Source organism: Molothrus aeneus, chromosome 2, assembly GCF_037042795.1.
Source record: "Molothrus aeneus isolate 106 chromosome 2, BPBGC_Maene_1.0, whole genome shotgun sequence".
Lineage (NCBI taxonomy): Eukaryota > Metazoa > Chordata > Aves > Passeriformes > Icteridae > Molothrus > Molothrus aeneus.
The window spans coordinates 88,145,754-88,289,932 of record NC_089647.1 but is presented as its reverse complement, the minus strand read 5'-3'; the positions used below and the strand labels follow the sequence as shown (position 1 = coordinate 88,289,932).

Here is a 144,179-nt window from a genome sequence, read left to right as displayed (position 1 = left end):
ATACATTTGGCTCCTCAAATAAGTGGGAAGATTGAAAGGATCATATGTCCTCCCTATATCAGCAGCAACTCATTGACCACATATTTCAAATGAAAAGTAAAGAGATTGGGGAGTGAATAAACAGGAGGCAAAATAGTTGGAGAAGGTGGTTGGTAAATAATCAGAAAGAGAATCCATACTACTCTCCCAGCTCTGAATTATAAGTACATCCTTTCTATCCCTCCCCCACACACATGCAGTGGTCTGTAGACAATTTCGAAGAGCTTTCAAATGGTTTGGTCAGACACTGGACCACCAAAGATAAAGAGAACAATTAAGAATATTGCATAAAAATGAAGCAATTTCTTTGCATCTGCATTCACTATGGAGATGCCTTTCTCTAAGCCAATTATTTGCAGATAATAAACACAAGGCGGTATCAGAGATCAAGTTGTCAAAGAAAAGAATCTTAAAGAAAATGACAAAGAAAAAAAATAGCTAAGATCATCCATTGTTGAAGTTCCAAATAAACATTAAAATGTTCAATTTGGAAAAATGTGTTCTTCCATAAAAATGGCGATAATGTCTCACAATATCTTCAAAAAGGCACACAGGCAACCTGAAGAATCACAAATCAATTGACTGACCTCAATGTAAGACAAATAATTTGAAAAAAAAACTAAAAATGAAATATTCTAGCAAAGCATGGCATAAAAAAAGACAAATTGCATAGTTTCTTAAAAGGTAAATTGTGTCACTCCGATCTATTGAAATTTTTTGGCAATCAAAAAGAAGACCACAAGTTTTTCAATAAGCTGTCAGGATTTGCAGAAAAATGTGCCCTAACCAGAGGTCTTATGGAAGTGTAAGTTTCCCACCTCTCCCACCTTTTCACACAGACTAATGAACAAGATGTGATATAGTCATGGAGCACAGGACAGGACAGGATGGCATCTGAGTAGTGGTTATCCAGCTGAAGTCTTTGCTTTTTCATGAGAAAAGTATTAGAGGAAACACAAGCCTTCCACTCTGAATTTCCTTTAGGGCCCATGGAAGATGCTCTCAATAACAGCATTGTTTACAATTTTAAATATTAAATTTTAAAGTTTATGTATCATACACAACCACCCAAAGCAGGAGGGCCTGGCTGTATTTACAGCCTTAACGATTCTATAATTATATGGGTCCACCTGTTTTTTTAAATCTTACTTTTTTTATTTTGAGTTTCTCTATCATAAACTATTTATTTACTGGTCAAGTTATTTACTGGTCAAAGAGTACTGGGGCAGTAGAGGAGATGTAAGGGATGATCTCAGGGTATTCCAGCAGTGCAAGTGACAAGGGGGGTGACACTCTGTGGCCCACCAGTGCTCTCCCAAAATCTCTGAGCTCCCAGCCTATGCTCATATTTATGCCTAACCTACTTTCCAGACACTTTTTGTGCCATCAGAGAGCTTTTGTAGATGTACTGGTGGGGGCAGGGAAAATGCATGAAAAAAGTGTGTTCCAATTCTGTAACTATTCACCTGATTCTTTTGCAAATTTGGCCCCATACTCCCTGTAATTCACCAGTTGATAGACACCTGGGAGACTCCTGCCTGATAACATTCCTGTCAGCCATGTCCCAAGAACAAAGGGAAGCTGAAGTATTTTTTAATTCTACCCTCTCAGCTCATCAACGCTGAGTTTACATAAAAATGTAAGAACATTACACTACACACACTGCTAATAATCAGAAACTAAAGCTTTGAAGTTTCCCTATTTCACAGCTACTGCCATGACAGATTCTTGCCAGAGAAAACTCAGGGGGCATTTGTTTGCAAGCATTTTGGCTAAGCATAGTGCCCATTGTGCCACTTAATATTTCATCTATCTCTAGTGTAACCAGGGAACAGCAGTTACTTATTTCTCTCACGTCTTGCTCCTTGCTAGCTACCTACTATCGCCAGCATGACCTCTGAAGCACACGCATTAATTTTACCTCAGTATTTCTATAGCATCAATTAATAAAAACTGACTATGTTTTCAACAAACGCACATGTACTGATAAATGAGGGTCCTGACTTAATTGCTCTGTAAATTAAGAGCTCACAGTGGTGACAATAGAGAATAGTTTTAATATTTAAAAACTCATTAAATTTGTGTACATTTTGAATAATTAAATCACATGGCCACTTTAAAGAGCTAATTTAAGTTTAATTCTTAAATGTATATCACAGAAGAACTTGATCTGTTGAAAATTATTGGTTAATTTTCAGAACAACTTAATTTGGTTCTATTCCTGCCCTGAAACTCTGCATTTATTTATATACTTATCTGTCCCTTCAACCTTCCAGAAATTCCTAGCAATATCAATTCTAGGATGATGACATCAACCTGTATTTTTGTCAGCATTCACAGAAGACAGAGTAAACCTAACGTTAGTAATGTGTTTTTTCTTTTTTCTATGGTGAATCATAATTCCACATTTTAGTATTTTAGATCTTTATCAGATCCATTGGTCAGATTTAAATAGCAGGCATTTTGGGGAAAGCAATTTGGTTTTTTTATGACTTGCACTGTGTGAAGATGGAGTCCAAATGCCTGAGTGTGCATTGTTTTGACAGAATTTGCAAGGCTTCATGAAAACCCCATGTCTCTCCAATTATGTAAACTCAGAGACAGTAAAAGTTAAACCTTCAACTTGTGGGTAAGTATCATCTTCTTTCCACTCAGAACTCTGATTTTTAATACTGGGTAGTACTGTGAAGCATAACATCTGATTTTCTGGCTGTCAGCAGAGGTACTGCTAACAAAATCATGGCTCACCCTCCCCACTTGATCAGTTCTGTGGAGTTTAAAGGGACAACTCAAAAAAGAAGTCTGGTTTCCTTGATGAAGCTCATGCCGTAAATAGGACAGAAACCATTTTCAGTTAGAGAAATTCACCTTTGTGCAGTTAACTTTTCTTTCTCCCGTGGCTCATGCGTCAATCTTCATATTGTTACTAGTATTTAATCAGTGATTAAGCTGCCATAGAGTAAATACAGACAGACTGTGTCGCAACATTTCTATGTTCTTTCAATATTATGAAGTGTAATATTCAGGTAGGTGCTTAGTTATCAAAGTGATAGACATTTAATACCTGAAATAAATAGAGTGATTCTTGCTGTATCTTTGCAAAGCGACTTAGGTGTCTTGCTCTAGTTGAGAAGATGAAGTATTGTTCACTAACTTTTTAATCAAGAGGGGGAAATAGTGCAAATATTATGCGACTACCTATATGCTTTTGAAAAATTAAATCCCTTCTGCCTTTACATTCCTTTTGCACTGATTATCTTATAAGGTGTTGGGAGACCAAGTTCTGGAGGAGAAGAGGAACAGGCAAGGTCTTCAGAACAACACCTGTGTCAGTGAATTTTCACAGAGTGTGCACTCCAAACTCTTGGTCCTGAGTATTTCCATAGGAAAACTTAATTTCTGATGATACTTTGCAGATAGAAACGTATCACATCACTTGTGACTACTCAAAACAGACCAGATTTTGACTATGGAGCTGTTCACAGCTTTGTCAATGATTACTTGCAGTGATTTTGTTTAATACGTAGTAGAGGTGATTACCTTAGTAGAGGTGATTCCTTGTTTATTTATTAAGATTTCTAACCACAGTGCTGTGTGGGAAAGTTGCTGTCTAGTGATTTCCCATTGTGGACAGAGTATTTTTTGATGTCATTGCTTCTTAGAACAGAATTCCCCATCCCAAAATCACACCCAAACTTCTTTCTTCACAGCGGTATACAGCGGTAAAATGTATTTTGTTTGAACTGGGGTTTGGTTTCCCAAGGGGTTCTAATCTCTCTAAGGAATAATGCTGTACTCTTATCATCATTTACCTCTCCTCCAATCTTCGTGTAATCTGCAAACTTTGTCAATCACCAGTCCATGTTTTCTCCTCAGTAGTTGATAAGATGTTAAATAGTAAATGGTCACAGATTATCTTTGTGAGACTTTGATAGAAGCACACCATTTACAGCAATATTTGTGAGATCAGTTAAGTACTTTGAATCTATCCAAGGTGTGTCACAGGTACTTCCTATTGCTCTACTTCAGTAAATCCATTATGTGTAAGACTGAGTGAAAAGCCTAACATAAATATGTCTACCATGTTTATATGATTCCCTCTAACAACCAAACTTGTCATCCTCCTCTACCATAACATGCAGAGGTTGTGAGGGTTCTGATTAGCAGATCTGCCATTTGACAGAGCCATATGTCAGCTCTTTCTCTATGGTACAAAAGAAACAAAGACTACAAAGGCTACTTGGAGACCTCTGTTGCTGCTGGCTGGCTTTAGGTATTGGGAGTTTTTTTGCCGGTTGTTATAATTCCTGGCTTTTCTATTTATGTGTGTTCAGCTGGCAAACAAATGGAATTCTATGTTTTCTTCTAGGGCAGAACTGTATTTAATCTAGACAACCTTTTTCTGATGGGCTTTCCAAAATTTAGTGGCTTTTCCAAGACACCATATTTTCTTAATTTGATTTTCTTCTCTCATTTTTTACAAATGAAAAAGAAAAGAAGAAAAAAGTGGCAATTGCTAGCTAGCATTTGTTGTGATATTCCATTGTAGCCAGGGAAATGTTGAAAAGTGGGAACAGAAACTGCAAACTGAGAGTAAACCAGAAATGCAACAGCACCATGAGTTCTAAATACGTGTATTGTACTCAGATACTTTTTATCTTTTACTTCTCTTTCCAAACTTGACAATATTCCTCAGCTTAACTTAAGACCAACCCATGCTTTATGTTCTTAACGACAGGATTTAAAGTCCATAGCATCTAAGTGTGTTTATTATTCCTTGAAAAGGACTGAATTTTCCCACTCAAGTCCTTATAAGATTTACAGAATTTTATAGTCCTCCACCTGGTAACTAGGGGGTGAATCATAAAAGTGATATTCTTTGCAGTAATGCACAATATTTGTGTTTAAACCATGTACATGGTGGTGAAGCATTGTGATAAATTGTGAAGCCTCACAGTGTCTGGCAGGTTTCAGCAGCACAGACTGGAGGATAAGAAAGAGAGAAGAGCACATTAGAGAGCTGAAGCTGCAGGGGAAGTTAAGCAGGCATTCTATAATTGCTCAAGGAGGATCTTAACCAGGAGAAAGGAATTAACACCCACAGTCTTGTGAAAATTGCTTATGATCTGTAATGACACAAATTGGTATATTAGCTCGAGCTTCATTGGTGAGACAGCATTAACCAGTGGAGAGTGCCTTTTAAAACAGGTCCAAGATTTGCTTCTGGTATCTGTTTTGGCTTTATTTTATAGCCTCTTGAAAGACTGCAGAACCTGTATGGAGATGTAATGCTTGTACAGAAATCCCTTCCCATGTTCTCAGGTTCAGCTCTGGAGCCTTACATGGAAAAGGACAACCTGTGCATTGTCTGGTAACACTTTGTGCAGCACCTGGATTTTCTGAATGTCTTAAACACTTAACACTTCCCTGCTTATTGTGCTGTGAGTGGTGTCAAAATGAAATGTAAGATAACAAGGCTATATAGTGTTATCTCATCTAATGTGTTTATCATGTGCAATTAGTACCAAAAGAATGTGTTCGTAATAGCAGCTTGAAAAAATGTTTAATGTATGTATTAAATAGTGTGAAATCAGTATACAAAAATCTACCTTACAGAGAAGATACAAACAAAGATAAAATCAAATAGGATTTGCAAGGGTGATAGAAAACTTTATTTTGTGGTGTTTTGAGTGATTCTGTGGGAAAAGAATAATTTTCTATTATGTATTAGTATTCTGATTCAACAATCTTAGGTGCCAGTATAAGAACCTTGACAGATGGATGGTAGATACATTATTGTATTATTCTCAGTTGGAAGTGTCCATAAGGACACTAAAAGAAAAGAGAAGCAAGACATTTTCTAATATATCTTACATATGTTAGGAAACAGAACTTTTGAATTGGTCATCCACACTCCATTTAGAACATATTTTGTGTAAGAATTTCTTTGCCATGTTTTACTTTTTATTTTCATAATGCTCATGTCCTACATTTCCCTCCTTCAGCATTTCCCCTGTTCTCATACATCCAGACCAATCCCTTAAAAGCCCATCAAAATCTTCACAGCTTATAACAGATCATTTACATATTCACAGATGATATCATAACATTCTCGGGGAAAAAAAACAAAACCCATAGAATAAAATTCACTGGCCAAGGTAAACTAACATGCACCTTATAAACAAGGCAGAGAGTATTTTGAGAATCTATATATGTGTGCATGTATACGTGTATAAACATATTATGGACACAAAAGTATTTATGAGTGTTATGTAAATATAAATGTGTACGCGCACACACACGTGCACACATCTATTTGTGTTTGACATTTGTTGTTCCACCTTCATCCTGGCCATTACCATTCCAGTAATGGATCCTGTTGTGCATTGAAATTCCCATTGTGGTCCATTACCACTTCCTCTGTTGACAGCTCTATTGCTTCACAAGCTATTGTGCTATGTATGACATTGATTGGAGACACTGGATACACATTAGCAACATCACAACACGCATAATAAACAAGGTGTCGCTCTGCAGAGAGTATCAAGAACGGGCACAGTGCTTCCTAGCCCACCACACACTCTGTGGGCATCCTTCTTCTTGAAGTTTGTCCTCCAAGGTCAGCTTCAGATCTGAGCTGGCATGACTAAGGTGGGATGGTTCCTGGCTGAGAGGTCCCACCCTGGCAGCCTCCCCTGCAGGGAACCATCCTAGGGACCTGCTGCCTTTCCAGCACTTTGACCAGTTATCAACTTGAGCAGTAGCAAATTGAAAGTTTTTTAATATTTTCTTCTCCTCATTGTAGTTCACGTGCTTTAGGGGAAAAGGAGATGACATCAGGTGTTCTCAAACAGGCAGCTCTCTTGTGGCAACATCCCCTGCCCATATTTTCTCTAAGCCAGCACCAAGTCCTTTGGTGATTATTCTCTCTGAGGCCTGATCAAAGGCCATTAAAATGAATGGGAAACTTTCTGTTGACATTAATGAACTTCAACTTAGACCTTTAAAATCAGGGAGCAAGAGAATGACAGCTGCAATGCTAGAAATAGATGGAAATCTTTGTAGTGTTGTGGTCCAAAACACACAAATCTTTACTTGAGATTGTGCATGTATGAGCAGCATGAGGAGTATTGATCCCCTTCACTTACAGCTCTCCAGTGAGCAGAGAAGGAACAGCCCTTCCCAGACAGGAGAAATATTATGTTAGTAATCTAATTCAGCAATATGTGCTTTTAAGAGGCCACTAACAAAAGAAAACTATGAATTCTCAAAGTATTTTCTTGACTGTGTAGCTTCAACTGGAATTGCTTCTCAGAGAACTCAAAGACCTGTATCAATTAACAAATTAGGAAAAAAATAACCATCAGCAAGGATTCATACTGTGCAAAAACAATAGTTATGTTCCCAATTATTATCTGTTTCTTGATTGAAGTAGAACAGGGATAATCCATACTAACTCTTATCCCCGCTGTTTTAACACTCCCACAGTCTCGGCAACTTCAAAAACAGACAGACTGTTCAGGTGGGTAATATTTTCATCTCATTGTGTTTATTTTCATTCATGAATGCTGGAAATTCTTGTTCAGTGCAGATCCCAAGCCTCTTCCTGCTTTGTGTCTCCTATTGTTTGTTCTTGTTCATTCCAGCTTTTACAGTGCACTGACCCAGGTCAACCGACTCAGCTGAGGACATTGAAAGCCTTGCAGTTCTCACTCCTAGCTAAATTACTTTGCTTTCTCCAAATTACAGATAGATAGCTCACCCTTTGGTATTCACAGTGCTCCAACATTTCTCATTTCAACTTTTCTGGACTCTGAAAAAAGGTATTCTTGTCTTGTCTCACATTTCCTCTGCAACTCAGTGTCCAGAATGTCCAGTAAAACATACTTTTCTCACCAATTTACAGAAAAGTCATGGGATGAAGAATGAGTGATAAGGGAAACTTTAGTTTTTTTTCCTTCTATTCCAGAAATTACTTAAACTTCTTCCTTAAACCAGTATCCTATCCTCATTTTCTAGTAATTTATTAAAATAGTTTCAAAAGATGCGCAAGAAACTGTATGGAATGAATCCTTCTCTCTCCCTTTTTTTCAATTCCTCATATATCTATTGAGCAGTGGATCACTGGTTATTGAAAACTGCTTTTTTATTTCTCTAGTTAACGTTCAGAAGTTCTATATTTGCAATAAAAAAGACCTGGAAGTAGATAGAAGAATGCTGGATTTTTATACTAGTTGAAAGATACATCAGATATGTTTTTGTATGAAATAAGTGTTGTACAACTTTGCAGACCAGAAGTTTTGTTCTGCCTCTAGCATTTTTCCCAGGGACCTTTTCCAGTGTGGGATGTTAAACCTCAGCCATTGTGTTCCTGGGACACACAAGCTCAGTCTCCCTTGCCTTTTAACCTCACACTAAAATGCATGCAAACGGTGCTGTTCTCAACACACAGCACTTTTCCACTGTGCCACGAATTGCAAATGTGCAGCTCCTTTCACAAAAGCAGCCAAGCACAGGGCAGCTGCAAACCCGGGAGGGGCAGAGTGAGCTGGGCTGTATTTAGGCCTGTGGCAGCTTCCAGCGACCTCTCAGCTCCCAGCCCTGGAAGCCAGGCTCCACAGCATGATTCACTGCTGCTTTTTCACTGCTCCCTCTTCCCCATCAGGGTACAAGTAACTTACTTTTTCCAAATGCCATTCTGCTGTGTGCTTCTTCCTTAAATTGCTTGGTAGACTGATCAAATAATTATGTACTAGCCGTCATTAAAGAGCTGCATTGCAAAGTGTGCCCGTATTGCATTACATCTTTAGAGCATTGTATCACACAACTACTTATGCTTGGAGTTTCTAAACATTGATTGTTTTTAAAAAAACAGATCTTTTCTGTTAAGGAAGGTTTTTCAATTGAATACTGAGAAAGAGTTGATGGAATTATTTTCTTAATCTAAAAATTTACATCTGTATTTCATTGTTTAACATTCTCCCTGAGGACTGGAGGTCTTTAAAAAAACCCTCAGCAACAAACAAAAAAATGAAAAAAAGAAATAAAAGTTTTGAAGGCTTTTTGTTTTGAATGTGTAATTGTTGTCAGTCAAAATAAGTAATACTCCAGCTGTTGAAATTTTTTTTCTTAAAATAACTCAAATTATTAACTGTGATGTTTGTGCACTGTTTGAAGCAGTGCACAACTGATATAAAATTTACAGTTGAAGCACAGAATACTTCTAGAGGTTCATTCTATGAAAATAATAAAAATAAATTAATATAAATACAATTTTTCTGACAGTGCCATGACAAGTTATGCAGCATCATCATTCAAACTGAATGATAAAGCAGGTTAGCCCATAGATTTGGAAGGATAAACCTAATTAATCCTAAGATAGATGGTATTCCAATAAATGAAGTATTCAGAATTTAAAAAGTAGTAGTAGAAATATTTAACTAAGAGGACGAGAGCCATTATTGAAATGATGTCATACAATCTGGGAGGCATTGTCATGTTCAGTAAATTAGCATGGCCTAACCACAGCAGAAAATTTCCTTGAGCTGCAATAAAGACTAAATGCTTTCAGACTCCCATGATCCTTTGTAGTCATCATTTTAAAGCGCTGCCTTAGTGAGCTAAACCTGTAAAGTTTTCTTTTGAGCGGCTGTGAGTTGATTAGATCTATTTCAGCCTAGTAGTGGTAATAGGCTCCTCTCTGTGAAACTGCTTAGCCTCTGCTCCCCTGGCAGCTGGAGAAACTGGAATTAATCAGGTCTGCTGGGGACTTCTTCAGCATCTCCGCAGGCCAGCGACTCTGGAATCATTTACTACAGAATCTTACTGTCAACTCTTTGTCATTTAGGCTTTTGATTATGCTTGCTTTCTTCAGAAAAAATGGAAATGGGTGACAGATTATCCTAATGCAGAATTTCACTAGTTACTTTTATAGGCATCTATTATCCTCCTTTGTACTGTCCATAAAAAGAATGTAGGTGTGTGCAAAGATTTTTAGGGGCAGAGATATGAAGAATATGCTATTGAAATTAACATATTTCTTCTAATTAAAGTATGTTTCTTTCTAATAAAGAGACCCTCCCCCCTGAAATGACTGCATATTGTTTTGTCACTAGCACAATATATGGATTTCCTTTCTCTTTTCTTAAAAATTGATAGCTGGGGAAAAAATTCTTGAATATCATTATTTACCATGCTACTGTTCAATAGAACTACTTTCTACTGAATATACTGCAGATGCAGATTGGGGTTTTTTTAACTGTATTAAATATGAGCTTTGGAATAAATGCATATTTACATAGACTGCTAACTACTCTGAGCTTCAGTGAACAGAAAGTAAACAGTCAACACTAAAAAAAAAGACAATTAAATCTGCCTTCTTTGCAGCATTTCATCCCACAGATACAGGGTTCTCTAGACTTAGTGTTCTGTAAATAGAGTCAATGGGCAGTTTGGTGCAGTCCTTAATGAAATTGTCACCCCTTTCGACATTTAAAAATTTTTACATTTATATTACAAACACTTATTACAAATAAAAAATTCTGTGTGACATTCTGAGATACAGGCTTTTCATGCATGGTATAGGAAAATACTGTTAATGAAATGGTTGAAAATTTGATCAAAATTAATGATTTACAAGAATCTTTTCTTTGATAGATTTATATGCATTTAATAATATGAAGACTAATAAGAAGAATAATATGAAGTGTATGAGCATTTGTTTGACTACTGTCCAGTGCAGTTTCAAAGGAGTCTGGCAAAAAATGTTTTTCACAAAAAATGAAGTGAAAAAATTGTCCCCTTTTTATACTTTTTGCCTTTTTTTTTTCACCTTATTTTTGTTCAATTCTAGAGAGCAGATTTTAAACAGATTACCTTAATAGGGTAAATACATTAACATTTTATAACTATGTTTAACCTTAAAAAAAAAACAAAAGAAAAAATTGCCATTAAAGGAAAAAAAAAGTCTATATTGAATATTGAATGATTGCCAAAATCACAAAACTGTTCCATTAGGAGTATTTTGAACAGTTCTGTAAATTACAGAAGCAGGCAACAGCCTCCATTTGTCTGCCTCCAAACAGAAGAAGCCTCTCTTTGTATGTTCCCTAGCAGGTTTGGTAACTGCAGGAAGTTTGTACTCTAGAACTATCCAAAACACACCTACACCCCATACAACACCTGGACTTCTCATTTGTCTTGTTTGCCTATATCTTGTTTACCAGTGAACTGGCATCAAAAGCAGCACTCTAATTTTGTTCTGCTGAAAAACAAACATGGTAGTTCATACACTGACCTCAGTGGATGAGCTGCACAGTTATGTCAGCTAATTTTAATCAGCTAGATTTCTTCATCTAGCTTTCTGCTGCAATGAAGGACTCTGGCTAGAAGTCATTGAAAAACTGAATCTCATTGTTAGGCTTCCAGGTTAGTTTTTGTGAGGACTAGCACCATTGTCACTTTGCCCCGTGCTGCCCCGTCTTGTTTAACACCTCATGGCCATGGCTGTTTGGCAGCCCCTTCCTTCCAGATGAGCAGGTGAGTCCTCCAGAGATCAGCTTCTTGTAAGGTGCCCCTTGTACCTACTCTGAGCCTCTTGCCATCAGGCAGTGATGAAAACCCCAGGCTTTTTCTCCTCAAGGTCATGTGTCCTGACTATCTGTTTGATGCAATAGGCCCTGTAAGGCTGGGGCAGTTTGGCATTGTCCCTTCCACAATAAAGTGTAGGTTTGTCAAAACTGATATGACTGATGTGACTCACTAATTGAGTCATTTAACAGAGAGCAGCATGTCACCCATAAAGCATCAGATCCTAATGCTGCACAGAGTCTTCATCACCATTTCAGAGGCAAAAACACCAACTTAACCCACAAATAACTAAAAAACCTTCATGCAGTTCAATTGCAGCTTTTTGTTGTCTAAATTGTGAGAACTACCCAAAAATCTTGAGTTTCACTTGCTAATAAATAATGCAAGTTTGAAAAATTGCAGAGGGTTAAGCACACTAAATAGGTCAGGTTTATTCTGTTAATGCTCATGTTCATGTTCTCTTTCTTTATTGAATACTTGCCCTTCTTTTATCCTTAGACTGCTACGGTCATTTGTCAATGACAATTTGTTGAGTTTGGATGTGTTCCTCTTCTCAAGAAAAGACCTCAGATTAGATCTGTACAAATACTGAGGCAGCTAACCTTGGGAAGTGTCCACTGACATCACCATTCTTAGCTAATTGCAGATATTCAGGACTCAAGTGGTAAATATTTAACAAGGGGGGTTTCTTTCTCCTCAGTATGACTCCCAGGTACTTGAGACACTGCATTATTTTAAACAAGATGCAATGTATTTTAACCAAGAACTGTCAAACTGTGTGCTGCAGGTGTTCAAACTAGGTTTCAAATCCTATTGAAGCGTATTTGACAAACAAGTGCTATCAAGCTGATACCTTCAATGCAAAGCATTACAACTCCTTCTATCCTGCTAACAAGCTACCTCTCTATCTTCTTTTCCATTCAAGTTATTTTATAGCAAAGCTATATATTGCCATATAAACTGTTTAGGATAAAACTGGTTTTAAAATCTGGTTACTGGAATTAGCTCTGTCTGTTATGGCAGAATCTGATGACTGTTTGGAAAGGGAGAGGTGATTTTAAGTTTCAGAAGAGAGGGTTAGGTATACCTATAGTGGTAAACAGAAGACTTTTCTGGCAGCTTCATTTTCTAATTTGTAGTGTATATTTTTTTCTCTCTTCATCTTTTGCTGCTGCTCCAAATTTCAAGCAACTGTATGTCTTGACCTGTCCCCATTTCCTTTGTGGCTTGGCCTTTCCAACCTGTTTTACCTTGAAATTGTAAAAAAAAATCCTTTCTTTTCTGTTTTAGTGTTCCTGTGGTTTCAGAAAATGTGTTTCTTTTATTTACATTCCCACCCAGAACTTCCTCTCCCATTTACATTTGTCAGGGGCACTTCAGGGCATGGTCAACTCTGAATGACTTGCAAACCTTTGCTTTGTTTATCTTGACTTCTTGCTTATCACATCCTTGTAGAGCCACTGAGTCTCCAGAAAGACAGAGGAAAATAAGGATATTTTATCTTGTGGATAAACCTAGACAACATCTAGTGTTCAGGGTTTCACTATGGAGCTGTACATAGCATCAAACTCCATCTTTTATCTTCTGAAATTTCACTGTTATCATGCTGAGACTGCACAATTGCAATAACTCTCTTATCATAGTTTTTAATAATATAATACAGTCAAAAATGCTTTTCATTCTTTGGCCTCTTGAGCAACAGCAACAATTTTCCATTCTTTTTGTTCCACTAGCATGCACATGGCCAATCATGTAGCTCCTGCAAGGCCCATGGTTTTTTATTTTTTTTTAATTGGTAATTTTTAATAAGTAGATACAGTAGAAAAATAAAGAGAGACATTGGAGTTTCAAATTAAAAGGGAGGGTAAGACTTTTGAACTGAATTGCTTGAAATGAACTGGGAGAGGTGCAAATCAGTCATTACAAAAATTATATAATTTTAGGTCTTAGGTTAAGTTCTGTGAACTGTTTAATGTTATAATTGGCTGCTGCCAAAGCCATCAAGTTGAATGAAGCTCTAAGTTTAAAATGTCATAAACTCTCAGCATAAAGATTTATATAACACAGGTATCTGACCTACCACCACATGACAGGAGGTATTTGTTAAGGCTTATTTGACTCTTGCAAAGTGGGAAAGAAACAGACTAGAGAAAGAAAACATACATCTTCTGGACAATATCAAAACATTATGAATCTAGTCTGATATCTGAGCAGTGAATTCAGAAAGCTCTGATAAACATAGTTGTTTCTTCTTAAAAAATAAGATTTGATACTTCAAGTGGAAAATTTGTGTGTTTATTATGATAAATGAAGGTGGTTAATGTCAAATCTCAGCAGTGTGTATTCAGCAAGACTTTATTGGAACATTTCATAAACTAAGTATACACTTTCTGAGGTTTTGCAGGCATTCAATGGCTCTAACCCATACACATCTTCCCTATTTCTTTACACCAGTGACCAACAACAAAGTTGCACTGGATTAGTCTGCATACCACAACACAGGGTCAGAATATGGTGCCATTTACTAGCCTAAATAAAGCAGTGTTGCATGGGGTGTTGCAGTGAATTTGGGGGACAGGATAAGGGGTGGTAGAAACCACCTTGCAAATGAATCAGGAGGTAACCACTCCTACAAGGAAAGCCTTACAGCTTGGTGATGTATACAAAAAGTTGCAAGCAAACTCATGCAAAAAGATGCAAGCAACATTTTTTGCTTCTTGTTTAATAGTTTTAAAAAAGGTTATAAGTAGAGCACATAGAAGTTATCCTATATATATAAATATCCTTCCATATTAACGTGGGTAAAGAGGAATTTCTCATATCTGCAATTTGTCTGCATGTTTGTAGCTTCTTTGCAATAGTGGAACCTGTATGGGATGACAAAGAAATGGAATGAGGAAATATGGATAAAAGATTTGAAGTTTAATGGCCAGTGAAGCTGCCTACTTATCATTTACAATATCATGATACCTAAGGCAGTTATTTTATTGAATGAAACAACAAAGTAAATAAGGAAGTATTTCTAGCTGTTCTAAAGGTAGATGAACTGGTACTGTCCTGGAGTTCATGCTTAAATAGCAGAAGCTTCATACAGACCACGGTAATGAAGTGTTTTTATTATTTCCAACCATTTCTATGGACACATTCCTTCAAGATAAATGCCAGAAGCCAGTAAGTACCTACTGCCTGTACAGTATTCTTGTTATGAAATCATCCAAGCCTGCATTCATAAAGATGTTTTACTTAAACTCTCTCAGTTATGCCTCTTCCCATTTTCTTCCTCACAAGCACTTCCCTAAATAAATAACAACTCAGTTGACTCTTAGTGGGGAGAAGATGATGGTAGTATAGCTTTGCCAAAAGAAGTGAGAGTCACTAAGCAGTGTTTCATTTGCATGTCCTTCTTTATATAAAGGCACTGAAAATCAAAGCTCTTAGAAAACTACCTGTCCATCCACATTCACCTTCTCTTCCACTTTATTTTATTCCTGTTAATTAAGTCACTACCAGCAAGTTACATTTCTACACTTTTGCTTTAGTCACTGAGACATTTTATCTCCTATCTTGAAGAACAGAACACTTAAAACTATGATAATTATCTGTTCCTTCCATTCCCCCCTCCCATTTCTTCCAACTCAAAGAAAAATATTTCTTCCAGACAGTCTCCCCCCTGACCAAATTTTCTCCACCCCCAACACTTGCGTATTGTTTTTTGTCTCCTCTGGTTGGGTCTTCTTTGGAAACTCATTCTCTTTTACTCTAGACTTTTACCATTCAAAAGTACAGATAGGAATAAGACTGAAGTAAGGAGTCAGATACTCTTCCACAGCAGTAAAAACACCTAATTTTTGTGGCAAATTTCTGCCCTAAATTTAATTTGCAGTAAATTTCATACGTCTTTTTGAGGTACACATTTGATTTCAAAAAGCAAGCAAAATGAATTAAAGTCCACCAAAAATGAAAACAGAAAATCTGAACAAGTAAATAAAGTGACCAGCTGGAGTGATAACATTCATCTTAATTTCAGTTTTCAGACTCCATATTCCTACTCTTTTGCAGTTACATATCTACTGCTCAACTTATTTTTTCTGAATGAACCAGGCTCAGAGAATTAACAGATGCCACAAGAAAGCAAATGTGCATCTCTTCTGTAATTTGTGCAGCACCCAGTTTCACTTCCAATTTTGTAGGGTCAAGAATAGGTCTCACCTATAAAACTTATGATTTGCCTAATGCCTGAGACCAGAGCAGACTTAATGGGAGATGTCTGCTCCCTTCTTGCACTGATTTGAGAGGTGCAGGCTGATTCAGAGAAGTCCTTCTGTTTGTAAGGCAGACAAAAAGCCCCAAACCACCCCAGGACACACCACTGTGCACAAGCCTGCCAAAAGCCTTTCTGTTTGCTTTCAGGCGTAAGAAGCCAGAATTCTTCTGATAGGATGGAGAGTTTTGACGACTGGCATGCAAATGTTCATAACAACTGTCCCACTTTGCTCCAGTTCCTGTTTATTACTTCTTATTCTTTTCAGTATCAGTAAATCCCTTCAAGGCTTCTGTTATTATTGAAGAGGAGCCCACCTGGGAATGTTTAGGTCCTTTAGTAATAGCCTTAGGCCCAGATCTAATGTCTACTGAAAAAGGATTCACTGCTTAAAGGAAATACTGATGACAATTCGTTAAGGCATCATGAAAAAATCTGTTTCAACTTAGAAATAAAGCTGCTAGATATGTGAACAAATACTGTAGGTTAGCACTTACTGTATACAGACTGCAGGATGCACATAGAGATGTCCTGTAGTCCAACCTTCCTTTAAAAGTTTCCTAAGCCCTTGAAAATAAAAAAGAAAAAAAAGAAGAAAAAAAAAGAAAAAAAGAAAAGGAAAGAAAGGAAAAAGGAAAATGAGTTCATAATGTTTTAAACTATAATATAAATCTACTGATCTGCTATTAATACAGTTCCTGCACTGTCTGAGGTTTGAAACACACATGTGTAATTCTTCAATGGCATTTTGTGTGTTATCTGGAAGGTCTCTCATTGCTGCTGCATCAATGCAAACCAGACTACACCCAGGCGAACAAAGGAAATTTAACTTTCATAAGTTGGTTTTAAAAATGCATTTACTTTGACTGCATTGAAAGAATCTAAAAAAAGATGAAAAGCATCTTTAGCATGCCCAAAACATCTGGTTTCATATTTTGAGACCGAAAGGAAATTGCATGAAGACTAAAATCTTGTTTTGATTTATATTATTATTGGAGGGCTGAGAAGCTGCCAGTCATAAAATAAAATTTTATGATGATAAATAAATAAGGAAAACAATCTGACAAAACATGTTGTGGAACAAAGCTCCATTTCAAGTTTAATTAACTGATAACAATGTTTATGATAGAAGAACTGTGCCACCAATTATACAGCTAGTAAATGCATGCTACCAAAGCAAGACTGGCCTATAAAATCCTGGCTAAAAAGGTTTCTCCTGCAGCAAAATACTTCCAAACACAAAAGAGAAGGTATTCTCCTATAGTAAATCATGCAGCAATTAAGACCCTCTTTGAAAATGTTTATTAGTCTTTATAGATTGTATGACAATTGCTCTGCTTCAATTGCACATTGTAAATTGCACAGTAGTAGTAGTTCCTGCTTTCTAATATGCCTACTGATAGTGCCTGGAGAAGCTGACAGTTTAGAAATCGTTATAGGAAAGATATATCCATGGGGAGACAAGTAAAAAATAAATGTTTTCAGCTCTGCAGCACTTTGCCTTTTTCCAAAACCTTGCATGCAATTGTAAAAAATGTTCCAGCAAGATTATTTTAGAAACATGAAGATCAGCTGCATTCTGCAGGGAGAAGTGATACATGTAAGAGTTCAGCCTCTTTTCTGGTAACAGAGAATCATACATGTAAGAGTTCAGCCTCTTTTCTGGTAACAGAGGCTTGCATTTAAAATTGCTACATACTTCCAGTCCTTGTGGTTTAAAGACACTGGGATCACAGCCGCAATACGCAGTACAAATCATTAACTTTCAGCTTATGCTATACTATAATTTGCCAGTTACTATATAAAATGCAACATACAAAATACAAGATTTTGTATTATAGATATTATGAATCACTTGCTAAAGTAATGCTGGCATTTCTGTGGATACGTTAGAAAAACTTGGCTCCTATTCTGAGACTACTCCTTTTTCAACTTCTGTAATAATAAACCACATTTAGGAAGCCCTGAATTCAGCTATCTGAAGGAACAGTACATTAACTATTCTGATCACATGCCTTATCACAGCTTTTCACCCCATTAACTGTAACTGAGCAGTGAACTGTTGGCCAGACTACAACCCCAGTACAAGTCCTGCTTGTCCTTTCCTATCTCCCTTCCCGCCTGCTGTTCAGCTTAAAAACAACTCTGTCAGAAAACAAACAAATAAAACCCCCCTTTCAAATTGCCTGTTAAAAAAATATCGAAACTAAATCTTTCTATGTTTCCCAAAAGAAAACATATAGTGGAATTTGTGTATACTGACAGCAAAGGTTTTCAAACTGAATGGAAAGATCTCCTCTGTCAAAGTCAATGCTTAGCAACATTCAGAGGAAGTAAAAAAAGTTGTAGTAAAAAACTTCTGTGATTGTAGGTTACATACATTTACTGCAAGGCAGAGAAAGAAAAGATCAAGAGCATTCTGAAGAGTATTTCCTGCTTTAGTAATAAGCCCAAAATATTTGGAATTTATATTTCCCTAACTTTGTTGATCCACATACAATAATTCTTCCCTTGACTGCATTTTGCTGTTGTTTCTTTACCTGTCTTGTTTCCTCTCCTACTCTGCTTGAAATATGATAGTCTTCTCTGTCCTCTAGTTTGGGGACTGTTTTTTATTTCTTAGGTGAGTTTAAAGCTCTCACTTTTTTCTCCAGTTAAAATGAAACTGGGGAGTCTATGCTTCTTGTGGTTTCTTCTAAATACACGTGCAAGCAACTTAACATCCTCTCTCCAGTCCTGGAGGGAATTACTTCTGGCATGCTTCGAATCATTATCTTGAATCTTAATCAGCTGATGAAAAAAAATTAGTTTCATCAGCTGATGAAGGCCCAGAGTAATGAGTAAAAACATCCTGATCAAGACTCCCAGCTGCACTGAATGGGACTCTAGAAGTTAGACTAACCCTCACTGCACTCTGACAATTAATTAATAAATTCCCCTCTTCTCTGCACCCATCAGAAATAAAGAGCTACAGGATCTTAGATCATATGAAAGATTATTGTCTCCTTCAGTCATTTGGTGTCTTACAACTGTAAATGTCCAGAACAGGTTTTACAAATCTTAACGTGCTTAACTTCTTGAAAATGAAATGAGAAAGGATGTTGTTGACTTTGAAATGCAATCCAATCATTGTAATGGCATCAGGATCTTTAAAATATATTAATAATATAACTGATTGAAACTTCTCAGTAAAGTTTATGGTTTCAGGCATCACATTTTCAAACAGGAAAAAAAAGAAAGACAACTTTTTCATCCCCAAATGGGTTTCCATGTAAGGCATACATAATAAAAATGAGAACATATACCTGCTAAAATAGAAAAGTAAAAATAAATTGCAGACAAAATTTAAGAAATGTACAAACAATGAAATTAGAAAAAGGACAAATACTTTTTAATATTCTATCATAATAATTGTAGGTGTTCCATATGAATATAGTAAATAAACAAGTTTAATGGAACTATTTGTCTTTAAATCAACTGATTCTTCAAGCTGGTACACAAATATCCCGGGAAAAGAGCCTATAGCTCTCAGATCCCTTTTGATTCCTTGATGCTACCCTGTGTCCAAATAGCCAGGCCTTTCTTTTGGAGTCACAGCTATGTGGCAATTGGCACAGTAATCACACCGTACAGTTATCCCTGCATTAGTGACCTCCAGACTGCATTACTGCAACTCAGACCTAGAAATTAAGCTGTATGACCTGAAAAAGCTCCACATGAGGGAAAACATGACAGAATATCTGCTTAACGAAGCAAATTGCCACATTTATCCACTTCAAGGCTTCCATCTTGATATTTAAACCTCTCAATGTGATATGAAATCTCTGTGCCTCTACCTATAGGATCACCTACATGGTTATGATGTTCTTATCACTCTGAAACCGTGAAACTGTGGGGGAGAAGGAGGAAATATGAAGTGGAATACTAAGAATCTTTACAGAAACCACACCAAAACTTTGGGTTTCATATCCTGGTGACAAAAGCTATTAGAAACTGCAGATCTACCTGAGAAGTCATGGCCCTGTGCAAAACACATCTCTGTCTTGTTGTTCCCTTCACCCAGACAAATCTGAATCAAACTGTTTTCCCTCTAATACAGTAAGAATGAGAAAATGGTATTGCAATTGTCATGACAATGAATAAGGAGAGTGGAAGAAAGGAGGATGTGTTGATCACATGGATCTCATCTGGGGTGACACTAAGAGAAGTTAAACAAAATTAAAATGAATTTCAAAATTTCATTAATGAACTCTGCATGTTGATGCACGACCTTATGTGAAAAACTTTGCTTAGTTGTCTGTAACTTGCCCAGCATGTCCCATTAATGATCTTTTTCTGAGCAACATCATGTTATAGCCAAATCTTCATTATCATCTATCTGACCATTACCATATTCAAAAGAAGAGATGGAAAAAATAAAATGCAAAGCACAGAGGAAACTCCACTTAAAAAGCCTGAGATTTCTCAAGCGCTGTAAAAATGTAGCACTCAGTTGTAAGGATGAAGGTAAAAAATGTCCCCAAGGCAATCAGGAGGTTTGAATTTCTTGGATATAATGCTGACAATAGCCAAATAAGATTCCCATGATCTGAAATGTAATAAATATTATTGCTAGCAATGTCATTGTTATTGCATATGCTATTAAAAGAATAAGGATACAAAATGATGAGGTTTTTACATGTTAAGTGCTACAATAAGCAGCATATAAGAATCAGAAAACTGAAATAAGGATTGGACTTTTACAGATTTTTTTTTACTCTGATTTGCATTCTGTGTCATCACACTGGCTGTTGTGACATTGCATATCTAATCAGGCTAGAACTGGCTGCTTTTAACTAGAATAGGATCTGAGACTGCTAATTTACCCTTGTTATTGACTTCACAGACTCTTTCAGCAGCCTTATGACTTGGTTACAGGGGTCTCCACCTGACTGAGATCCCACCTGCGTGCTTATGATTTGACAGTCTTTATTTGACACCTGGATATTTCACTTGCTGACTGAATCACTCCAAGAAATTCTGGAATGACCACATATGTTTCTACATGTACAGCACTCAGCACTGACAGATAGGGTGTAAGCCTGTCTGTCTGGACTCTTGGTGTTATAGTGGCTCAGAGCTCTTTCAGCTCAGCAACGTGATAGTTCTCAGTCCCAAAATGGTATGCTCCTGAAGATGGTTTGCAGCCATGCTTTTCCACTCCTTACTTTGGTAGGGATGTGCTATTTTTAAATTCAGGGTTAGCAGAAGCAGCTACCTCTGCCACTTATTGGTATATCAGCTGAGTTTATTTACTTTGATGCATCCTACTGCTTTTCCCTTGGCATTTCTGAGTTTCCCTGCAGTTATGCTGGTCCACCTGTGACATATCTACCTGTTATATCAGCCCTTTTAAGTGATTCCTTATGATGCATTTTAAAATTGAGAAGTAAAAAAAAAAAAAAAGGCACTTGCACAATGAGCTCTGATACCAAATTGTGTCTTTGTAGCAAAAAAAAGATTTACAGGAGACAAAGCAAGATATGTTCTCATGTCTAGCCTTAACGCTACACACTTTTAGAGTCAGAATAGCTAAGTTCCTAATATTTTCATGGAAAAAGTATCCTTCTGCAGAGGAATGCTTTGTGCTTACAGCTCAATAATTAGACATATGAATATACCTCACAACTGCAGAAACGAAGAGAGAGCAATTTAATGCTGTTAGTCCCCTTGATACTGTCTGGGTGGCAGCAGGTGTTACAGTTGGGACTACTAGATAGATAATATGTCTTCACACATGGGAATGTGACAGCATACAGAGCAAAAAGCATGCCTCATGGAAGGTGCTTCCTTTCTTTCTTCAGTTGAAAACAAAGTAATGCAAGTCTGAAAAAGGGGAAAGTGCTGTGAAAGAAAGGTAAATAATTGCCCCTCTGGGTTTTCATACACAACTTACCTCACATGTGCAGCAATGCCTGAAGCTAATCTCTCAGTGCTTTTTGTAGCTCCAGTTAGAGTGATATTTGGCAGCTGCTAGATGAATCTGGCTTATCTGTTGCCAAATGCATGCAGTACGTGTGTGTGGCAACTGCTGTCTTCACCAAAAAAAGATTGGTTCAACAGTATTTGTCGTATTTTCCTTCTACTATTTCTACCCCCAGGAATATAACATTTCTCTATTGCTAAAAATTTTATTTTTCAGTTTTTTTCTAGCTACAGTAGCAGATGCTGAAGTGCTGCACCGTCCCTCCAGACCTGTGGCTTGGTCTCAGTCCGGCGGCTTCTCTGCATACATCCCGAACTTAGCATAAAACCACTTTCCTGCTTTTTTATCCACTAGACTACTGCTTTTTGAAGTTGTCTATTATCATTTTGATTATTCTGTTTTTCTACTTGCTGAAGTATAGTGTCTGATAATTTAAAGAACAGTTCACTCACCTACAGGACTTTCCACCATATAGCCCTACTTGTCCCACAGCTCAAACTGATGGGTTACCAGTAAGCAACTGGTGTGATCCCCAGACCACTTCTGACTGTGTGGAAAAGTGCATTAAAGCTAGCAAGCGGTGCCCATTTTTTACAGATGCCCTTTCTGCTGACCAAATTCAGTAAGAATGTAGAGGCTTGAAACAGCTATCTCAGCCCATTTTAGATAACTTAAAGTGGTCAAAAGAATCATGTTTTAAAAGTGACTATCCCTGTCACACAGAATCACAGAATCACAATATCAGAGAATCACAGAATAAGCTGAGTTGCAAGGCGCCCTCACAGGACCATCTCCAAGAGTCACACCATGTGCCTGAGAGCATTGTCCAAAGGCTTCTTGAACTCTGCCAGGCTTGGTGTTGTGGCCACTTCCCCGGGGAGCCTGTTCCTGTGTCCAACCACCCTCTAGTTGAGGAACCTTTTTCTAATACCCAGCCTAAGCCTCCTGTAACAACTTCAGGCCAGCCCCTCAGGTCCTGTCCTTGGGGTAGTATTTCAATGGTAGAGATTTTAAATCTGACTGAAGCCCATTTTTTGTTGGCTCAAACCCCAACACTTGTTGGGATCTCCAGGTACACTAATCCATACTACAACAGACCAGAAAAGCTGCAGGAGCCCTTCTGGGTCTCCATTCAGTGCCTGGAGTAAGAAAGGTCCTGTGTTCCACAGAACCAGGGCGAGGGATTCTCCCAGGCTTTAAGGAGAAAGAGAATCAAACAAATCTGCCAAAATTACAAGTTTCTGAATTTCAAATAACAGCAGACATGATCTTGGTTGTCTTACAAGAGTGCAAGAAGGCCATCTGGGGTCAAAGCAAGATGTTGCTTGTAGTCTACCTTTTAAAATAAAGTATATCTAAGAAAAGGAGTATGAGAAATTGAGCTAATCCAGATTTTCTGGTTATATTCAGTGCTGGAAATAAATATCAAGAGGTCCTCTACTTCCTTTGTAACCTTTTTTCAGCTTTTCTGATTTTCAGAGGTATCCACACTTCCACAGACTTAGATTAATAATAGATATCTTAATGTTTTTTTAAGGCAAAAAATTTGAATTCAAAACTAATGCTAAACAGAAATAAGCCACCAAAATGTCATACTCTGTCCAAACTTCAACATTAAAAGCCTGGTTGAAAAAATAGTATAAGTACTCCACAGAATTTTTGCAATCCTTAATCTCTCTAACTTCCTCTACTAGGGTTAAAATAGTCAAAATGCAGATGACTTTTCAGTGATTGCCAGCCATAACAGCAAACATAGTTTGCAAAAAATAACACATTTTATGGAGACAAACAGCAGGTTTTTGTAGGTCTTACCAAACTAAATTAAACACTTTTATCCCAGCTTTCTGAAAGCAGATGACTAGAGAATGCTCTTCCAGAGCTGTCCTGCATGGTATCTGCTGATATTCATGCACTGACAAAACTATTTTGACATATGGAACTATGTACAGTAAATTGAAGTCCTGGTTAAAAATAATGATACTAATTAGTTTTAAAACGTGGGTGATAAAAGCTATATATGCCAAATAGAATAAAAGACAAGTTGATGAGGGAAAAATGCTTTTAAGAGAGTACCACTAAAACCTGTGTCTGATCTTTCAAGAGACTAAGCCCCTCTTGAAGGGAATACTGAATACTTGATGTGATCACCGTGGTCCCCAAGGCAAGCAGAGCAACATCATGCACTGTGTTCTTAGTTTTGGCCCTGGTCCTTGTGTCACATTTATAAGTGGCTGCCATGAACAATGATCAGGGTATGTCTCTCTTCTATCACAGTGCTCCTACTCTCAGAAAACCTGTGTGGAAACTTGCTGCACTCCAACCTTAATCCACACATGATTTAAATGATCACATGAAAAAGTTCATAGGGTTCATGTCCACATGGACAATTGGCTCTTTATCACCCAAAACAAGACATATGGAGCCTAATGTCAGGGCTTCCATGGTTATTGGATCAGGTCCTGAGGTGAAGAAACATACTGGCATGTTGAAGTAGAAAATAGCAATGTGCAAGTCCAGAGAAAGAACAGTTTGTGAAAATGCAGTCTATATGAGAAAGTCTGTCCTTGAAGCCACTCTTGTCTAAACAAATTATTTTCCCACAGTAATCTGGTAAACTGTCTGTTATGCATTGAAGTTCGTCTATCTATAGAAAGAGACTTGAAAAACTCTTAAATGTGTCCAAAAAATACTGAGCTAAGTTGATCCCTCTTATGCATCAGCAAGTAGCTCTGTGTCACTGCATGAACATCCCCCTGTAACACTCCTATCTGCAATGAGAAAGGACCAGCAAGTCAGATGCTGCTCTTAGCAAAGTCAATAGGAGCATTTATGTTGATGTCAATGGGAGCGTTTACATTGATCTCAAAGGAAGGAAGATTGCATCACCAGCAGAGATATGACATTCTTCCAGAAATTAATCTAAAGTACAATAAAATCTGTGGGAATGTCACAGACCTTCTTTGCTTGAGCTTGCATATGTTTTAGAGGTAAGGTTCTGATATGAGCGTTTTAAAAATGTGGTGCGGTGTTCTTTGCATAATATTCAGGCCTATTGTCTGCTCTCATTTTTTACATAGAACACACTGTAAGCATCTGCATTTCATCACTTCCATCTCAAGGAAGCTAGTTCTGTTCAGGTGGTTTTTTACATTACTTGAATAATGTATATAATGAATGAAAAGTAAGTGCAAATAGGCTTTACAAGAAAACCCTCTACTCATATATACAAGGACTGATCAGAAGGTTAAATGAAAAAAAATAATGGCCTATAACTGGCTTCAAATATTTTAAGCAGAAAATGCATGTAAGTTGTCTTAAAAAGAAATGGTAACTATCTGATTGGATTAATGCATCTGTATAATTAAACATGCACAAACTTTAAAGGATGAAGATACTATGGGCTTTAGTCTTCCTTAGCAAAGAACCCATCCTGTTCAATCAATGCCATCTAAGTAAAAAGGTGATAATGAAAAAACATGTAGTCATAGTAAAAATAAACCTTCTGCAAGCACTTTAAGTAAGGCTCCTCAGAGGCTTCACATATTGTGGGACTTAGAGATAGCTATCTGCATCTGAATTATATCAGAGAGCTTAACATACCTCTGTAGATTGTGGAGGAGAGTTTAAAAATTAAAAGAGTAAAGAAAAAGAGCATTAAAACCAACACTGAACATTTTTCTCTCTCTCTCTTTTTTAAACTTCTGAACTGATTTTTCTGAAGATTGGGATCATCTTCAGTACAAAGCAGGAAGAAAAGTAGAAATTCTATTTTCCCCATCCTTCCCAGCCAACCTCAGTAATTCCCCAGTTTCTATTGCATATTAGCTTAATTCCTTTTTTTTTTTTTCACTCCAGTCTGTAGACAGTATGCTAGGGAAAGCATGACTTTGTGTCCAGTTGATGATTTTCATTCACTGTCTCTGAAACAAACATGAAGATGTGTTAGGTTTGATCCAACACAGCCTGAAACAAAAAATCTCATGCTTTGGATAGGTCTGAACCACCTGTGGGTCACAAGGTGTGCCATCAGGCCTTGTGCAGACTTTACCAATGAATCCTGTGGTAGCTGAAGGTAGGCCAGGACAGAGAACCCTGACTGCTTTTTCTGTGTTTAACAGATTATTTAAAGTGCCTCCTTTAGCAGAAGTCAGGAAGCAGAACTAATAAGCATCAGGTTGGAAGAAGGCAGAACTTGCGGCCTACCTCTTGCTATAACCTTAATCCTGGGAAAGGTTCTGTTAACAGACAGGGAGACATGGGATTGAGAAGACTTTCCTAATGAGCAGTGGACCATCTTCCGGATTGTCAGCTTGCCAGGACAGGATTTCATTTCGTGTTTTAAACCAATGATTTCTGTACAGCCTCACATAATACTTTAGGCAAGAAGGCAAGAAGGATTTTAATTAGCGAAAAACTGAATTTCAGCAAAGAGTTGTAGAAGCAATTATTTACCAACACTGTGTATGTGACCATAATGTAGGAGGGAGAAATGTCCTTACAAGTTCTGTTAGTACTAGACATTTCAGAATCTTGGCTACAACATTGTCTTCATCGTGTTCCATTTATAACATTTGCAGTGTAGGAAATGTGGTGGATGAAAAGTAGTGTGTAGGTAGGTATCAATGCTGTGCAGTTGGATGCCTTTCACAGCAGTCACTCCTTTAAAAGTACACATACGCTTGCACACAGTGCCACCCATAAAGTTCCCCTTTTTAATTTCAGGAAGAACTGAGTAGAAGCCCTTATTTTTAGCAATTATTGGTTTCTAACCTGCTAGAACCAGAAATCTACACTGCCATTAATTCATCTGCAGACTTCACATTGCTTTGAACGGGAGTCATGCAGGAATGGACAGTTCATAGCAGTTTAAATGAAATAAGCTTTTGCAATGAAGACATGAACACTGAAGCCAATCTAAGCCAAGAAAGGCACATTGACATCCTGACTGAGAGCTGACCTAAAAGGATAGAACATCAGGTGCAATTGTAATTTTTCAGTTTTAAGAGACAGATTAAGTACTGAAAGCATCTGGCAAAACAATAGAGATTATTTACAAGTATTCTTGTGTTTTTCTTGAGCTGGGTCTTGTTCTGAAGGTCAAGAGCAGCCCCATTGCTGCTGCAAAAAACTTTCTGGACATGCAACTGAGTCCATGCCACTGGTAAAGCTCACTGTTTTAGTTTGGCCTTTGTATAATAACCCTTCAGTCACCCAATACCAGCCTTCTAGACCATCTAACAAAATACTGAGAAGGGCAGGCTGAAAACATCTGTTTTTTCAGTAGAAGTTTCTCCTGCCCTGACTCTAAGTGTTCCTTCAAGGGCACTGAGTTTATTTCCCTAAGGAACAAGTTCCTGGACTTATGGTTTAATGAACTCTAGGAAATTGTCTTTTCATATGTCATGGCGCCCCGCCCTCCCACTCAGTAACATCTTAAAGCCAAGGAAGTGCTCTGCATCTGAATGGGCAAAGATTTCTCAGTGAAGATCTTCTATTTGCAAGGGTAGACATTTTCTTCTGTCCACACAAACTATGATAGGAAGTGAGTGTGAAGAGCAGCAAATAAATTCAGGTATTGCGCTACCTTTCAGGGGAAAACCTAGTCCATATTTGTCCTCAGATCAGATCACAGTAGTGCAGCTCTTGCCCCAGACTCAACTCACCAGCCTACTGCTGTTGTCATGAGATCAAAGAGGGATTAGGAATTAAGTGCAGTTAAGATTAGGAGTTTCTTAATAATCTTGGAGGATATTATATATAACTCTAAGTGAAGGTAGGTGAAACTTCTGTTTGACTTTCAGGAAGGAAAAGGGTCCGTATCTCTTCATGATTGCAGTACTTAATATTACTTTTATAATACTGCACATGATACATACATGACTGTGCCTTTTAAAATATACCAATTTATGAGTACTTACCTCCTCAAAATCAGTCTCCTTTAGTGTTTCATGTAAATCATCTCAAGATTACCTCACATTTCATGAATCACACAAAGTCATAAATGGATCCTGAAAAATGAAAGATGAAAGTATTTTTCTAATTATGGTCCTGTTGTACAATAGGAAAAAGAAAACCAAACATATCAAATCTAACAAAAATAAACAAATGCACCCCACTCCCAAAACAAGACAGAATATTACTGTCAAGATTTCTTGCCCTGGGAGTGGTCTTCTGGATAGTTTCTTATGAGGATTTTCACTTCTCAGTGATGGAACACAATAATTGGAATAAAATAATTGAATTTCTGGATAGAAAATGTGACACACATAAGGACAGGTTTCTGTCAAAATGCAAGCACTCTTTAGTTTTTGAAACAACCCTCTCCTAAATGCTGTCATTAAAGACTAAATTTTTGTCTCTTGCAACAAAAAAATGTAAATCTATCTAGTGAATAGATTTACATTGGTTTTATTATACTTTTATTCAAATAACCTTCACAATGTTACCTGGTTTTGTCCTATCTGATATCATTGTTTGGAGCATGCTTCACAGAGGAACTGAATTAGGAAAAGCATACCATATGAAAAATGATCATTTTGAAATAATATTACAGCCTGAGAAAACATTGAAAGTCACTGTCTAGCACGCCTTACAAACAGGAAATCAGACTGAACCCAGGAAAAAACCCTGATTTATAATAGATTGTCATACTTTACACTCCAATGGTCTTTTTAAACTGTAAGACACTTGGCAAACATGAGACAAGATGTTATAATGTACTTCCTCTCTGTTTGATGGCACTTTTTTTACCCAAGCTGCTGATAGAGTAATTGATAGAAGGAGGCGAGTAACCTTTCTAATTTCATGAATGGAATCATGATGCTGTTCAGTCTGGAGCTCAAAGAAGGAACTTAGATGATTTGTGGGTAAACTGTGAGATAGTGTCAGAAGAATAAAAAAGCAATTTTTTAGCTTTCCTTAAATTACACTTCAGATATGCAAGGATTTGTGATTTCACTAAACAAGTTAAAATAATTTACAGATACGTGATTTTTTCTTAAATGGAAAGTTCTTCTGCTATTTAAGAAATAATCAGAACTATGCTTGTACCAAAATGAGGTGTGTGGCAGTGGTTATTGCTGGGGTGCAGCTCTCTCTGTGAGAGGCTGCATTTCCTGGTCAGATGCAGAGTGTGGGAGGGAAAATGTTCTTCTGCTTTAAAAATGTTCTTCTGCTTTAAGTGGAAGAGCTCTGTTTTTCCATTGTCCAAATTCATTCATTCCTGCACAAGAGCAGGACTCACTTCACTTACCTTGAACCACCTTAATGTTAAATGTTTGTTTTAAGCTAGTCATCTAGGCTGCCTCTATACTTAATGGGTACCCATAAGCACTTCCAGACGGCAATCATCCTAGACTAAAATAGCTATCTTCGATAGCAGTTTATTCCTAGCTAAATTAGCCAGCTTAAACTGCTTAATTCTGGTACCTAAATCAGGTAAAATGAACCTCAAACCAAGAATTAGCAAAGAATAGCAAGGCCAGTGAAAGCATCAAGACTTGCACAGTGAGAACACAAACATCTGTTGAAGAAAAAACATAACAGTCCAAAGTCTTCTGTGAAAGCAGAAGAAAGTCATGCTTAGCAAACGTGCCTGGGCTGGTAGAAACATCTGGGCAGGAGTCCTCATGCTGCAAGATTCTTATGAGCAATAAAACACTAGTGCTGACAGAGAGACCCATAGTGAATAAGCCAGTCAAAGCTTTTACAGAAAAGCAGAACTAATGCTTAAAAAACCCCCCATATTTTACATTAAACTATAGTTTGTATTCAGTCTAACTCCACCGGCAAGCCATGTCAGGTCTTCAACATGGAGGAAGATTTTTGTCAAAAGACTTTGTCCTGATCCAGCCTTCAAAGCCTCTACATTTAGAGCAATAGAGCTAATGAGACAAGAGGACTACGATGTGTAGAAGAGTCCACGTATCTTGGGCTGGGTATGAGCTGGCAAGAGGGGAAAGTATGTGGTATGAAACCACGGTATGGCTTCTGGGCCTGAATAATGTGCTGCCCATAGCTCTGCCACAAACAGGATGACAAGATTCTTGAAAAATAATTCAAAGTTCATATGCTCTGTAAAAAAATTACTTGCCTGAGGAGATGAGTTTAGAAATAGGAAGACAAACCCATGTCCTTGGGAGATTGGTGATAAGAGTAGTGGAGTATGGTGAAACACATTACTCAGCTGATGGTGTCAAAGGCACAATTTTGCATTTATGTGGGAAAACATTGTGTTGTGAAGTGTAGTTGTTAATATCAAAGAGCTCTAAATGGAACAAGGTCTGAGTCTCCTTTTGTTTACAGAGCTGTAAGCAAAAATACCTAACAAACATGGTGCCCTTAAGTGACCAAACATGACAGGGTTTTCTATGGTCACTGAGTGCAGACACTGGAGCACTTGCTCTGCGCACTGTGGAAGAAGAGAGTGTGTGGGAGAAGGGATGCTTCATTGGGAGAGGTAGGCACAGTGTGGGGCTGCTGCCTTCACACAACACCCAGAACAAGTCTGGCCCACATGTTGTTGACTCAGAGTGGAGACGACGCACCACTTCTTTATACGCTTGCGCTGTTATGTATGGACTTGAGAGCAGAACTTGGTTCAATACAAATGTTAACACTGAAAGCATAGGAATCATACTTCAACACTCCACAAAAGCCAGGTGACTGGTCAATCCCCAATGCATGCTCAGTCTGAGATCAATGGAGATGGACAGCAATCTCTGGGTCAACTACTCATTAAATAGGTGTTTCTGAAAAACACACAACACAGTCTCCACTTCTCTCTTTCCATAGACTGGAAAAGAGGCTTTGGACTAGATAGCCAGCCCTTAGAAACTCAAGAACAATATGAATCCAGTCCAAAATACTATTTTAAGGCAAAGATGTATCAGTAATTTAACTACAAGTGTTTTTCTAAAGCTCTTGTGGTTTCCCCAAGCCAAATGTCACTGGAAATTCAGTGCTCAACTTAAGCATAAGAGGTATCTCAAAGTATTTGGGTAGAGAAATGCAGTGAAGATATATGAATAACTTTAACTGCTCTCTGAACTACTGCACAGAAATACACAGCATGATTGTAGTGCCAAATTAGACCAAATGATTTGCAAAGCCATATTACATTACTTTTTATATCTCACAAATATGCAGGCACAAATAAAACTTAACAACTTATTCCTATACATTTTTTATACTAATGAGTTCCTTGCTTTACTTACAAGTTTTTAAATAGAATTTTATACATCGTTGCTGATAATAATTTGGTTATATGTTGTATCAAGTTACTTTTCATATGTCAATAAACACACACTACTGTAGTAAGATTAAAGCTGCACAAAGTAGGAATATATTCATATACTCATGCATAACACTTGAGGGAGACAATAAAAGGAGAAATCATTTGTATGCTAAAAGTAGTATATCAGCCATTTTGTGGCCTTCTCCATACAGGGAGAGCTCCACAGAGTGTGACAACAGATGAAAAAATGACACAATTGACTGAAGTGTAGCATTTTTTAAATAAGTTTTTGCCAAGAGCAAAAGGAAAGAATATATTCCTGAATAGATAACTTGTGTCCTTGGAGTTTAAGGGCCATGAGCTGCAAGAGTCATTTTTATGGTATCATTTTTCTTAATCTGGTTAATGTTTGAATAGGAGATAAATAGCTTTATAATGAATAATAATAATTATCACATAAATAATTGCTTAAAGCAATTTTTTTGCTGTCTTGGAAATTGGGACATCTAAATTATCTTAAGAATAAGGAGATTCTGACAATATATAAAAGGATCTTGAGGGAATGTCTAAAAAACAATGAACTAGTGTCAAAGATTATATGTCAGTTGTGCCTGTGTTTCATGTTGCTAAATGAGACAGGATGGCATGCTGGGAATACTTTTTAAGCTTTCTATTACATATGGGAGAGTACAAATTAATGAAAGTTTAAGTTTCTGAAGAGTATATGTACTTCTACTGGAAATGCTTAATTTTGCTTAATAAAAAACATTAAAAGTGAGCCAGTGGAAAAGGGCCTGAGGATGGTGATTGGCACCTGTCTGACCATGAGCCAGCACATGCTCAGATGGCCAAGAGGAACAATAGCATTCTGGCCTACATCAAAAATAGTGCGACCAGCAGGATGAGGGCAGTGATTGTCCCCCTGTACTCAGCACTGGTCCGGCCACACTTTGAATCCTGCGTCCAGTTTTGGGCCCCTCACTACACGAAAGACACTGAGGGGCTGGAGTGTGTCCAGGGAAGGGCAACGGAGCTGGTGAAGGGTCTGGAGAGTGAGTCTTATAAGGAGTGGCTAAAGGGATCTGGGGATGTTTATCCTGGAGAAAAGAAGGTTCAAGCATGTCTTTATCGGTCAAAGGTTGTGGCAAGGTGGGGTTTGGTGTCTTCTCCCTAGAAAACAGCAGCAGGACAAGAGGACATAGACTGAAGCTGAATGAGGAGAGTTCCACCCTGAACATCAGGAAGATTTTTTTCACCAAAAGGGTGTTTAGGTATTGGAATCATCTGCCCAGGAAGGTGGTGAAGTCACCATCCCTGGAACTATTCAAGAAATGAGTGGTCATGGTGGCATTTAGAGCTATGGTTCAGATGAGGTAGTTGTGTTGGGTCAAAGGCTGGACTTGAACATATTGGAAATAATTTCCAGCCTCGGTGATTCTTTGAAAAATGAAGACTGAAGAATGTAAACAGAAATTAGATAAAAGAGTACATAAATTGGGAAAAAAAGATTAAAATCTTATTTATCAATGTTCAAAGCTATGGAAAACTACCACTGAACTGCTGTATTCACAATGGTCATTCAGAATTAGCATTATAGCTGCAGTGAGGTTACTGATGTGCTGCTTGCCTAGAGAAGGTTAAATTACTTTTATATAGCTAACACCTTTTTACTTGCAATTTTGTTTTTTCTTTTAAATGCACACAAAATATTTTTTTCATAAGAAGACTGAAGAAATCATGAATCATACATGACAGCTGTCAGTTAAGCATTGCTAGAAGACACCCAGATACCATATTGATGGAAGCACTCCAAGAAACTGAAGAGAACAGTCCTGTGCTATCAGGAAAACTGATGTGATGGCCTAATAAATGTTTTCTGAATTTTAATATTTGGGGATTTATGATCTAGAGATGAATTATATCACAAAGAACCACAGAGAACTCATAGGCTACTGACAGTAAGAAAGACATGATAGGTTTAAAATGTGACTAATGGTAGAAATGTAGGGAGGAAAGTGAATACACTCGCATGCTGACACGTGTAAGGGTAAGTATCCTTTTCAATTCATTAAAACAGGAGAAACCATAAAATCACCTAACCACATGTATTCCTTGCACTACATACCAAACCTGTGATTTCCAAACTACATTTAAGGAGGTCCGAACATAAAAATTTGACTTCAAATTCAATTTGTATGGTGTATTTATGTCTTATTTGGGGACACTCATTTTGGAAAGCATGAAGATATACACTTTCTTAACACAGACACACCAGTTCAGTCCATACTCTTTCACCATGTGGCATCAACATTTTTCATGGCATTTCTATATATCCTGTAGAGACAGGGTGTTCCATTTGTGACAAACACATTGATGGTGGAATAGCATTAAAGGTAAGGAAACTTCTTCTGCTACTTTAATAAGGTGGCATGTTTTCACCTTTTTAGGGATTTGAAAGGAACAACAGTGATCCTCCCTGGTCCCTTTGAGGATTTTGGGAAGACTATGACAAGATTGTATGATAAAGATTAAGTAAGCCCTTGTGCAATTCTAAGAAGCTGTTTTGATCTTGGCAATGAGACTGCTCTGCAGGGCTTTGCACTGTCAGCCTAGAGAGAAACTGAAACCAGAGAAATATGAGAAACTCAAGAGCAGAAGAAAAGATTACTATACTCAAAACAGTAGCCAACAGTCCTCACTTATTTGCTTCTGGTCCATATATGGGATTCACTGGGATACAGTTGTGACAATAATTCTGAGAAAGGTATTATCATTTTTATCATTATCATCTTTTGCAGTCAAGGAGAAAAATACTCATTTGTGGATGGTGATGCAACTGTGTCTGAGCAACATAAGCATAAGCATACCACAGTACACTCATCTCCTCCATTACATATTCTGAGCTGGTCAATTATCTTTCTCTTTCCTTCTCTTCTATCACCATGTTTTAACCCTAACTGTGCCTTCCTACCATGTTTCTTCTAATGGCTCTGACACTCACATGAGTCCATGGTAAATCAATTCAGAGTACTGATTAGGCAGGAAGTGAACTCACCAAAAATTTTGAGTGAGGTTCTGCCAGTGCAGTAAGCTGAGCTGCCTCACAGAAGGGTCAGACAAGAGCCAGAATGGGTACCAGAGAAGAAAGCAGGCAAGGACAGGAGACAGAGCTGCCTCTTTTGTGGGTAATAAGCTGTTTAACCAGCTCAGCTCTCTTGTTTTTCACTGTAAACCTAGTAAATGAATTTTGAGCCAATGATAAGTTCAAAGGGTAGAGGTTCTAGATCTCTGTGACAGTGTTCAACCAAAATTATAGCTTTCCAAAACTTTCAGCGAGCTAGGAATAAATCACAAGTTTCTGATCACAAGAATATATGACTAGGTTGAGTAGTGAATTGGTATTTTTCCCTCTCAGGGAAGTAAAATGCTGAATAGCACACTTCACACATCTGTAGAGCCACTGCCAAAAAAAGACATTCTACATAGTCTATATTATAATCTAAGTATTTCAATAGAAATGCTCTCAGAGTTGCTTTCTGCCCACCTAATCTACCTTAACTTTAAACAAAACTGTAAACAAAAAGAAGGGAAAAATTCATCTTACTGGTCACAGTCTTCATGGGTCCTCTCATCCTCTCCCAATTCCCCAAACTCAGAAATTCAATTTGCACTTCCTTCTTCATGTAAGAAAACCAAATAACTAGTACTTTTCTTCTGGTCTGGACAAAGCGAAATGAAGTAAATATTTGTGAGCTTAAATTTGGCTTGGTTTAGTTTTAAACAGCAAAACATTTTGTTTCACCATGTTTTAATGCTCTTATGAGAAGGAGTGGAGTGAAGCTCTCACAACTGAATTATGTGGCCAAATTATAAGTTTCAAATGAGAAACTGTTTTACATTAAAAAATATGAATATTTTTAAGATATTCAAAGAATTTCTACCAACTTTAAGCAAGACATGCCTAAGCATGACCTCATGATAATGTAACATTTTCAATATTTATGAATGTCTCTTTTCTGGCCAAGTGCAAAAAGGGCTGGAATTTATCTGCTCAGTCTCAAATTAGTCAAGATAGATATTAGTTGTGAAACATTTGTGGGACTAAATTACTTTTCTGTGCTGGGATGCCATGCTTATTGCACAACATTCATCGGGAATGTAACTGGCCTCTTAGAAAATCTTAGAAAATATTTGTGTCCTTGGGAGGAACTTTTGGTCTGTGCAATTCATCAAGGGAGCTACTGGGTGGTGAAAGAGTTTGGGAGTTTAGGAATTGGGGATCTGTTGTGTCTTCTCATCAGCTCAGAATCACAGTGCCAAGGAGGGAGGCTGGCGATCTGCCATGAGCTCAGCTCAGAATTGACTGCAACTATATTAAAATAGTCCTAACTCTGGAATATTTCATTCTCAGTTTTGATAAACTGGCATGTTTAATTGGATTAAACCCTTCAGCTGAGGATTCAGGTGAACTCTGCTACCACCAGTCAACTTCAGCTGGAGTAGGGACCCTGAAAATATCCATGGCATTCTTTTTCAATTCTGCAACACCCATTCGAAAACTGTAACTGTCTTTTGACTGCTCACGCTCACTGAAGGGTTGAAAATGATGCAAGTCAGCCACACGTATCCCCACCTGCTGCTAAGTATCATAGTAGTGGAAAGCTCAGATTAGTTGTCCACAACTCCTCTGCCGCAGTGACCTCCAGTGGGAAGCAGCAGAAAATGGGAAAGTGTATGGGTAGTAAACCAGCATTGCCAAGTTCAGAAAGGTCACAGGAGATGCATGACTCTTGGTAGCTGTGTGCAGGAATGGGGGGAGGAGTGTGCACTGAACAGACTCAATCACTGGCATTGTTCAGACAAGAAGGCCTTAGGAGGCCCAAGGTTCGTGCCAACACAAACTCAGAGAATCACAGTTGCTCTGGGTCTCAAAGTTGAGAAAACAAATCCCTGTTAAACTTTTAGTTATATATGGCACAGTTTATAGTATGTCTCGACTCCCCTGGGGCTGAAAGGGCCTTTCATGGTGATTATTTTCAACTTCATTCAAGCTCAGGGCTCTAAAGATAAAACTTGAAGTAAAACAAAACTCTGGCCACAGTTTTCTACCTCAGTGAAGTATTCTCTTCTCCTTGGAGGTCTCTACCTGCCTCCCTACCTCTTCTCTCCAATTAGGTGAAAATGGTATTTGTCTTGCTTGGGTGCTTACTGTGTCTACCAATGTGGCTATTTCTCTGATCTGAGTACAGGAGATTAATTCTCTCCCCCACTCATCTCATCTCTGGGTATGCTTAATGAAGAAAAGGAGAACTTGCTGCTGATAACAAGAGATGCTCAAGCTGCTGTGAAGCCTCTGCTTTTAACTGCCTTTTACAAAATTTGTTTGTGAATCACCTGTACAGAGCTTCTAAAAATGCTTGAAATTAATATTCCAGAAATTAATATAAAACACTATGATGTTGGAATCCCATTTGCTATAATAAAACACCTAAAAATTGCAATATGCTTAACTTCTGCAGTGAACACATGCTTTTTCTTACTATTAAGCCATTTATCAATTTTAATACTCAGTGTAATTTCTATGTGACTGTAGTCTTCCTGTAGTTTCTCACTGTATCATTTTATGGCTGTTTCTGTTCTGTTTAATATTTGCTTATTTTAGTTTAAATCCCTGGAGCAGAACCTACAAACCAAACAAATACTCATAGAAAACAGAGAGCAGCTCAAATGTCCTTGGAGACACTCAATTTTTTGTTTGCTACCATTTGTCATCCTCTGCTCAGAGAGAGATCAACAGTTTTTAGCACACAGATCAATATTCTCTTAACCCAGACCTAATCTAAGGAGAGCTTCCCCAGGTTTCACCTTGGCCTACTCCTATGTGCCATAGTTGCCCTTTTTTTCAGCAATAATTTTGTCTGTGTAAGACAGCAATTTTTCATCCTTTGGTCAAAACTGGTGACAAAAGAGGGAATAATGGTTCCTGACATATCAAATGATAGATTTGACACATGGCATGCTGAGCTGGGAGCTTTCACGTGCCAAACTAGAAAGACAGATAAGCAGCCTAATGGCCCTCCTGACATTGCTGCCTCTTTTTTTTTTTTTTCCTGGTATACCAAAACAGCCTGTGCTTTTTTCTTCTTCTTCTTCTTTTTTTTTTTCCCTCCTTTTTTTTTTTTTCCACCAGTGTTTTTTTTTTTTTTTCTATAACTCTGGGCAGGAAGAGAGGAAATACACTCTACTTCAGCCCAAAATAAACGTTTCCCTGTCCTGTAAAATGATCAATCTATGCCCTTTTCCTCCAGCACAGTAAGGGCAATACAACATGCTGCTTGAGGAAATACTAACAAATATAGCCAGTGAGAGAGAAACAGATGGGACTAAGAAATTAAACCAGCAGATTTCTGGAAGGTATTCAAAGAGGAGAGTTTATAATACTGAAACAGAACTGCTCTTTAATTTTTTTTTTTTTTAAAGCAATGATCATCAAGATTTACCTTCAGCAGGGCTCACACTCTCCCTGCAAAATCCCCTGGAGGAATGATAAGAAAGGTCCTTTTTGGTACCATTCTGGCAAAAGTAAATCAAATTTCACAAAAGCCAGTGCCAGGCTGGAGATAGACAGGCTGCAACTTTCTCTGTCTTTGGTACCCCGGGACAAACACAGCAGTCTGTGTACCATGGGGCATGGCTCCAGGCATGGGATCATGTTACATCTTTACACACAAAAGCTTCTTTCAGAATCTAAACTAACAAAACAAGAACAACTTTTATTCCTCTATGGTTTCCTCTGGAGCATGTGTTCACATTTAAAATCCTGACCTATGTGTCATTTGCTTGCATTCAAAGTTATTTGTATTGCTTTGGTATGACAAAGCAACAGCCGGTCCTAACCTCGCTTAGTCACCAATAGCCTATGGACTATGGCAAAATGTTGTTTATCCTCCTCTAGTGTTGGTTCATAAATTCTTTTTCTCTCACCTTCTTTTTTTCCCCCTTTTCAGAATTTTATGGCCAGACAGTTGAGTTAGCAGCCAGCTTGTTTTTCTCCACAGCAATAGTTCTATGGACATTTTAAATGTGATCCAATAAAGGAAGACAACAAAATGAATCTAATGAAAATATTTTACTCACAAGGTCATCAAACATTGGAATCCAATGTTGGTCACCCTACATTTAAAAATATCATAGTGTTTGAATGTTCTGGATTATTTCTTTATAATTTTCATAAATGTTTAAATATATGTGTTATACATAAAGAAATATTATATGTATATAAATCAAATGCATGGGGGTTTTTTTCTTCCTTGTAATGCTTTTTTTTTTACCCTTTTCTCCTTGATGAAAAACATTTTCCCTAAAAGTATATACATCGGCACATTCTATGGTACTTTTCACAGTTTCTACATATTTGACATTTCAACTAAACCTACAAGTAGTAAGAAATGAGATTGAAGAATGTGAAACTACAACATGGAATTTTTCTCATACTGTCCACCAGTAAATGGGAAGAGAAAATCAATCTTAAAGCACAAAAGCAAAGCAAGCCATAATCGAGACACCAAGACAAATAACAACTAATTATTTAAATAATTTTGATTGTATAAACTAAGAAAATGCTTCATCACTGGGATATAAGGAAGTCAGTTTTTGGATGCACAAGTTCCAAACAGAAAGAAAGCATTCTGTGTCTCTAAAAAAGGCACAAATAGAATAATTAGGTTTTAGTAACACCTCCTTATGAGAAAGTCTTTTTCTCTGAATGTGGTGAATCACAACACTGTGGAATAAGGCATGGTGAAGCACACTGAAACTATTTCTAACTTTCACTGTGCTGTCCTAAAAATAAAGTGTAACTATGGCTAAATATATTGTAAATGTACCATATAAAACAGATTTCAGCTTAGTAGATGGATGTAAATATTGTTAAAAGACAGCCTCTTGCTTCCCTTATAATAAACTTACTGCAAATGACTAGGTTGTGATATTGTTTGCTTCAACAAGAGCTGCAAGTATATGTTATTTGTCAAAATATTCTGATTTATCAATTTTGGTTCAAACAAAAAACACACACAAGAAGATAAAGAGTTAAGATGATGTTTCTTGTTGTAGAATTAATCAGATTCATATTAGCAGTAGTAAATGTCATGTTGGCACCTTTTCTTTCTCACACATTACAGTTTCAAGTCTTTGCTATGAGGAAATAATGAAGTAAAGATATGCAGTGCCATATACCATGCATCTTTTTTGTCAGTCTGCATAAGAAATGAATTGTATCTGCTACTAAGGAGGTCACGGGGGCAGCAAGTTAAGAAGAATGCTTAAAGAAAGGACATGTCAAAGGAAACAAGAACTTATTTTTTCAATACTTTCTAACAAGTATTGCAGTTCTGGGGAAATTAAATGCTCATAATAAATACCCACCTATTTTGAAAACTTCAGTACTAGTGTGATCAGTAGGGAAAATGTTACTTTATTGTGAAGATAAAAAATTGAGGACTTGAAAAAATCATGCCAGACAAAATGTACATCTCATGAGGTTATCCCACAGTGCACTTTTTTACTATTTTTTTTAAATCCGTACTTGATAGTTAAGCTTGAAAGGTAAAAAATGGGAAAAAATGCTTCTTTGCCAGCAAGAAAAAAACTGGTTTTGACAGTTGGATGATGCTTGTGTCTTGTGGTAAATTTTCAGCTTTGCCTACAAACAGAGCCTTTCCTTCCAGCAAACGCTATGCATAACTTAAGTGTAGAGTTAAGGCAGAAGCAAGCTATTGGTGTGCCAGATATTGCATCAAAATTACAAAATGCATTTTAATTTTGTGCAATGACTAGGAATTAATGCCAAGTCTACTGTCAGCATGCAGTAGAGCATCTCTCTGATCATGTGAAATTATTGCCTGAGATATAGCAGCTTCCACTGCCTTCCATCCTGTAGGTGCCACTGCTGCTAAGTGGAGTTTCTGAAGAAAACTCCACTGAAGAGGCATGAAGCAGATGAAGAGATGTGTGACTGTGGATTTTTAGAAATGAAAGACCCACAACATTCTCGTTTACTTTATGGATACTTTCTGTCACTCTGACAGTGCCAATGAGTTGGTCAATTTTTTCTGCTTTGAGGTCAAAATATATAAAGGAGTCTTAGTAACAAGCATGAGTCACATCTTACAGGTAATAAATGGGTAATAGAAAATATGGGTTTAAATAAAACTTTGAATTTTAAAGAGATGTATGAATGATCTGACTTAAGTAAAACTACTGGAAACCAGTTTATCTTTCCACTCTCTCCTCATTTAAGTCACACCCCTCCCTATGCCCTGAGAAGCTGACAGGGGCACTGCTTTTACTCACACGTTTCTGAATGGAGAGAGAGAGAGAGCAGATTAAAGCAGCATCATTCTGGTGTAGTAGCCACATCCTTTATTTCAACCCCATAAATCAGATAGTACAGCTTCCTTCTCATCCATTTTCCTAGGATTGTGATATAGTCAGAAGTTTTATTTTATTAAGAGACAATAATTTTGCCCTAGTTACAAGATTGTTCACACAGTATGTAAAATACCAAGATTCATATTTCCATGGTATCTCAAGCTGACCGAGAAACTAAACTGCATCCCATGTTTTAGCCACCACCAGCAGGTTATATAGACAATCCTATTTGAGCTGTTTCATTTCCTATAAATAATTAAAGAACGCAAGAACATGCCATAGTTGGACTGATTGCCCAGTCTAGCAGTGTAAAACTGATGATCACCTTGATCCCCTAAGGAAGGATCACAAAGTGCAGCAGCATCAACTGCAAAGGAAGACCCAGACCCTGGTAAAGTACAATGTGAGAGCCAAGGCTTAAATCTCTGGTCTCAGACATCCAGAGTGCAAAGTTGTACTTTTGCATTGTATTTGTTACATTAGTGCTGTGCTTGTGTTTGCATGGAATGCAGGAAAAGAGATTAAATTTTTAACTTCAGACGTTCTTTGTTTCAAACAGATTTATAAGAAATACACAGTTTTGCGCACTTTTTAGATATTTCAGGTTGAGGAAGGATTTTTGTCAGCCCAGCTGAACTACTCACTAAGCAGTATACAAATATCTACCAATGAAATAATTATTTTGCAGGTTTAAATGGACCTCCACAGACCAGACAGTTACTGCAATGGGTCCACAATTTACACGCAGACAGATGGCAAAAATATTCTACACAATCCTTCATTCTTCTGTGTCCCCACCATTTTTCCATAGATCCACACTGTAATCACGAGTCCATCAAAATAAGAATCTGTGGGTTTCTCCGGTTGGAAAGCGTTGTTCAAGAACATCAGAGGAAGCATTTTCCTCAAATAGAAAGAATATAAAAATTCACAATTCACATCTGGGGTGTAATGGATGGCCAGGTGGCCAGCTATAGTTAACTGTCAACACTTTGTATTTCCCTTTGCCATCGGCAAAGTTTGCACTCAGAAGTGAGAGTATAACGTGAAGAAACTAAAGCATGAGACCACTTAATATCATAACAAATGGTGTTTGGAAAACCAATTTTTTCTTTAGTTTTTTTTCCTTTCCTTTTTTTTTACTTCCCAAGGTTTTCTTGGTACTTGTGGTATTCACTGGCCTGCCTCTTGCCAAACAGCATTAAGTTAACAGGTAATTTAAGGACCTTCTTGGGATGACTGCATAACAGTTATAGCAGTTTGTCCTCTAATTTTTCTTACCTTCTATCATGATAAGTTGAGAACTGACCAGTTTGTGATATGGTTGTGCAATGCTAACAATTCTTTCTCCGTATAGACAAATAACCACTTTGACAATGTTGTCACTACCTTTACTCATTATGATCAGGGCATTATTCTGGAACTAGCTAAGTAAAATGTTTTGTAGCAAGCCAGCAGCTTAAACACTGTCCCATTAATACGTTTTTGATGAAGACTCTAGATGTCAGATGGTTCCACTTTGCCTCTAATATGCTTCTCCACACTGCTTTTGCTCACTCATTTTTGAAAAAAGACCAAAATGCACAGAAGTTGTTTTAGGGCAGGGCGTGTTAAAGTATTTCAGAAGCTTTAACTGTACCTAATAGGCAATTAGGTATTTGGAAATACCTTCTTTTTTCATCAGCTCTTGATGCTTGCTGCATTAGCAAGCAACAGTTCATTTTTCTTTCGGAAGAGAAACTATGCCTAGAATTAGTCTTTTACAAATGGAAATGGTGTAAATATGCCCTCAGACACACTGGACATGATGTAGCCCTAAGAATGCTCTCAACATTTTAAGGTGTTATCATTCTTAGCAAATAGGTATTTTGTTACATTTATATACTATAACTAATATTACCCCTGTGGGGTGGGGGGAAAGTAGAGAAAACTGTGGAACTGGCACCAATCATCTACATTTACACTTTGTGAGAGCTAGAAAATAGAGGGTATCTCTGAAAATTAGGTTTTACAGAATCTACCAGCAACTGTGAAAAAATGAGCTATCGGGATGACTTTGAAGTAATGAAAGGCAGCCTGCAAGATATTTCCAGATATTCCATGATCTATCTTCAGTCTAATCTTCTAAGTGATAAAACCTGAAAAAGATCCAGCATTCACAGGGCCAATGGAATGAATTTAAAACAGAGGTGTACATTTCATCCACAGATTTATAAGTGTTCTGGAGGTGTTTTTTCCAGACAGGAACTGAAGCAAAATATAATCATTTCCTAGCTAAACCAGTCATGCAGATAAGAAAATATCAGCATTCCAATAGAAGAAGGAATATATTTAAGTATTTATAAGTTGATTGAAACCTTTCTAGAAAAAGTTGGCATAGTGAGATTTCAGCTGAGGCTTGAGATACTAAATATAATCTTTTCAAAGATTATATATTTGAAAAAAATCATTGCATTCTTCATAGAAATAGTTTAGAAGAACTGAAGCAAATGAGAAATGATGGACTATACACAGCATTTTGCAAATACAAGGCTCCATTGAAATTAAAGATCACTGCACTAGAAGACGCAGCTGCCAGGCTGGAACATAAACAGAAGTTGACTTGATAATTTAGTAGAAATATAAGATATATGAAGGAGCTGTTAAATGAAAGCAGTCAGCCCCCAAATTAATATAAACAATTATTAAACAAGAGCCAAGTCATGTAATAGAATCCTCAACTTATTCCTAGAACAAATCCTGAACCAAATCTTACTCAAAGTTATAATATATTCAGGTTCATTCTCTTTCCTCACCTGATTCTTAGAACAAATCCTGAACCAAATCTTACTCAAAGTTATAATATATTCAGGTTCATCCTCTTTCCTCACCTGATGTACATTTCTGCTTTTGACAGTAATAGCAGGAGAACAAGTTTTCTTGTGCTATTATGTGGCTTTAACTAGAAGCTGAAATGATGGAAATTCTGCAAGAAAGTCTGTTGTACAGTCTCAGGGAATTCAAATAAAGATCCAAGAATTCAAACCAAATCCAAATGCTGAACCTTTTGAGATGCACTATGCTTTGAAGGCAAGTGACTTTATTCTGCCAGATGGGACTTCGAAATGCTCTGCAGTGCCCACATGACTCATCAACAAAATTTATTTGGCTAAAAAAGCAGTCAGGGAATATACTGTACTATACTGTACGTGGCCCCTCTAGGACAGCTCCAGCTGGAGCCTTAGGCAAGATTTATGGAAATGGAAATCTTAGGAGCTTTCCTGCCTTTTCTTCCCATTAGCTGTGTAGCATTAATGAAACAATTGCCTGCAATCTTATCACATGAAGGCAAATGTACTTGGTGGCAGCACCTCCTGAAATGATAGCAGCTGCACACTGGGAAGGTAAGTTCCATGCAGAGCAGGGACGTGAAGGGGGAGGAAAATTCCATTGAATTCTTGAAATCAGGAAAGACCACCAAAACAACAGTAAGGGTGTAGAAGAATGGCACAAGTCTTTGCTCTATGGCTTTGGGAGAAGGGAATGGGGCCACATGGGGCCACTTCTCCCATCTGGCAGTGTGAGGTACTGTTAAGGAAACATACTGTTAATATTTTGCTCCCATTATCTGTTTTCCTATTCCTTTTCCTTCTTGACTAGAGAAATAGCTCCTTGGTAGCTTTTTACCTGGTCAGTGTTTCTCTTAGCATTAATAGTAGGGTTGCAGGTCTGAGTGGATGACCACCTACTCCCTACAGCTAATGCAGAAAATTTTAACAGAGACTTGTGTGTTTTGTACTTTCAGGGCAAGTTGAGAAAGCATTTCTGCCCAGTTAGTGAATACAACCATTCTCATAACAATGGATGATACAACTAGGCCAAGTATATTAAATCCCTATGCTCAGTGTAGCTGGGAAATACAAATAGGTGAAGAAAAGAAGGAAGGTTGTTTGCTGAGATGTAGGAATATATTTAAGTAGGTGCCTTTCAGAAATTTAGTTGGATATGAAGCAAAATATGAATCAAATATTGGTAGGGTTAGATGATTTGGTTAGAAATGAGAGTCTGTTGGTCATATCCCAAGTTTTGATGTGGTTCATTTAACTTTTGTGGCTTTTTTAGGAAATGCAAGGAGGGTCATGAGAATAGAGGCATTGAAGTAAGAATGATACAAATAAGACATTTTTAGCTTTTGATAAACAACAGAGGTCTAATTTCAAGTCTCACATTGGCTCAAGTCACTTAATGAATTCGCCCTTTGCAAGGAAAAGGCTGTCAACAGAGAATGACTTCTGTAATTTTCAACTGACACTTTCATAAAGTTTAAGCATTTGAAGAACTGCTCTCCTGGTAGGAAACCTGTTGTGGGTTAGCCCTGGTTGGCAGATCAACTCCAAGCAGCCACTGACTGCCTCACCTACACTAGAGATAGGAGAGTAAAAGTGAGAAAATTTCTGAGTTGAGATAAAGCTAATGTAACAGGGAAACCAGAAGCTACATATTGCAAAAAAGGCAGAATTAAGGATTTCATCCCACTTCCCACTGGCAGGCACCAATGTTGTTCAGCTACCACCAGGAAAGCTGAGCCCCATCCCATGTAACAACGACTTGAGAAGACAAATGCCCTCACTCTGAGAGTGCCTCCTTCCTCATTTTTCCTTCACTTTATATGCTGAGCATGGCACCATATGGTGTTGGATAACCCTTTGGTCAGTTGTGTCAGCTGTCCTGGCTGTATCCCCTCCCATCTCCTTGTCACCCCCAGCCTAGTCATGGGTGGGATTGGGTGAGAGGCAGAAAAAACCTCAGGTCTGGGTAAATGCTGCTCAAGAATAGCTAAGACATCTCTGTGTTAACAACATTGTTGTGGTCACAAATTATATGGTCCACATCACCTCATACAACCCACTGTGAAGAAAGTCAACTCTGTCCCAGACAAAAACAGACACAACAGCAGATCATGACATAGCACCCTGAGAGAGCATGGTGTGGAGCAGCTAAAAAGTAAGGCATCTAGTTCCAAAACTTTACTTACTATTTTTTTAACAGTGTCAGTATGTTTATTACCTCAGAGAAACATGCAATTTTCTGAGCATAGATGCTTTGCACCTAGAAAGAATTAGAATTTTTTTTTTCTTTGGATTTCATTAGATACCACCTATGAATCATTTGCTAATTCTGGTGAAGCTGAAAAGAATTTCCAAAAATTTGTGAGACCCTGTACTACCATTGAGGAAAGAATACTAATGGAATACAGAAATGAGTGAAGATCAATAGTTTACTGGGTATGTAATAACATACTTTAGTTTTTGAGAAGACACTAAATAAAGGTCTTTGGGGCCTAGCAGAAATGTACTTTTTCTCTTTAAGTCTGCTTTAGAGTAATTCTGGTTTGTCTGTTGTCTTCTTGTAAACTTTTAATCTGCACTGCTAGCTTGCCTCCAGCAAATTATGTCTATAGAATGTTTTCCAAACTGAATAATTCTAGAGGGATTCTGAAATGTCTCTTTCCAAATAATACATGAAAAACCTGTTACTTGAGAAAGACTCAGAGACATAAAAGCATTACAAAACATTTTAAGTAAAAAGCCCTTTGAAAAAAAAGGGGAAAATTTAAAAAGTGATCTAAATAATTACTGCATTAATATAGCTTACGCCTATTACCAGGGTCGGGGTGGAAGGAAGATGTCTGAATAACACTGTCAATTAACAGAAACTATTTAAAAGATTATCCCTAAGGCCATGCTTTCGAAATTTCACTAAACAATATAATAGAAAGCACAGTATTAATTATAACTGGTCAAAAATCTTTTTCGTGAAGTACTTTTTCATCATAAATGTTCAAGTCATTAAAATATGAAGTCATCATGGGAATGAACTTGTTAAAAAACCACAACAAGCCAAACTAGACCAGAAAAATTACCACTTGGATCAATTTTTTCAGGTTCCATAATGGAATTCCCAGTGAGAGAAAACTGCTTTTTGGATTATAGAGCACTCATTTAGAATACTGAAGATACAGGATCCAACTTTGTTCTTTTTCTTGTCTCATGTTAACAGCTCAGGCCAAAGACTATGTGGGTCATGCTGAAGTTGACTCTTCAATACTAAGTCATAAGTGCAGAAAGATCTTGACCCTAGGAATATTGTGGGGTCTGTACTCTGGCTACTGGAGAAGGGCCTGACTTTTTGAACAAGAGGTAGTGATCATGGTAACCTGTACAAGGCAGAATAACAACAAGACACAACTGGGAGATCCTTAGGCCAGTGTCTGGAAGGCCCCAGCTGGCAGCTTGGGAAATCAGATTCTGATTCCTTCTCCAAATCCAGGAAAATAGTGTTTTCCCTCAGCTGAGCCACTAATACCTCAAAAAAGTATAGCAGTGACTAAGTTAGTTTCTCAGACTCTGTAGTCCAGAGGAAAAATGCTGCAGATTCCTTCATGCTGTTTCTTGCTCTAATCTGCTAAAAACAACTCTAATTATTATACTAGAATAAAGTTTGCTTTACAACATGAAGCACATTTTAAATTACAATTGTGATAACCAAAAATCCTTGGTGTCCATGACACCACAATAAAAACTTAGTTTTTCCTCAAGCAGGTCCAATTAATTTTAATCTAAGAAAGCTGGAAAGATAATCTTGATTTCTCTCTTTTTATTTAAACTTTATTTGATGGAATTTATTTTTCTATCCTCTCTTTAACCCAATATAATTTTTTCTGCTCTGACATCTCTTTTTAACAGGCAAAGATTTTGCTTGGTGTGTTAGACAAAACATAAGTTATTTGTACAGGTACAAAATAAATGAGTGTAAAATAAAACTATTTGTGTGCCTACAAGTAAAAAACCAGAACAGGGTATTCCATCTGCAGCTGCCTTTTGATTGCTAAAAGTAAAATCTGTACTGTAAATCTAGTCTATGACAAGCAGAATTAGTTTTTTATGGGCAGCAGGAATTCTGATACCTCATGACTTTTGGATCTTTAACTCTGCATATTAACAACTTTTAAAAAGACAGGTTTCTAATTAAATTTTATGAATGTATTTTTTCTTTGAAAAAGAAAAAGGGAAAAAAATCAGAGTCTGTATGTAATGATTGTGTCATGATACAGAATGATACAGCTTAAGCCCTGAGTGTTCAGCTCCACAGTAATTTTGACTACCTGAAGGAAAGAACTAATTTTTAGTGGTTATCTAGAGGGCCCAGCTGCAATCCTGAAGAAAGGCATGCTCTTGAAAATGTGTCCCATATGACTCTTAAGAGAATCTGGGGCTGAGTGCTGGGACTGATGAACACTGTCTTTATGAGAAGGTGAACTTTATTTCACACTATTTTCGGATATTTTAACATTAGGTAATGCTGTGTGACTGCTGCTGTGTTCACAGATGATGAAGGAAATATATTCCTAATTTGTATAATGGTTCTACAATTAGCATTTCAGTGAGGTATGTATATACCTATGAGGGTACATCTCACCTTACTGCTGTTGGTTCCTGTTGAACACTGGCCATTTCAGTTCATTGAATGAATGGCAGGGAGAGATTCTTAAATTCTTGTGATTCCCATACAGGATACTGAACAAAACAATTTATGTTAAGCAGAATTACACTTTTGTCTATAACCTTCCTCACTTCTGCTGTGCTTCATCTGAGTGCTTGCTCGTCCACTGTAGAGTTGGACTGAAAACCCATGGGTGTGCAGGGTTTGCCCATAAATAACAGTGTCAGTGTGAAAACCCAACTAAATAAATATGCATCTTTCAAGAACATGAAGTAGTATTGCAATACTGCAACATAATAAAGGCTTTGCTTTGCAGTGCTACAAATACTTAGTGGTGAATTTACAGACAGAACTCTTCCTGGGGCAAGACCATCTTTTTAATATTAATTTTCTTGCTGGCTGATATTACTGAGCTTATGTCCTTAATGTGAGTACTGGATTTCATCATTATAGATGTGGTAATTCCTTCTCTTTTATACTAATAGAACAATCCTAAAAAACTACATGTATGAATTAATAATTACCATTCTTAAAATCCTAGAAAGATAATTTAATAATAGCTTTGGAAAAAAATTCCACTAACATTTCAATATGCATTGTTTTACTGTATAACTGCTTTTTGAGATGGGGCTATTTTAGGGAACAAATCTCTATTTGGAGCTTGATTATAGAGCTCACTATTTTTAATATTACTTTTTTATGCTTTGACAATTGGAAAAGAGCAACACGTTTCTTTTCCTCCCCCTCCACCCTTCTTCCAATGTCAAACATATCAAAAATTAGTTTTATTTGGTTATTTTTATCTACAAAATTCTGGTTAATATTCTGGCAGCATGAAAAAGGAAAAGTGTTTTATTAGCTACTACTTTCCAGATCTTATTTTGAAAATGCCATACATATTGAAAGTATTGATAGAATAGTATATAATTATAGACATCCATCAACACCATTTCTCCTTTTTTTTACCATGGAGATTTAATCCTGTAAATTATGTAAGCCACGAATCTTTGAATGCAAAACTTTCAATATTTTTTATAAGTGTTTCAAATAGTACTAAATCATTGGATTTCACTTCCTTATACGGGTTAACTTTAAACATAATTACCTTCCACTATTTTTAACTAAGTACTTAATGCAAAACTACAGCTAGTGAATTCAGCAACCGAACACTGGCTTAATCCTCACATGGTAGAAATAAAATGCGTTATCATTAAAATATCACTGAATTAATCCCATGCAGTAGTATAAACCAGATAGCAACAGTAATTACTTAACAGAATTTTAAAGGGTAGCAATTAAAAGGAGCAAACAAAGTCTTGATCATACTCATAATTTACTTACCTGTGGCTTCTTGTTTGCAAATCAATGTTTGCAGACACGGTGTAATTAGTTATTTTGAAACCAGCAAAACTTTCAATGTTATCAAATAGCTATTTTCTTCTTTATAGTTGAAGAAATATTCCTTGTATGTAAGAAGAGTTAAAGCCATTTCTAAAATGCCACAAACAGTATTATTTTATTAGTTTGCAACAGGAAAGTTCTAATACAGTAACTGTACAGAGCTCATTTGCTTTTAGGAGACAAAAAGCATGTAGACAGTACACTGAAAGCAGATGCTGTCATGAAATAGGCTGATTTTATGGTGGAAAGATGGTGCGTACATTATGAAGTTTACACACACATATAAAAAAGAACCAGGAAAGATTATACAGTAGGAACTGACATAGTAAAGGGGGCTTTCATATCAATCTGAAGAACCCAAAATCAAGCAAAATGTACCTTCTTGGACTTACTGTCCAAAATATCCTAGTGCATTTTGAGGGCATGCTTCCATTCTGCATGATACCATAACACTGTCTTTATCAGCATAAAATCTTGTGATACAAGAAGGGTCATAAATTGCCATTATTTTCTTTATTTGTGACTGTAAAAGTACTCTATAAAACTTCTCAGAAACTTACCAGCTTTGGGGGTAAAATTTGCTCCAAGCTTTGAAACAGAGAAATTTCTGGTTAAATAAAACCAATAGTTATTTAAAGTCTGTAGCATGAAAATAGTTTAAAAACCTGTAAGGGAGATGTACCTCATTGGTAAGGGCAGCAGGTTGTGATGATTCATGGTGATTAATGAGAACTGTTAAGGCTTGGCAATGGTATTTGGGAAACTTGGAAGCCTTGGCCTAAGTCCAAGGATTTCTCTGTATGATCACATTATCAATGCTGTAGTGGATGCAGCCCCCAATTCCTAGCTCCACAAGCTTTATGCAGAAAAAGGGTGAGAGCAGCCTAAACAGACAACTGCTGCTGTAATCTCCTCAAACTGGTACCCCCACAGGATCCTGTCTTCCTGCTAAGAGGAAGTCAACATTCCAAGAGATAAAGAAAAAGCTCTTTTTTACCTTTGTATATATTTACAATCTTATATTTAAGATTACCTTTGTATATAATAGATATTCAAGCAGATTACACACTGGACAATTAGGTTTTTAATAGGTTGGGGTTTTTTGGGTTTTTTTTTTTTTATTGTCATGTTCATAAGCCAAGAAAGTACATTTTACAATGTTATCATTAAAATTTCCCTTGCACAATATCTGTGATAGAATCATGTAATGAGCAACACTCATTAGAAGATTGGAGCAGTCTGCCTGATTTTGCAAGAAAAGCTTTTTTGTGGGTAATTTTTGAAAAGAAATGGAAGAGGAACAATTAGATACCAAGGTCATGAATTCAACACCAAAATAGCAAGAGGTTTTATATCTAATGGAATTCCTGTTTCAAACTATTATTACTGTATGGGATGAAGTCATCTAAATAAGGAAAGCTCCTGTACTATCCAACACTTGCTACCATACTTGCTACAACTTACAACACTCGCTTTACAGCATTGACTCGAAAGGACAAAAAGTACTGATTAATATCAACATATTGATAAAAAATGTGAATTGAAAAGGAGCTTCAAAAAGCAAGTCTATCCTTCCATGACCCTTTTGTTGCTAATTTGTCCATTCAGAGGGACAATGTGGTTACTTTTTTGACAGCTTTTTTGAGAAAGTTCCAGCCAGCACAAGTTGCTGTGCCATAGTCTCTGGAGCAGATTCCACACTAATCTAATCTCTTCTGCTCCAAGAAATTCACAGCTCAGATAGACATGAACCATTGAAATTAAGGATCAGGAATCTCAGTTGAGATTTTGCCACTAAATTCAATGAAATTCAAAAATAAAGAAAGTTCCGGAAGAAAACACAGGCTTTTCCTGCTTCATTTTCTATAGTTCAGCAGAGTTTTAAGTCAGTGAAGGTTTACTTCCATTCAATGATTTTCATTTCAGCGTCCCACAAAAACAGTACATAAACCAGGATAGCAGCCGTGCTTTGACATTACATTTTTATGCTACCAGCAACCAATTTTCCACATTTTGGTGATAAGGCTTAGCTTTCCTCACCTTACATTAATGGTTCTGTATTCCAGATATAAAAGATTGAGACCCTCACAGGCTGCCAAGTTTCGCCTCACAGGGCAAGAGGATAAGCATCACATTTTCAGCACTAAGTGTCCCATGACAGACAGAGCTGAGACAGATGCTTTCTGCACATTGCTCTCCACAGCACAGTCTCACAGCCTGAAGCCTAAAGACAGAAGGAAAATCTAGAAGATGGATTTAGAAGATATGAACTACAGATGAATTACAGATGAGGTGTCGTAAAGTTTTAGATCTGGAACCTCTTTTTGATGTCAGGGAGACCTTTGAGAATGCTCAGTATTGTAATAGGGTATGAGTGGATTGTGATGAAATACAATATATCCTAAGTTATTGGCAGCTCCCAAAGGACAATTTCCTTATTTAAAAGAACTCCTAATACTGTTTAGCACAAATTTATTTATTTCCTCTTACAGTATCTGAAGAATGTATTTAGTACAGTTCTCCAGATTCCTGACTTTTATTCTCCAGGTACTTTAGGGAATTCATGGTCTTTGATGATTTAAAAGATGCAAAATAGAGACACTTTCAAGGTTTTCCTCTGTTTTACTGGTTCTCCCATAATATTTTCTTCCTGTTTTAGTAATTTGATAAAGTGTCCTCATGGTTAGTCCATTTTACCAATCTCAGTAAGTAAGTGCTGTTTAAGTCTCCTAAGAAAAACAGGCCTAAACAGGTACAGTTCATGTACAGATGAACAACTGTACATCTATCTGTATCTGTTACCCATTACCTTTTCCACATGTAAGGAAGTATCAAGTAAATCTGGTTGTGGCATAGATAACTCACTGATGTCAATGTTTTTGAGTTGTTTATTTGACAATATTTAAAAATGTTACAAGAAACCCCTGTGCTGGATATCCCCATATGTTGTTGTGTCACACATATAATGTAACTTAATTTAAATGGTGAAAAAATGATGAAGAACAATTTAAGATGTGTAGAAATGGTTTCTTTTCACTTATTTAAAACACCAAGTATTTATTTTGTTTGAAAGTATTCCCTATGAGCACACCTTTACCTTGAATTTACATATTTTTCCTGATTTTTCAAATTTTTTCACTTATTCAGGCTTTCCATTATCCCTTTCCCATAATATTACATGAAACATCTAGCCAACAGCTAATTCAAGCTATGATGATGGCAACTAGCTCCAACATATTGTCCTTAAATTACTTGAGCTCACTTTTAACATGTATACTTCCATGAAAATGACTCTCTTTTTTTGCCTTACCAGGCTAACATGGAAAGGCCTAAAATGGTCTTATCAAATAAAACCATTAATTGAAATAAGTTCATGGTGTAACAACCTAGAGAAAAGTGTGGAAGGAGTGTCCTGAGCCACTAGATAAACCATTTGTTGGCATAAACTCACATAAAAGAAATAGATATCACAGTCAACCATTTTTATTGCTCATTCCTCATTTTCAGTGGTTGTCTTTACTTAGGACTAGAGCTCTGCAGGGCTCAGCTGCCATGCAACTTAATCCTGTCGTGAAGATATATGTTCCTGAATGTGCATATACTTTTTTAAGTTTGTGAAAGCACACACACATAAATGTAGAGTAATCATTCTTTTTTTTCTGCTCTCACATGACCATTGAGGATATTGGTTCCCACTTTTTGCAGAATGTGCACTTTGTTGTACATACAAATATTTCTGACTAATGTTTTCATCACAGTCCCATTACCCTGGAAAGGTTCCTTTGCTTGTATAAGACTGCAGCCTGTGTATCCCTCTTCCTCTGGCAAACTGTAAACTTTACTTGCCTCAAGTACAGGTCTTTGGTTCTGTACCACTCTTCAGGACACTGATCCACTCACTGGCATTGTCTTATAGAGGAGGCACTGTGCAATAGAAAAGAGGCTTACTCAATTACTTTAGGAGCAAAATGGGAGAACTAGATTGAGAACCTGTCTTAACTTTCTTCCAGCAGCAGAGTTAGGCACAACAACTTTCTTCAGTCAGAAATGGAGGGGCTTACTTCAGACTGAGCAGCAACCTGTGTTAATAAATTGTATTTACAGCAGCGCAAATTCCACCATTAGGGAACAAAATCATAATAACCAACCAAACAAAAAATCCAAAACCCCCAAATAAACACAGAAAGAAAAATATCTTAGACTATTTTAAAGTTTTTATCCTAGTAGCCACATTTTACCCACAAAATCTCCTCTGTAACTGGCTTTTATGTGGGCCTGCTAATGTCTTCTGAACTCCTATCTCTTAACTGTGGGGTAGCAGCTATTTACCAGGCAGTACTTTCAACACCTTTATGAGTACAAACAAATCATTAGGTTATTTTGCATATTAAAAAAAAACCCTACCAAAGCCACAATCAGACATTAAACCATCCTAGTGCTCCTAAGCACCATTTCAAAATTCACCAGCTCAGAATTTTTTCTTTTCCTTTGGGTCTCCAGCTGCTCCTAGGGCAGCTGGCAGGGCTGTATCATGGAGACACTCTTTGCTTGTGCCAGCAGAAACAGTGGGAAATGCTCCATCCAAGTTAATCTTGGTCCTTTCTTAAAGCAATGAGCAGGAGAGAAGAGGTTTCTTTAGGAAGAAAGTCTTTACTGAGTGTGGTGAGACACTGAACAGGTTGCCCAGGGAGCTTGCCCCAGCTCTGGCAGTGTTCAAGGCAAGGCTGTATAAGGCCTTGAGCAACCTGGTCTGGTGGGAGGTGTTTCTCACCACAACGGTGTGGGGGGGGTGGGTCTAGGTGATCTTTAAGATCCCTTCTTAACATTCTGTGATTCTATGATTTTTGGCCAGCCTTGCTTTTGTGTCCACTCTCTGCTTACCAACCACCAGTCAGGCTTGCACTTGCAGAGTGATGCTGACTACCAGCCTGGAGTGTGAAACAGCAGCAGTTTCACTTGAAAGCATGTGCTTCAAATGTGACAGGCTATTTCAGGACGAGGAGACTTTAAGAAAGGAAAAAAGAAACTTGAAGATTGTTTCAAAGATAGACACAGGGCTGACCTTAGCCAATGCAGTGCCTTGAGGAATGTGAACACACAGAATGTGCATCAGAGAAATAAAACCCCACCAAGCAGGGCTGGTGTCAGCAGAAAGCCTCTGAACTTCACTGGTAATAAAGTCTTGGGTGTGATGCTATTGTTGCAAGGGGTGACGTTTCAGACACAGAGCAACGCAGAGGCCTGGGGTCCTGTGCAGGACTGCAGGTGTCATTTATGGCCAGTTTTACACATAAGGCAGCCCTTCTCAAGGAGGTGTCATAAAGTGCTTCACAGCTGCTTTTACACAACACACACATGCAACATGCCATGCACCTTGCTTGTGGGAATTCCTCCTCTGAGGACAGGTCATAACAACCTATCTACCACAGCCATAATGCCCTATGTGTGTCCCTGCCTGTGAAAAATAGCGTTTGCCCTCACAAGTCAAGGGAACTGAAACCACCAGAAAGCTCTAGTGCAGCAGAAGTCCAGAGACAGCCTATCCATGCAGGATAGGCTCAGTAGAGAAATCTGTAAAGGACACATGCTATGCTCCTGAAGCAGAGGAGTTTGAATTGCAGGTCAGACATGCTGGTGGAGGCCAAGGTAAGCCAAATTCAGACACCAGCCAGCCAAAAGCAGAGATGTTTGATGTAGCCCTCTGCCCTGTTGGGAAGCAAGAAAGATGTACTTGATAAGGCAGTGACCCAAAGTCCTTTGCTAGGTTAGGAAAAAAGGTGAAAAGAACTTACAACAAAGCAGCGGTGAAATTAGGGAAAGACACCCCTAATACTGTAAAGATAAGCAGGATTAAAAAAGTACATTTGAGTTATGCAAAGAAATACTGAATATGAGTGCAGTTATTAGATCAAAGAATCTGCTGTATTAAAGAGAAAGACCTGATGTTCCCATGCTGTAAGAGATCAGGTGAAAAATCCAGTAAATTCATCTCCTAATATCATGGCACACGTAAACCTGACACCCTACACCTACTGAGGACCAAAACTTTGCACTACAGAGGGCAGAGAATACTGCTCACAGCCTTTGGTCCTATTGTCAAAGCACTCTGAAGACTGCTGGAGTGGAGTGCCTACAGAGCAGACTACACACCCTCCATCACTACAAGTTGGAAGCACTTGTTTAGAATTATTTATGGGAAACACAAAGGCAGTAAAATGTTATTTTTCCTTCTCTTTAGGTTAAGGTACACTCCCTGCTGATCAGATGAAGTCCTGTCAATATCACAGATGCAAGAACTTATTTCTTGTCATAAACATCATGTGCAATAATGTGGCCACCTTTTCATAAAATGTGTGCTCAGTGATACACCAAACTGGCGTTTTCAATGGGTGGTATGTCCATTGGAGAAAATGGCATAAAAAAGACCCTATCAGCTGGAGCCTTTGGATACTCAAGGATAACAGAGAGAGCCCGCTGGTGTGAACACACATCAGGAGATCAGACAGAATCAAATTTATGAAGGAAGGACACAGTTTCTACATTTTCCACTTATTTTAAGGAGTGCCATGCTCCAAAGCTGCAGAGCTGTTCTTTAGTAAAGCTGCTCTGCTAAAATGCTAAACAAAATCTGTTTCTTTGAAGCCAGCAGGAGTCCTTGAAGATCATTTTGGATGCAGTGTGAGTCGTGTAAGGAATGATCTAGGGCCTTGATCACAACACATAGGGAGGGATTGAATTACTCTTCTTACATATAAATATAAGTAAGCTGTGTAGGACATAAGAATTTTCATACAGCCCAGATATTGAGGGTGAAGTGGACAAGTGGGCAAGTTTTCATATTACCAGCGGGTCCAGGAAAGGCTGAGTCCTAGGAGAAAGGTCTGATACTGTAATTAGAGCAGAAGTGAATTAGAATTCCTTGGCTGAGGAAAAGACAGTTCTTGTGATGGGATTTGGAAATAGTCAAGAGTAATTATCAAGCAGTTGGCTTCAACAAGGAACTGTAGAGGAAAAGGCAAAGTTTCTATTTTCAGTGTTCGTTTAACATAACCCTTTATTCTGTTTGCAGCCCACATGATGACGCAACATCCCTCCATTTATATTCCCAGATTTTGAATCATAAAAACATTAATTCACCTCTTAATTATTCATTTAGGAGCTTCTTTGTTGGGCTCTCAGGAGTACTATATTAGGCATTTCTTTTGTAAAATGCAGATTTTTAATGTAAGAGGAATGAAGACTTGGTCTCTTCTGTAAAACTACAGAGAATTTTAGTGAAAACCATATGAAAACAGACAAACCTTCAATTAAAAAAAAAAGAGTTTCCAAAAACACAGACTGCTAGACTCATGTTCTCTGCATATCTCTTTTCAAATATGTATCTTGTCTTTTCAGATAAAAATGGAATAGGAAAGAGAAAAGTGTAACTTTAGAATACTGTAAAAAATACGCAAGATTTTAAGAAAATTCTTTCATATCAGAAAGATTTTGTAGAAAACAAAGAGATTTACTGGCCTTGGAGCTACTTTTTTCACATTTCACAATATGATCAAGAGATTCTGTAAAGCTTTTTGAGGACAAATTTTGTTGAAGAGAAAGTGCCTAAATAGATCTTATTGCCTTGTAGTCCTTACTCATAATAAAGAAAAATTACATTAAGGACAGTGTAATAGGCACTAAGAACTCTGCACCCTTTTATACTACACTGTTAACGATGGTTTAGATTTGTCTGGAAGCATACTTTATAGCTCTTTATTTAATGACACCCTCACTCTTTTGAGTTTTATTACAATCAATGGATTCCCCAGTACAAGAAATACATGGGCCTGTTGGAGTGCATCCAGAGGAGGGCCATGAAAATGATCAGAAGAATGGAGCATCTTACATATGAAGACAGGCTTCATATCCTGAGAGAGGTGGGGTTGTTCAGACTCTGGGAAGATGTTATTGTAGCCTTCAGGAACTTACAAAAGGTTTCTAAGATGCATAGAAAGGGAGTTTTTTTATCAGGGCCTATGTTGATATAGTGGGGTAATTTTAAATCGGAAGAGAGCAGGTTTAAACCAGATATTATGAAGAAATTCTTTGCTGTGAGAGTATTGAGACACTGGAACAGGTGCCCAGAGAATCTGTGGGTGTCCCATCCCTGGAAGTGTTCGAGGCCAGGTTGAATGGGGTTTTGAGCAATCGGTTCTAGTGGGAGTTGTCTCTGCCCATTACAGAGGGGTTAGAACTAGATAATCTTTAGGAACCTTTGAAATCAAAACCACTTAGTGATTCTGTCAATCTACAGTGATGGCAAAAACTACTCTTCACTCTCTTCTCAACTCCAAGAGTCCAAATGGTATTACACAGAACTAAAGCTGCAGTGAAATGAAATACTAAGAAAATCTGTATTTGTTTAAACAGAAATACAGGGATTTATTTTAAACACAAATGCAAATCAGACTATGAGCTTGACTTTGAATTTTTTTTCCTTGACAGTCTTCAGTGATTATTTCAGTTATAGTGAACAAAAGGATAATTGGCCATCATAAGCTACTGATGAAAACCAAAACAAAACAACCAAAAAAACCCCAAAAAACAACAACCCCCCCCACCCCAGCAGTTCCCTCAATCCTCTATGTCCCTAAGCATCTTACTGATAATTTTATCTGAGCTGTTTCTGAACCTTAGTAAAAAAGTTTAGTAAATTTGGATGTGATTAATAATTCACTTATTTCTTAGAATAAACACATTAAAAAGTCTGGAACTCCCTTCTGAAGATCAAGGAATGTCCAGTTACAAAACAAAATGTGGAAAGGGATCTTACTTGGATCATCAAGTAGCCTCTCAACTTGTCCACAAGGATACATATACTGTAACATCTTCGAGGTTTACCTCCTGGGTATATTTACATGCACATTTATCATGCCATAGCAGAGGTGCAGCTTTATGGAAAACTCTGATGTGCATTAGACATTTTATTAAGCATTAGATTATGCTTTTCACATATCTAATGAGAATAGATCAAAATGAGAAGATTGAGCATCCCTTTAGTGACGTTCTACTGTGGCTGTATTTATATAGGTTACTTTCCTTTCCCAGAGAGAAATTTTGCTGAGGACATTTGGTTGATGTTTCATGACAAAGGAAGCAGAAAATTACAGACCAGGCTGAAAGTGGTACTTTATATCTATTCTCCAAGCAGACCTAGGTGAACAACTTGTGGTTTTATTCCTAATGAAACACAAAGAACTTTTCATGGCTCAGTATGTATTCTATTTCAAATTGGAAAGCAGACTTCTTCAGGAAAACTGTATTTATTCATTGCTATATCATACACATGTGTAATAAGCCTGTGTATATGTAGAGCATTGAAAAATCTACCCATACAAATTATATCCGCCTATACATAGATACATATGCTACATTTAGTACTTTTCAGGTTACAATAAAGATGCAAAAGCATGTGTGTGGGAAGGCCTTCTCCTGACAGTGGCTGAAAAAAAGAGAAGTGAATAAAGTAGAAATGCTGTGCTTACCAGCTCCCACTGTTCAGGCCACAGAGGGTCACTGAACTGCAGTTCATTTCCTATTCCACTCTCTGACTCCAACACTTTGAAGACTGCTGTAGGGATGTAATCATTCTTCTTGTGCTCGAGTGAAAACCACACAGAAAGATCAGTCATTTGCCTGCCCTGTTATTCACCCTCTTCCTCTTTTCATTTTTTTTTCTCCTGTTTTAATGTATTTGTAAAGATCACTATTTCTTTGAAACAGTTTTAAATTTAGGTATGTTAGTTGAAAAATAATCTTACAATAACAGCTGATTACTTTCTGAATTTTGTTACGCACTTCATAACGCTAAGCTATTCCAGTGATATCTTCTTTATGATTTTGGGGGTTTTTTGAGGTTCAATTTTCTAGAAGTACCATTTTGCAAAATCACAGGTTTATCCTGAACAACGTATATTATCCATCACAAATAACAAGTATCTCCAATGAGCAAAATTTAATAAATCCAAAGTTAAAAGCATAAGAACATAACAAAGGGAAATGATTGTCATGAAAACTTGATATGTATTTTCTAATGTTCTCTTGCAATGGGATGACCTGACACCTTAGATAACAAGATTTTAGTATGTATGATGTAATTAATGGTCTTGGAAAACCAGTATTTTCACTTTTGTGTTTCTTCTCTTCCAGTGTAAGACACTGGTATCACAAAACACCTGGGTGATAAGAGGCCTGGGGGAGGTTGTAAGACTGCACTCACACACTTACTATTGTGGTATTGCGCCATGATGGCCCTCTAATCCTGACACAGATCATCCCAAATGACTGCACCTTCATGGTAAGGTTAGGGAGCAGCCTGTCCTCTGCTGCTGCTGAATGAACCTTGCTGCATAAGGCTGAGTAAGCCTGGTGTACATCACATGGTGAGACCCATTCTCTCTCTGTGGGATCATGAGGTTACTGAGCAGCTGAGTGCACAGTCTGACTTTGAGAATGTTCTTTGTCACTGTTACTACATTCTCAGTCACTCATTTCATCCTCCGGGAGCTGAGCTACTACAGTCTGTTCAAAACAGAGTGCAGAAAAAAGTTCATCACAAAAAACAAAGAAATCTTGGGTAAAAGAGAGGTGAGTTAAGACCTATAAGAGCATGGGGCTGGGCTCTGCTCCTCCCTCTGTGATTCTGCCTTGGAGATATTTGATATTATGGTCAAACCCAAATCCTTGATAGGGCAGGCCTTACGACTGAGAAATTTAGGCAACCCTCTGATTTCCCTCGTAGCTCTGACATCTAGCTGCCTGATCTGTGAAAAGCAAAAGAAGATGCAATAAAATAAAGACACAGAACAGAAAAATGTGATGTCTTAACTACTAGAAAAAAGTCTTCAAGCATTAGCAAAATGGTGTCCATTTCTACTTATTGTGAATGCTTGTTCCTTGTGTTACTTTAATTCACTTAGCTAGTATTAGGAAATCTTCCCCCAAATCCATGAAACACCTGAAATGTTCATTCCTGTAACACAGCAACAGGCTCTTAAAGCATTTTTAGTAGACTATTGTTCTTACATTTTTTACCACCCCTTGTCAAAATAAATCAAACTGTGATAATCTCCATAAGCACTTTAAAAGGATTAAAATTATGGGGAATCATTTTATATACCAAATTACTTTGTATATTTCTATTCTCTTGAATGAGAGGGGAAAATGAATTGGAAATCAAAAGAGGGAATTGCTCTTTTGATATCAGCATTTTCTTTTCTATGGGTATAATTAAATAGATTTTAGAAGAGTAAGATGCAGAAAGGAGAGGAAAGAAGTAAAAAAGGAGAAAGGGACAAAGGGACATGATGATAAAAACTATTCTCTGGCCAGAATTAAAATATTTACAGACAATCTTAAATTTCTGAGACACAGTATATGCAGTTTTCATCTCAGGATTGATGTAGTCTGCAGAAGACCGTTGATAAGGATGAAGGACTACCTAGGTAACTTTCATGCTACTGTTGCTGACACCCCAGAAAAAACAGTCTGGATAGTGAAAGACAGAGAGGAGGACAGGACACCAAGGGAGTGTGTGGCTGAAGGATTCCTACCACAACCTCTTTGTTCTCTGCTTGTGGACTAGTTCCCAAGGCACCTGACACACAGGACAGATCCCACACAGCTGCTCTGAGCTGTTACTGGTCTCAGGTACAGAGACTTCTACCTGTGGTGGTCTTTGCTGCTAAGCTGTGCTCAGCAAATGCTTAGAAATGTCAGATCTAGGATGCTAGAACAAGGCCTTATGTCTTCAAGCAGTATAATTTTATAATATCAAGAGGAAAAAATAGGATGAAGATGCATAAAAAGTATTCTATAGGCAGGTGGGAAAAGTCTAACACTTGCTACTACTTGTTCTCATGAGGGTCTTCAACTTCCCAGATATCTGCTGGAAACGCACCACAGTAGAGAGGAAACAGACCAGGAGGTTCCTGAAGTGTGTAGAAGAGAACAATGTGATAGAGATGGGGAGGGAAGCAGCCAGGGAAGGCTCCCCATTGGATCTGCTCTTTGTGAACATTTATAGATGATGTTATGGTCAGAGGGCCTCTTGGGCACAGAGATCACAAAATGACAGAATTTTCAATTTTTTGAGAAGCAAGGAGGGGGGCCAGGAGAACTGCAATTCTGGACTTTCAGAGGGGCAGACTTTAACCTCTTTAGGACACTGGTTGAGAGTCTTGAGGAGCCAAGGAGTCTAAGAAGGCTGGACATCCTTCAGCGAGGAAGTCTTAAAGATGCAGGAGCAGACTGACTGCATGTGCCAACAGGTGACTCGGCAGGGAGGCAAGCCAGCCTGGCTGAACAGAGAACTTTGGCTGGAACTCAGGAAACAAGATGGAATACGAACAAGGAGCAGAGTGAAGACCCTATAATTCAAGGTGAAATGGTCAGTGACCTGTTACAGCACTTACATTCACACAAATCTGTGGGGCCAGGTAGGATCCACCCAAGGATACAGAGGGAGCTGGTGGAAATGCCACTGAGGCACTTTCCATCATTTACCAGTGATCCTGGCTGAGCAGGGAGGTTCCAGTTGAATGGAAGATGGCAGATGTGATGACCACCTTCAAGAAGGTTTGAAAGGAGGATCTGGGGCCTGTGCATCTGACCTCACTACAGGGGAAGATTATCTTGAATGCCATACATACATGGTGTATACAGGACAGCCAGGGGATCAGGCCCAGCCAGCAGAAATGTGGCTTTATGAAACACAGAGACTGCTGGACCAATCTGATCTCCTCCTATGACAAGGTGACAGGTTTAGTGGATGAGGAAAGGCTCTGCAGAGGGATCTGGACAAGCTGGATTGATAGGCTACCACAAGTTGTATGAGGTTCAAGAAGGCCAGGTGTTGGACCCTTAACTTGGGTCACAACAACCCTAGGCCGTGCTACAGGCCTGGGACAGAATGACTGGAAAGATGCCTGTTGGAAAAGGATCTGAGAGTGCTGGTTTTCAGCCACTGAACATGAGCCAGCCCAGATGGACAAAAGCCACTGGAATCCTGGCCTGTGTTGAAAATAGTGTGGCCATTAGGATGAGGGTATGATTGTTCCTCTGTACTCGGCAATGGTGGTGCCACACCTCCAATCCTGTGCTCAGTTTTGTGACACTCACTGCCCCAAACACACTGAGGTACTGCAGCCTGTCCAGAGAAAGGCAGCAGAGCAGGTGTAGGTCTGGAGCACAAGTCCTGTGAGGAGAGGTTGAGGGAGCTGAGGTTCTTTATTCTGGAGAAAAGAAGTCTGAGATTGGAAGTTACTGCTCTCTACAACTACCTGAAAGGAAGTTACAGACAGGTAGGGTTTGATTTCTTATCCTAAGTGATAAGCACAAAGATGAAAAGAAATGGACTTATTCTGTGCTTGAGGAGATATAGACCGAGAATTAGGAATAATTTCTTCATGAAAAGGGTTGCCAGGCTTTGGAACAGCATGCCAAGGGAAGTGTTTGAGTCACCATGCCTGGAAAGTGTTCAAGAAATGTGAATGTGACACTGTGGCACATGGTTTAGTGGTGGACTTGGTTGTTCTGGGTTTACTAAGTTGGATTGAATGATCCTAGAGGTCCTTTTCAGCCTAAGCATTTGTATAATTCTGTGTTTCTGTGACCATGTATATGGGGGCTTATTTGGCATACTATCATTATCTTATCATAATCCTAACACTCAAGTACCTTGGGTTACATGCTACACTTCATCATGTATGTAAAGAATGGTTTTGGACCTATATGAGACGATATACAAAAAATATTAGCAGGACAATCTAAGTGGCTGGAAAGTAATGGACAGGCACTATGTAGTATTAGGCAGTTTGCCTTTTCTCTTCTGTTCCTCTGTTTCAGGAAAGGTTCCTATAATAATGTCTGCTTTGTTGGACATACAAGATTAGGTGAAAAGAACTGCATCTCTATAACCTCTATGTTTTTTAGAGCAAATTATGTGTTGAGGTGAGACAGAAGTCCTGGAGTGAGAAATAAGAAATTCCCAGGCTGTAGTGAATACAGAGATGCATTTTCAGTCTCTATATATTATTAAGTCCTGAGAATTTCTACTCTTTCACAGAAGTAAAACATTGCTCAACAACACATTTATTTTTCCCAGACTTCCTCCTTCTTTCATTTTGATGTAAAAATTGAGATATAACAAGCTTTCTAAGTACATCCAGATTTGAAGAATCAAGAAACAAAATTTTCCTTTCCTCTTTAAATCTTCCTTCTGTCACACCATTAATTTTATGCAGCTGAAAGATGTGTGTAGGAATGCAAAATGTCTTGGGAAACTTGGAAATAAAAAATTCAAGCTGTAAATAGTGAGGTGAGGCACCATTGATGAAGGTTGAGTTAAGACCACATTTAAGAAGCAATGAGATGTTATTTGCCCTTTTTATATCTGACAGGTGCCTATCTATTAAAAGAAAACATGGAAAGTGAGTGTAATCTGATATAATCTGGTTTCAATTGTCCAGGGGCTTCAATGTATATATTTTCAGATGACAAAAAGGATTTTGAGAGATATATGAAGTGTAACTCACAATGAAAAAGGAAGTCCAGTAGCCCTACTTAACTAATTTTCTCTACCTATAAATAAAAAGTACCTAAAGTAGGAGAGAAAATCAGGTATGAAGCTGAAAAGTTGAACTGCAAAACAATTTGGAAAAGTTAAAGATGAAGATCCAGGGGAAATCTGAAGTCTGCCCAAAGAACCTGAAGATAAGGGGAGTTTATAACTGGTGAAATCCCTTCTGTACTTTCCACAGGAGATATTGAGTAACGAGAGCTAATCTGACAGGAGGTGAATGATACAGTACATTTCCTAGGGACTCAAAAGAAGGCTCATTTATAATGTTTGAATAGAAGGCAGCTCTCACTGAGGAAAAATGGTACTGAAAAATTAAACTCTTCTAGCGAACTGTTTTGTCAGGTAGACTGAGATTAGGATTATGGTATGGCACGGACATTTTCCAGTTTGGATAATAACTGATATTTTCTTTAAATCTGAATGGGAGCAGAGACTTTCCAGAGGAGAGTCCACATACAAACAAACATATACTCTCAAAAAATTACCTCAGGATTCCAGGAAGCAGACTTCCTCTTTCATGCATTTTGGGTTTTTTATCAATTTATCTGGTTTCCTTACCAGAGGGAAAAGGTGAATTGTGTGGTTAAGTCCTGGCACACATCTGGTGATCTGTCTCATCCATTTCTATACTACACTTTGTCAGGCATATTTTCCTAGTGTTTCTGGGAAATATCGACAGCATTGTGCCCGTTCTCTTGCAAAGTTTTTTAAACACTGAAATTAAGAAATTTCCTCATAACAGGTTAAATTCTGTCGAAGACTTGTTCTCATCAAAAGCATTGAATTCACTTTTTCTGTGGTTATACCCTTTTATGCTGCCTAACAAAACTGTTCTGGTGTTTGTATTAAAAAAAATCGATAACTACAGAAGTAGAATGTTTTAACTGGATGTAAAAAGATAGTCACTGAGTGAATTTTACTCCTGTGTGAGAGACTTGTACAATAGAACCAGATTCAACTTGCAGACAAATACCAAAAAAAAAAGGAAACAGAGACAAAGAAACAAAAAAAAGTGAACGTAGGTCCACATACGTACTGCCACATATAATGACTTTGAAAACTCCCACTATCACATCTCATTAAATATTTAATAAGCTGTATAAAGAGGTAAAATCGCTTTAATACATATGTCTGAATGAGGTAGAAAAACATTTTCTCAAAACTATGTGCTCTCTTTCTAAGTAGTTTTGCCAACAAAATCTTTAAGTAATAGAAAGAAAAGAGCAGGGAGAAAAGAAGGGTGTTGAGACTCAAAATGTATTAACTGAATGGAGGAAGTTAAAATTGCTGAGAAATTAAAGATACAAACAAAATCCAGTAAAATTTCAAAGTAAATTACTGGTTTTAACATTGTTATTCTCCCACCCTGTACAAAAGGATAAACCCGAGGATTCCCAGATTTGCTGAAAGAACAAAGATAGCCTGACTCCACAGAGAAATCCATTAAGATAGTAAACTCCAAGTTCAGATGCATTTTGTAATATTATTTCTTTTCATGATTCTTGAAAATCCCAGGATGATAAAATGTTATTTTCATTTTTGGAAAGGCTCATTTCAGGAGTTAGTTTTTTTTTTCCTTTCTTCTTCCTGCTGAGAAGCACACTATGGATGAAAGATAATTAGAAACACAAAGGGGCAGAGAAACAAAAACAAAGTGCTAGGTGACATTTTATTTCTCTCTTAGCTTAGAAGGACTTTTTCTTGCTTTACTGGAGCTCATATTTTAGGAAGGTGGAAAAAGTAATTCAGGGCAACTTACAAGAATTTTTTTCAATACAAAATAAAATCTATTTAGAGAAATCTTTCTGTAGACTATAGGAAGCAACAAATACCATGGGAACAGCCTATATATGAATCAAGAATCATATCTGACTGAAAGTGAGGCATGAAGAGAGAGAAGAAAATAAAGGCATTCTGAATGAAATGGTTTAAATATGTAGATGATCCAGGGTCATATTACACTGACTTTGTTTTCTTGTTTAATGAGCAAAAATGTGTCAAGTAGAACTTACACCCAATATACTCAATTAAAATACTTGCATATATGTGCATGCACACATTTACACACATGCATGCACACACACTCACAGAGGAAAAATAAGCAAGGAAATTCTTTCCGATAGGCAGTTTAAAAAATACAACTGTTCTCCTGTGCTAGAAGCTATTGCCAGCCAAATAAAATATCAGTGTTCCACTAGGAAATGGTTAGTCAAACAGAAAGTGCAATGAATCTGCAGCTGATGAATATAAGGATTTCTCCATGAAATCCCCTGTGTCAGAAATTATTATAGAGGCTTTCTGTAGTTTAGGACATTCCCAAGACTGGTTACTCAGTGTTATGTAAATGACAAATGGTTAGGGAAAAAAACTTGGAACAGATGAATAAGGCATTTGGTTCATAGGAAAAGGGATCAATATATTTTTGACTAGAGCCTTGAAGTAACTTCTTGTGTTAAAAATAGCAACACTGCAGTTCCCTTCCTGTGGCTATCATTATATCAATTTATAGACATTAAAATATGTTTCAGTAAGTGTAAAGAGTTAAAAGGTGTTTCCTTGCAGATGGACTAAATGTCACAGATATTTTGCATTTTAGAAAGCATTATTTAGTACATGGATAAGAGAATTATTACCTTTTATTTCAACAATTTTTGTTCTCTGGTATGAATGATTGCAGAAAAAAAGGATGCATATTAATACTGATTCAGCAGCTTGATAGTGTTTGGTGGGAGACATCTTTAGGGCTTTTTGTGTTATCCTTTAAAGAGGCTACCAAAGACTGAATTTACAGGCCCTACACAGATGTGTGTAGGGAAGGTTGAAAGAAGGTTTTTCCGTTCACCACCCACATCCCATGCAAGAACCAAATGTAAGCAGTTTCCAAAGAGTTGATGAGAACCAAAAGGAGTGCAGATCACCAGGGAGTGGTGTGTGAAATGCAGACCCATTGCGTGCTGGGTCTGTAAAGGGAAGGACAGATATTTTTGACATAAAGCAGTCAACTGCAGTGTCTCATAACCAGGGGAAATGGAGTGGTGAATGTAGCTTAATATTCATAGAGCAAGGGAAAAGATCTGTGTACAGTAACTCCTGTCTTGGCTCAGAGATCTCAAATGCCTGATCTGACCTGTGGTTCCCTGTATTCAAATGAATAGTGACAAAGTCACTGCATAACCAAATAAAGAATAAAAAAATAATAAGAATTTCAAAATTTGACCCTGGAACACACAATTCTCTAAGTTGTATTTTCTGTTTATGGATATATGAATAGCCCACTCACTACTAGAACACCCACATTTTTGTTTTCAGATGTTCTGCATGCCTTTCACCAGGCTCTTTTCTCAACAACATGTATGCTACTTTTAACCCCTGTCTTTCTAGCCTATTTAGAGCTACTTTCTTAGCCTTCAATACAGTAAATCCTTTTGTATTTATGCCTTTAATACAAGAGGGCTAGGGAACCACATTGTTTTCAAAATATGGTTTCACTGGCTTCTTACATAGCACTAGAATATTTCCTCTGACTTAGGTTCAATACCTCCATTTATACATGCCTCATTTTTGTTTGCTTTTCTTGCTTTATTCTTTTTTTTTCTTTTTTCCATGCTCAACTGCTGTTAAGCACCAGGCCAACTACTTTTGAGTTTTATTCACTACGCGATTCCTCCCTCCCACTTCCCCTACTCCCATCCTTAACTACTGAGTGTATGGTCATGAACAGACTGTGTTTTTTTGGGTTCAGCCTAATTCACACACTATTCTATTCTTCTGACTGCAAACTTGCTGTGGTATGGATCAGATTATCACCAGAGCTGAGTGAACCAATTTGGATTAAATTAACAGAACCATTCCTTGCCTCACACAGATCTTTGTTTGAAGTTTGAAAATGTCAGCTTAATTTTTATTCACCTGCTGCTCACTTCCTGGTTTTGGTCAGGACTGGAATGCTACAATATTAGGAGAAATTATGCTCCTTTGATATTTTCAGAAGAAATGGAAAGAGGAAATTGGAGATGAAGGATGGTCTTATGGTTAAAGAAACTGAACAAGGACTCTTGAGATAAAGGTTTAATACCAGTTTGTGCCACAGGCTAACTTTATGATTCCAGCCAACTGTCAGAAACTGAGAAATTGCACTACTGGATCAGATCAGTGGTCCATCTAGTCTTTTATCACCTCTCCTTGTCTCCTTGTTTCAGCTTTATGGAAAGATGCAGGTCTCTGAAAAAGGCAGATATAATATGCCTGTAAGGGAAGTTCATCCCAACACCTTATATTCTGGGATATTCTACCCCTTCTACAATTCTTATCTGTGTCTAAATCCCAATATTTTGCTTATTTTCTTGGCTGCTGCTGAGCACAGTGTAGAGATCTTCATTGAACTGCCAAATCTTTTTTTCTGAGTTGTTACAGCTGTTTTCTCTTGTTCTGCCCCTGTGATCAATGGGGGCTTTCTTGACACTGTCATCTTGTCTGGTCAATGCCCAAAACTGGAGGCCTTATAATTTCCCAGAACTCAGCAACTGCATGACTCAGAGCATGTGGTTATAATTGTGGCACAGTCCTTTTTCTTTCTCTGCTAGTTACAGTGCTTGAGCATGAATGATGTGTTCAAATGCTGCCTGGGATTTGAAAGGAACACTCCAACACCATTCTTTTCTTCAAACAATAGGTACTTCTATGATTGAGGTATCGTTCCCCGGCCTTTTAGACCATGGTCACTATTATCCAGGTTGTTATAACTGAAAGGTTATTATAGCTCTCTAACAACTCCTGGAAAAGTGTCTGGCTGCTGCAAAATATAGCTGTTAGAGTTCTCATACTCACATGAGAAGCGTTTTCTCCTTCATCTTATTCCTAAAACCTCTGTTGATAAGCAAAGGAAGACCCCGTATGGGGAACAAGGAGCCCATACCTCATTGCTTGGGGTAAAAATATCACACACCAGAAAGAAATCTCTGCTCATTTCACAATGCTCTGAAGAGCTCTGTTCCACATCATCTATGATTTGCTGCCCTGTGACAACCTGATCTGTGGTGGAGGACCACTGCTGTGAGTGTAACTAAAATGATTCAACCCTTTCTTCATTCTCACTGCTTTCTCTGTGAACCACTCAGACTATTTGGACCACATTTCAATGTTACTTCTCTTCTGAATACTTCCCTGTGCAAACATTTTCAGAGTTTGAAGGAATTAGATGCTATTAATTGTCTCAAAATGAAAAAAGAAAGAGATAGTCTAGTTTTGCTTCTATGTCAGGTTCTCTTCCATCACTTTTAACTTTTCCTTATACTGGAAATGATGCCTTGGGACCTTGGTCATAGTCTGCCATTGGTATTTCCTTGATTCATAAAAGGTGTAGGGATGGAAGAAATGGCTGCAGGAACAGCTATTCTTCTGTCCCAGTGCAAGGATAGGAAAAAGGCTTGATATTACAAAGAGATCAGAGCTACCCTGATTAGACTAGACTTTTACGGCCACATGCCTGTTATCTTAGGTTACCTTTAAACTGCTCAAAGAAAGTTTATGTCTGCTCCTGAATTACAAGACTCCCTTTCCATGTACTGTGTGGAAAGGCACTGGGCTTAAAGATGAAATTTTGCTGAGAAGTGCAAACAGATCGAGAAACTCAGATCAGCTTTCAACTCAGTAACAGAATCCAAAGGGATATTATGCCAAGATGAAGAAGCCAAAAACTTATTTTGCCTGCCCTGGGTGCTAATGGCACAGTATCAGGGTGTTACAACTAGCCTCATCCTGGCTGTACAGTGCTTGAAAGGGAGAACTGAAATCCTGTCATGCTTTTCTGTGGGTGGGACCCACAAGTAGACACTGCCCAGTTTTCCAGAGCTCAGCCATTCTGTGACTCACCACATACTGCTGTAATTGTGGCTGTCAGGCCTCTCAGTCTCTTTCTACACAGTTCTAGAGGCCAGCTTATCTGCCCAAACAGTGCATGAAAGAAACATAGCAGAGACACTTTTTGTCTAAGAAAAGCACGTCAGGCACAGATAGAATCTAAGCACAAATGGTTGCCATTAGTAATATTTTGATACGGCAGCCATGTTGTGATTGTAAGGAAGCATGAGAAATAACATGCTTGCATTAGTAAAGGTGATGAATCAGGTGCCATTTGGGGTCATTTGCAAGAGCCCCAAATGTCACAGAACAGGTGATGATCCTGGTATCAGCACACAAAAATGACAGAGAAACCACAGGATGACTTGCAGTACTCTCAAAACTCCTAGCAAACACTAAAGGTTAAAGGTCTTAAGATTCAATTCCACTTTCTCCAGTGCATTCAAAAATTAGCTTTCCTCTTATATTCTGTAGTTTAGAAACCTGATATGTAACTCATGCTGAACCTAGTCTCTGTCTTCCCCACTTAGGAGGTTTCCTTCTCATTAATTATTTGTACTAGTACAGCTTTACCTCACAAAATCCCAAGATTCCTGGGGATTTTTTCCCATCCATATCTCTGTAGCAGGTGCACCATAAACTGCTGCAGGAATTCCTTGTCACTTTCTAGGGACCCTTCATGCATCTATCTTTCGGGAAGCAGGAAAGATGATCATAACTCCTTTCTTGCTCATGGAAGGGAATAGAGAACTGAATTCTGAGATGCTACATTAATTTAATTCTTTTCTGGTCTTAATTTTTTGCTTCCCTCCTTTGAGAATAATATCAGTTCCCTAAAAGAAAGAGGATGGGGGAAGCCTGGTTTCTTTGAGGACCACCACTTTGAATGCTTTGGTGCTGGAGCATGAGGAAGTGAATGAGGCTGATGGACAGGGGAGAACAGAATTTTTGAGGATGTAGGGGTTTTTTAAATCATCAACAGTATAATTTGAACAATACTCACCCAGGAAAGAAACAAGTCACTTAGAAAAGTGAGGCAAGGAGACTGATAACTAGGTTACTTTGGTCAGTTCTACAGCAGAAAGAGTGTATAATCTGAGAGAAAAAAAAAGTCCCGTGCACATTCTCTCTATTCCTTTTAAAAACCAAAAATAATCCAGTGTGAAGGCAGATAACTAATCAATACCACTGCCCATCAAATATCTCCAAAAACAGTAAACACCAGCTGTAGCTCAGTTAAAACTGACAGCTCATGAAGGACAAACTTTAGTTCAGAGCTGAATTTCTAGTGAGGGCCCTTTAAATTATTTTAAAGTAATTTTAATTGCAGAAATCAAAATGTTAAGTAACACAGAGAATAGCAGGAAAGAAATGAATACATTACAAGGAATAATCTAGTATTCTTTATTATTGAACTCCATAGTTCAAAGATAGGTAATCTTTTCACAGCTATGAAACCATTCTGTATGCATAAAAGACCTTTAAAAAGGGATCCAAAGTAAAAATTTGGATGCAGTTTAAAGAACCCATGAGACTAGGGAAGCCCCCAGGTACCACAAAGACTTTTCTTTTTCTTGTACTCTCTTCTTCTATGAATAAATGAAAGAATGAACATTTCTTTTCATTCTTTTCTCTCTCACAGAAGCTCAGGTCTTATACCCTAACCTTTCCAGCTGCCACCTTGTACACTATACAAGTGTTGTCTTCTCTTCTTATTCCTCTGTCTGAAATCATAAAGGGTGGCCTTGTTTTCCTTGAGCCTTGAAATATGGCTTATGGTCCCGTTGTGCTCTACCTACTACACTCCTTTTTCTCATATGGCTTTCCTGACACTAGCCAACCCTTCGATCAGAAAGCCAACCAGATGGGTAGCTAACTATATACTGGGGGAGAATGTGAAGATTCTGAAATTTCACATGTCGGAATGAGTTAAAAGAACTATCAGATCCTTCTGCCTTGCGTCAGAATACAGAAGCAGATGCTGAAATGTTAGTAATTGAACAGCTTTTTAAAAGACAAGGGAAAAAAAATCAGTGGAATGAGTTAATTAGATAATGAAGGGGATAGATTGAGTAATTAATTCAGGTTACATAAAGCATTTGAGACTACTGTGTAGAAAACTCATTGAGAAAGGTCCATGAGGGGCTTGAATGTTCTCCCCCTCCTTCTCCTGACATTTCTGCCTCTTTAATGTGAAATCGTTTCTGAAAAATGCTCCCAAAATTTTTGATAGAACTCAATATGTAGTCATCAGTGAGTACAGAATTTTTTCCTGCTTCTGAACAAATGTTTAAGCCATTTGCTTTGGCAAGAAGGGTGAAAGATCTTGTATTAGATATGTGCAGATTAAGCTTCTTGATAAGAATTCTGCCATGGGAATACACCTGGGGATCAGTGCCAGAAAAGAGGATGTATTTCTGTTACAGATGAAAGAGGTGCACAAATCTTATGTGCACACATGCTAGCCAAGATGGAGTGGTTTTTATCTCACATAATACTAATTACTTTTAGTTAAACTTCTGTCATGTGTATCCATTTTATCTTTCATAGGATGACCTAAATTGTTAACAAGCAGGATCCAAACTTTTAATGGATTAGAATTAGATCTGCAAAAAAGATGGTAGAGTCTGAATACTTGTCACCTGATGTCACCATACCAGCAAACTTCCCAGAACGCGAGACCAAATGGTCTCTGGAGATCCAACCTTAGCAGGTCCATAACTGCATATGACAGCTACACTGCTCAATGGAATTGCTGATGTTGAAAAGGACCTCTAGGATCATTCAATCCAACTTAGTAAACCCAGAACAACCAAGTCCACCACTAAACCATGTGCCACAGTGTCACATTCACATTTCTTGAACACTTTCCAGGCATGGTGACTCAAACACTTCCCTTGGCATGCTGTTCCAAAGCCTGGCAACCCTTTTCATGAAGAAATTATTCCTAATTCTCAGTCTATATCTCCTCAAGCACAGAATAAGTCCATTTCTTTTCATCTTTGTGCTTATCACTTAGGATAAGAAATCAAACCCTACCTGTCTGTAACTTCCTTTCAGGTAGTTGTAGAGAGCAGTAACTTCCAATCTCAGACTTCTTTTCTCCAGAATAAAGAACCTCAGCTCCCTCAACCTCTCCTCACAGGACTTGTGCTCCAGACCTACACCTGCTCTGCTGCCTTTCTCTGGACAGGCTGCAGTACCTCAGTGTGTTTGGGGCAGTGAGTGTCACAAAACTGAGCACAGGATTGGAGGTGTGGCACCACCATTGCCGAGTACAGAGGAACAATCATACCCTCATCCTAATGGCCACACTATTTTCAACACAGGCCAGGATTCCAGTGGCTTTTGTCCATCTGGGCTGGCTCATGTTCAGTGGCTGAAAACCAGCACTCTCAGATCCTTTTCCAACAGGCATCTTTCCAGTCATTCTGTCCCAGGCCTGTAGCACGGCCTAGGGTTGTTGTGACCCAAGTTAAGGGTCCAACACCTGGCCTTCTTGAACCTCATACAACTTGTGGTAGCCCATCCATCCAGATCCCTCTGCAGAGCCTTCCCGCCCTCTTGCAGATCAACAGTCCTACCCAGCCTGAAGTCATCTGCAACTGACTGATGGTGCACTCAATCATCTCACCCAGATCATTGCTAAGTTTATTAAACAGGACTGGCCTCAAAACTGAGCCCTAAGGTACACCACTAGTGACCAGCTGCCATCTCATCCCATGGGGAACCTTTCCTCACCATCTGTGTCATGTAGTTCCCTACCACACACTCCAGGAACCTCATAGAATTCTTCCTCTCTACTGTGTTACATTTCCAGAAAATATCTGGGAAATTGAAGTCCCTCATGAGAAGAATTAGCAGTTGTGAGAGACCTTCTTATAGAATACTTTTTCTGTCTTTTCAGTCTTCTTGGGCAGTCTATAATAGACTTCCTTCCAGGATCTCTGTTGTGTTTGCCTTTCCTTTGATTCTTACCCACAAACACTCAATCCTGTCATCACCATCATCTAGCTCTAAACAGTCATAACACTCTTTAACGCACAGGACTACTCCACAACCTTTCATTCCTTGCCTGTCCCTTCTGAACAGTTTACCGTCATCCATTTCGGCACTCCAGTTGTGCAACTCTTCTACTATATCACAGTGATGGCAACTGTGTAATGGTCTTCCTGCTATGCAATCGCTTCCAGCTCCTTGTGTTTGTGTGCTGTCCTCTGTGAATTCGTGTAGATGTGCTTCACTTAGGTTATCAATCCTGCTGCCTTTTTGGTTGGAGAAGCTCCTACTCCTGCACAAGCATTATCAGGTTCTTCTGTGGTTTTGAACACTTGAATAAACCTTGCATCCTTACTGCTGCATCAAGAACCCTATACTTTTTAGAAGAGTAGAACTGAAAGTTCAGACATCCAGAGATTACAGGAAATAATGAAGGGACTCTGTGGGAGAAGCCTACCACATTATCTTCAAACAGTAGAGTCTAAATCCACAAAAGATTTTATACAAGATTTAAGTGTTTTAGAGCAATTGGTTATTCTTATGGGTACAGTCCCCTGAAGTTTCCAGGTGTCATTGTTTTCATTAGGTCAGTTCTGGAGAATGTTAATGACTGAATGTCTCCTATCTTAACAGCACTGAGAATCCTGGGAATCACCTCATTCTAGGTTTGACTAGGCTTGAGCTTTTATATCTGCTTAAATGGGATGCTTAGTCATGTCAAAACAGGAACATTGAAATAGAAGTTGCACAGAACCAGCTAGAGAATTCAGAGGGGTTAGGTGCCTCTGCACATCAGAGGAAAGGATGCCCAGCCAGAGCACTTGATGCTTATTTAGTTTTTTCCTCTTCTGACCTTGTGGCTATCAGGGGATCTCCTCCTTAGGAAGTTATAAATATCATGCAATAATTAACTTTGCAAGAATCCTAGAATCATATAGCTGTAGAATCATTAAGTTTGGAAAAGGCCTCTAAGATTACTGAGGCCAATCATTATCTCAATCTCTTCTGTCACAGCTGTTTTAAAGATATTTAAGTATTCCCTGGATCAAAAAGAAAGAGGCTGATGCTTTAACACAGTAGCTAGAGCATTTATGTCCTTGGACACTCAACACATCACTTCCCCTCATGGGAGCTACTTAATCATCAGACAAGTGAGTTCAGATTCTTCTTATTCTAGAATTTGGTTATTTCAAATGCCCAGTCTCCTGTGTAGGAGCTTAAAGCACTACCCTCAGCAAAATGAGGCAGGAATGGCACCACCATCAAAACATTACGTAAAAAATCCCATTAACTGTTGACATGGTTCCAGATTACACTGCCTTAATAGATGTGTGTGTTGCCCTGTAAAACAGACACTAGTCTTGTATTCCATAAAAGAGGATAGGCATATTTTTAAAATGCCTCTCTCTTCTACTGACCAGCATAGGCCATTCCCTGATTAGCATGTTTGCTTTGCAGATCCCATATGTAGAAATCTTCTTCCTTTTACAGAAGTTAAACAGCATTTTTTACTTTTACATCTGTTACTTTGGAACATATTAAATTGATTTGCAGAATATACTCAAAAAATGAGAGAGAAATATTTGAAAACAGCTGATTATAACATATTTCATTACACAGGACCCTGCATACTAGTATGTGTTAGAAAAGTGACCACTGACTATGGGGTGAGATGTAGAAGTCCACTTAATGCATATACATTAAATCTTCAGTAACAGGGATATACCGGTTCATGTAATTGAAACAAGCAAACAAAATTTAACACCAGGATATCTGAACTAATTTTTTTACCTTTTTACAAGTAGAAGCCCTTTGAAGTTGTCAGCCACCACAAAGTGTTGGTGAAGGTTACCTCCACCTAATGTGTGCATCGTAAAGTTAAATATTCTATTTGTGCAGAAACAACTGGTTAAGAAACAAATTATATCTTGTATGATAAATCAGTTCTTCAAAATCACATTCTTTTGTATGAATCTCAAAGCAGGAGCTTTAAAATTCAGATACCACACAGATGCCAAGAAACCAAAGAAAACCATTCTTCATATGACTTCACTGTGATAATGACCAAAACAGTGGCAGCAAAACTATTACAGATGAGCTGCACTGAATGTGATATGAGTTAAATATCTGAAGTACAATTCATCAACAATGCATAAATAAGTAGGAATAGACAAAGAGTAAAGTAAAAAATATATACTTTGTTCTAGCAAAGCATTTAGTAACTTTCCATAACCCATTTCATTTTTCCACTTATTTTTGAGCCAAATATTCAAGACTTAGTTGAAACTGAAGATAATGTTAACACTTTGTCAAGCATTTGAATCACTTCCAGTATATTGTAGTATAATCCGCTGTCCACAAACATCCCCTTCATTATTGCCTAATTACATGCAAATTTCATAAAATGAATGAGTTTTAAGTACTTGTCAATCTGTCATCCTAGTAACCACTGAAACATTTTGACTGCTAGATAAATAATCAGCAATAATCACACTATGCAAATTTGATATTTTCTGTACAATTATCTGAAACCATAAATAACTGGACACAAAGACATTTGGCATTCTCTCAGAAAGACTTGACCTACAGGCTTTTTTATTCCAAACAAACATGCCAGCAGAATTTTTAAATTTCTGCCTAGCTAAATGTGACCAGTAGAAAAAAATTATAAACATTTAGTGTATTAATATTTTATTACAATCTGGGAAATGTTTCTTTCTTTTGCTTTATTAAGAAAAAAAAAAGATTAACAGCATGGTTTTTTCTCAATTATTCTTACTTCCACAATTTTATTTCTTTAGTTATTTGCTTTTCATCTGCAATTATCAAAACATGTTTTGGTTTTTGCTTGATATTTTTCAAGTAAAAAGCAAATGAAGTGTTATGTATTGTTGACTTTTAATATTCCTCCTCTCTGTACTTGTAGATCTTCTATAGTGTTCCCAACAATGATTCATTTTGACATTTCTAATGCACTGCAGGCACTTCAGCAGAACCAGTACCAGGAGGCTAATTATCAGGATTATAGACAAGCTCAGAAATACAGAAACAGTGAATGCAGGTGAAATTGTGGAGTCCGAAACTAATTTTGTTTCCTGTGTGCTCTGGGGGTTTCATATGTATGTCGGTGCACATATATGTACATATGCAGCTGGTTGTGTGTATTTTATGAGTGTGTTTTAAACCCTTAAATGTTGGCTCAGAATCTGATGTTTTCCTATAAACAGTAATATAGCTCTCAAGAACACAAACAAATAAGAAAGAGGTTTTTCATTTTACCAGCTTCCAATAAACTACCAAGTTTATTCTGAGATAAATATTTCCACTAATGTTTATCACTGAAACAGTACAAAGGATAGATCATAGGAAGATATTAATTTATAAATTAATGCATGTTAATTAAAGTTGCATCATTTTGTGAAAGAATACTTAGTTCTGACCTATTTGTCACTGAAGGGCAGGAATCTGCACAATGATAGCATAAAATTTCTTATATAGGGCTTAATCTCATCCTTTTGTTCTTTAAACTTTCCACAGCTAAGATATTTATTTATACAGAATTATTTACTGGATGAATTTCAGCAATTTTGAGATCTCAAACCGTCCTTGGACAGGGGCTAGTTTCACTAACACACATACAGGAAATAAAAATAATCAAAGATTTATACTAAACAGAAGAGACTTGTCAAAATCAATATTGAAATTACACAATTAATATGACTACAGGAATTTTGGATTTTTTAAAAATTAGAATGTAAAGTACAAAACACTGATGGGTGAACATTCATGCTATACTACTTGCATTCTGCAAAGCAAAAATTATGAAGACTTCAAGTTATTGACCTATTAAAGGAATCATGGTTTACTGCAGAAATATGAGAACTATTTAAAATAATGAACAAGTGTGGGGATATCACAATTTGCTCATGAATCATTCATGAACTGCAAAAAACATACTGAAAATCATCAGGTGTATGGTGCTTTTTGAAGTATTTACTTACCTACAGAGAAGCATGCCAAAGTGTTAATAGATCAATGGTTTATTTTTCAATATCTGATTATATATTTCAAGAGGACCTTTTCACATATTTGCTTACCACAGGTAAGAAATTAACAGAAAAATTATCTGAATACAAGAATGAGCATCCCACTTTTTATGGGCTGATTTCCTTTTAAGAAGTGACTAGGTAATGATAATCTTTAGATAATGGTAATCTTTATTTGTACTTCACACCAAACTTTGGCAAATATGTAATGGTAATGTGTTGTGTTGCACTAAATAGTTATTTAGTTGTTTGCACTGGGTGTTGAAAAAAATGTTATTGGGTCACATTGTGGATGGTATATTCCCCCTCATATGGTTTCTCCCTCACATAACCCCCTGGTTTCTGTATGCCCTGGTGGTCTGTCCCACAGGTGGTCCCTCCCCTTGCCCCTCCCCAATGTTATCCCATTGGCCACAGTCCTCTTTCCCCACCCCCATCACCTGGGGCATAAAACCCTACGGCAGGTGTGGTTCTGTCTCTTTGCTGCCTGGGTGGTTGGTGCCACCAGAAGTGTCCTGTCTCAAGCTAATGAACTGGATACTCGTCTCCACGTGGCAAAGAGCGCTTCTCGTCTTTTACCTTCTGTCTGTGCAATTCCATGTGGGCTTTAGTCCTGAGCAAGCCAGATCTGGATTTATATTAGCCCAGAGAACCACGGATTAATTGCAGTAATGTAACTTCCTGTATATAGGTTCAAAATCACCTCTCTGAAACTCTTTTTCTTATCAGGGATCTTAATGGAATTATTTTCTATCATCTTAGCTATTTGGTATTCACATATTTGAATTCCACAGAGGCACACGGAAATGTGCAGTTGTAAATTGCTTCAAGACTTCCAGAACCAAAAACAAGACCAGCCAATAAATGTGTACCTGCTGGATAAGAAAATATGAAAGGTGTGTAAGGCTGCACTTTCCCAAAATCTGATAACATAAGCAGGAACCAAAATCGTATTTGCATTGTGACTACTTAAAGATTGTACAAACAGAGTAGTCCACACAGCATCCTTTAAATTGTGATTGGTCTAGATTTCCTAATGGCAAAATATATTAGGATTCTGGATCCAAAATATTTTTGTCAATAAAGTCTCTTGTGCCTATTACACATTCCATTTCTTCATTTCTGTGTCTCTGCTTTACATATTCTGTATGATTAAAATAAAGATGATTATTTCAAAAGTAGGTTATAGAGTACTGGAAGTATTGTCATTAGCTGAGTAGAAGAATGGCATCAGGTAAAGAGAGGGGAAAATGCACACAGATAAAGATGAGTGAGCTACAAAAGACAGATGAATTAATTATTTTCAACAGTACAAACATAACAGGAAAGGGTTTTCTCTTTTAAAAATTCCTTCACTGAAAAGGATGTGTTGTTTTGGATGAGGTTAGAGGTTTGTTTTGGGAGGAAAGAAGCATTAAGAATGGCTACTTATTGCCAAATAAGTGCCAAGTCTTACCTACAACAATGACTTCCTTCCTTCCTTCCTTCCTTCCTTCCTTCCTTCCTTCCTTCCTTCCTTCCTTCCTTCCTTCCTTCCTTCCGCCACTTCCGCCACTTCCGCCACTTCCGCCACTTCCGCCACTTCCGCCACTTCCTTCCGCCACTTCCTTCCGCCACTTCCTTCCGCCACTTCCTTCCGCCACTTCCTTCCTTCCTTCCTTCCTTCCTTCCTTCCTTCCTTCCTTCCTTCCTTCCTTCCTTCCTTCCTTCCTTCCTTCCTTCCTTCCTTCCTTCCTTCCTTCCTTCCTTCCTTCCTTCCTTCCTTCCTTCCTTCCTTCCTTCCTTCCTTCCTTCCTTCCTTTTTAGCACCTCTTATTTCCCAATATAGGCTAAGTGAAACCAGTTAAAGCAACTGCATTATCAATACCAATTTGACTTCTCTGACTACGTGTGCACCAAGCTAATAACACACAAGGTTGAACTTGATTCCTTTTGTTGAGAGTATGTAAAGAATTTAGGAGTTCAATTTGTCAAACTTGGTGACTGGACAGAAGTGAGAGATCAGGAAAATTTTAATAAACTCCAATTGCAAAAAGTTTCTGAAAGTTAATTTTTGAAAATTGATTTTTCTGATTTAGTGGGTATAATGACCTCTTTTGCCAGAAAAAATCTTCTCACCCCTTGGACCATAATCTGCGTATACCTGTCAGTTTGTGGCAGAATGTCTTTTACCTTTAAGACTGCTTTGTCTGGCCAGTTCTGACTGATGCCACTAAGTGAAGATATACTGGTCATGCCTTGCACCCCGAACAGAATATATTATTGACTGCTGTGTTGGTAGCTGCACTGATCCTCTCCAAACTGTTGACAGGTTCTAAATCTAAAAGATAATAAGTAATGTAAAAGTTTGAATTTTAAGGTGTTCCCATTCAATCACTGCAACAATTTTAGGAATCAGTTTTGATATTTTTGCTTTAAATATAATCCTCACTGCAACACTTAACTGTAGCATGCATATCCTGTTCAGCTTATGAATTCCCCAATTGCTCCTGTGAGAAATACTTGCTTGTACACATGTTAGTAGATATCTAAGCAGCTCTTCTGAATCACTCTACTGTGATAAGATGCTTCAAGAAAAGCCTTGTGTTGAAGAAGAATCACATGCAATCCTAAGAAATGCAGCATATGCATAGGAAAAGTATGAAAAAAGGAAATTAGTTCCCTGTAGAAGTAGCAGAGGCTTATGGTCAAACTAGAGTAATATGATTTCTTCTCCTTTTCCTTAAATATGCACTATTTTCTCCATCTGGATGAAAACACTGAGCAAAATATAGCTGAGGAAAATGACACCCATTGGACTACAACAGATTTCTCAAATAAAGGAAGGAGAAGAAATCTCATGAAGTCCACCTCATTCCACTTGACCAAGCATACTAGGTCAAGTTCACCTCCAGTTTTAAAAGGGGAGCAAAGTCATGAAAAGACTTAAAAATGAGAAATCATATAAAAAATAATCTTCAATAAAAGGTCCACAACCAGAAAAAAAGCAAAAATTAAAGTCAATTTCTTATGGTCCGCGAGTAAAAGTAAAATCAGATAAGGGATAATTTCCAAATACTTTTTATGATCTTGTTCTGGTGTCAGCATTATATCCAAACTAGTTTTAACTTTGCTAAAGCTAACATTTTGTGTATTGCAAACTATAGCAGCAAACAAAATATATTGCTGTTGAAGTGTTGCTCAATGCAGTACATTAGAAAGGAAACCCAAAATGTTGCAGACAGTAAACATTGCACAGTGGATAACCCCTGTGAAAGCTCTACATGGAAATTTGTGGCAAACACCAGGACCATAAAATGTAGTAATACAGTAACCTGGAAGGCATCAAAAAAAGAAAAAAAAATTAAATAATATATTTACTTTCTTTGGGGAGGTTACAGTTTTGTTGATTAGGCTCAGTGGAGAAGCAAGGCTACAGAAAGCTAAAGAATGGAGACATATTCTAAATGGGCATGCTGCCTCCAGGAATAAAGCCAAGAAAGGTATCCATTGCTGCTTCAAATTCCTGTGCTGGATCCCAGCACAGGAAGAAAAAAAAATCTTTTGTTTCTCTTTGCTTCCATGTGCAGCTTTTGCTTTTTTAAACTGCCTTTGTGTCAATCTGTGAATTTTGCTCCATCCCATTTTCTCCCCTCCCATCCTTGCTAAGGAGGGGACTGACAGAGTGATTTGGTGGACAGCTGGTATCCTGCTGGGTAAACCCATCACGCAAATGTACAGTCAGCTAATGTGGCAATTCTCATATATCTTTTGATGCCAGCACTAAAATTCTACAGACTTTTTTTCCTACCAGATTTAATTCCTTCTTCTAAGATCCCTCAGGCCTTCCCTACATTGTAATTTTTTCGGTGGCCTTTAGGTGTTCTGTCTACACAAAACGATGAAGAATCTAATCATTAAGTAGGATCAGTGCTGGTTATTGGGTTTTTTTTTTATTTTTAAAACTTTTAAAAATGAATTTAAATGAAAAATAAATGCACAGATTCTTTAACAGAACTTGAAATATAGAAATACTTATTACCAAAACAAAATAGCCAAAGTGAATTTATTGTGTTTAGAAACAAACAACTCAGCCAATAACTTAGCAGGGCTCTTTAATAATCATTATTCCTGCTTCAATTCTTTATTTGTTCTAAACTGAGTAGCCCAAATATGTTCTGTACTGTTGATAGTTTATGTTGTGTGAGACTTCTAGTAGATGACAGAGGGAAAATGGCTGGCAAAATGGAAGTGCCAGGAGAGCCACAGTCTGGAGGAGAAAAAAGGGGGAGGTGTGTTCCATATCCATCAGAACCTGTATTGCTTGATTACATCTTGAAATAAACTTGACATAATAAGGCAAAAATCCTTTCTTCTTAGATAAAAAAAAATTCAACAAAATCGACACTTTCTTTAAAATGCCTATTTTGGTGAAGTTTCATGTTTAGTTAAGGAATTTTTTCACCAGAAATCTTTCAAATGATTGTGAGATCCTATATGAAATGGACAATGCCTTAAAAAAAAAAAACCCAACAACTATACTTGTCAAATTCAAGAATTTAAACTGCCAACATTTCCAGAACCAAGCCAGTCATTTCAGTAAGAAAACTTAATTTGGTCAGCTAAAATTTTTCAGTTTGGTGCAGTGAACACCTGCTGCAGTTCACTCACTTCTTCTGCACTGACTATTTCTTGCTCATCCTTCAGTATTGTAAACAAATACAGATGCTAACAATGCATGAAAAATCCTGATTTCCAATCTGCTACTCCCTGCCTTAAGAAAATATTTTTTGCTTGGGAAGAAACTTGATGAGGAAATCACACCCTGAGCTACAGGCTTATATGGGGGCATTCATATGTACTTGCGTGAGAAGTGCAGTACAGCCCCTCAGCACTTAAGAGCTGTGAGGAAATAAAAGCCACCCAGTATGAACATGGTCTTCAGAAAACTTCATCATAACCTAACAAGCCTGACCCTTTTCTCTCAATTTGTCCCTTTTCCTCTGAACTGGATTTCAGGCAGTTTTCTGAAAACTTGGAAATAATAGTTGGGGTTTTTTTTTAGCAGAAATACTGTAAATAATCTGGTCAACAAATCATTAAAACTGAAATTTGCAAAATATTGCAGGGTGAAGTAAGACATCTGTCCTTGAAGTGTTTTCAGCCCAACTGGTTTTATGCTAAAAGAAGACAATGGCATGGTCATAGCAGTTTAAAATAAAGTTCTCCAGGAAATTTGAGACAATTTTAATCATAGACTTTCTTTCATCTCCTTGTCATAGTTATGAGTGCTACTAGATATGCACAGTGTTTTAATTTCTGTGGTCTCAAAGCATCATATTTTACAGACTAACTGTTTTATAAAAGGAAAATAATATGCTTTATAAAAATCGAACAATCTACTGAAGTATTTAAATTAACCAATTTTTCCTCTTTTGTTTTGGTGTTACATGCATTTTTTTACAATGCTGTCGTTGTTACTCAATTTCGAAGGTCAGTCTTTTTTGACACTAGTTAGCCTGTGGAGGTAAGTGATATTTAAAGTATAATTCTGTCCATCAGTGTTTCAGAGTGCCAGTATCTTGACATGAATTGCTGTGCATTTATCAGCTGGGATATAGATAGTCCCATTAAGTTATCACAGCATTAGACTCCTCAGGAAGCTTTCCCCATCAGTTAAAATTCTTGAATGAATTTATTTATTGAAAGCATTACATGGGACGATAATTCTTAGCTAAAGTACTTGTATATTGTATGAAGTAAACTATGCCTCAAGTTTTGTGGCCTTTATGAGTCATTATGCACCTGTACCTATTTCTCCTATGCCTTTTCTGCTTGTGCAATGTGTCAGGAAGCAAGATGACAGACATGATGTGCTACTGCCAAATGCTCAAGTGATAGAGATTTACCAACAGAAATTCTGGCCTAGTGACCTCCTACATTGAACTATTGATTCAGAGCAAATAATTTGGTTTCAAGACCTTTCAACTGGTTCTGCACAATTTTTTAGAGGGCAAAGGCAGTGGAAGAGTAATGACATCTAGGACAGTAACACTGTGGCTCCTTTTCTCTGACATGTATTTTCCTCACTGAAGCTGGTGAATGGTTACCATCACTGGGGCCATTCACAGGGATTCAGCACTTCATTTAATGCATTGGGTGACTGCTGCAGTCGAAGTTTTGCGATCTTGATGGATAACCCTTTTTGTTCACATTTAAGTTTTGATTAAATTTTTCATCAAAGATTCAATTTTTGTTTAACCAGTCCACCTTTTGCACCAGTGATTTCCTCTGGCTAGCTCTACTCTTGACAGATTGGGTAGACTTGTTTTATTGCTACTATTGAGGAATATGTTAGGACTTATGGTGGAAGTCTTGGCTAAAAATCAGTGCTGAAATAATTGGCTTGTGATAAGTTGCAGCTTGGTCTTTCTCCACACTGAGGTAAGATACTGGGCTTATGTGCTAGATCTTGCCCAACTAAACACTAGACATCTTTGCACTGAGATCATAACCTTAATAACAGAAAATAATAGTGAAAATACATGAAAACACTGTCCCATGGCTTATATTCAGTTAATTATTTATCCATTGTTTTTCAGTTAATTATTGAGAGATTTCAGTAGGATAAAACCACTGTTACTAGAAATGTAACTAGAAATGTCTAGAATATTATTCACAAAAAGCAGGAAAAATTGTTAACTTATTGTACTAATTTACATAATCTATAGTTTATAAAAAGTCAAAGGAGTATTAATGGCACACACACAAAAAATCTAGAATTTGTATGACTATATGATTCTAAATCAAATAAAAAATTCATTTTCTCTGAATGTAAAAAAGCTAGTGTCTCAAAAACATAAAACAGATTTGTAGTCAATATTTTACATTAATGACCAGGCTGCCTTTTCAATTCAACAGAATCATAAAGATGTCCCTACAAGGCTTGTGACTTGGTATCCTTAAGCAAAATTTTCATTTCTGATTCATAACACAACCAATCAGTGTGATTTTGAAATTCATGTGGGCCAAAATACTTAAACATTTTTTCTCAGAATAGGGTACTAAAATGGATGTAGTCTATCAATAAATGAAAAATAAACTGATTCCTAGTTGAAGCATATGATATTTACAGAATATCTGGCTTCCTTTCAGACCTCAGGTCATTGTTGAACTCACCTCACTGTCGGTGATGCACCACCTTTCTTTCCCTCACATAAATTACTGCTTTTCCATTTTAAAAATCACAGCAGAAAGCCTGCCTTTCTCTTCACTCTCGACCTTCACTACCAAAAACAGTGTCCTGTTACTAAAGAGATACACTAACCTCACCTCCCACAGTCGATAATTAAACAATACATTTTTATTTTTTGGTGCTGGTAATAGGGAAGGTTGTCACAGATTTCATAAGCTAATTAAAGCTCATAAGTACATCTTTCACACAGCTTCCCTTCAAAAGAGATCTAAACACTGTTCCTTGCTGCTAAACCTGTGGGATTTTTCTACTAGAATGGCAGATGAGTTATGTTATCAATCACACAAGGCTCTATTAATTTTATCACAACTCCAATGGCTGTTGACATTAAATGGCACAAATTTGGCCATTGTGGTCCCTGAGGTAGTGCATCTTCACATCCTTTCAAATGGTAATTATATTTTTGACCTTAAAAAAAGGACTGTTTTTATCCCCAGCAAGCCCCCTTTCCCTCCTTCCTGATAGCAGAAGCATTTTCACAGGATCATTTCTCTACCTACACTGTTTGGCTAGTGGGAATTTTCTCCTTTTTTTTTTTTTTTTATTTAACATAAAACAAAAACATCTTTATAAGATTTCAATAGCTATATAGGGGAAGGGTTGCTACACAGTAGTGCTGACGTTAGCTTTCACTGAGATGAAGAGAAGAGATCGCTTGATGATGAAGACATTTCAAGGACACCACTGGTATGGAATAGCTTTCTCTCTCGGTCAGTCAGTGTTTCAGATTGCTTAATTACTGCAAATTCACGCAGGTAACTGTGATGAACACATGGAAAGCCATTAGGAGGTCTCATCTATTGTTTAACTTTGGAGAGAAAAAAAGATAGTTGTTGAAATAGGGAAAGAGTTCTGCTCAAGCTTTTCATAGGATATCACTACCTGGCTGTCACTGGGAACTGTCTAAACCAGTTTTTGTCATCTCCACATTAATATTAGGCATATCATTATTTAAAAATCTTGGTTGTACCAAGGTCATCTGAATTAAAACAGCAGTTTTGTGTCTTTTTGCATAAAATAGATATATTGTACTCTATTTGGATTTACTTGTAGTTCTCCTTAAAATACCTTTTTAAAAAAGTTAGTCTCTCCTCTGTGTCTTTGCATTTAACCAGAAATTAAAGCACTTTTACCCTGAAAAAAACCCGACCCCACACAAGCAGAATGCAGTACATTCTTTACTATTTAAGATGACAGGTGTTTATTGCACCCAAACATAGCTTCACGTTCTCAAAAAAAAGTGTGAATATATGGGATTTTAGTGCCAAATTTTCCCTCAGCTTTTAAACTGAAATTCAATTGAAGTCAGGGATCTAAGGGCAGAATTCAGCCCTTTCATATAAGGGCAGTGGGTGATGAGTATAAGAGAGAGAAAAAAGAAACCTAATATATATGGCATGATGAAGATCAGAAAGTATTGATTCACAGAATGTCTTTATTATAAAATTAGTATCAGAATCCAGACTGGCCATTCCCCCTCAGTTTCCCTCACAGAGGCATCTCTATTTAGACAAAAGGATCTCAGTTTCACTGACTATGGGCTTGTAAGGACTCTGGAGCTATAAAGTGAAAAGGAAAATTTCACTCTTTTCTGAAATGTCATGAAAGTACATAGAGAAAGTAGTGGCTTTTTGGGGGATGATTCTAAAAGTTGCTCTGTTTCTAATGACAAAACCATGATTAGGATATTTTCTAGCCTGTGCTATGGAGATGATTGGCTCAAAGAACCATGATCCTGCCTTTTGAGCACATGTAATTGGATTAATGATTGCAGGTCCAGAAAATGAATGTCAACTATTAGGAAAGCAATAATGTGTTCTCAAAAAACTGGCAACTGTAGCAATCATCAGGAAAGTTAAATCCTGGTTTTACAGGGGTTTGAAAGCAGTCCATCCATGTAGAACCTTCCCATGATAAAAAGTCTACTCTTATCAAAAGCTGCTGCAGCAAGTATTTGTGACTGCAGTGTTACTTCTTCCACAGTAATGCACTGTGAGTTTGCAACTATGATATTCAAGGAAAACTTACCATATATATACAGATATATATATATGTATATGTATGAAACAATGGATTTCACAATTTAAAAAAAACCCCAAAACCAAACAAAGCCAAAATAAACCAAAACAAAAAAGTCAAACACCAAATCCAAACACATATATTTTTATTTCTATTCAGGCTCTACTATAAGTATTTGATGGAAACTTTAAAAATAGATACAAAACTTAATGGGTTTTATTTTGGACTACATATCAACCACTGAAATAAAGCTTGCACCAGTAATTTCCAAGACTTCACAAGATAGCAGAGGCAAATTCATACAGTGGGTAAAGCACTAGGATGATGCTTCAAGAGACTTGACTTTCAGTGCCTTGTTAGCTTACTTTACTCAGAGGCATTTAAACCAGCTCTTCACTTGCCTTTGGTTTCCTCATCCATACAATCTGGTAACGATACTTGGCTTTTCTCCTAAAGCAATCAGAGATCTTGGAAGGTGAAGAAATTTGTATGGACAGTATATATTATTCTAGATATACACTCACCTGACATATGACATCTTTGGCCCTTAAACTTCCATTTATAAGGATCCTTTTCCCAAATGTAGAACCATCCTTTCTCTACTCTGTTGTAATGTGATGAGGGGAAAATTTGCTCCTTACGGTAAAGAGAGTCAAATACGAAATAACAATGAAACAGAATTTAGCTGTAATTGCATGGTAAGAGTCAAAAGGTTTTTTTCTTTCCCCCCCCAGGAAATTGTTTAGTGTCTGTCTTAAGCACGTAGAATATCAGCAGCCCAAAAAGATTCTTACTGTATTCTATTTATGAATTATAGCATTGTTAGCAGCCAGTCAGCAAGGCTGATAGGGCACAGTAAGCTTACATCTTTCAAACTGACCACAACTGTCTATATTTTGGCACTTCTTAAAGATTGTTTCTTGTGTTGTGCATTCTATCACTTTCCTTGGAATGAAAACATTTATTCAGTGTATTCTATAGATGCCTTGAATTCTTTATGATCCGGGTTTAAAGGTATAATTTTGCCTGTAAAACACTAAATAATCGCATTCTACTTATTGTTTCCCAGGAATTCCAACACCTGGAAATGTGGAATTAGTCCGTACCAAGAACTAATTGCTTGACAAATTTCATTAATTTGATCTTAAACCAACAGATGAATTACACAAAGGAAAATAACCATTCAAAACAGACAAATTTTATTATTCCTATATTCATATAATTAATAAAAAACCAAAAAAATCCTAGAAAACAACAAAAACAATTTATTTTTCTTTAAATTTTCAACTTCTAGCCCCAAGCACATTTTTTATTACTAGTGCACAATCCTATAAAAATAGAGCTTTATAAATGAAAACATTGACAGACCCTTAGCGATAGTGGCACTACAGGGAATAGCTATAAACAACATTTTTATTCCTCAAGCATACCTTACCCTTGAAAGTTTACACTAATTACCTAAATGAAAACATTGACAGACCCTTAGCGATAGTGGCACTACAGGGAATAGCTATAAACAACATTTTTATTCCTCAAGCATACCTTACCCTTGAAAGTTTACACTAATTACCTGTAGTTTTGTTAATGTTTTAAGCTGCCCTTCATCTCTCCCATCCAGACACACCACTCAGCTTCCTCAACAGATATATTCAACAGCTTCTGTTCACACCTGACATCAATTTCCTTTGATGTTCACAGTCTAAATGAGAATGCTACAGCAAGCTGTATTTGTGAAGTATACAGGATGCCTTTAAAATGATGGCAGGTATTTTCCTCATTAAAGCAGCCATAACAGATAGTTAGATATGATGCTGTCCCTCACCTTCCTGCTAATTAATGACTATGATTGCAACCCAAATAAGATCAGGCAATTAAATGTGATAACATTTCAGAAGTGAAGAAAACGTACAACAATCTTGGAATAGCTTCCTGTAGATAAATAAAGTTGATCTTAGCAAAATTAACATATAAATGCACCATTCTATCAAAAAATTACAGAAACTAAAGAATGTGGTAATTTTACTTTTAATTGAAACATGCACTACAGTGGAGATTGGAAATATAAGCAAGTCCCATACCTGTTTTGTCATTTCTATTAGCAATAGGATAGTTAGAATTCTTCAAAGGAAGATTTTTGAAAGGATGTCTTTATCACTAAAATATAACCTTGAAAGAATTCTGCATCAAGATGGAGCACTTTTCTTGGTTCTGTTTTCTGCACCTGGGCTCTCTCTAGCAGAGTCAAACACTTGAATGCTCCCTGTCCCAGTGCCTGTACTGGCTATGACTGGGCATTCAGATAAGTGCACAGAAATGTTTAGCAAAGACATCATTACTGTCTAAATCTGCCATCATCAAATTTCAATTCAAGAAATAATGCCTCTGGTAGTGACAGGGGAAAGTTGTGAATCTTGGAACTACAGAATCCTGACCGACTGAAGCGCAGAACTCAGCATTAATCCATATTTCCGCACACTCCAAATGATTTCTGTAGCAGGGCTAATGGTTGATTTACTGATTTGAAAGCTCAAGTGTTTAAGTTAGACTTACAATAAAGCTATAACTTCTATATCTATGAGCCAGTTTTAGTATAAGAGGAGTTGTAACAATAGACTTTTAGGAATAAAAAATGGTCTGACATTTTTCTCCTCCACCTGTGACAGTGTTTTTATGAGTGCCAAGTGCTGGGCAAAATGTGGGAGTTATCATGCCTTCATCTTTTTAGATGATCTGGAGAGCCATGGATTAGATAACAAATAAACCACTAAGAAGAAATGTCCCATTAGAAAGGAAAATATATATGGTAAATACATTCTTCAAGAAAACCTGGGCAAGCATTAAAACAGCTACATATTGATTTTGTCCTCCTCTGGCCTTTAGTCTTTTTTGAGCATATGGAATTCAAAAACATCCAGAATTTCTTCTTTAAAAGGCTCTTCCTGCTGCTAAGCTTGTTCTCCAGCAATGAGTACCCTTCTGCGTGAGAATCTTCTGACTGGCCCACACGGTATCTACAGCTCCTCCACACCCATGGGATGATCCAAAATCACAGCTCAGCCAGTGGCAGGCACGTGCTCTGTCACTAAACCATGCTCCTGAGAGCAGCAAACTGTGATGGATGACCCTGAGAGATCAGTATATTCAGCAAAATCCTTTGCTAGACATAGGGAATCTTATGGGGAGAGCTTGGTACTGCAATGTCACAGGGAATGACAATGTCCCAGGACATTCAGGCCAAGACCACCAAGTATATGTGTCCATATCTTCAGATCTGTGACTACAGACTGTGACAACTGCTGGCCAAAGCCCAGCAGAAGTATACAAGTGAGGAGAGAATTTTTTCCTTTTTGAAATATAGACTGCCTTTAAGTGCAAGGTAAATAGGTAAATTAGATGCGTAAATGAAAGCCTCTTTCCTCTCCGGAGTCAGATTGTATGGGGAGAGTCAGAATTTTGGAGCCAAGAAGAAATATCTAGAGCTGTGTTAAAACTTCACAGATCTGGAAAGGGACAAGGGACAAACTCTAGAAATAGTGTTCTTTGTTGTTATTGCAGCAGTGATGCCTTTGGTCTACATCTTTGTTCCAGTTCCCCATTAAACCTGAAGGTCAGGATCAAGGGGTTAATGCAGGATTTTAATGAAATATTAATTTTCTACTAACTTCACATGCAGTAGTTTAAAATTCTGTGTACAGTTTAGCTTAAGCAGTGGCTGGGGACGTGTTTATATGCAATTAAATGAAAAAGCAGTTTTCCTACCCTTTTTGACCTCTAACATGAAGAAAAATGTAACTGTGTGGCATGCGTTCTTTTTCACTTACACATTCATGATCAAAGGTAAGAATGTTTCTGTGAACTACCTATATATTACTTTGTCAAATTCTTCAAGTTGTTGGATTTTTTTTGAAAGGAAAAACTTATTAAAAATACACTAACATTCAGTTTAGGTTTAGTTAACTACTTTTTCCCTCTCCCCTTGGTCTAACAATGATGAAGAAGTGAGCATTCAAAAGGTGAGATCGAATTATAAGAGCATAAATCTTGTGAGAACTTTTAGTGATGTAAGGCATAAGTGACATCATAAGTCAAAGCTATGCTGCCATAGACCCTGTCGCTATGACCAGAGATGAAAGAATTTGCAAGGCAATACAAAGATGGCTAGAGTCTATGGCAACAGTTTAAATCTTTGAAATCAAAAGGTTGTCCTACAACTAGAATGCTAAGCTCAAAAAAATTTTGTCAAAAATAAGAGGTAGATGATCCTTAAGATGGCTCACTGGAGCTATAATAAGATTAACATTTTTACTCTGAAGCAAGTGTTATTATCAAAACATATTCAAGATTGAAAACCAGCAGATTTTGATTTTTCTTGCTCCTTTCTAGTCAATACAGACCTATATCTGTCCATTTAGTTATGCACCTTAAATTTTCATCCAGTCCCTTGGCCTTACATTATGTTATGATGGAAGCATTGCAACCCTTTTTTCTAATCTGGAAATCTGGTGTCTGTGTTTCAGACATAGAAGATCAGGGTTCTGAATATCAGGTTTGACCCTAACACTACCCATTCCCAGTAATGAACATTTTCCTGTGTCATCACTCAAAAACTATTTTCAATTTAAATGTCTTCCAGTCTTGTTTCTCTCACCTCCATATTTAAATTTAGGGCCTCTTGTGGAGAGTGTCAGACCTCTCCATACTTTCCAAAAGATATCAGCCATTACTACTCTTCAATACGATATTAATTCAATTATTTTTATATTTTCCCCCAAGACTTTTATGCTTTCCCCATTCCATCCACAACCCACAGGAAAAACTTCTCTTAGCAGTAAATATCCCCACAAAATTTGTCTGCTTTCCACATGACGTTTGCCAAACAAAGAGAAATAATCAGTATATTCCTAAGTTGTGCATACCTGTGATGCTAATCAAAATACTTTTATTGCTAACCAGCATTCATTTTGTTCATTGGTCATGTTCACAAACTTGTCTCCAACAAGAGAAGCAGAGCTGACCAAGGATTTAGGTATCACTACTTAATAACTTTTAATCCTCTAAACTGAAAATTGAGTAGGATTTACTTTAGATATTATTACAGATCTTGTTAAAAATTTCAGTGATCATCTGAGGTAAAACTTACCAAAGTTTAGAATAAAACCAGCACCATAAAGACAGACTTCTGGATATAACAGTTATGGTTGAACAGTGGGAAGGGAAAAAACCTTACTCAGTAAGAACAATAGTACTAGCTCCAATATGTCCTAGAAGTTTAAGCTGAAGCATTTTAAGATTTATGAGAGCAATAGAAACTTTCTTACTTCTGACATAAAGGTGGTGATATTAACTGAAAACCAAAAAACTGTTATATGTTGAAAAGGAAATTCTAGAGTAATGGCCACAAACTGGTGTGCATGTTTGAAATAATTAAGTATTTTTTATCAATATTACAGGTGCAACTTTGAGTATCATTTAACTCTGATGAAAGAACAACTTGAAGCAGAGATGAAATCAGTGAAAATACACTTGTATAAAATTAACACTAGGTGACAATGAAATCCAAGAGGACTTACCATTGGAATTTCAAGGAAGAGGTATATCAAATTTTTACAGTTTTATTTTTGATTTGAGTTACTTCTGAGACTCTTTCTTGAGGTTTGCTGAATAAAGTTAAGTAACTGACCAAATATTTTAATATTAAGACCAAAATATTTTAATATTATAATTTCACAAACTCATTACAAGTTGTTTCTTTTAATATTGAACACTTGATTATTTTTAGACAGACTTTTCTCTTCAGCTTAGATTTGCCAGCTAAGTAGCAAATTAACCATAGGCATGACCCTAATGAATTCACCATAATTATGCTCATTGTTTAGTTCTAGAATGTTTATTTCTGCATTCCATGAAAAAATTAAACTGATGTCATATCCTTATCTTGTTTGTCAATTTTATATCAATCCTCTAAGCTTTCTCACCTTATTTTTGCCAAACACAGATCATCTTTCTGATGGCTTTATAACTGTTTGAGTTTTTTTCTTAGTCAGAAAAGGAAAGCTGCTGGTAACTATCCAGTTTTGGACCCTTGTAATATTTTTGTTATATCTCTTTTAAGTACTGTTAATGCAACTTCATACGCAGATCAGAACTGAGCTGGATAAAACTGAGACTTAAATTTTTTATGCTGATATTTTTTACTCATCCAAAACAGGGCGTTTTTCCAAAGAGTTACTTTAAAACCATGTCCCAGGACACGCTGGCCCAGGGACAAGACCACTGAGCAACTAACTTGCTGTGGGGAATATCCTGGTTTTCTCTAGGTAGGGCTCAAGTTTAACTGTTTAATTGCCTGTGACTGCTGCATATAATGTAAGAGGATTTTACAGCCAGCCTGATTTCCCAAAGCCACAACTTTAAAGGAGTTACAAACTGGCATTCAAACATGACTGAGTTATAGTCATGCCAGCCAAATCAGAAACACTGCAAGAATAGTCTCTTGTAGTATGTCAGTTTTCCATGGAAGAGATTTATCTGCTCTACTAAGAAGTAAGACAACCATGAAAAACAGCAAACTTGAGAAAGTTAATAAAACTTTTTTTAAAATCTCAGAAGGGGTTTCAGTCAACATCAATGTAAAAGAAGGTTTAGGTTACAGCCTGTTTTTTTCGTCTTGACCTTACCCATAAAATCTTCGGTGATGGCCCAGACCGAGAAGTGTTTATATGTCTTCAGGGGCTGAAAGGATATGCAAAGGGAATTATTAGAGCTTTTCTGAAACACAGGGATAGTGTAAGCACACTAAACCCATCCCAGGAAAGAACTTATAGCTGGATCTGATGGTCTTCTTGTCCTATGAAAAGTTTGTATAATTTGGAGAGAGATCCACTATATTCTCCAACAAAATCAAGCACCATAACAGCCACTTTGAAAGACTGTACTTTTTCATTTCAATTGGGTCTAGAGTGCTTGGTTGAAAATTTTCCCCCAAAGAGTTCTTCTTAACACTTCAGCAAACTGATATTTGTGCAGAGTCCTTTGCTATTGTACAATAACTATCAGGCTAAATTCCAAAAACTAATGCCTGCCTTAGCTATAACCAATACATGCTAGTATTCAGAAATATTCTCTTCAGTATCTTTTCTCCTTTAGTGAGTCTTGAAATCCAGTTCCCCAAAGGAACTCTTCTGGACACAGTACCTTTTCTCTCCTGAGTTAAAAAAGAATCCTTTCTGTTTCTATGACAAACATAGATAAGAATACTACAACAAAGAGTGTACAAGGGTCTTCTGCAGTACCATGTTTTCGGTAGTTTAGGGTAGTACAGCTCATATAAATGCACAGACCTTGCAGGAGATGTCCTAAGGATTACATATTGTGGTTCCTCCTCTGCTATGTTTGTTCATTCACCTGTTTTATTATTAGCAAGAATTTTTCCCGTTACATATCTGCCGTCCATATCCTGTCATATGACCAGGTCATGCTGTCCTCTGAACACAAAGAAAGGGTCCTTTGCAAGTCATCAAATATGTCCTTTTCATGTGAGCTGCAACAAGGTTCAAAAAGCTTCAGGGTGTTGTTCTGCTTCGTGATGTCTCCACATCTCCTTTATGACGTGGCCCACAGGGGAAGAAGGCATCATGAAAGGAAGCTGCCAAATAATTCACAGGTGTGAATGACCACAGGTGATGGATGAATTGAGCCAGGGACTCTGTTGGACCCCGGCCTTCTTAGGCATGAGATGTGGTAACAATTTTTTTATGATAGTGTATTGTTTAAGAATTAAAATTGCTATTTTATCTTCCTAAAACACTACTTTTTTGGTGCTGTTTACAGTATTTTGCCCTAACCAGCTCTGGACCTGGAGCTTGACAGGATTTTAGTCCCATTACCAGGCTTTCCTCATATTTCACTCCGTCCTCAATAAAAACTATATTTTGAAAACCATCTCTTGGGCTTATGAAAGATATCTGTCAGCAGACATCAAAGTAATGCAAAGATGAATATTTTATCATTTATTTTATAAAGGAGGAGACTAAGGCACAAAAAGACCCAGAAATATGGCTATGGTCAACCATCAGAAAAGCTAAAAAGAGGGCCTGGATCACCAGTCTCGTTCCTCCTCCCTAGACATGGATACTTTTTAAAGTTATAATATTCACAAAATCTCCTTTGTGGTTATTTATTGTCTTGAATGACATAGCTATCTCCTTTTTTAAAAACCTGTTTTTTAACAAAACAGGTTAAAGACCACTGTCAGCAGAAATGATATCTTACCCTTATGTAGTGCCACAAAGAGTTTCAGAAAATAGAGATGAGACTGAGAGTAGGTTATCTGATTAATTTTGCCAAGCACATATCGAGCATAAAAAAGTATTCTATGCCTCAAGCAGTGTAGTACAAATGTCCCAATTAGATGCATGACTGATTTTGATTTGGCTCATTATTTATGCAGAACATTGGCTACTGGCTTATTGTCTTACTAAGTTCTGCAATATGACCCTTAATAGAGATTGTGTCTAATACTAGGAACACAAATTCATTTTTCTAAAGGCTGCATATATCATTATTATTAAGACTATTATTGTTAATATTATTATTATTAAAATAAAAATAGTATGTATTATAATAATCTGTTATCTATTTTTTCCCTGATAGTGACAGAGATCTGAGATAGAAGAGAAATAATTCCAATATCTTGAAAATATATGCATGTGAATTCATTCTTCATGCATTGTTTTCATTAAACTTCAGCTGCCCAGGAATTAGAACTGGAAGACTATACCTAAAATGGGCTTTATAGTGAGTAGTGGAAAAGATACTATTCTGAAAAGTAACTCATATATCAGGAAATAAACTCTAAGACACGTCAGAAAATTTATGTCCTGGAAGCAATCCGTTTGTTCTATTGGTGATAATGGCCCTGAATCCAAAATTTGAAGATCCCCAGTTTGGGATCCTCAAATTTTGACTGCCTTCATCCAAACATTTGAAATCTGTCCCAAGAGACTCCATGAGACTTTGAGCTCTCATGTTTAAATAAAATCTTTTAAAGCCAACTTTTAGATGGCTTTCATGAAGTAGTGAAAGTTGTCTCTAGAAGAAAATGTTTTCAAAATGTTTTAAGTGAAGCTAAATCTCTACTGAAAGCTATGTTCACTCTCTTCTTCTTGGTTTACTCTGCAGTTTTTCCTTAGATCATCAGTTTCTCCAGGTAACATTTTCTGCTGCTATATGGTCATGTTCAGTGCAAGCCTTTGAAACCTCTGCAGGATAATGCACAAATACATTCCTGCCGACTCCCACTTGTCAGTTTCAGAAATGTAGAGCATCAAATCTCCATCACTAATGGAGCCATAGGACATGCAAGGAGATAGAATTGTGAGGCTTCTTCAGTGAAAGCAAGGGAATTTTTAAAAGAAATTAGATGGGTAATTAACTGCCTGTCTCATTAAGAACACATATGGTTAGCCACCTGAGATGCTGGAATTTTAAAAGCTAGTGCTGGAGCAGAAGAAAACCTCAGGATAAAGTCCAATATAGTTAATGGGACTATGGAACAACCAGATGGAGCTCACAACTCTTTTCAACCACATTTTTCTAATACATGAATAAATGAACTCTTTATTGAGAGTGTACTTGAAGCACCACAGTTTAAGATAGCATGGAATAACAGTCTAGGAGGGCATTATTTCAGAGTTTGTATTAAGACCACAGATTGAACTTCAGCCAGCACAGTTCCAATTTTGCACACAAACCTTTTAGAAGTTACCCTTCTTAACCTAGGCAGGAGGTATTGTTCAGCAAATTGATCTAATGTGTGGTTTAGAATAATGAACACATCTAAGAAAATTAGGGACTTTTGAGAAGCAATTCATGAGTGTAGAAACATGATCCATTGCAATGAATTTTTTTTCTCTCATTTAGGTAAAATTCATTTCAATAATAAGGAACACTAATAAAAAGGAAGAAACAATTCTACATTAAGTGGCTCAGACAAGATTTATCTCCCATTACCTTCAGTAATTGTGTTCATTTGGGTCTAACTAGTATTTTTAACACATAGTTCTGAAAAAATACTTTGAAACATTAAGAAGTCATCAAAATTAAGGAAATTCATAATAAATGTGCTATATATGTATAGCAACATAAGCAACAAAGCTCATAAATGTTAGTTTCAAATATCAAGCTTTGGACTCTCATGCATTTATGATGTGCAAATTTGACTGGATTTTCCCTAGTGTGGAGGTTCCTGGTAGTACATGCTGGCATGATCTCTCTGGTACCTAATTAGGATTTATCTTGAGATTCAGAATATTTTTCAGTGAGGATGTTAAAAAAAGGAAATTCACTTCTACCCAGCCATTAAATTTGGTTAAAATTGGCCAGCAGGTACAAAAAGTAGTGAGAGAGATGCATACATGCACAAGGGAGTTAAGTAGTGTTATGTAACTATTACTCCTTTATGAGCCAGGGTAAAGGTGGTTATCTCATCCTAAAAATTAATTTATTTTAAAAATTGAACTCAAATGCAAAACCTCCCAAAATTTTAGATCTCTGGAGCTACTACAAAATTATCTTCATACTTTGTGTGGGGAATCTGGTACTCATAAAAGAATGTTAAAAAAACCCTTAATTTTAATTTACAGTCCATCAGTCATCTCATATTAAGGAAAGATCTTTAATCCATTCTATTCTGCACCTTTCTGTTACTCATCACCATCCATAATGTAAAAATATCTTCTTAGAATCGAGCTAAGATGAATAACGCTCTTCTCGGGAATAATTCTAAAGCAGCAGGTGCTCATGTTTTGTTAAAAAAGTGATAATAGCTCAGAATTCCATATTGTACATGGGTTTTTGACTTACTCAAGGTATCTTCAACCTTTATTCATATAAAACAGTGAGATATGTAGGACAAACAGCTACTCTCCAGAGAATCAAAAATATCAAGGTCTGTTTTGCCATCTCATCAAAGTTCCCTTCTGGAATGCTTCTTTTGCGTACTCCTGCACAGATTGTCCAAAATGAAAGGACCTTGTTCATTCTTGCCTCTGTAGAAGCCACTGACAAGAATATGGGAAAAAATCTCTGTGAAGCAGATCTGTTTAATATGTGTTTCTTCCTGTGAGTAATAATTTTTATGTCATTATTAAATAAGAATTGTGGTAGATCTCTTTCACATTACATTAGATATGACATTAGATATGACATGATTAAGTAAACTACTTGAAAGCACTCCTTCAGGAAAAGGATATTTAATCAGTAAACTCAAATCCAGTAAACTTCAGTGGGACTTCTGGTGCTCCTTGCTTTCATATCTGTACATATCAGAGAAGTACATTTACCCCAGTTTTTCAATGACTATTAACAGTACTGTGACATTTCTTTTTGTCTCCTCACACAGAGGAACAATCTATAGTGGTATGATGCATATAAAGAAGGTTGAAAATAAAGATTTCCTTAAAAAATTCTTCCTGCTACAATCAGAACTTTTAAAAGTAGCTTAGCCTCCCAATTGCTTTGTCAGTTTTCTTTCTCTAATTTCTTTACAATTCACCAGGAAACATTCAAGAGTTTTCTTGGAGAAATAGATGCTATAACTACTTCTACAGTTTTTTTAGTGTTAAATGTCTCTTAGAATTATAACATTAATAGTCAATAGATGGATTAATCGGACTACAAAATAACTGAATAGAACAATCCGTTCATAAACTATATTACTAAGTCCTCTTTTCTTGGTTTGGACTTCTTTTCCCTATTTGAAATAAATCTCCTGATGATGTCAAAAACAGAGCTGAGGAATAAGATCTTATATTGCTGATAATATTCTTTAAGTGATGTACCTCAACTTTTTGCCATTCTTATTTTAATTAAAGATTTTTAAAAAGTCAGTGTTCTTCAGTCAAGAGGTACAGCACAGAACTTTAGTCTGCTCCCTGGTTATGTGAACTACTGTGGGATGACAATTTCTCAGGCAATAGTACTGGTTGTAAATGGTCACATAAACCAAAAATTGAAGCATTCAGTTTATTACATATTATATGGGATGAACTGAGTGATATAGTGGATGATGGTGAACTGTGAGACAATTTATTTATCCTTTTTCATTAAAATTTGATATGCAGTCATAACTCATAGAGAGCAGAATGAAGTTTCCTAGTTCACAATAGAGCATCTTCCATATCTCATATTTTAAAATAAAGCAGTAGCTACTGCGAACAAAACATGTCATTTAAGAATAACATTTGCATCAAAAAGATAAATACAGTCATTAATCAGTACTAATTATGATTTTGATACCCATATTGGTCAGCTTGCTCTAAATGCAGCAATTTAACACACAAAATGACATTTAACACCTATTTATGCTGTTCTATAATTTACCATAGATAAAAATAAACATCCATCTCAGTTTTCCTTACAGAATCTGTCTGGAATACCTATCAATGGTATTTTATTTATCTATTTTAAATATATGTAAGAAACTCCTCACCATGACATTTGATGATCTCTCTAGTCATAATTGTAAAAATAGTAACTCTAAAAAATGTCATGCTTCCTCTTGCTTGACTCCATTAGAAAAGCTAACACTTCTAATATATTTATCCTTAAATAATATTACTTCACAAGGGAGAAAAACCCCTTAATGACTGACCCTCAAAGACAGATACAAATGAATGAATAAAGGAAGGAAATAATATTACCATCCAGAAATGCTGTCAAAGTATTACTCAGGAATTTTCATGTAATATCTGTCCCAACTAATCACTCCTGGATAGACACAAATATTTATCTCTTACTATTTTTGATAATGATTTTCTATGAAAGAAGAATTAAAGAAATGTTTGCAGCCCAACTCTAAACTCATTAGCCATGACACCTCACTGAATTACAGCCTTTCCTGTATAGGATTAAGCAGCTATGTGTTTTACAACACATATTTTTCTTAGAGGAAAGAAAAGAAAAAAAAGTGAAAAGTACTTACATAGTAAAAAATATGGCCTTCCATGACCCTTCTCACCCCGAGCAAACAATCTTAACAGGAATTTTTCTACTGGCACACTAATGGTGCCTCACTTATCACCACTGCTGGAGACAGAATACTGAGCTAGGTAAGACCTCTGGCATGACCCAGTACAGTTATTCTTCTGAGCAAGTTACAATGGAAAAATTCAAAACCCAAAACAGTACCAAAAAAAGGTAAAAAAGAGGGAAGAAACCAGCTGAAGTGCACAAAGATTATTTATTTATGCAAGCTTGGAGATTTACTATCAAGATGGTATACTTATAAGCACTATGGTAGTCAATGAATGTTTATTACAGGAAGGAAAAATCATTAAAATATTTAAATCAGAATAAAAATAAAAATTAAAAAAATCACAGGTCATTCTGAAAGAATTTTCTCCCCAGATTTCATTTTGGAAGAAATGATGTATATGCTTTCTTTTTGCAGAGTCTAATCAATATAACTTCTTTTTCTGTGCAGTTAAAAAGTACAGTTTTCCAACAGAATATAGCTTGTTTTATGTCTGCATAACAGTGGTATTTTTCATTAGCAAAAATTCTGACACAAAAATTCCAAATTGGCTTTAATATGCCTCGATGTGTGATGCAGATGCACCCAGATGCGCACGCACACACAGACACACACCCTCAGAGGAAGCAGAAATTCTTCTCACATGTTTCTTTTAGCCATTAAGGCCACATCTGAAAATATTCTGCAAGTGAAATGGCAAAAATCTATGAAGAGCTAGCTTGTTTTTAAATAGCTACCTTAAATCTATTAAAATTAAAAGGAACCAATTATGTTACTCTTTTGATGACATCCTTAGGAGATGGTCAGCAAGAATAAGCCAGTTTCCACCTCCTTTTATACCTTTTCTATCTGCTTTTAGGATGAAATGTTTCTCCTTGTATAGGGAGACCCACACAAAGCTTACTCACTTTGTAAGCCTTTCATAAACCTATTTTCAGGCTTACTAATGAACAGACTTTTCATAAGCTTAGTGAAGAGGAGTGAAATTAAGCTTTTCCAAAAGTAAGATACTGCCTGTAGAACAGAAATACTCATTTGCAGAGCAGCCTACAATCTTTCTGGAATTAATATACAGTTACACTCTGCAAACGAGATGTATTATCATTATGTTGATGAGAAGATCAAATATTTCTTTTTCTTCCATAGTCAAAATATTGTTAATAGATGATTTTCTGCCTGGAAGGACATTTCATTGAAATTATGTGCTGGGCCCACCACGTGTTGACTGAATAAGATGAAAACAAATGAAAAAAGAAACCTGTATGAGACAACTTCATGGGGAAAAAAATAGAATCAGAAATGGTTATGTTCATTCTTACTGAGTATTATATCTCTTTTGTCTTTCCTTTTAAATCTTGTCTTGTTGACTCGTATGCTCTTCAGATCAGTGACTTTTTATAGAGATTTCAGTGAGAACTGGCAACAATGGTGTAAACTCCTTGCTGTTCCTTAGGCATTGTTGCAGTATCAATGAATAAAAACAGCAAGGATGTCTCCCTGAAATGCTTAATCACACAGGCTGCAATCTTCAGGGCTGCCATCATATTTCAGTGAGAATTTGGCAATTTTAGACTCCTGTCCTTTCAGACATCAATTTTGTTTGCTTGTTTAATATGTTGGTGTTCTATGTTTATTTCTCAGTTTTTCTGTCCAGTTATGCTAGTTATTTTAAATAAAATTATCACTTAAAAGATTATTTTCTATAATTTTAAATGCATAGTACATCAATCATTCTGTCAGTTGAAAGACTGTGCTGTGCTATGCTTAGCTGAAGTCGTAGTCTTGATGATGATAACGAGCTATTAAATTTGCTTATGCAGTTGTGGAAGGAAGAGCCTAAGAATTATAATGGAAGGCAATATCCTCACTATGCTCACTTCTGGGTGTTTCTACCAATTAGAAAAGAAATATGTAAAAGATGGCAGAAAAATGCTAACATTTGCACACCTGTACTTTGAAAAGTATGAACCACCTTCAGGCTGATGCTACAGGTTCCTTTCCTCTCCCAAGTGTGTCTCCTAATTCCCTCCTAGTTCCACAGTCACACTGTGCCAACCAGCCCCTCCCAGGTCATTGAGGAAAGCAGTAATGACTCTGGGGCTATTTTTCACTTACAGTTGCTGTTATGGAGTGTTTGAAAACTTGATGAATATCAGACTGCATTTTAGCATAATACTCAGGAACTGAATAAAACATGGAGATACAGAAGACCAATTGATATGAATGACATATCTCTGCTATCTATTAGAAAGACTGCATACACAATAGATTTTTTTTGGTTGGTAAAAAGAACGGGAGGCCTTTACTAGAGCCATTTGCCAGCTGCTCCGTGAATAGGTCAGTGGCATAAGAAAGACAGCTTCCCTGTTAAAAATGTTAGTTGCATTGCTCATTCATCATGCACACTCACTGTGTTCTGGTTATCTGTGATAGTAGAGGTTGAGGAAACAGCTCAGTTCTGATTTCCAGCAGCTTTCTAGTGAAATCATAATATTGCTTTAATGACATCATAGTCTCCCAAAGTTTCATTGTCCGCATTATTACTTCAGTCCAGGATCAAGAAATACAGAACAACATAATTTTGATAGAAAATACAAATAGGATACAATAGGATACACTCGTTAACATCAGTTACATCGCTATAGCTCACATATATATCTTTTCTTGATTATACATGGCTCTAAAATATATTTTATCAAATGCTATATACAGAATCCTACAGAGCATTCCTATCGAGCATGCAAGTACAGAGAAATAACTGCATAAGCCAACTTTCCTGGTTGCTTGGAGAGATGGAAGGGAACAGCTAAACACCCTGCCTGTTCCCTCACAGGAAGAAGTCAAAACAGCTCCTATCAAATGTGCCTTCCAAAAAAAGCCACGTGCAACACAAGTTGCGTATCACTGATTTAGTCAGTTCTTCCATCTGCAAAGAGCCCAAAATGCTTTATAACTTTACAAGAAGAATTTCATCCACCACTGAAGTGCAGCCGCCTATGGAATAAAACTTGGCAGCTGTTTAACAGAACACATAAATCCTACACAATAGTTTAGGGGAAGAATTTTTGAAGAATAGTGCAGATGGGAATGTAGGGAGGTAGAATATAGTTACATAAACTGAGTGTATATATAGGCAGGAAATGCAGGTTGGCCAAAAGAAGCAAAATTAAAAATTTCTCATATCACAAAACATCTCAGGCATTTTGATATATGTCTCAGAGAAAATTACTTTGGAAGTGTTTAAATAATACTATTTTTGTTTGTTCACTTCTCCCCTGCTTTCTCCCTCCCCCCACTCCAGGTCTATTTTAATCACCCTATCCATCTGCGCATTAATTGAGAATGAAGTCATATCAATACTCAGAGACAGCCGCTAACACCACTAGCCATGAGGTAAAATAAATTGTCAGTACATAAAAATATTATCCCATCAAATATAAAACATTTACAGCATTTTCAAAGTTGAAAGCCAGGTCTGTAATGTTCATTCACATATGCAATTCTTGATTTTCTATAGTATAAAATTCTCATTTTACCTCTTCAGGACAATTTTTTAATGGGTTTTTTTTTCACTAAGGAAACATTAATATTCCCAAATTTATACTAATCTATTCAGTAAATTAATTTTTCAGAAATTGTACAGGGAGAGAAAAAGGAAATGGAAACAGGACTTTGGAATCTTTTACTCTATGTTAGTTGCTTTATGAGCCCCTTTAGGAACTGTGTATGTTAGAAAGAACCAGTGCTGTCTCTGGGCTGCTAAGTTAGACATAGGCTCATAGAACAGTCATGGTTGGGAGGGATCTTTAAAAGTCATCTACTTTAAATTCCTCTGCAATGAGAATGGACATTTCAACAAGATCAGGTTGCTCAGACCCCCTTCCAACCTGACTATGAATATTTCCAGGGTTTGAGACATCTATCACTGCTGTGTGTGAGTTGTTCCAGTGTTTCATAGTCCTCATTGTAAAATTTTCTTTCTTATATCTAGATTATCCTCTTTTAGTTTAAAACTGTTACTCCTTGTCCTATTACTGCAGGCTTGCTGAAAAGTTTGCCCCATCTTTCTTGTAAGCCCTTTTAAGTATCGGAAGGCCACAGTAAGGTCTCCCTGGAGCCTTCTCTTCTCCAGGCTGAACAACTCCAATGGTCTTAGCCTTTCCCTCACATGATCCTTCATTAGTTTTCCAGAGAATCAAGAAGAGGGAATAAAATGTGTGTGTTTATTTTATCATCTTTGCTGACTTAAGTCTGGCTCCGTATTATTCAAATAGAGTACTGGGAAGAGGGGGGATTTCAAGTCACCCATTTACCCTGAGCTCAAAAAGGACAAAGTCATTCAGAGTATCAGTTAAAACACATGGAAATTAAGAAAAACTGTTATCAGTAAAATGTGTTCAATAGATTAAGTAAAACTAATCAAAATTAGCTAGGAAGACCTGTACAAGATACAGATCTAAATAGCAAGAAAAAGAAAGTTCCCACTTAAATGTGTTGTTTGCAGTGTTTTTTAAGATGTCTAAGTATACTACTCAATTATTGTCTCCAGTACACTGAAGCAAACTGTCTGCACACAGTGATACTATTAATTACCAAAGTACTTGGAATAAAAATATTTTGATCTTATGTGGTTTTGAGGATTGCCTTTTGTTTATCTGGGGTTTTATATTATTCATTTTATTAGTATAATGGATGGTAGTGATATATTCTCTTCAAATTGTTCATAAATACCCAATAGCTTGCTTTTCCTGGCATGCTAACGATGATGTTCTGATAATTCATTTATATCATCAAGGCTAGTGACACACAAATGGTACTGAAACTTTTAAGACAGAAATGCAAATAGGCAAACTAGCTTTCCTAAAAATGTATCTCTTGAAAAAATCAGTTTGGTGTTTGCCGACATCTCTTAATAAGCTCTTGAACTGTAATACTAATAAAATAATACTGTGTTTGCTTGGTACATCAGCCAAAGCAATCACAGACTTTGCCAAAAAGACAGGTGCTAGCAAGTGCTTCAGTTTTCTTTATCAGAGCAGTTACTGCTCAATGAATACCTGACCTTAACTTTAAAAAGTCTTTATTGACAGTGTAATGACAATACTGGCTAAGGAGATTTGGCTGGGCTGCTGTAAAAAGCAGAGAGACTCCAATTTAAAAACAGTAGTGCAGAGAATAAGATTTCCACTCCTTCAACACTTATTGGTGTTAAACACTAAGCTGCTGTGCTTTCTTCGCCCCTGAGCAGGTACATATGCTCAGACTCACAGGTAGCCAGGAGTCAGTGCACAGCCTCTTCCAGAAAGGAGGCTTGGGCATGACCTGCATGCAGCTGAGCACCAGGGAAGCTGTGAGCAGCCTGTCATTTTGATTACACGGCCTGTTGAGAACAAGGGATTTAAAACAAATGGAGCCAACGTAAGCTGGCAGTTTAAGGAGAAAAGGTTGGTTATTGCCAGAATTTATGGTACAAAAGGAGAGGCTTTGCCAGTATTTTAAAAATTGTCGTTCCTTGCCAAAAAGTACGATTGTCCCACATCAGATCTTCTCAACACTATTTCTAGGAAAAACACTTCTTTACAGATGGACTGGACATTCTATCCACTGTATAATTACAGTGGAGAACAGAACTGCTAAATCCTTCTTTTTGTAGAAAATCCACTCTGACAAACTCAGCTGAATGGCTGCTATCTACTCTTGTCCCCTCTGACTCGCAAAGCCTGAATTCAAACCTGAATGCCACTCACAACACTCTGAATGCCACTTCCAACACTTGGAAGCTCTTTATTTGACAAAGAAAACAGAAAATTCTCTACAGTATCACCCACCTATATACAAATCCACGATGGGACCCCTCTCTTATAGTGTCAGATATGCTTCAGGGTATCTTTTTAAATTTCTCCTCTGAATTCCTCTGTCATTTCCACTGGGAATATGCACTCTATCAGAGAAAACTCAGGGAAGAGACAGAGAGTGTTTAATGATTGGGAGGAGTTTGAAGAAAGCTTTGACCAGTCCTGTGTGAAAAATAGCAATGTCAGCAAAGACTGCCTTACTCGTCTCATATAACCACTTCAGAATGACTCCTTGAAGATCACATTCAACTAAAGTTAAAATCATAAATTATGGTAAATAAATACTGTCTGTTTCAATGTGTTAAACAAGCCTGCCGGTCCCTGACAAATCCAGTTGTAGGAAGTAGAAGGAAATACATCTCTTATATATCTGCCCATATGCTTCAGGCCAGGGCAGGGGTATGAGCAAGCAGACCATGATGTGGGATATATCAGAGAAAATTTTATTTAGCGTATATGAGCACACTTTTGTCACATCCACAAATCAGTCATGACTCTACAAATTAAGGTTGAAAGTCTTGTTCACTTAAGCCAAAATTATTGGGAAAGTCCCGATGTTTTGGCTATGAACTGGCACAATGGGCAGTGCAGAACAGATCACAGCTCCAGGCAAGGTTTCTGGTGTTGTCACCCCTGAAGAAAGCTGGTGGCAAACAGCTGAAAGAGGACAAGGACAAGATCCACCCCTCACCTTGGCCAATGCTGCAGGCAATGTCACTGCTGCCACCTGCCCGCACCTCCGTACAGGCTCAGCTCTGCTTCCATTGAACTCCATGGTGGGAGCAGCTGAGGAGACAGATGGAAAATGTCTCCCCTGTCTCCCCACAGGAAAAGGGCTCCCCTTAGTGCTGACAACAGTGGCACAAGTCAACCTACCAACGCCTTGTTTGGTAGGTTGCCAGCCAGGCTGTGAATAAACTTGAGGCTGAAGTCCCTTGCTCGTATAGACAGAACTTTTCTTGTCTTCCAATGGAATTGTTCCACAGCAGAACAAATCAGCAGCTGGGAATAAATAGGACAGTTGAGGCCATATGGCCAAGGGAAGTGAAGTTGAGGCTGGAGGGACCATGAGGGGAGAAGACTGGTAGCTGGTCAGAACCCAACCTTCCTAATATTAACCCCTGCCCCAATATCGCCCTGTCTTCCCAGTTGGCAAGAGGCACTGCTCAACCGGGCAGTTTTTGGTCTGGGGCCAAAATGCATCAGTCAGCCAATAACTGAGCGTTATAAACACAATCTACTGGACTAACTCTAGGATATATATTTTCAAAGTTCATATTTATAGTTTGCAAACTCTGTCTTTCAGATAGCAAGTCCTAGTAGCACCAGAAGCTGTTGAATATTCCAATCAAACACAAAATTAGAACAGAATTCTGTGCCACAAATACAAAGTAAAGCCATCTGCCAAATTTCTAAAATACCTCACCTAGAGATCTGGTAATTTCTCTTTTAACATGAGCATAATATACAGCCTGCCCCTAAAGAAGCAACCTCTGCTATATTTAGCAGATTTTATAGTAAATCCTAATCACTGAAAGCCTATTTTTATGTTAGGTGTAGATTTAAAGATGACAACCATTCCAAAGTGTCCAAACAAAGGACAACATTTTTCTATTATTTATTAGTTCATTTTAGGTCACTGGAGGACTTCCAAAGACATCTTCCTTTTCTGTCTTATAAACCCTAAGAGTTAAGTAAGTATTCTCAAATAAGCACAATTTACAGTATGTCAGCTTAAAATAAAATCATAACACATTTCTAAATTGATAGAAATTGCATAGCACCAAATGAGAAATAGGGATTTTATCCTCTCATTTATACATGCTTGTCTCTCTGTCTATAAACATATGTTTGCACATACTGTGTATTGATAGATTAACATTACTTAACTCTGCATTTGCAACACTGTACTTAAAGTTGTGTCTGCATTTTTACTTCAGAGGTTTATATCTCAGCTATAAAATATTCTCTCTAAGCTGAATCTTGGCAAAGACTGACAAGCAACAAATTATTATTTTCTTTTTAGAAAAATTAGAAGAAAATGTCAAGACAATAATCCCTTCTTCTTCATAGTGTCAATAGGATGCATGGACTGATCCAGAATGCAAGTTGGTAACTCAACCAGAGCCAAGAGAACAAATTTTCACTATTATGGGCTTGGCTGTGGGAGTGAAATTCTGCACCCCCTTAGTCACTAGCATGCTTTGCATTCTTTGTTTTTTGCAATTTAGGAGTTTCTCTGTTTTTAGCAACTGAAAACAAAACATAATTTCCTTAAACCATTTAGCAGTCATCTCTAAATGTTCATGATTAACAATAACTCTATTCCAAATTTTAGTGGAAAGTGGCAGAACTGATTCAGAAACTTGTAAGAACAACCTGGGATTTCATTTTAAGCTCTTTCTGATGACACAGAAGCAGAGAAGATGGAGTGCTAACAGACCTGATGAGATAACAACCTCTCTTCAGACAACAACTGGAGTTGATTATAGAGGAACTTTATATAAACTGTGGCAGGAAGAGAGATATAGGGCAATATACAAAGCAATAGTTCTTCAGCATATTCCACAAGTGGGCCTGTTTCTTCCCTTCCGTCCTGTATATATGATATTTATAAACCCTGGCACTGTGGCAGAGAGGATTCATCCTTTAGTATATCTACCCAAACTGCAATGGTCAATTAACTTTTATATAAGCATTTCTACCACCAGAGCTTAATTAATTCAAATGAAGTAGTATGGGATGCTGGATGAAAAGTTGATCATCATAAAGAACAACATTAAAATTTATTCTGAAGAGTTAAAAAAACCAAAACCATGAAGGATTAAGTAGCAATTTTGTGTCTCACGGGCATGGGAACACCATGTGCCAAAATATGCTAATCTTAGCTAGAGCTTCTGCAAGCAGTCTGCAACAACTGCACTTCAGTCCAAGATAGCCAATGAAATTATGTGTGAATCCTATGGGATAAATTGTAGCTCCAGGAATGTCTGAGGTGAGGAAGGCTTCTTTTCATAAGAAGCCAGTGAAAATTATTTGATTATGCAAAAGGACTTGAGATAGCTATGTGATAGACCTCATCAGCCCTCACTGGCTGAAAAAGTACTGGGGCCCGTTTAGCACCAGTTTAGGGCCCTCTAGGTCACTAACCTAAGGCAAAACTGGTAGAGGCTTGTTTAGGCTTAGAGGATTGATAGCATGAGGATAGACACCTGTAGGCAACAATATCTAAAGCTACCCCTCATGACCTGATTGAGCTGGAGACTCAATTTCCACAGGGCAAAATCTGCTGGCAGTCTGCATTGACTGGGCAAGACCAGAATGCATGGAATCCTTATCAAGAAGTGAAGATCACAGGCCTTGACATCACCTGGCTGCTGTGGAACACCTCAAGCTACCCTTTATAAATAGTTGCTCTTTTCTGGTTTGCCTGCTCCCAGCTACTGAAAAAATTAATGTTATAGTGGACTGTAGAGAGCCTCAGTAAAATACTGCTCATAACTAAGTAGGAATAAGACAGTTTCTTCTATGTGAGGCCAAGTATTGGTAGAACAGAATTGCTTATTTAAGTAGATAACATTTCATCGACTTCCATAAAACATTTCATTCATCTTCATTTAACATCAAACCCTCAAATAAATCTATTTATCTAATGTATTTTAATTAAGCAGAGGACAGGTGAAGAGTTTTTCTTTCAAGATCTCCAGTGGCACTCTGCTGCTCTAGTCAATGAAAGTGAAACTGTAAAACCACACCCTCATTATTAACACTAATTTTTACTCAATTTTCATTTTTGCTCTTAGAGATTGGATTGTCATGCTATGCATACAGGACAACAGGCACTGGGAAGGAAGTAAACTTATTCATTCCAAGAGGTAGAACAGCTTTGTTTAATGGTATTTTGTGATTTTTATACCTATCTAACGATCTTTACTGGTAAAAGGAGTAGGTCACTTCTCAGGATATGGGTTATCTCAAAGGCTTTCTTCTCTCCTCACTTCATGGTTACCATTCCAAGTCCTTCTGTGCAAATGGTATCAATTACTTCCACAGAAGAAAGATTCCAAAAATGCACAATTTCAGATGACAGCTGGCATTGTATCGTCAGGCATTCCTGTGTTGACCATCACTGCTCAGTGACAGTACTGCAGTTTCAGTGAAAGTGTTTTTTACTTCCAAGCTCTTTAAAAATGAACATTCCAGAACTGCAGTCTGATCTACATCTGTAAAAGATGAGGCTGGTGCAGAGAGCTGTTAATTTTAGTGCAATTTTATATTCTAACCCCAAATGTTCATTCAATGGCATCAGTTTGTAAGACCAGGTTCTTTGACAACTGTGTAAATAAATAAAACCAGCACCAATGAAAAGTATTTCTGATGTGAAATATGGCCTGCTTTTAAAAATGGTCATCATGATCATATGATAGTTTTGAAATAAAGATTGTTTTTCCAGTTGAAACTAAAAGACAAATTATTATCTTGGGGTAGAATATCTATATAATCTGTATCTATATCTATACCTATATCTGCCTGACACTTTTTCCTGAGTGATCATAAAATCTTTACATGTCATTTTATAACAGCACCTCTAACAGCAGAGTGGCCCCATGACAAATCTGACATGCTACTTCACTGAAATAATGCCCAATAAAAAGTTAGATCATCAATATTGTTTCCTGTATATAGCATTTAAGTTTCCCCTGGAGCTTTGATCCATGAACTGACCCAGTCTAATCCTACTTAGATTTGAGTTCAGAACATATGGAATAGGTGGCATGAAGTCAAATGCTCAGGAGATAGAAATGTTCTATTATCAGTCCCAGAAAATAGACATGCTTCTTCCAACCCTCTCAAACAAAACTGCATTTTTCTCTGCAAGACTAGAAGCATTATGTAAAATATTTTGTGTTTCTTGAACCTCATTACTTAAAGTTATTTTATGTCCTATTACCTTAAGGTAGCTGATTATGATATAAATTCAGATAGTAACTCTTTCCAAATAAAAGGCAAAAAAGAAGTACACAAAGAGAATGCAGCAAACCTAAATTTAGTATTCTTTCCTATGAAACTGGGTAATTTTTTTCCTTCAAAGGACAAAGCAATGGCTCCCTTCAACTCAGTAAATCAACACATTTGCATAAGAGATACAGGGATCTCCATTGCTTGTAAATTACAAATTAGACATGAATATGCTCCCTTTTGATTCTGCTTTTGGTACCGTTTTTATTCTGTCCAGTTTTGGTTGTTTTAGTTTTGCTTTTTTTCATTCTGCACTGTAACTCAAAAAATCTAGATAAAACTTTTAAACAAAAATTTACCTCAGATTTGTCACGTAGGTATTCTCACTAAACTTTACTTCTGTGTGTAGCTCTGTGCTGGAAAGGTATCTCTTGTTCCAGAGTCATGCTGGTTGACTCAATAAATCATTCTCAGAAAATTCTCCATTATATCTTCTCACCAGAGTAGGCTCATCTGCAAGTGATTGACAACAACTCAGCATTCATTTGGGTTTTTTGATTTATTTAAATACATTCATTATTGCTCCAATACCACAATGATGTGTATTAAAAATAGATGATACATAGCTAATCCTAGCAGTTCCATAAAATTGTAAATTATTATGTGGTAACTTTGCTGCAATGAATAGTCACATAATGCATTCATTGTACCATTTGGAGACACTGTGGAAAGATAGTTCAATGTCCACCTCGTAAAAGGGGTGTGCTTGAGTGTGGTAAAGACAGGGCTAAAGGAGGGTGAGAGTGCTATTTGTAATGGAACAGGGCTATCCAATCATCTCACTGCCACCCTGTTAGACCAACCTGTCAATCAATCATTCATTTAATAATCACCCATAGAAATCACCCCTAAACCCAGGTTATTTAGCACTTTATGCCCATTTAAAGCACAGTTATGACCTTGTATTTAGCTTCAGTTATGCAAAATATGTATACTACATTTTGCATACAAATAGCAAAGGCAGGAAGTTAATCATGCTATTTCTAAAACAAAACAACCCTAATGTTAAGTGAATGGCTTTTCTGCCATGGTTCAGCCAGGTAATGAAACATGTGCCTGAATTTAAGCACATGAATCACTCTATTGATTCAAAAGCACTCTGCAAGTGCCTAGAGTTCAGGGTGCATTTGAGTTGTCTCCATCAGTTACAAGAATGCACAGAAAGATGTTTGTCAGGTGCATTTCAGGACTGTTTTTATACAAGGATAACAGCAGTGAAAATGACAAAATAATTAAAAAAAAAAAGGGGTAGGTCAAGAAAAGGAAGATACCAAGAGAAGTGTGGCATGTTGGTTCTGTCTTGCTCTGATGTGAGCCCTTTGGGAAGGTCTACAGTGCTGCCCTGGGACCTAGGTATCAGCAACCTTTCCTAACCTTGCCTTTTGCCTTACTCTCAGATGCCCTTTGCTGCGTACTGGATCTGCAGTGGTACCTTACTTTTGGTAGCTTCTTCATACAAGCTTGCTTGATTTTGGGTCCACAAACCCTCATAGCAACACTCCCCAGGGTAGGGGAACAGGGTGAGCAGATGATTGTGCAACTTGCTGTAACTTGCTGCTGGCTGGTGAGTGCAAAACAGCACATTAAAATGCAGATGTAAAATAATCATTCCTTAATATATGTTTTAGACAAGATGGGATAATATTGGCATATGTAATACAGAGCCTTCTAATGCAATCCTGTTTAACAAAAGAACTATTTTTTACTGTGGCTGAGGGAAGATGAGGAGTTTCTTTAAAGTGTATTCAGACAGAACTGTAAATAGCAGAACCTTTGGTACAAAAAAGACAAGTCTGAACACTAAAAGCCAAAACTTGGTCTAAAGAAGATGACCCAGCTCCCACAAACTTCTTCAGAGGCAAAAAGGCGCTTTTAAGAGCACAGGATTTAAGCCAGGCATGAGCAAACACAAGGCAATGGAGCACGCAGGCATCACTGGTGAGTGGGCAAACAAAAGAAGGCCTCCAGAGCAAAACAAGTTTTAATTTGCTATTTGTAGGAAAAAGGGGGATAAGGGATTTAACTGGTTTATAAGTGTTAATGCAGAGAACAAAGGAGAATAGCAGACTAAAATTTGAGAGCTTTTTGAGATCCAGATGAAGTGGGAGAAAGATTCTGGGGGGGTGAAACAGAAGGGATTGGTGAAGACAAGAGGATAAACAAACTGGTCTATGAAGTACATGGGATACAGAGCTGAGTAAGTCACTTGTGACACATTGGAAGCCATGAAACTATTTAAAGTCAGAGGAGTACTAAAATTTATAAATAAGAGACATATCTAACCAATATTTCCATATCTCTGTTAACTGGTCTCACACTCCTGTATCTCCCAGGCTGCAAGGATACTAAATAGTTAATGCTCTGAATAAAACATCTCTCCAGCTCACTTGTGATCAGTATGCGCTGAAATGCTCCTGCTCAGACAATCCCTTTGACCTGAGGAACATATAGTGCATTTATTAGCTCTCTGTGCTACTGTCCAGGGTAGAAAGGGTTCAGCTCCTTCTAGTTTAGGCAATGTGGTGCTTCCTACTCTCCACTGCCTGACCTCAAACCCTATGCTAACAAGCTTTCCCGTTTTCCACTGTTAACAGTGATCTTGGAGAAAAAAAATAAAAATTTACAAGACTGTAGAAGAGAAGAACTCCAACAAAAAATAAGCAGATCATGAAAAGTGCAAGCAACTTTAGTGGGATTTGGGGGTACCAGCAACCTCATTATTTGCTCCAGAGCACCATAAGGAAATAACACCAGCTTCTTGTGTGAGAGGAAGTCTTCCATTAAGGCAAACGGAATGCTGTTTTGCTGAACAGCACAAACCAACACAACAATAGTGTTTACAAAGAACTTCAGATGCTTTACAATAAATCTGGATGTGCTTAAAAATCCCATAAGGGTTTTAAAAAAATCTGAATGTGTTTTCTCAAGTAACTATTTAAAGCATATTAGAGTTTATTTAATTGCATTGGGATTTTTCAAAGCATATCAGGGCAAAACAGTAGAGTATAGGCCCCAATATGCTAATTAATAGCTAGCTAGACCCCTGAAATAAACCTGCTACACTTCATTAATCAGACGGTAATTGAATTGGCACAGTACTTCTGTGCAAACTATATGTAGATTGAGCTACCAGTCCTGCCAATGGAGAGGGTACCTTCCTCCACACAAGTATGTTTTTGGACAATGCACTAACATTTTTTCTGTGAGCAGTTGGCCTCAATGATACATTTCTACATGGAAGAATCTCATATTACTGAACTCATATTATTGAACATATTACTGAATTATTGCTCATACTGAGATGTTTTTAGGTAGGTACTTTTCAATGACCACAAGTTCAGCTTAGGACAAAAGAACAAATCAGAACTGATACACTTTGCTTTGTCATCTAAAAGCATCTGCCTATTAATGTTATTAGAAAATAATAGTGTTGACAGATGTTTCATTCACATTTATTTTCCACTCTATGAAAGCTATCAACCTGGGGATTGAACTGGCAAATAGTAACTACTTTGCTTACAGAAAATAAAACAAGAAATTTTCCATCAGACATCATGAAGTGGAATTTTGAATTCCTTGTCTGTAGTCAGAGCTGATAAAAGACTTAACTGGATGAAAAGGAAATGGACAGAAAAATTTTTTTAAATTTATAACTTTTTAAAATGAAATAGCAACTGAACAGTCCTTCAACTTTAGAAAAGAGAACACATATTTGTGTATGACCTTGGGCAAGTCACTTTGGTCCAAGGTACTTTTCAGGGTAATTGGCAGAAGCTGAAAGCTAGATGCCAGAGGCAGCTTCAACAGCACTGAGCTGTTTAATTCCAGTTTAAATCAGCGGCAGTCAAGCATCTAGCATTTCTGAAAGTTCAGAGATCTGTATCTATGGGTCCCTCCTCCAATCTTGTATTGCTTGCCTGTCTTCCCTGCCATAAACTTCTGTAGGACTGTCCACAGGCTTCAAGTCAGACATCCATTTGAACATATTACTGAACTAGATCCTTAGCATTTGGAAGCTTTGAAATTTTCAGTATCTTCTGTTAATTCGCAAATGGTGTCACATCAATCTACCTACCTACCTACATTTCATTAATCTCTGGAGGTGTGCAGCCATTTTTATATTCAGGAAAAAGACACCTTTTGATTTCAAGCAAGCGCGCCAAGTTTCAGCAATAAACTAAGACTTTTAAGTAAGCAAGTGAAAATGACTCTGGATAATCAAAACACTTGAATATTCTTAATTAACTATAAGAATTACAATGCATACCAGCTACGATGTGCCTCTGTGTGTGTGTGTGTGCATGTGCATGTGCACATGCATGAACACTGCATGTATGTCAGAGGGTCAAGACACTCAATTCCTATAGTAAAATAAACTAATTAGCAGAAGAGAGTCATAGGATTAATTTTAAGATATAGTTGTTTTAATATATGTCCATCAAGACAACAATAACAAATTAACATCATGTTTAAGGGGAGAAACAGCTGTGATAGTCATATTGTTTATCAGAGGAAGATGCAGTTCTTTGATCTAAGAAAAGCAAAGGAAAGAAACAGTTTAAACCAATGTGGTATTTTGAACTTCCATGCCTATTGAGGGAAATATTATCCTTAGAGTTGGCTTGTTAGCAAATACTAGTGTAACACTTTGGGGAATATATTCTCCAGCTATCTTATTTCTTCTAATCATTGTCCCCTTTCACTGGAGAATTTCACATTATTCAGCAACATATGGACCAAACATTTCTCCAGTAATCATCTCTGAACAAAGTAATCATTCCCTCATTAACCAATTATTCCTCAGAATCAAATGAAACAGACATATTTGCTAAGACAATTTCCTTTAATAAACCCTATGGAACCATACCATGTGAATACCCCATCCAAGTAGTTTAACTCAAAGATCACAGTGTAGATGACAAAGAGTGATTCTTGTTTTATGCTCTCAATAAGTGATCTCAGGAGCAAGGTCAGGGATAAAATTAATATCAGATTAAAGAAAAAAAGCAGTGTTTTCAAAGGGCAGTAATCTTTGGCTAAAAAATTAACCTTCTGTATTCCATGCTATGTCTTTTCTGTATGCTTAAAGGTTAGTGTAGAATCCTGTTCATTCCAAAGGAGATTGAAGTACAGGTGGAAAGACAGCTCCAAAAAGGCCACTAGTCTATGTGATACTCAAAACACACACAGAAACACGATGGAAAAAAATGTTTCAGTGTTGGACAAAAAACCGTACCTTCAAAATATGTGGGAGTTCAGAAATAACACAGGCAAACTGTATCTGATGAGTCTTTAAAATCTTCTGGCTGTTTGGATTTCTAAGTAGGCTTATAAAGAAAAATCTGAGCTTGAGAATTCAAAATAAAATGTATCAAGCTGATATGTGTTTACTTGTATACAGTAATTTCTTTACCTCTTTGTCGGTTATAGTTGACTTTTCTCTTTGATAGCTTAGAAACTTCAGTAAAAACCTAGAAAACTGAAAATGTAATGTTATTCTAGCTTCCTTCTTTTTAGTACTGTAACAAAATAAACAATGAACTCTCTCTTTAAGATATAGCTAGGATTTCAGTATTCTACAATTCCTTTGTTTCACCATGCTGTTTTCAGTGGAAAATGTAACCCAAGAGTGTGCTGTGGGGTAGTCAGCTGAAAAGCTGACCCTTTGTTTCACTTGTCTAAAACTTCCAGGGCCTGAAAGTTGTGATCAATATCTTAAAATGCATTTTGAATGTCTTAAGCTCTACTTAAGTATTACTCTTATATCTTACAATGAATTTTGAAAATTTTTAGGTTCTTCTTAATTATTACTCTCTTGAGATATTTCTGACTTGCAGTCTAGAGTTAGAATGGGAAACCAAGAACTACCACCTTCTTCTCCAACACATTCTTTAGTGTTCTTTCTGCAGTAACTTGCTTTTTAGCAATTCTATCCTCAGATCCTTCCTGAGCTTGAGATGCAGTTCACTTTGTGCAATTTTGTTCTTCACAACAATAATTGTGTTACCTGGAATTTTAATTTCTGCCACAAGTGTCACCAAAACGTAGTCTGTAAAATCCCACACATGTTATCAGAGTTACCAGAGCATCTCTGCTTCCCTGGCCTTCAGCTTGGTGGTTTCCCCAACACAGCCAGATATCTATAAAACACGTCATTCGATAACAGTAGCAGCCCATCTGAGCTAATAATGGAGTCAACATATACTGCAAAACTTGAGATAGAACCTGGGTAAAATAATCTCTTAGCCTGTGCTCATCTTGGTGAATGTATCTGTCTCTTTGCATTTTAGAAGTCTTGAGTTATGTTGCCCCTACATGTTAATTCATTTGCTAAAGCAAACTTTTTGAACTGTAGTGCAGATTATGCATGCAGGAGACATTACTTACAAAAGAGAAGTATGCTAATTATAATTAACCCATGATTATGTCCTTATTCAAACTAAAAATTAGCTCACAGTTTGGGCAAATATGCCAAAAATACCTTCAAAAATGTCATTCATATACCCAATGGCCTGTCTTCTTACTCAAATTATCTTTCTGATAGTGTAAGTGTGCTGTTTTCATAATTCTTACACTAATTTAATTTCTCTGCCTATAAATCAGAAGTATTAACCAGTAAGTCATTCACAAGTGCCAGTAAGACAGACCTCCACAAAGTAGAGGTGACAGCTGTCATCCTATTGTGAAACACTGTAAAAAGTTTTATTCTTTTCACCTAGTGCTGAGGAGATGGACACTTTTGATAGGGCTGTGGTGTTCTGTCTGTAATTTTCTGAATATCAGCATCAAATTAGGAGCCAGCTGAGTCATAGTTCTCATGCCCAAGGGATTCTCAGATTAAGTCACCATTTTTTTTCTTTTTTTTTTAACAAAAACCATTTACTTTCACTTCTGGTTTAGTCTCAAGAAAATAAATACATTAATCATTTTTCCTTATATTTAGAGATGTTTCACTCACTTTATTATGGTGTTCTCCCAGAGTCTCAATGGTTCAGTTTCAGCCATCATTTCTATGACTAACAAATAACTAGGATTTAAAAATCCACTGAATGATGAAATCTGGCAAACATGCTATCTTCACAAAAACAAATTCTTTACTTTAAAAATAACAAAGCTCTAGAATACATTATATTATTATAATTATAAATAATAATAATAATAATAATAATAATAATAATAATAATAATAATAATAATAATAATAATAATAATAATAATAATAATAATAATAATAATAATTTTGCTCTGTAAGTTTTTGAAATGGAGAAAACTGAAAAAGCTTTGGGGGATTCATAAGTCTTTCTATTGATTTCTCTTTTGTAACATATTATATATGTGATGACACCTCTGTGTCTCTCTGGCAAAACATTAAATTAAATAGGATATTAACCCACAACCATTACTTTGTTTTTGCAATGTGATTAGATTAAACAAAGACACTTTAACTCCCTTGCTATATGTGCTACTTATTCAAATTTGGGATTACTGTAAAAATGTAGTGCTTTCACTTTTCCAAAGCAAGTGCTGCTGTAAATGTACATGCTTAGCCACTTGCTTCCACAAAAAGCAGGCAGCATGTTCACTACACACCAAACCAAACCAAACCAAACCACGCCTTCAGTGGACAGGTATTGCCTGTGAAGCATTGACATTCACTGCATTGACCCATAAGCTATGCAGCTGCTATTATAAGTCTGGAATATTGTTCCAGAATTGTTATAACAAGCCATGATCCCTAATCTATACTTTCTCCTTTTTTTTTTTTTTGTCCAGCCTTTATCATTACTTTTATTTTTTTTTAATGGGACCAAATATAGCTGATTTTTTTCAATAATATATTAAATATTCAAACACATGTTGAATTTGACAATATCAGCATAGTCAGCCCCTGAGACAACATTAACTTTACTCTGTTTCTTTTAAAAGATCATCCGGGAAGTTCATCTTGTGATCTTGGGTTTGGATTATTTTTGAGGAGGATGAGGGACGTGTTTGTGTTTTCCCCTGTACCCAAAAGAGAAGAGAGGGCAGGTGCATGCAGAGTACACATAGTGGAGAATGCAGCACAACCCAGGAGGCAAGTGGGAGTGTGGGAGCAGGGCTGCAGGGTGAAAAGCAGTGCCAGGTGATGTCCCTTGCTGGGCCCCAAAAGCAATATGTTTGGAGAGGAGAGACAATATAACTGAGCTACTAAGCCCCATCTCATTGCAAGGCTAATTAGTTTAAGTGGTTTGTCAAGTAAGTGCAATATTACTGCTTTTGGAGCTAGCTCAGTTAGATACTATTTTTGGAGGCCTCTCCATGTTAATTAAACATATTTCACTGCATGTTGTGAACATGCCATTAGCTTCCCTTCTATTTCTAATTAATGAAGAACCTTGACCACAGCTATGTATCATTATATTAAAACTTTATCTTTTGTCTTATAAATGGATATATCACAGAAATTAAATAAATACAGTCATGCACAGGACTTTATCAGTCATTTCTAAAGAAACTTAAAAGCTTTCATTACTAAAGCACAGCTAAAAAGCCCCACCAAAACTGCAACTAACCAAAAATCTCATGCAGCCCTCTGCCCAGAAATAAATGTTTTCTGTTTCTATACGGTAGTTTGAATAAAGCTACTAAACTAGTTCCAATACCTACTGAGAATTCAGAGTAGGGTGTTTTAAAGAAGAACTTATTTGTTTCAGGCAATTGGTTTCAGGTGGTAGCATAATAACCTGTGAAGAATCTCCTGCCAGGAGCTTCTCGTGGATATGAACACTATATTGCTGACACTTTTCCAAATAGATTTTGAATGCTTCAGTATTGGAGCAGAGTTCAGCTACATAATCCACTTTTTGATGATCATATCTAGTAAGGTGTCTCTGCCAGGATTATACTGAGTAACAGGCTGGTAGCCAAGGTCAACACATGGAGCACCTTTTCTATTTTTATCATAAATAGGGATTCAATTGAAGGTCTACACTGAAGAAGCCCAGCCTACTCCTTTTGTAGTGATGTGTCCTTATCAGGGCATCACAGAAAATTATGGTGTAGGAAACTTTGAAAAAAAAGGTGCTAAGAAAAATTAATCTTGAAATCTCAGATTAGTTATCACCTTACCGAAGGGCCAGCTTGTTCCAGAGCTAGAGAAACACCATCTCTGGTGGTGAGATAAGAGGCAAAGCCTGATTGTTACTGCTAATCTTGCTCCTCTGGGGCTTGGAGGGACAAACTCCACAACCTTGTTATACAGAATCATTCCCTGCTTCCACTGTTTATGACAAGGATCTTCAATTCATTTTTTAATTTTAAGGACAGGCTGCAGTTTTGGTTTTTTTTTGCATATATTTTAGGTGCACATTATGTTTAACATCTAACCCTGTGTGCTTCTCACTTTTAACTTTCTCCTGTACCTTGGTTTAATCAAGTAATTTTAGAAATTCTCCTTGTTAAAAAGCACTGAGGGACTGTGCAAAGATTTTCTTTGCCTTAAGTAGTCAAGAAACAAATCCCAAACAACATGAACTCCAGCAAAATGTATTTGGACAGTACTGCCTGAGCTCTTCACACTGATAAATGCCAGGGTGACTGATATTTGACCGTGACTTTAGCATGGTATGGGCAAATGGACATATTTGTTGTCTATGATTTTACTGTTGGTAGTCCTTTATTATGGTGCATGAAAGTGGTGCACTGGGAGAAAAACGTTTGAGTCGGATGAATTATATAATTGTTTGTGAACAGTGTGCTGAAGAAAAAATATGCTTGTTACCAAAAATTTCCTTTGCTGATAGGCCTTCTCTTGGACATCCTAATTCATTGAAAAAGCATCCATAACCATTCTTCAAATAATTCTCACCTATAAGCCCTTTCAATAGAGTTTGCCTCTACTTTATTGATCTGAAAAACCTTTAAATATTTGATCTAGTAAGAAGAAAACACTACGCTCTGACTGACATCCTGTCACAAAGATTTGTCTGGGAGGTTTTTCAGAAACACACACACATGCCCATATATATGGAGAGCATATTCACCAGCTTGAATACCAATGTTGTACCTAAAAAATTTAAAAAAAAATTCCTGAAAGTGTACAAGACAGAATGTGGTTAATAAGGACTTGAAAGATCTGAAACTTCCAGGAGAAGTAATTATTTCAAATGTATTGCAGTAAAAAAAAAAAAGCTTTTTTTCTTACCTGTTTTTTTCTTTCCTATATGTGACTGATTTGGGTAATATATGAAGAATATTTTTTACATGGGAAGTAATTCAAAAGTTTAGAAAAATGAGAATGCCTTCTAAAAGTGCTAAACCAGAATATTTCAACCTTACTGACTTCTTTTTTCTTGAAACTAAATTTTTAAAGGAATAAACTTGCCTTACTCAAAACGTTTTATGCTGATTAAATAGGATTTTTTCAATAGAAAATAAATGAACAGCATTCTGCAAGAAAATACATTTCCAAATCTAGTCACAGTACATTTGCATGTGGCCTTATCCTAACTGAGATGGATGGGGTCAGGTCTTTATGTGATTCATTCAGGTTGAGTTTTATATCCACGATCCTTGAGTGCCCTCAGACAGTACAGTTTGATATCAGCTCAAGGGAATTGCATTTCAATCACTAGAAGGTTCATAGAAAGTGATCATAGAAAAGGCATAAACACAACAACCCATTTCTAAAACTGAAGTGAATATTCATCTTCTTTTTTGCAATACTCATTCAACTTCATAAAATATTCACTGTTCATAAATAAATCAGCACACCTTAGAGCTACAAATACATTAACTAAGTTTCGTCTTCTGTCACTGGGGCTAATTTTAGAACTGTATGAAAACGATTAAAATGTTTTCACAAAAAATTTGGCTTGTAGATTTCCGTTTTGTTACTGGCAATGCCTCATCTGCAGAACACTTTTTTTTTGCTCACTCTGTTTACTAGTTCACAACATTTTTTTTGCATTATTAAATGGAAGCAAGCAAGGTAGCTCTGTCATTGCCTTCCTGCTGACTACCTAAAGGGAGAAAAACAAGACTGGAAGTAACTGGGTTAGGTTTCTAGGACTGCTCTCCTCCTCCCTGCTCAAGTTGCTCCTCACCAGCCCAGTGAATGCGACTGCAAAATCCTGACCCAGGTGTCAACACAAAGTGCTTTTCCACAGGTTCCCATATGGCAATAAGGTGTCGCTGGCATCAGGATTTTAATCATTATTACTCAATGAAAATATATTGCTTAAGGCGATCCACCAAAATGATAACAAGAAAATGTGGAAAAGCACTTTGATTTTCAGTGGAAGGCTAAGTTTAGAGCTTTGTGAAAATGAACATGTTGAAGGAAACCAGAAAAAAAACCAGGATTTTGGTCACAAGAAAAAGATTCATCTCCATCCAACATTAGCAGCAGGACTGATGGAAAAAAGAAGATAAGACACTTCTTGCTGCACACATGGCACTACACTAAACTTTGTGTTAGAACTGCTCTGCCATTGGATTCTCAGAGGGTACTGAAGTATGTCTGATCCTGACAGGCTATGGAATCCTGAAGTCCTACGAGTCAGTATGATGACTCATTAAATGTGCTACCAAAAATTGTTAAATTCACACAGGAATCTTCTTTTACAGAACTTCTAACTTGCTCCTCCACCGTCACACGTCTCACTGCTCACAGATGAAGTGTTACACTATCAAACTTGCAGGCTTACAGAGTCAGTCCCTGTACTGAAAATGCCATAAGGAAAACATATTCTGTACCAAATAAATCATATACCTTAGCATTGGCCAAAATAGTCTCTTCATTTTTGTCATTCCCAGTCTGAAACAAGTATGGCTGTTTTTCTCTATTTATATATTACTCCTCTTATCATCAGAACTATGATACAAAGCAATATACATCAAACATAGCTAGCATCCTCAAGTTCTACATTAGTTCATCCAGTGAAAAAAATTATTGAATGGAAATTCTACTCTGAAGCCCATGCAACAAGCTACCACCCAAATCAGAGAAAAGAAAGAAGAAAAATAGAGAATATAAAACCATTTGTATACTTCAGTAAAGTATTCTATGTAGAGCTGGGAAATATGAGATAAATGTCTCCAAACCATCTTAATGGGTTAACTGGCTCTGTTGAGGGCAAGGGAACCCGGCAGATTTTCATCAGCTGAGAACCTATGCCAAAGTTTTCTGATTTTTTTAATTCTGGCATGAACCTGTTTTCCTTTGGTATTTGTCTATTCCTGGCATATGTCCTCCATTCCTTTTATGAACAATAAATCAAAGAAAACATTTAATTCTTCTGAAGTGTCTACCTCTCAATAAATTATCCTTCTATTCTCTTTGAGGCACTGCTGCCTCCTTCAGTGACCTCCCATTCCTTAGATACTTGAAAAATGCCTTAATATATATCCAAACTTTTCTGTGATCCTCATTTCATTTTTCACCTTTGCTTTCCTCGTAATTTTTTCTGAAAATCATTTTCTAATGCTTCCAGATCTCTCTCATACCTGGGTGTTTTATACCTCACATATGCCTGTGTCTCAACCCTTAATTACTTTTTCTCATCTTTATTTATCTACACTGACTTTTTTACTTTCTACTGTATATATTGCTGGATAAGACACGCAACCCTTGGCCACACATTAATTTATCATTGCACATTTTCCATTTCCCTTCTGTGGCCTTTGTACAAAATTCAATTACTTTATTTCATTGGATTTCAACCAAATCTTACCATATGTTTTCAAATTTCTTCCTCTGAATTTCAGCAACTTATCACCAACCATTTAGCTCTGACTTTATTATTAATGATAAAATCTGGGTTCCAAATATGTAGCCAGTTACACATACTCAGATGCACACAAGTTTTCTTTCCAAAGGTCCATACTGTGCAGCAGGCTGGGAGCCCTGTCAACGGAGCTCTACACCTACTCAGACTCACACACATTTGGAGAACTGAGGTCCTACTGAATTCTGGATTTTTGCCAGGTTTTCACTGGGCATATTCTGGAATTTGATCAACACATAGGACTTATTCATAAGTGAATAGTATGTTTAATTAATTTCACTTCCTATTCTGTTCAGGAACACAGTATTTTTTATTAGTTACCTCCTTTTACATCTATGAAATACATGCACTGTCCCCTCCAACATAGCCAAACATTTTATGTTTTTGGATTTCTGTTTAAGTTGTGGAGTCAAACAGTGAGCAGTCATGAGCCTGCTGGCACCATTTCTCTGTTGCTGTTGGATGGCTGTGGCCCTTGTGATTGGGCTTCCTACTATGAGCACTCTGCAGCAGCTGCTTTTAAAGGTCTTTTTCAATAAGCAGTGGTGCCAGTAAGATTAAACCAGACTTGGAGAGTTCAAGCACAAAGAGGATGCAATCACAGCCAAATATATTGACTATGAAAATGTAAATCAATAACCACCAAAAATTACTTGTAGAGAGGTTTTCCAGCATTATCCAGAACAATCAAGGAATTGACCTCTTATGGCAGCACTTCCACAAACAGATTTTTCAGGCCAATTGAAAATGAATCCTTTTCAAATTCCTGGTCAAACTGAAAAATAAATACATATTATTTCCATTTGGTCTATACACGTTTGTCCAGCTATAAGTTCAAAGTGTATGAAAGACAAGCGCTGCCATTTCCTGGGATGGAAAGATCATGTGTAACAGCTATCTGCTGACTGAGTATTAATGCAGAAACAAGGGAGTTGGCTTGGGGTCTGAAGCTCCCCTTACCTGGCAGAAAATGTTCTTTTTGGGATAGATTTTGTGGGTTTTTTGTGATTGCCCACAGCTGAGAAAGATCTACTAAATACAGCTAAAAAATTCAGAAAATCAGCCTTATGATTATTCAGATAGAGCATTCAGAAAGCAAGGAACAAGGGTTCAGGATTTATTTTGTATAACTTGCTGAGATGATAGCTATTCCCAGTCACAGAACTCATTATGCTAAGCTTTGGTAGGTTTCATCTTTGCCATCTTTTTTCACACAGTCTTAATTTCTCAGCTCTCTCAACCTGTTGCTTTGTCACAAAGACTCGAAGGTCTCTGGCATGTTGCTGCAACCTCTGATACAACAGGAAGCCCTTGGTAAGCAGAACTCCACAGGGTACTTTCATGCAGAGAAGTAACACTGGATTAAATTATATGTGTAAAAGCTAGCAGAGCTCTGGAAGAATTCAGCAGCGGTAGGGCTTGTGCAGAGGCAGAGGAAGTTGCAACACCCATGTAAGATGTGACACTTCCAGAGGCTTTGGCAGGACTCCGCTCTGCGTATCTGCTCCACAGATGCAAATGCACAGCACATGCTTCTCTGCAGAGCTGTTAGCCACTGTTGCTACAGTGCACGAAGAGGGTTATTAGGCAGAAAGGATCACTTCACAAGACCTACTCATCAGTGGCAAGGAAACACCATCTCATCGTGTGGACTCGCTCTTGTCTGCACACCTATGTTCAGGATATTTAATGTGCTGAGAAGCAGACACGGTCTGAAACACCCACCATACGCAGATCCTGAAACAGAGTTTCAAGCAAGATCTTATTTGTGCATTTCAGTGCTTGTTAATCATATTCATTCACATTCCTAGCAGGCATATGGGGAGAGTCTATACAGAAGCCAGCCAAGAGGAAGAAGCAACTAAAATAAACAGATGGGTGGACAGGGAGGAAATAATATTAAGTAGTTAAACACATAATATAGTGTCTGGAGAGAAAAATAAAAGGGCTAAGAAAAAAATATCAGGGAAGAACACTTCTCTCCTTCCTTACAACACAGGCAGAGCAAGTGATAAAGGCTTTTGGGGAAAAATGCTGTGTCTGTAAACAAATAAAGAGATTTTAAAGAATAATATAGGGACCTAGCAGCACATGTAGAGCAGACAATCTCCATTTTGTGTTACACTGGAATAAATAAAAATAACTATACTGCCCTTTAGTGAGGTTCTTCTAGATTTACACTAACATAATTGAAAGCAGAATCTGGCCCAGAAAGAAGATTATTTAATTTAACCAAAACATTATGATGAAGTGAAAAATCAGCAGAGGATAAAATAGTGATGGTGATAAACTCCAGCTGGTCAAATAATGAAAGACACATTCATGAAGATGTGACTCAAATCTGATTTTTTTGCTACCAGTGAATTCACTCTCTTAATTACTCTCCTAGTATCTTATTTAAAAGTTTAGTCATGTAGTCATGGCAAAGAAAAAATACCATGTGAAAACAGTCAATGTAGTAAACAATTCACCAAATGAACTATCTGAACTACGCAAGAAAAAAATGAAGTTTTGGTTATCGGTATTCACTCAAGTGCCGGGAAGGCAACTTACAAGGACACAAATTCTTTGCCTCTCTGATTCCTCTATTACTTCACAGCCAGCTCTGGTGTGATCATGACCTCCTCATTAGGTGCAGGGCCTCACCAGTAAAAGATGAACAAGACAGATCTTTAACTCAAGGATTTAAAAATTAGTTAATGAAGAACACAAATGAAAAAAAATACCATAATGGGTATATTGGGAACTCCTTAATTTCTCTGACTGCCACTCATAGTGATGGTGGCAAGAAAGAAGGGATGAAAGTTGGATCAACTCCACTTCCAGTTCAGCAAAACTTTATTCCTAGCATACTCGTACAAAGCAAGAAACAACACTCATCACAGAATAATGAAGAATGTTGAAGCACTAGTAACCACAGGACAGAAGCATAAAAAATCCAGTGTTTGGATTAGATGCAACCTGCCTGGAATAATTTGAATTTACAGAATTTCACTTTACATTTTAAATCCATGTCTTTAGTCTGTGTAGCTGTGTAGTAAAAGGAGACGTTGCCTTAGCAGACACCAGTAAGCGCTGCCTTCCTGTCTGTCAGAAAAAGAGAAAAACCTAAGAGGGACAAGAAGAAAAACTGAAAAGAGCAAAACAGGCACATCTTGGAAAACAGTGATAGAGTTACCAATCAGTTAGAGTCTCCTGCACAATGGCAGCTTCATGGTTGTGCCCATAAAAGCAGGACTGCCTTTTTTTGGAAAGATGGTGACATTTGCTGCTTAGATGCAATAGAGGAGAGAACAGCGATTCAGCTCTGCTCTGTACATTTCCCAAGTGGAGCAGATATTCCGGGCTCTTAGCCTCTTAGGAGGGTTTAGTAAGTGCATGGTACTTCCCTTTTAATTCCTGCTGCCTTCTCTCCTGTCCCCAAAGGAGAAGAAAACTATTTTGGACCAAGTAAGTTTTAGATATGTGTAAATCCCAGTGATTCAGTGAATCAAATGTTTGTCTTTTAGGATCTGGAATAGACAGAGGAAATACCATAACTTATATGAGCAGACAAAAATTCTATCTTCCTAGATTAGCTAGGGACAATCTACCACATGTATTTTCTCTGTGAGATGTTCTCCTTCATCCCAAGAAATATGGGTATTCTACACATTCACTCAAAAGTTGCTATGTAGGCCACATAGCTGTAGGTACTGTGAATGCAACAGCTACTGGTGTGTTCTTTTGTTTTGTTTTGGGGTTTTTGTTGTTGTTGTTTTTGTTTGTTTGGTTTTGTGGTTTTTTTTGTTGTTTTCTTTTTATTCTTAAATGTGAAAATAAGTATAGAGGAAGGGGAGGAGCTGAGAGACATATTGTGCTTCAGAGGTGCAAAAAATCTGAGGAGAATTACATTTATGGAGAGACAATGATTTTATTTTGCTCTAGTGCTTAAGGGCACTGGAAGGGGAATTCTGTAAAAGCAAAAAAAGTCTGCTCGGAGGCTGCTTGCCTGGGAATTACTTTGGGTTGCTGCTGGGAGTGAAGAAGAGATATCCAGAGGAGGAGAAAATGGTAATAATAAACCACAGGTTCTTGCAAAGATGGGAAATTGAGTGCAAGGAAGCACAAAGTGTGCTGTGCTCCTCAGGCTGGGCTACGCTGGTGTCATGCTAGCTCAATGACTTCCTAAAGCAATGAGTTTTCACAGAGGCTTGGGAAATATATTTCTGTCTTAGGAGGTAGGTGTACTACAGATTTACACTGCACCACTGCCTGCTACTACTTCCAGGTTTCTGTAGCCAGAAAAAAAATAGTAGAAGCTGTTATAAAATAATTTTAAATTATTTATGTTTTTAAATTTAAATTTTATAGTATGCAGGTTTTATTCTCAGTTCTCTAAGTTTCAGGATTTAAAACATTTCCCGTCAGTAGTTTACACCTTTTCACCAAGAGCAGCAGCTTTTTCTTTGGCTTTTTTTTCATTCTGATTAGCTTAACATCTCTCTATTTGTTGCAAAAAGTAAACTTTTGAAGACTTACAGGCTTACACCCTTATAGGCTGCAAATTATGGTATTTCCACAAATGATTTTGAACAGTACGTGTGGTTTTAAAAAATGTACCCAGAATTTCATGTTGCTTTCATTATCCCTCAGAATAAGCACAAGCTCACTAAATTCAGCATTAGATTTAGAAATGAACGTTTCTTATTAGTCTTTATAGATTGTTTTCTCCATTGAAAGCACACCTGAAATTTCCCAGATCATAGGTTGCCCCAGGAGTGGAATACCATGCTGTGGTCCCCATTTTTTGGATGAGATATTGCCATATTCTATTCAGAAGGCTCATATGAATTAATTGTTTTGGAGGAAATGACTCTCCACTCCAAAGTCAGAAAAATAAATGAGAAATTGGATTCTAGCTTCAACAAGTTTTGCTAGTGGATCTGAAGAGTTTCCTTTCTATTTTTCATAAATAATGACGTTTTCCACTATTGGGAAGACTCCCTTGCTTTTTGTTTGTGTTTAACTGCCACTTGTAAGAATTATGCAGACACATCAGTAGGAAAATTGCAGTTCTTCAATTGTGTTCAAAAAGCATGGGGATAGCTTTTCCTTATTATTATTGGTCTGAAAAGCATTAGTATTGACTTACAGATGGCCACCTATGCTGGAAGCTTATGAAAGAATCTTAAATTGTGGAAAGATTATTCTAAATTTAGGGAAACATCAACTCCCTAATGCTAAAGGTGGAGTCATGCTGCTAAACATATTAGTATTTCTTAATTCAAACACCTGTTCTGCCTGAAAGATACATAAAAAAGCTCTTATTTATTGCTTGCATCTCCATTTCAGATTTAATCTCACTATAAATTCATCTCATGTTAATTTATGTGCAAACAAAGACACACACATTTTAAATATCCGAAATGCTGGAAATAAACTTATTTTTAATTTTGTGCTTGTTTTCCATTTGTCAACCAGCAAATGAAAGGACTGAATAAATCATGCACTAATTGCCAGCGGTGCTAAATTTAGTGTGAGATCTGGAATCCTTTTGATCAAAACCGCTGAATATGAAATCGTCCTCAGCTCTCTAGGCAACTTTATCCGCCTTTCTATTCTCCATCTGTCAGTCACCTGGGAATTTGTGAACTATTCCATATGTCAGGCTTGTCAATCACAATGGAATGTGGGAACTATCTGCCTACTGCATAGGAATTCTTGTTAAAAATTAATCTGCATTAAACTAGATGTTCTATATTTTGAATACCTTATTGTTTAGTGTTGTTAAACATTTTTACCTATATAAGGCTAATGAGAAATTATATTTGACATGATTATTTGGATATGTTTTTGCAAGATTTTTTTATATACACACAGAAATTTTTTTAACTAGTTCTGGAACACTTGGGAAATGTTGGTTTTTTCACCTATTTCACTTGTTATGAGTTTTCTCAATCAGTTCCTCAGGGTCTGGAATTTTAGATTCTTTTTCTTGGCCCAAAGGTGATTTTTGTTTCTAAAGATGGGCAAGGAAGTTTGTTGCAACCACCTTTGACTGGATAATTTTAGGGAGAGAAAATATATTCTCTCCCATCTCCTCTAAGTTGTTCTCTAGAACTTGTTGAACAATTGAACCCAGAAAGTTTAAATGCATAATCTACATTAAAAAAAAACAAAATAAGGACATGGACAGTTGTTTCATGAAGTGATAAGTTGAGATAGCTTCTATTTTGACTTAAAGAAATTTTATTTAAAAATTCTGTTTGCTTTCCCCATATTTTCATAAAGAATGATTTAAATATACCTTCTGTTACAATGGGGTGAGCTACAAACATATCTATTGAATCTTTTGCTATCAATAAATAACTGTGGATGACTTCTTCAATTAAATTTTAAATCACATAATTTTAAGTGGAATTAGCTCTAGTCAACTACAATTTTCTAAAGAAAGTTAAAAGAGAAGAACAACATTAAGTAGCCTTTCCAATAAATATTTCAAAAATTTGGATTCATGTTTGTGCTGTTGCATTACCTGCAATTGGGTTTGGTGGGTAAGGCACACCTTGCTGAACAGATCTTATGGTGGCTCCTTTTCTCATTCCAGCCCTTTCCCCTCTTTGCCCTGCTTCTTGCTGAAGTTTTTTTTTTCTGTTAGTCACCCATTTCCAGTGGTGTAGAGATTCATGTGGGTGGGGAGGTGAAGTTCACCTGGCTTTTCTTGCATACAAAGGGGACACCCACTGAGAGCAGTGGCTCTGATAGCCTGCTCAGGGCCAAGGCAGTATCCTCCTGTCTTTAGCTGCTGCTCTGCTATACTTAAAATTAGTAATGTTCATATCCAAATCACCAAAATAATCAAGTTATCGCTGACAGAAATCCTGAATTTTGTACTCCTTCTCTTTTCTACTTCTGTGGCAGCAACATTGCACAACACATGTCATTTTTGCTTCTAATGTCCTCATTAAAAGAAAATGTAAAGCTTAAACATGTTTAAACTATAAAATATATACAAATTTTTCTGTATGTCATTTAAAATCAGGAAAATATCAAAATCAAGTTTCTCCTTTATCTTCAATATATGGAAGAAATGCTTGAAGGTTATTTAAAGGATATTTACAAGCATAACTTACATACATTTTTAAAAAGATATTTATCATATGAAAAGGCAGATATGTAACGAAAAATGATGTTCCTCAGACTTATAATACATTCCTTGATAACTCTAAGTTAGGAACAAAAAATGGTATTTCACTGCAATGAATGCTAACACAAATAGTTTCTCTTATTAACTTCTGTCTTAGTATCTTTCTCTAAGGCACATAAGCATGAAATTTACATTTTATTTTAATTCTGACTGTGTTACTATGAAGTTTCATTTTAAAAAGTTATACTGTCCCTTTACAAAGTTTTAATGACTTGTATTTCATAGCCCCTCTCAGGAAATAAAGCCCAGCTTTATGCTGTCTTCTACAAAGTCTACCTCTATCTTCCTATTCTGTACTTTTGACTATTAAGATTTTGAATACTTGTACAAACAGTACCACCTTCTTTTCTAGCAGTCTTCTGAACTTCTGTAATGTAGGAACTTCATAAATGTTTCTGAAAAAAATTCAATGCTTTTTAGCTATGTCAGGAATTTAACTAATTTCTTCCTCTATGGCTGTTAACAGTATCATATTGTAATAAAGGTGCAATAGATAAAAAATTAAAAATAATAAATCAGCACACATATGTTATATAATAACACATATATACATAACACATATATACATAACCTTGTAAACAAATGCAGTGCAATTGGAAACCATGTGCTACAGACCCAGCTCAAAGGAAAGGAGTCTACAGGAACAAGGTTTGGTTTTAAACCCTCTTCTACCTTGAAATTCAGTTTTTCCTGAGCTTTATTTTTTCTCCCTTTTAATGAGATTGAAACTCAGGAAAGAACTTTGCCTCTAATCCCATGACTACTTACATTTTTATTACAACCTCTCAGTTAGGACTCTACTTCAAGGCTTTCTGGAGAAAGACACATTGTGTTGCTTGGATAAAAGTATTGTACTACAGTGGCTTCTACAAAGAAGCTCACTAGTCTGGAGGGAAATTATTTTTCCTTTCAGAATCCAAGAACTTTTGTATGTATCAAACTGTAGCTATCTCAAAAATTTGTCTCCTCACCTTCATGGCTTGTTTTTTGTTGTCTTGAAAAGAGATTGGATAAGTCAGTGGGCATTCCCACCAGATTCCCACCAGACCCTGCTTTTGCTGCTTTTCAAGGGAAAATTAGCAGGAGCAGTTGTACCTTATATTGACTAATCACTATTAGATGGTAAAAGTAACATGTGCCTGCCTTCACCTCTAAATGCTTATGTTTTGAGGTAGAACTAAAAAGGAAAATTAGGAACTAAAAAGAAAGCTAAAGCTGAGTGTCACTGGTGCATACAGGCAAAAAAGTATAATGCACAAGGTGACTCAAGAGTTGTCCTGTTTTTAGGTATCCCAAAACTGTTGGCTGGTGCAGGTAGGCACTGCAATTCTCTGTCTCCAGGCCTCACATGTAGCTCTATATCAGCCTTCAAAACAACTGATAGTGCCTGGAGAAAAGGCTCAAAAACAGCCTAGGGTCACACCAGCTGGCAAGCATATTTTGAAACATAAACTTTTCGGACATAAGAATTCCTTCCCTGATTGTTTTTTTTCCTATTAATTTTCCAACAGAAAAGTAAAAAAAACCCAAATTCCAAAATGGTTTTCAAAAGTTTGCTTTCAATTGCTAAATAATTTTAGCTCTTCAAAATATACTTTGCATTGAGGACTGTCCTCCCAGGAACATCAGACAGCTCCCAAACACTGAGGAAGATGATCTGCTCCTCACCTTGATGTCACCTGCTTCTTCAAAGTCTGCAGAGATGTGACTGTCCTTCTCTGACATCATTGCTCTGTCCCAGTGAGCCTGGATCAGGAACCAGGGTGAAGAGTCAACAGTCAAAGAAATTTATTAAACATTCTAAAATGTTTATATATTAGCACATTAAAAATAAACACCCCAAATTAACAGAACCATTCTATGCTGTCTTGAAATTTCAGCTTGATATATGCATTTATGTATATTTTATTGATATATATGTATTTATTATCTATCTATGTATCTATACCTATATGTATGTAAACACACATAAACTGTCACAGGTATTTTATTTTCAATTGCAACATATGTGTTATAGAACCGCTTTCAATATTTTCCATTCAGATACTTCAATGGGTAAGAGGGTAAGCATGTAGAAAAAAAAATTGAACAACCTAGAGCTGGGCAAAGGCAGTTGTTCCTTTTTGATTTAGTGTGGTACTGTGACCATGCCAAAAAATTATAGCAGAGTAACATGAGCTGCAAGGGGAATAAAGGAGAGATCCCAGTTTCAGCAACCTCCTTCCTTAGAGTGCTGCCCTAGAGTGCTAAACCTAGCATAGTTTTGTCTTGACTCTTAATTGTAAGACTGTGAGTTTGGTGAGGGAAGACTTTTAATGATGAGAAAGAAATAATTACTGTTTTGAGAGATACCAGGAGTTCTAAAGGCTCTATTTAGGAAAGCCAGCAAGAAAAAAGAGAAGCTTAAAGGTGTTATGTCTGATTTTAGCAGTTTTTCTTCCTATTCCTTACAGCAGAAAATTTTCTGTGATGGCTGTATTTCCACGTCTGTGTGCTTTGGGTGTAGCAAATTATCCATGAAACAGCTGATTTACTATGAATTAACAGAAAAGCAGATTTATGACAGTACAGCTGTTAATATATTTCCCTTTTATTGTGATTAGCCAAGACAAATAATTTTTCAAAAAGAGAGGAAATTATCTATCTATAGAAAATGAGAGATGTCCTTAATAGAAAGATAACCCATCTTCTGAAGTTTATACCCAAGAATATAATGTCCTTCATATTAATTTTTTTCCTACACTCATGAAAAAAAAGTCATTCTGTGCTGCTAAAAAGCATGTTATCTATATTGAAGCCACAGAGGCTATCCAGCCATTTTATCAGGATATTGGGGCACTAAAAGAAGTCAATTAATGAAGTGTTGTATTTTTTTTTTCTTTAATTTTTTCTTTCTCATCTTGTCCTAGCTTATTAGAAAAACTGGAAATAATAATTATGATGATGATGATGATAACAATAACAATAACAATAATAATAATAATAATCATCATCATCATCATCATCACACTCACGCACCCACTCTCCAATATAAGTTATTGGATATATCTTTTCCTGATTTTTAATCTCACTATGTACTGTAACTTTAAGAGAAATTAATAATTTTATTAATAATAATAATAATAATAATAATAATAATAATAATAATAATAATAATAATAATAATAATAATAATAATAATTATTAATAATTAATATTTTGATCTCTGACCATCAATTTTTTTTTTATTTTTAGGTGGGGCATGGACATGCACAAGCACATCTACACTCACACAAAATGGTCAATATTAAAAGCTAGGCATTGCCAAACAGTTCAGTGTTGACCAGGAAAGTGTGAATTCTGAGTATAAGGGAAAGTCATGTTTAGTCTTGCTTTGGTTTTGGTGACCCATATATTTCAAAATATACCAGTAATAAATTTTTTAGCAGCCTCTTTTTTTTTTTTTTCACTTCTCTTTGCTGCCTAAGGATGACTTAAGCCTTGTGCTGCTGCCTAGCATAAATCTCTTCCTGCTTCTTCCCCTGACTTCCAGCAATAAGTATCACTTCAGCTTCTGGCTGATCACAGCTGATTGGCATCCAGGGCAGAAGGGTCTCTCCCAGAGACCACATGAAGATACACTTCAATATGAAAGCTCAGCAGTCATACTGAGCTTTCTTACTATCAGCCATCTTCAAATAAAAGCTAGAAGGTGCTTAGCCTGCATCCTTCACTGCTCTTGCCTTCCACTTGAGACTGCAGCTTGTACCCTCACTGGTGTGGAGAGTTTTGGGAGACAGCTATTCATCAGCCCTCAGGCCAATTCCAGAGACAGTCCTTCCTCTCCATTCACATTAATAGGCTTAAGAAAATGATCTGAGCAGTTCTTGCCTTCTCCAGTTGTGAAGTGTGGACTCTGGCTCATATTACATCATTTGCAAGACACAGCTCTTCCTCTGTAAATCAACTGGAAAAGGAGCTTCACTGTCAGAAAAATATCCAGGCTTGAATCTGACTTATGGCTGGTTTTATTTATTTATTTATTTATCTGTTTTGGAGGCAGGTTATCTTATGTTGTTTTGGTTGGGCTTTCTTTTTTTTTTTTTTTTTTAAGCAGGGGAAAAACACTAAAGCAGTACTTTGAAAAATGTTACAAGGTATAAATAGCACTGCTGAGAGCAGAACACAGGCTTTGTTGTGTTATCACACAGCAGATCCAACAATATACTACAGATCCATATTGTCAACTGAAATGGAAAAGGAAAACAGTTCAACAAGAATGCTTCTTAGGAAAACTACCCAATTTACTCGTGTGTGTCTCAAGGCCAAAGCATCTTATCTTTGCACAAATCATTCTTCTGTAGTGAGTAACAGCAATACTTCAAGTGGTTTTCTGTTGTGTGTCATAACAGGCTTTCTATTGATGTTGCTAAAAAAAAGGCTTGTACCATGATTTTAAACTAGAAAGTGGTACACAGCTTTATTCTAGAAGAAAAAAAGTTGTATAGCAGATATTTTAGCAGTATTAAGCTCACAGAACCTGAACAAATATGTTTTCTATATTAGCAATAATGTTTTTATTCTTTTATTATAAACTGTAAGGTTGAACCTTTTACTGCACTCTTTGTTAACTTGGGAGATTTTTTTATTTTTGAGGTTAATTTTATCAGAGAGAGCAAATCTTCCCACATCAATGGAAGAAAAGTATTCAGCCAATAGTGATCACTTTTTATTGTGCAATCATTACTCACTTACTCTAGTCAATGCACAGATATTGGCTCAAGTATACAAGGCCAATTAAAATAGGAACACTGGCAAGAAAACATAATGATACTTCCTTCAATTTATTAGTTACGGTAAATGGCTTACAACAAACCAAAAAGCCAGTAACATTCTGAGATAGATCCATTGCTTCTGTACTGTGGATAATTAAGTCTTTTGGTGGGAATTTGTTCATAGGACTGATATACAATTAGACAAATTTGTTCACATATCATGTTTCATTGAAGTCTGTATGAGTCTTCTCTGCTTGGCAATGGGTCCTGATCCTGGATGCTTTTATGCCTGATTAATTGTCAATATTAGGCAGGAGTTTGCTCATTAGCTCCTAGCAGGGCACATCTCAAATTGCAGTAAGCTCCATTTAGAGATGATATGCTAACTGTTAATAAACTGCATGGATTGCATGTGTGTGTGAATCTCAGCTGACTATATGTATATACATATACTCATACTCATATATTATGCATGAATGCACACACACAAACATGGACATACATATATGTGTGTATATATATATATATATATATATATATATATATATATATATACACACATGTATATACATAATATATATATATATATATATACACACATGTATATACATAATATATATATATATATATACACACATGTATATACATAAGTTAGCTCCATGGAGGAAAGAAATAAATACAAATTATTCTCCTGTATACAAGTTGTGGCTGCAAGTGCTGCTAACTTATTCAGGGCTCCCTAGTGAATAAAAACATCCCAACATAAATTTACTGTGTATTATTCATGCTACATTTTAAGTTTTCAATCTGTCATGTCAACTGCTTTAAATCATATCTAAACCAATGTGCTAAACAGACATCACTTTTAAACAAAAGGAAGTAAATTAAAGAACATCTTGCTGTACAACAGACATTTGTTTTGTACATTCATTTTCCAAGGACTTCATTTCTTGATCAAGAGAGATAGAAGGTTGACAGAGAAGTAACTGATAATGCAAACTATTTTTTTCCGGATCAATTTTACCTCCTAACTAGTAATACTGCTGTGCTCAACAATTCAGCCTCAATGATAAAATCTGACTGTTCCCAGATCATAAAGCACTTATCATGTCTAAAAGTAAATATGCTTTATTAACATAATTGTTTCTGCTCCTAATTTTTAAAACCCTCCTGTCAGCTGAAGATGAAGTTTTTATGACAGTATTAGTAAAAGTCCTTGTCTGTGAAGCTCATGGGAACCAACAGGAAGTAACAAAAAGAATCAGCAAACTTCCCATCGTAAAAAATGATGTGTGTTGAGCATGAGCACTAAAGAAAGAAACCCACCAAAACAAACATGGCCTATTTCAGCCTCAGGTGTGAAGGAACAAAGGTGTGGAATAATAGTAAGGGCTAGTATTTAGGTATAAAATCATGAACAAAAGCTGTGATCTAGCTGGTTTTATTCTTCAATGAGACAATGCTGCCTCCACATTCTCTGGTGCTGTAACTACATTTCAGAGATGACAATGAGATACTTTCATCAGGAGATCTTCTGTCTTCACAGTACCAACTGCGAGTTGTTACTCACAGTGCTCAAACGTGAGAAAGGGTTGTTTGTGTGCTTTTTCATGCAATCTCACTAAGAACCAAAGATTACCAAGTTGAATGAATACAACACATAAACCTTGTGTTAATCAAAAAAAGACTACAGAAATATGATTATAAATAACTATGCAGATCTCTGTTGGAAAGTACATGAAAAGACAGAAAAAATGTAAAGAAATGGCCTTTCAGAATACCCAGCACAGACCAGATTTTGCTTTGATTAGTTTTTACAGTATTTGTCAGATATAGTACTCCAGTGTCAACGAGAAAGGGTATTGACTCACATTTCAGTAACTTCAGTTTATAAAACCCAAACTATCTTGATAATAGCATGAGGAGTTGAACATTTAAAGGTCTGTAATGAGTCCTCACATGCTAACACAAGATCAAACATGTTTTGAATATGGTTCTCTCAAACAGGGGCCATTAACATGTTACTCAGACATCTCCTAAAGCAAGCAACTGCAGCAGATTGCACTCCCAGGCAGAGCTCACCAAACCTGAGAATAAGTAAGGTGCTGTGATTATCTCTGACACTGAAGCAGTTAAAATGTCGTTTTTCAACACTATTAGGTTTGAGGCAAAACTAATACCAATTAATTAATTTCTTAATTTAAACCGGCTATTTCTTTGCTTTAGACTTTAAATTCTGCAGGTCCTATGACACTAAAGGAACATATTTGTGTGTAATGCAAAAATACGGGGTATGATTTTTGATTTTACAGAGAAAACCTTGACTGATCATTTTCAAAGAATATAAGGCAGCATTTTGGTGACAGAGAAAATGTTCCTAGATTGGAAACTCACAAGTCTCCAGTGACCTTCCCCCCATGGTCCTTCCATTCCCTTCACAATAAAAACAGATGAATCAAGGCACAGTTTTGGCACAAAGAGGGATCAAACCACATCTGTTGAGGAGCAAGCTAGAGAGTGGTGAACATTTCATAAATTAAGGTCTTTACAGACTATGAAGAAGCTGGAATCTAAGAGATTACTAAAACCTCATTTGAGTTTTAATCTAAGGATTAATCTAAAACTGTGACTAAAGCACTTTGGGGGCTTAATGTTTCACCAGTTATGTTAAAGCATATGCAATTTACATGATCAAGAATATGTCTAAATGCTGCACTAATAGGAGTTGGTCACTGCGGAGAAAACATGTAGAGGGAATTAACTAATTCTGGGGAAAAGCTTCCTTCAGTGAAATTCGTTGTGGAAAAAATTAAATGTTTTCCTTCATAATATCAAAAGGGAGTCCCACATTCAACCACAGTGTGAGGACTAAGCATGGAAAGCATGGGTACCTCTTTACCCATGATAGTCACATGAGGATTCTGCATTTTTGATGACTAAAATAATACGAAACCTTACAACATCTCTAACCTACAACTTCAGAGGAGGAGGCTTACAGGACACGCTTTGAAAGACATTATATTTTCAAGGAAGTGTTGGATGCCTTTAAAATCATGCAAATTTAAGCAGTTTCAAGTAAGGTACTATAATCTCTCTCTTTCTTTAACAGACTGTTGTCTGAATTTTCTGTTCCTAAACTTTTAATAAACCTTATATTGGAACCTTGGTATCATTAAAACATTTTTTTTCAGAATGCCACAGTGAGCTTAATGCACAGTAATCTGTTTTAAAGACATAGATTACACTTTAGGTGGTTCTTAGCTCACTCAAAATGCTGCTGATTTGCTGGTGTATATAGACAATGGAAATAAGGTTGATTAATAGAAGCAAAATAGCAGGTAGTGTTCATCCATTACAAAATAACTTGTAATTTTTAAAATTTGCTCTGCAGAGTAGCAGAGATAATATCTTTGTCCATGTCCATATGGAGAAGCCTTCTGTTTCCTAATACCTGACACACTTTAACACTTCAGGGTTCACTATAAAGCAGAACATGTTTCTGCATTAAAGGAACAATCTCCAGCAATCCACAAAGTAAATTATTCATTTATCATACTTAGCCCTGTTTCGGAACAAAAGCTTTTATGATGACATACCTGCTCTCAAATTCCTAGTTCTAGGGTTGTAAAACCAGATCATCTGTCATGATTGTCATCATTACTGTCATGACATGATGGTCATTACAATATGAGAAGAAAGGAATATTCTCAGAAATTCCTTAGGCAAAGAATAAAGTCTTGAGCAATAGAAAGACAAAACATTAACCCTAAACCTGAGGCTGTTTCAAAAAGCCTTTGGAGAAAAGAAGGATAAGTTCAAAAGAAGGATGAGTTTTCTCCACCTTGGCTGGTGGTAAAATAAGCCTAAGCTCAACTCTTTGCATGATCAGCACTGAAGGAGACTTAAAAAAATAGAAGTGGCAAAGGTCAAGACTAGCTGGGTCTTTCATCTTCATCCCTGATCTTCTCCATTGATTTGCCAACTTGAAATACCTACTGCAGGATAATGACCGGTCCCCTAGAGGCATAATATTTTTAAGATGTGAAGGTTGCTACTCCTCATCTTCCTCTTTAAAAAAAAAAGAAAAAGTCAAAGGTTCTTGAATCAGATGACTTGTTGACAGCAAACATGGTATTTGAATTATGAGCACATCAGAGAAACACATCAGTGAGTTTTGCCTTAAGAAATGTGGTAGACAAATATGTAACTATAGAGCACTGGAGAATAGAGCCCTGTGCTTTCCAGCAGAGTGAAGCATTAGGTATCGAAGGTTGGGTGAAACAAGCTGATATTTGGTGCTAAGCATCAGCAGCTGCCCACTAACTCTAAGGCAAGCTCCAATACAACCAGCTGTACATGCTCGGCCAGCACGAAAAATTCTGAACAGGAAAACTTTCACATTTAAAATACATCTGAATGGAGCCTGGGGAGAGAGAAAGAAACAAAAACCAAAGAGAAAATTAGAAAAAAGGAGGCAATCATGAGCTTGTCTCTCATCTCAAGTAGACACACTTTTCTGATGTGGTTCAGCACCAAGAGGAGAGGTGAGTTCCCCCCTGAAAGGAATGTTTGTTGGCCACATAAAAGACTGGAGGGTCCTGATGCAAGACCACAGCTGATTAATACCTTTGCCTGAAGAAGCATATTTGTTTCTGTTGAATACTTCCAGTGAATTATGTTTCCAGAAAGCCAAAGTACAGCAAAAAACCCAGATCATCTCCATGCCTACTAAAATTTTAATAACCTCTTTTGAATACTTTAATACTAGTCTTTTCTGTCCACCTAAGTCAATAAGAAGGATTATCTGCTACTAATAAGAGTCCATGAAGAGACATAACATTTTTCTCCAAACTACAAGAAATTGAAGGAAAGAACCAGGAGAAAAACACTGAAAATGTTACAGTTAAATCTGTGGTTGAGCTTACTGAAATGCTCAGAGAGTTATGATAGTTCATGGACTTTCAGATACTGTATTTCATGTCAAGAGGGATCCACTCACAATCATTTTACAAAAAATTTGTTTGAAATTGGAGATGGCTGACATGGATGGCAGAATTTGGGTTTTTTTGTATTTTTTATTTTTTATTTTTCCATGCAGGCATCATTCTCTTAGCTTCAAAATTAATCATAAGCAGTGAGCAAACCCAATATTTTTCTAAAGAAAAATTCAACAATGACTGAGAAAGCTCAGCCAGGAACTGATTTATATTATTCTTGCCAAAAAGTGAAAAAACACACTCCTACTGTAACTGGATACTGAATTTAAAAACACAATAATAATTTTCTTCCAAGAGGGGAGGGAACTTAGACCAACATATAGGGGAAAAAACTTTTAGAGTGGTTTAAAGAAAATGTCACCTACATTTTTGGAAACAGAGCCGACAACATTTTCATGATTAATAAACTTTCACATGGCAATGGCTGCTCTTTCAAAGATAGGTTGCACAATCAAAACACCCACAGCACTTTCTGGCTCCAGAGGTTTCCAAAACTCACTGACTTGGTTCTCAAGTAGTTTTTGCCTTTCCTCTTCTCAGGTCAAAGATATAAGTGGGCAGGACAAGTTTGCAGTGCTTCTTTGTGGGCTATTATGTCTGGAATGCCTGTCTTTCTGGGAAGGAGGTTAATGAGTGAGAAAAAAAGAGAGACTGGACTACTTTATAGTGATAACAGAAAAAGGAACATAATTTCAAAATCCAAACCTCATCTAAACTGCTTAGGGATTTTAAGTTCTTTTGTATTTTATCAGTATTATCAGCTGTACTTTTATACTCTAAAGTTATTTTTAAGCCAAAGTGGAAGATAAAATTGTAACATAAATACTAAAATAAAAAGGAGACCTAGAAATCTCTTAAGATACTCAATTGATAAGACCCTTTCTTGTAATACTAACAAATAAATTGTTCTCAATAAGTTTTCCAAAATACTCATAGGCTTTAATTCATATAAACAGAGCCTTCCCCAGTTTAAATTGAAAAGTACACAGGCATACTCAGGCATATTTCATCCTTCTTTCCACATTCATTTCTGCTTTTGTAACTCCAACACAGTGAGTGGGGGCCCAATGTGTCTATTAGTGGTGAAACCACAATTCCAAATTCCAGTAAAGACACTGAAGCAGAGCAAAATTTGTCATGGTAGAAATTTTGAGTGGGTCCTTATGAAATTCAAGCGTATTCTGCACAGCTCCTTTGACCTCTCCAGAGTTTCCTCAGTTTCACCCTGTTGGAGCAGAAGTAAAGATTTTCCATTTTTTTTTCTCTCTCCAGTTGTTTATGATTCATTGTCTACTATGACAAAACAGTACTCCCCAAAGAAGAATTCTTCTTTGCCTTTCTTTCCATTCTTCAGTTGCACAGGATATAACATTTTCTGAAGAGCTTACATCCTTGTGCTGGATCTAGTAGAATGGTCTCAACATATCTGCATAGGTAGAGAAAACTAATTTCTGAAAGCACAGTTCTTTCTTTCATTTCTTTCTTTCTTTCTTTCTTTCTTTCTTTCTTTCTTTCTTTCTTTCTTTCTTTCTTTCTTTCTTTCTTTCTTTCTTTCTTTCTTTCTTTCTTTCTTTCTTTCTTTCTTTCTTTCTTTCTTTCTTTCTTTCTTTCTTTCTTTCTTTCTTTCTTTCTTTCTCTCTCCCCCCCCCCAAGATATTGAATTATTGAATGTACTTTATGTTTTATTTTGAAATTATGAAATTATGATATCGGGAGAAAAGCAATCCAAATAAGATGTGGAAGTCACTCCTCAAAAAAGAGAGGAATAAACTAATGTACATTACCTCAAGACTACCCCACCGGTTTATTCTTATATATGTAGAGGTAAAAACAGTATCCATTTATCTAAAGAATTTCCTGATGCAAAATTAATATAGCAAATCTCAAATACATGTAGCAATGAGAAAAATCTGGGATGTAAATTCCAGTGACTGCTTTACATTCAATAGACTCCTTTACTATTTGCTTCTCAGATTTCATTTATCCTCTTTTCTGCAACTTTTACCACCTGGAGCTTTCTTTCATTTCTTTATAAATGAGTCACTTGAGGTAAACCAGCTTGTTATCAAACAGCCTTCTTGCCCAGGGGCTAGTGCAATGCAGTACTTCCTTGGGAAGATTACCAAGAGGACCCAGGCTCTGGGAGTTACATTAGGGGTCAGTTTGGGCACTCACTTCTATCTCTATGCTGGGCTCAGCTAGCAGAGATACTGGCATCCTGATGAGGCCACAGGTTGTTTTCTTGTGGCTTTTCCCCTGAGCAGCCCAGGCATGGTGGGAATTGCATGGAGGCTGCTGCCCCAGCTGCAGATGTTGGAGCTGAACAAGCATTCACAAGTGACACAATCACTTAGTCATGCTGACTGGTGGAAGGGTCAGACAATAATCTGACCTTTGAGGAGTAGCTATTAAAACAAGGAGGTCAAACCCATCCATTTCCAGAAACGGTCATAGTAGTATACAAAAGATGTTCAGCTGGACTGTGCAGTGGATTGTGTCCTTAAGTTCTTCCAACTAACAGACAACATGTAGTTACCACTGGCAGAATCTCCTCAGTACCACCTTCACATAATCCCACAACTAGACTAGTGTTTGTCATGAAGAATACTATGGAGGATAGTTAATAAACTTATTTTATGAATTAATTTCCTTTTCCTGGGAGAGGCAAGCATAAGCAACAACCCTAGATGCCATTTTGCACAGCAAACCACAGGTGCTCCAGAAGAGAAGAGCTCCATCGATGGGCTACAGAGCAGTGTGGTGAGATGAATTTGGGGATCTTGTGAGAAGACAGACAACCAGTCATTGCTAGTTCCTCTCCTCCAACCTCACCTAACACGGATGAGTAATAGCCAGATATTACTGGTGCCATGGAGATGGTACAAAGCAGCTGCTTGAAGACTGAAACAAGGTGGTGCATTTGTTGAATGCCAGAGATGCTGCCCAGCTCTGCACTCCAGCAGAGTTTCAGAGAAAGCTCTAACTGTAAAGAACCACAGAACTGGCTTTTCAAAGTCATGATTCATGCACATTAACTAGGAAAAGTAGGACACAACGCATGCTTCTGTTCTAAAGGACTTCAGTGCCAAGGCACAGTGATCTCTGACCTTTCTTAAATTGTAAAGTAACTGTTGGTTTTTGTTTTTCTTGATGTCCCTTTAGGTCTGAAGAATTAGAATTTAATGGCAGTCTCAAGCAAACGTAGATAATGAAACTCTGTGACAGGGCTACTATTTTCAGAACTGTCTTCTGAAAACATTTTTTTAAATTTCAAACACATATTTAAATATATATATATATATATATATATATATGTACACATTCACAGACAGAGGAAGCGGGCTATCCAAACTTTAATGGAATTTGGCTATTTCTCTTCAGG

General features: G+C 37.0%; 1 long non-coding RNA gene across 1 annotated transcript; it reads right to left on the bottom strand.

Moving 5' to 3' along the window:
* Positions 1-27,772: 27,772 nt before the first annotated feature.
* Positions 27,773-132,794, bottom strand: LOC136553606 (uncharacterized). The gene is made up of 4 exons (XR_010783189.1): positions 132,715-132,794; positions 111,388-111,541; positions 93,859-93,913; positions 27,773-27,862 (listed from the first exon to the last, which is right to left on the bottom strand). It is a non-coding gene; the product is annotated as an uncharacterized lncRNA (long non-coding RNA).
* Between the last annotated feature and the right edge of the window lie 11,385 nt (positions 132,795-144,179).